Source organism: Adiantum capillus-veneris, chromosome 7 (genome assembly GCF_014529385.1).
Source record: "Adiantum capillus-veneris isolate H3 chromosome 7, ASM1452938v2, whole genome shotgun sequence".
In the NCBI taxonomy this organism is placed as follows: Eukaryota; Viridiplantae; Streptophyta; class Polypodiopsida; order Polypodiales; family Pteridaceae; genus Adiantum; species Adiantum capillus-veneris.
In genome coordinates, this window is record NC_140937.1 from 135,287,044 (window position 1) to 135,431,222 (window position 144,179).

Genomic DNA, 144,179 nt, shown 5'->3' on the forward strand with positions numbered 1-144,179 from the left:
AGTTGAAAACCTTGATGTGATAGATAAATGGGGATTAGAGGTGAATACACTCATTCTGGATATGGCAGCAAAAGAAGGTCCACCGACTTAAGAATTCAAGGGATACGATCAAGTTGATTTGAAACTTTTGAAACGGCTTAGCACAGACAATCCTAGGATCGGAGTCTATTGTTGGGAGGATAGAAATGTCAAGGATCTTTTATGGACTTCTCATGCCAAATCAGGATAGTTAACACCCATGAAAGACATCTATATCTTCAAAATCAAAGACAAGGGTTCAACAAATCTACCAGCCTACCTTTTTAGGGACTGCTATAACAATACCTTTGTTATGATGAGCCCTGAGGAGGTAGAGCAGACCAAATACCAAGGGTACTCCATAAGAGATTGGATATTGGGCCAAGGACCATAAACTATTCCAAGAGAGGAACTCCACGAGAGATCTTTTGGGAGCAATGTTAAAAAACCCAAACCTACCTCATCACGAAGAAAACTTAGTGACACTAAAGCCAGAGTCCAGGGCTACATGACTCAAGATAGGACCAACTGCCAGAAGAACTAGAGTTGAGCCAAATAGACGTGTCAAACTATTTGATTTTCAAAAATGGGTCAGAAAATACAATGGATTTGGGGATCCATATGACCACTTAGCAAGCTTCAAGCAAGTTCTAAGAGCAAAATGCATATTTGATTTTCACACTCAACTTGAGGGATTTGAAATGACATTAGAAGGAAAAGCATTGATACGGTTCCAAAACATTCCACCTATCAGTCATGGACTTAAATACATTAGCTCAGGGATTTGTAGATGCATGTTCCAAAACTGGGATCAAACATAATACGGTAACTCAAATCTATAGCTTCAAACAGAAACAAGGTGAGTCTGTTAGAGATTGTGCAACTAGGATGAAGCAATACATTGCAAGATGCCCAAAACTAGAAATATGAGGAGAAGAAAGATTAGTGTCATTGTTTCTGGAAGGATTGCTAAACAAAGAACTCCATGATATACTGTATAGCAAGAAACATATGACCCTAGAAGAGTGTGTATCATATGCTATTGACTTGGGAGGCAATTGTGATATTTTCAATGAAGAAGATGTCCCTAAGGATACTCAAAGTGAGAAAACAACATCCACAAAACCAACAAAAGTGGGAACGACTGCTGCAACACCACTAACAGCCATAGAAGCCATGCTCAAAAGGATGAAGAATAACATGCAAAAGGCACCTATGAGAGGACCGGGGCAAGGGATACCTCAACAGGGACAACCATTAGGCCACAAAAATGGTGTGCTATCAAGGGTTAAGGGACCAACCATGAGACTAATGAGTGCTATTATTGACCAAAGTACAATGAAAATGTTCAATATGTGCCCATGAGGCCACAAGGACAACCCATGTATAGATATCAGCCTAATATGGTCCTAGCACAAAGACCACCGATGGGTATGGAAAGACCACAACCAATGTTGGGTCAACAACCTCCATATCCTAGACATAATATAGTGCCTATAGAGTACATGCATCAAGAAGGAATCATAGATGAATAAGCACTAGTGCCTATTACACCTTATGTAGATCCTAATCCATCTACAGTAATTGTAGAAGGGGAGTGGTATAATTCACATCCACCTTCAAAGGAAGAACCTGTGACTTATGCTACACCAGAGCTTACACCTATGTACTATGTAACTAATCAAGGTGTTGGACCTCCTATGGTAAGACCCATGATTAAGCCAAGGACTAGAAATTTCCATAATTGTGGTGCCAATGATCATTGGAAAAATGAATACCCAGAACCTGACAAGAACATCAAGCCAATTGAAGCTTTTTGTACACAATGTTGCAAAAAGGGTGGACACTTCCATGAAGACTGTCCAAAAAATCCGTTAAACAAGGAAAAAGTAGTGGTGAATGTAGTCCAAGTGATGCCTAGTAGCTCTTCGAAGAGTGAACCTATTGTTTCAATCAAGGTAATCACTAGAGCCCAGGCTAAGAAAAAGAAGAAGTCAAAGGTGTGAGATGAGAAAACAGAAACAAAAGGATGAAATTGAGGAAAAAGCCAAGAACTATTCAAGGAAAGAGTAAAAGAAACTGGGAGTGAAATCTAAGAAACCACAATGAAATCTAGAGGATCAATTTTGGTAAACAAAATTTTTGAGCCAATCAATGCAGCCTTAGAAGCTTTCCAAGTGGGATTTAAAGCAAGCCAAAACATGGAAAACAAATTGAAAAACTATCCTTCTCTAGATATGGAAGCAGCTAAGCTTGAAGCTTATCAAAATTTGGTAAGAATTACTCAAGAAATGCTGGAAAAACAAAAACCCAAGCTTGTGAGTATAGCAAAACCCGAGGAGCTTGTGGTAGAAACCAATAAAGAGATACTCCAAGTGGTGGTAGAACCCCACCTTGAAACTAAGAGCCAAAACTCATAGTGCCTGACAATGAAGACGCTTTAGATGGAATTCCATTTGTGGAAGAAGACTGGCCTAGATATTTATGGGAAAATGTAAGGGAGATTAATGATGGGAGCATAATTTTGAAGACAGATCCTATAGAGGAAGTTTAGTTAGACCACTTACCTCCTGATATGGACAATGATATCCAATCCTTGTATGGGGATTGTGGCTCTGAAGCATCAAGAATGTCTTAACCAATGAATCTAAAAACACTACCCTCTTACTTAGGAGACAACGAAGACGAATCCATAGTGTGTAAAAACACTCAGATAAAAAGAGCGAAACAAAGCTTGGAAGTGGAGAACATTCATTTAATCATGTCTACACCCATTCAATGCACTCTTTCTTTCGGAGAACTGTTAAAAATCAGAACATATTTTATGGAATGATTTATAGAAAACTCTAGAGAAGATGGGGATAATAAGGCTAATTGCAAAAAATTTGGGTAAATTGAAACACTAATTGGATAACAAGGAGATTAGATCCATCCCAATGAACAAAGTTGGAGAATACTACGAAGGGAAAGAAGGAAACACAACCCTTCCTATGAGATATAATGATGTGGAAACAATGGCAATAATGGACAGTGGAGCTCGCATAGCCATAACCACAAAAGCAGTATGGGAATCATGGGGAAAATCGGCCATTAGACAAACTCGAATGAAATTACATTTGGTTGATGGACACATAGAAAAACCCCTAAGACTACTTGAAAAAGTGATAGTTAGTTCGTGTGGAATTGATTATCAACATACTTTTGCAATAGTGGACTTTGGAAAGAAACTTAATTATGAAACCATCTTGACAAGACCATTCATGCAGCAAGTACAACTCATTCAGGATTGGGAAAACATTTACCTGTATTTGAAGCAAGTGGGATCAATCACAAGGGTTAATTTGAAAGATCACACTTATCGATATGTCATGAAAACGCCCGTACAAAAATTTGTCTCAGTCTCTTTAGCTGAATCAAAGCTTTCGTTCAACAAAGATACACCTATTTGGATGTATGGAGCCTCAAAAAATGGGGGGTTTAAAACAAGAAGAATTTATCTTAAAAAGGGATTGCACAGATGAAGCATATATACATGAATCCTTTCCGGAATATTTATTTGAGCCATTTGAATGGACTCAAACTTTGGCAACAATGGATGCGTACATGTGTGAATACGTCTATGCCAACTTAATTTTGCAATGAGTATGGCTATGAAATAATTCCCATACTAATGATTTCAACCATTCATATTAAAGATGAAGTTCAGGAACCCAAGGACTTATTGAAAGCTCAACAAGTCTTCTCAGACCTCTATTATGATGCTATTGATGAGTTTGAAGAATATTTAGCTACATCTGATGATTCTGGGTCAAAAAAAGAACATGTGAGAGCCAAATTACTCATGAAAGGAGGGGAGGAAAAGTTTTTGACTTTCCAAACAAGAAAACATGAAGAAAAAAATGGTATAGAAGAAAAAGAGATACCAGAAACTTGAAATCTAGACCTATTCCATCAGTTTCTTGTAGAACACAATTTTTGATGCAGATAGATGCACATGATTGTGTCAAAGACAAAATCACGGGTAGATATCCTTCATACAACAAAAAAGGAACATCAAAGGCATCACAAAGAATGAGAGAGGAAACTCAATCAAAACCTAAACACTAGGATGATGATTCATCTATGAGATGGGTTGAACGAAAGAAGAAATATCAACAGTTGAAGAAATATCTAAAGGAGATGTATACCACTAAAATGAAAACAACCGAGGAAGAGAGTAAAGATGTAATGAGTGTTCCATCCATTACAAGAAATGTACTCTTCAAGACCGAAAGATCATAGTTGAACAACCTGTTAAGGAACTAAAAAAATAGGGTGAGTCCAATGAAGGACCTGAAAATGCAAAGAAAATAAATCTAGCTGAACGAGGAGAAGACCCTAGACTTGCCTACATTGCGAACGACTTGATTGAAGAAGAAGAAGAGCTTTTGCTAAGCTTACTAAAAAAATTCCAAGATATCTTTGCTTGGTCTTATAAAGATCTCAAGGGTGTTGATCCCAAAATCTGTCAACATACTATATCTATGAGAGATGATGCGGAGCCAAGTAGGCAAAGGCCATATACTTATAATGAAACCTTTTCCTGAAAGATCAAAGAAGAGTAGAAAAGCTCAAGGAAGCCAAATTCATTTATAAAATTGAATGCACAGGCTGGGTGTCTCCAATTGTGGTGGTAGCCAAGAAAAATGGGAAATTAAGAGTGTGTGTCAATTTCAAAAAATGAAATGCAACCACCATTAGAGACAACTACCCTATTCGAATCACTGAGCATGTTTTAAAACGAGTTTCAAGAAAAGAAGATTACAAATTTCTAGATGGCTTTTGAGGGTACAATCAGCTTTTGGTTCATCCCAAAGATTAGCATAAAACTCACTTTGCAACTAAATGGGGTATTTTTTCCTATCGGGTTATGCCTTTTGGGTTAATTAAGGCTCCTACCACCTTTCAAAGATTGATGAGCCATTCTTTAAAAGAATATCTTCGGAATTACTTGGAAAGTTGGAAGTATATATGGATGATTTATGTGTACATTTATCAATCCGAGCTGATCATTTTGAACATCTCAAAAAGGTATTGAAAAATGTGGACTTTATAAGATTTGCTTAAATCCTGAAAAGTGCACATTTATGGGTAGACAAGGAAAAATTCTTGGACATATAGTGCCTAAAAATGGCATAGCAACCAATATGCATAAAATTCATGTTATTGTTGAATTTCCTAGACCATCAACTATCAAAGGGGTTCAAGCTTTCATGGGACATTGTGGATATTACAAAAGATTCATTTACATGTATGTCATAATCGCAAAACCAATATCTTGATTACACTCTTTGTATGGACTGATGAATGTGAAGAATCCTAAGTCATGAAGCTTAAGCAAGCTATCACGCCAACCCCAATATTGAAGGCACCAAATTGAAATAAGATATTCCATGTACATGTTGATGCTTCCAATTTTGCCATTGGATGTATATTAGCTCGACCAGGAGACGAAAAAATCAGTTTTCCTATTTCTTATGCTAGTAAACAATTGAATGTGGTAGAGGAAAACTACACTACCACCAAAAGAGACGGATTAGGGATGATCTATTCCCTAAAAAAGTATAGACATTACCTATTAGCCAACAAATTTGTGTTCTTTGTGGACCACCAAGCTTTATTGTACTTGGTCAACAAGCTATGCAACATAGGAAGAATAGTGAGATGGTTCATCCTTGTCTCGAAATTTGATTTCACTGTAGTTGTAAAAAAGGGCACCTCATACCAAAGAGCACATCATTTATCGAGAATTATTTCAAGAGAACCACCAAAAGGGGTAGACGATGATTTACCAAATGCATATCTCTTCTCCGTGGAGATGATACCTTGTTGGTTAGAAAATATGGTTTCATTAATGACTATAGCTCAAGTGGATTCTCAAATATCACTTCCTATTACACCAAAATTAATTGGTCAAATGGCTATGTATCAATAACTAGCTAGAAGTCTATACAAAAGAAATCGAGATGGAATATTGATTTTGTGTATTAATTCTAAGGAGAGAACCTAATACCTAAGTCAATCATACATTACCATAGTAAAACTTCACTTTGCGGAAGACCAAACTATGCAACGGATCTTGAGACTTGAGTATTTTGGCCAACCATGAGGAGTGATGTTCACTCATTTGTGAAAAAATTTCTTCAATGCTAGAAACAAGCACCCAAACCTCATGTGACATTATTTCAGATTTCACTTGCTCCTAAGTGGAGTAACTATCTAGTTACTTACTTATCAAGAAAAACATTTCTTGAGGATATGAGTAAACTCCGCAAAGAGCTATTGAAATAGAAGCAATAGACTATGCTCTTATTAGAAACCAATTGTATCGGAGAGGAAAGTATCAACATTTGCATCTCTGTGCAAATGAAGATGAATATATCCCCACTCTAGAACAAGCACATGCTGGATTAGGTGGAGGTCACACTCTTCTAGTGAAACCACCACTAGAGAAATTTTATGACAGGCATATGGTGGCCAACACTTTTTACAGATCCCAAAGAATATGTTAGAAGGTGTGATACATGCCAATGAGCAAAAATGCCAACCAGGGTAGATATCATGCCTTTAAGACCAATGATGGGAGCTAGAGCTTTTTCAAAATGGGACATAGATTTTATCGGGCCAATACAACCACTTGCTTATAGACTAAAGCTCAATATATCATTGTAGCTACGGACTATTTGACCAAGTGGACAGAGGCTAAGGCAACCAGAAAGAATGATTCTAGAACCACAGCCGCATTCTTGTATGAGAATGTATTCACAATATATGGACTTTCAATAGAAATTGTTAGTGATAGTAATTGAGTATCTGTTGAATGAATTTATGGTCATCCATAACAAATCTGCTCCATGTCATCCACAAGAAAATGGACAAGCTGAGCACACAAATAAAATTCTTAGCTCGGTATTGACTAAGGTGGTTAGTTTAGGATGAAATGATTGGGAAATGAATCTACCTATTGCTCTATGTGCTTACAAAGTTTCATTCAAGACAACTTTGAATGCTACACCCTTCAATCTTGTTTATGGTCTTGATGCCATACTGCCAATAGGGTTTCTATTTCCAACACTAAGGGTAGCTAAAGATCTTGAGTGGACCGGACATGAATTGTCAGAGAGGCTTGAAGATTTAGAAAGCTTGATGAGCAAAGGATAACAACCGTAGCTCACATCTATGCACAAAAATGGAAGCAAAAACAGATTTTTGATTCACATCTAGTCACAAAAATCTTCAAAATAGGGGACCTAGTTTTAGTGTATTCCCTTAAGCAACACACTTCCAAGTTCAAGAAAAAGGGGAACAGACTGTTTATCATTGAAGATGTATCTCCAAGTGAATCAATTAAGTTGTCCGCTCTAGATGGTGAATCAATGGCTAACTGGATTAGTGGATGCCGCTTAAAGAAGTACCATTTGCCACTAACCAATGATTTGCTAGAGAAGATGCATGCAGCAAAGCAAAGAATGACAAGTTACTAGAAAAATAGGACACTTTAGTTTCTTAGGACATTTGAGTGTCCAATTACAGAACTAGTGTTAATACCTTGTCTTCATGTCATAGGATGGACTTAGATTGAAGTACTTCTTCTTGATATTTTATTTTTGGAGGGTCTGCAACTATTGCTTCTTTTGATGGTGCTCCTTTGTAAGGCTTACATAGGCTCTCATGGAAGAAATGGTGCATGAGCCAATGGTTGGGGAAACTTTAATTAATAAGCCATCTCATTGATTGGCTTAAGAATTTAAAAAGGAACATAGTATCTTTTTGTTAGATTAGCATAATACTCTTGGTGGCCCATAGGATTCTTGCCCGTAGTATGCCTTGGACGAGCCTTGAGAAACTTTAACAAGACCCAATCATGTTTCTTAAAGGCTAAGGCTCTTCTATGCTTATTACCAGTAGCCTTTTTTGCCTTTTCTTGGAGATAAATATAACCTCTTTAATCTTTGGAAAAGATTCTTGTGATTCTCGGCTATATTCATCAACAATGTAGATCTTCCCATGTACTTTAAGTAGTAAGGGACTTTTGGATCTTCCTTCTTTAACCTCAAAAGGTACTTTCCCCATAGAAGTATGTACAATATCATTGTACGCATACTCTATAAGAGGTAGATACTTCTATCATTGAGAACATTGATCTACTTCCATGACATATGCTTTTAGTATGTCAAGAATCAATAGATTAGTAATTTTACTTTGGTCATCCGTTTGTGGATGATAGGTCAAAAGAGAAATTTAATCTACTTCCTAGATTCTCAAAGAGACCCTTCTAGAAATGACTGGTCATTCTAGGATCTTTGTCCGACACTATGGGTGTTGGAAATCCACGATGCTTGAAAATTTGAGATCTAGAGAGGGTTTCCATTTGATGTGCCTTAATAGTCTTTTTGATAGGCATAGAGTGTGTTTTCTTGTTAAGCCTATCGATTGAAACAATCCAAGTTGCTTCCCTCGATCAAATCTCAACTTTTGGTATACCACGCATTTTGAAACATACTCTTGTATGTTTACTTTTCATGGTAGACCAACATAAATACATTTCTACTCCTTGAAGATTAGATTATGGATTCCCTTTTTCCCCGCATAAGGAGAAGTATGGGATTCATACATGACTTTCTTATTGTATGGGTGAATAACACATAGCCTATTGTCGTTTGGAAGATAACCATCCTTCAAGGTGAATGGTTTCTTTTTCTTCCCTAATGCAAAGGCTGTAATTACATACTTATAACTTCGTTCAGTATACTCATCTATCATAAAATATAGATCATTTTGAGTTTCTATAGACACCACATTTACCCTTGGTCATTGTGAAAGTGCATTGACCACTTGATTATGCTTGCCAACAATGTGAGAAATATGAAATTTAAATTGCAAAAGAAAAATTTCTCACCTCATTTGTTTGTTGGAGAGCTTGGTTTGCATCATGAAGCTCTTGAGGCTTTGTGATCCATTCATAGAATGAATGGAGTCCCCAAGAGATAGTGTTTCTACGTGTTTATGACATATAGAATAGCTAGTAGCTATATTTCGTATTTGCCCAATACTCACTTATCGAAGTCGAGTATTTGACTCTCATATGCTATGGCATGCCCTTCTTGAAGCAAAATAGCTCAAAGGCAATCACCACAAGCATCACATTGGACCTCAAATGTCATTGAGAGATCTAATAGTGTGAGCACACACTGAGAGATAAGCTTCTCCTTAAGCTTCTTGCACTTTTGCAGTCCATGAATACTTAACGTTCTTTTTTTGTTAAGTCATGTAATAGACCTGCTATTAGCGAGATTTTTTTTTTTAATGAAGCATCTATAGTATGCACACATACCTATAAAGCTTCATACCTCCTCTAGATTCCTTGGATTAGGCCATCTTCTTATTATCTCTAACTTTGTTGGATCCATACGGATGCCATCCTTAGAGATAATGTGACCTAACTATTGAATCTCTTGTAGGAAAAATTCACTTTTCTTTTGATTAAATTAAAAGCTTATTCTCTCTCACAACTTGAAAGATTACGTGGATCATTTGTACTCTTCAAAGAGAATTTGGATGGCCTGAAGATTTTTGTCCATCATGAGTTTGAATCCGTTTGGAGCATTTGTCAAGCCAAAACTTGTAAATTATCAAATAGATCTTCTACCTACAGCATGGGAAATCTATTTTTGATAGTGATCGTATTTAGTGCTCTATAGTTGACACACATGTGATATTTGTCGTCTTTCTTTTGCACTAAACGTAATGGTGAACAAAATGGAGAGGAGCTAGACCTCACCATCCTTTTTTTCACCAGTTCATGCACTTGCCTCATGCATTCCTCTTGTTGAGCTTGTGAAACTCGATAAGGAGGCTTGTTAGGCAGTGAGCTTCCTGGTAGGAGCTCAATTGCATGGTCATCATCCCTCATTTTAGAGGTAGCTCACTAGGGATGTCATCAATGGAAAAATCTTGGGATCCATTTACGAAACTAGACAACTCTAATTCCTCTTGATTCCCTTTATTGCAAGGGTATGGTGTTCCCCAACTCATTAGCATCTATGTACATGCTCTTTTTCCTGTAGGTGAAGTAGATTCTGCTTTCAAGGAAATTCATGTTGGAAGCCATGCAGTTAAACCATGGTTCCCCAACAATTAACATTCTCATGTTTAAGAGGGGAGATGAAGAAATCCGTTTTTTCCACATAGATTTGGACATGAAGCCTCAATTTTCCAATTAAGGGAGTAATTGAGAGGTCTTGTCCCATGATAGCTCCATCAGATTTCAATGTATCTCCGATCTTGTGGGCTTGTATGCCTAGCTTGGTGGTCAACTCGGTGGATATGAAGTTGTGAGTTGAAACAGGGTCAAAAAAAATAAAGGCATCATGCTCTTGCATCTTTCCCCAAGCATAGGAAAGGAGAAATCCTTGGCAATGAGCATACTCTTTTGGAGCATCAAACATATAGGCTCTAGGAGTCTCATTGCGAGAAATTCTCTTGGTGCAAGGACGATAACCATGGCCTTGCTCCCCACACTTAAAACATTTGTGGTCCTTACAAAAAGCTTCTAGCTCTTTAGGAGAGAGTTTATATTTACCTTTGTAAACTCCCTTCTCCTTGGACTGATTGTTGTTGTTGTTGAAATACAAAATACCATGCAAAAGAAGATTGAGTGAGTGCTTATCAAGTTCAAAATTTATTGGATGTCAAAGTGTCAGAAATAGCCTTGGTAAGAATTTTGGGCATTAATTTTCCCCTTGGCATCACTTTTGTCTTTATTTTCTATGGGCTTGACATCCCCTCTAGCCCCTTGTTGGAAATATATGCACGAAGCATAGTGTTGTGGATTACTTTGGTGATAGAACCAGGCCGTTGAGAGTTGACATACACGGCTATCTCGTTGGGTAACCCCGCACAAAATTGTTGCTTTTGCTCGGCAAAGTCTATCTTTTGAAAGATAGTAGCCTTGAGATGTAAATCCCAAAAATTTTCCACATGTTTGTGGATAGACTCATGAGAGAGAAGATTTAAACCTCACCATTTGGCAAGAACTTTGTCCTTTGCAACACCTGCAAGGAATTGATTCATGATGGAAACTTGTAGAGTTTTCCATGTCTTTGGGGCTTTGTCGTTGCCACGAAGACTAGCCCACCATTGACGGACAATTTTTGGAAGTGCATAGCTACATGGCATAGCTTGGAGGACTCCGTGAAGCCCTTGTCTCCAAAGGCCACATCAAATTGTTGGATGAAGGCCAATACTTTGTCGGTAGCACCCAAGGTGCCATCATAGGTGAGGAAAGAGATTCTCTTTCCTCCCTCTTTAAACTTCTTTAGATTTTGTGACCTTCGCCATGCAGGGTAAGATTTGCAATGTCCTCCCCTCTTGTATTCTCTAGGAGAATATCCAAAGCTTTAATTGGAAGAGGAGGAAGATGAAGAAGAAGGAGAAGAGGGTGATCTCTTTCTTGCCCTTTTCGTCCTTTGTTTCCTCTCTTCCCTTTTGGAGTGATGAGGAGAAAGACTATGGGTTAACCGTTTCCTCTTGGGAGGACTTGGCGATCATTTAGTCCACCATCTTCTTGGAGCCACATCTTCCGAGGAACTTAGGGATTCATTACTTTCTTGTTCTTTGGATATCTCCTCTCGTATGGGAGAGAGTATTATTTTGGGGGTCTCATCAAGAGGCCTCCTAAGCTCTCTCTCCTCTTGGAGAGGAAAGGAAATCCCATAAGCACAAAGTTGTTGAGTAACTTCAGCTTGCAAAGCGGGGTTGCCCATAGCTTGTTGCAAGCTAGTGACATGATAATTAACAAACATGGAGGCATCATGATTAGCACCTTCATGTGGAAAATCAAAGTTATCAATGTTCGTTCTACTCTCTTGGTTATATCCGGCCATGTTAATTAAACTATGTGTTTACTTAGTTTATGCTTTGGCAATTCAAAACCTTAGTTGCTACTCGTTTTAGCCTTTGAAAATAGGCACTTAAGTATCTACACCCATGGCTCAAATTGGTTAATTATAGAGAGTAGTGGAGTGAGTCTAACACAGCGAAGTTGCCAAGAGATAGCTCCTTTCGGCCTTCTTATAGCTCGATAATGGTATAGTTGTAGGCAAGTCTAAAAAGACTTCATTATTAAGACCAAAGCTCCCGAGGTGTGCACCATATCCCACATAGTGGGCTCAACAAAACCGATAATAGATCCCAGTCCTACTTACCCTAATATAATTAAACAAAATCAACCATTAATAGGATACTTAAGGACCCCTCTTATTAAGCAAGAAAAGAGAAACCAAATGCTCTGATACCAATGTAATGGAAATGGACTATGAACTTTGAGAGTAGCGGAATTAGGAAATTAGACGAAGCACTTTTGTGAGATTACTTTGTGATCATAGTGGGTGAACTTAATTGATGGTAGCAACATAAACATGGTACTTAGTTAACTTGGCATGAACAATACTTTTCAAGAGAGAGAGTTTAGAGAACATGACAACAATTGAGGACCGGGTTCATACAGAGCCGGTTCCCCCTCCAATAGCATTTGTATTATAGTTTCTCTCATCAAGAGAGACTTGGTACAATACAATCTTTGTGTTCCTTGTGACCTTGGTGATGTAATGAAGATGGATAGCTTCATGCATCACAAGCATAACATAAACTTTTTAGAAAGCATTAACTATCCCAAGCCTCAGCCCCAAGGCCTCAAACACCTTGGAAGGTGGAGAGAGCTAGTGGGGAATGAGGGTAGGGAAGAGGAAGAAGAGACATTCATAGGAGAAAGAAATAGTTTCTCACTTATCATCACTCTTCTTGATAGCATACATAATAGCATAGTAATGAAGATGGAGAAGATGGCAAGCTTAAGCATTGGAGAATGTCTCTTGGTTGGATTTGCATTCCCTAGCCAAGATTGTTGGTGTAAGCTCTTACTTCTCACAAGCTTGGAGAAGGAGGTGGAGTTCCTCAACTTTCACCAAGTGAGAATGAATCCACAAAATGAGTGTGTGTGTGTGTGTGTGTGTGTGTGTGTGGTGTATATCCCCCTAGCACCCCCCTTGCTTGCTTGGGGTGAGTTGTAGCTTTTACACATGTTTCAAGCTCATGGGACCCCTCTCCCCCATAGCCAATCACATGCATCATGCATTCAAGTACATGGGTAGTATTTGGACAAGTGTCCTCCTTACCCCTTAGAGAGAGAGATTGAAAATATATAGATATTTGTTGGATGGAACTAGAAGCTCATTGGACCCCTCTTTAGCCCAACCAATAGCATTCAAGCACACCATGTGGTTAAGCATAGGGAGAGTCTGACATGTGTCCCATGTGCCCTTTGAAAAAGGGGTGTCCTTTGGGTGAGTGGAAAGTTAAGTCAAAGATTCCCCTAACTTTGGGACTTTCATGCATAGGAAGCTTCTCAAGAACCTTCTTCATTAAGTTTTTAGGGTCTCTTTTTGACTCAAGCACCTTACCCCCCATGTATGGGAAGCTTCTCAAGCACCTTCCTCATTAATTTTGTAGGGTATCTTTTTGACTCAAGCAGCTTACCCCCCATGGATGGGAAGCTTCTGAAGCACCTTCTTCATTAAGTTTGTAGGGTCTCTTTTTGACTCAAGCACCTTACCCCCTATGTATGGGGAGCTTCTCAAGAACCTTCCTCATTAAGTTTGTAGGGTCTCTTTTTGACTCAAGCACCTTACCCCCCATTGATTATGACAAGCACCTCAAGTACCTTAGTCATCACACATGACAAGCACCTCAAGCACCTTAGTCATCAAGCACCTCAAGCTTAGGTTGGGTTCCCACCTCAAGCTCAGTCCTAGCTTGCCTAAGGTCAAAGAACTTTTAACACTAACCATTGGAGGTATTTAATGAAGCTAACCCTAAGGACTTTTAAGCTCCATTAGATGCACATTGATCTTTGATAGACTACCTCCTTTTGGACCCTTATTGAGATGTAACCATCTCTCCTCTTGGTCGCCTGTTTGAGGTAAGTCTAGAAGCACTTATTTCACATTTCTCTTTGATATACCATCTCCTTTTGGAACCCTATTGAGATGCAACAATCTCTCCTTTTAGTCCCGTGCTGAGATAGGTCTAGAAGCACATGTTTATATTCTAACCCTTGTTCCCGGTTATTATCCCACATTAAATGATCAGTTTAATATGAGAAAATCATTTGGGTTGGTTAGATATTAGATTTTATGACATAGCAATGACATATAGAACATTCCCAAGTGACTAGATGACCATTTGACCAGGGTCAAGGAGGTTCTATAGATAATAATCTCTATTTTGGCACAAGGTCAGAATTCAAAGTTTTGACTTTGCAAGAAGCTTCCCCATAGGTAATCTAAACATGTACCAAAGTGGAACTCAAAGGAATCATCATTTGATACCTATGGTAATAAAAAATGGTTTGGTGGACAAAAAGTGTTATTTTTGACCTACGGCCACAAATCAACTCCAAAAAGGTTGAAACTTGTTAGGGAACATCCAAATGACCTTGGGGATACACCCATATGCCACGAGTCAAGAAAACAACCACCAACAAGTTTGAGAACCAAAAAACGCCAAAGTTAGAGTGACAAGTACTAAAATGGTGTCAGCAGCTTAGGAAAAGGCCAAGCAAGAGCTAAGTATTACTTACTAGAACTGTAGGACAAGTGTAGGTCATGGAAAATCTAACTAGGTAAAATTTTGCATGACTAGATAATAATCGTAATTATTATCTCCATGGATAAATTTGGCACTAGCTTGCACTTTTTCACTATAGCACCTTTCCACATGTTGTATTATAGCCAAAAACCCATGTGTTGCACAAAGTTCACTTGCTCAATGACTTCAAGGCCAAAACATACACTCACTCTGCACAAAGAAAAAATTTGACATAAGAAAACACCCATGAATCCAAAAAATTAGAAAATCACATTCAGAGCATGGAGACATGATGGCCAAACACCCAATAGCACCAAAAGGCCAAAAAGTTCAAAGATTTCATACCCAAATAATAATCTCGATTATTATCTCTGATGCAAAAAAGAACCTGACTTGGCAAATTTTGGTCACCATCAGCTCAATCACCTCTTGCAAGTCTCCCACACCAAATTTCAAGCCAAATGGAGATCCTAAGAAATTGCATCATCACTTTGTCAATTCTAGAAGCCTTCTAGTAAAAAACTGGCCAAAATCTGGTGTTTTTGCATCCAGATATCTCCAGAAGTTGAGTCCCACAAATTTCCAATGCCCTTGACCCCTTCACCCTTTGCAAAAGTTGACACAACAAGTAGAATTTGCATGGTCTGATGAGCTTGAAGAGTACTTTTGTAACATTAAAGTCATTTTGTCAAAGCTATCAACACTCATGCCTCCTTGTTGGGAGTACACATTCTTTGTTAGCTCTAGTGTTGGGAAGGAAACAAGTGGGGTTGTTTTATTACAACAAGATCCCCACAGTACCAGGATGCGGCCCATCTACTTTGCTAGTAGGGTCATGAATGATTTGGAGAGAGGCTACATGGAGGTAGAACTCATGATGCTTTCTTTCATGTCTGCGGTCAGGAATTTTAGATCCTACTTGCTACCAAAAACTTTTGTAATTCTCACTGCAGAAAATTTGTTCCCTTGGGTGTCATCTCAAATGAATCTTAGTACTAAAATCTCAAAGTGGATTATGGCGTTGCAAGAGTTTTAATACTCTTTCAAGGTAGAAGATAGTGTGCATGCACAATTGGCAGGGATTCTCACTTATAGGGTACATGAGAAGGAGATTAAGGTGCCTAAATTAAAGACCCTACCATTGCCACCACCTAAAAGTATCCCGAATGCATTTACCTTGTTCTTTGATGGAGCTTTTTGATGAGCCACAGGAAAAGTAGGGGGAGGGCTATTGTTGCTCAACCCAATGGAGAGGTAATCATGAAAGAGAAGGTCAATATACCAAGTTCAACTAGCAACAATGAAGCAGAATATGACACACCACTTCATGGTTTAAAGATGTGTATTGGCCAAGGTATACAATGTCTCATGATAAAGAGGGATGCACTCCTCGTTGTGAAGCAGATCTTAGGAATTTGGGCATGCAAAAATGAAAGCCTAAGGAAAAAAGTTCATTCCATTGTAGGTTGTTTAATCAATTTGAAGAAGTGCAATTATATCATATTCCTAGAAACAAAATGAGGATGCTGATTTACTTGCACAACAAGTAGTTCCATGTGTTGAGAAGAAGTACATGTCATCATGGTGGCAGCTGCTGCTGCTGTGAAGCTACCGAGGTACCAGGGATTGGAGTCATTGACTCCCATTATTGGCTACATTTTGGAGGGCAAGTTTCCACGAGACTTCAAAAAAGCTCAAAAGAGGAGACTCATGAAGAAGGCAAGCGTGTATCTCTTCCTAGAAGGATCCCTCTATCAAAGAGGGAAGGATCAAGTGTGCATAATAGTACCAACTATTGAGGAAATTCCAGCCATTTTAAAAGTTTTGCATAAAGAAGCATGTGGTGATCATTTTGCCCAAGAGTTAACTGTGAAGAAGATTTTGCTTGCGGGGTATGTAGTTTGGCCAAGCCTACATGTGGATGTCCAACATTTGTGTAAAAGTTGTCACAATTGTCAGGTAAATGGGAATAGAAGATTGGTGTATGGTCCAAGGAAAATCATGCTTGAAAATGGACGCTTTGAAAAGTGGGGCATTGATGTTATGGGTCCTCTACCTAGGACAAAAAATAGTAAACTCTACATTCTTGTTGGCTGTAGACTATATGACTAGGTGGGTGGAAGCACAAAGTGTGGCAAAGGTAATTGAGAGGACAATGAGCAAATTTTTCTACACTCATATTTTTTGTAGATTTGGCACATCTTTGGAGATTGTTTCTGACAATGGTCCAGGGTCTCACAAAAGTTTGCCATGAAGAGCTTCACATTCTACACCGTCACAGTACACCTGTAACATTTTAATGGCCTAAAAACTTGTGTGTAGCGGAAATTAGCATGAACATAGTGGTCATTTCATTAGAATAGATTCCTAATGAAAATTACAAGGTGTTGAGGACCAGATTTGCATCGAGCCGGCGGTCCCCCCCTCCAAAAGGCTTTGTATTATGGTTTCTCCCATCAAGAGAGACATTGTACAATACAATTCTTTGTGTTCCTTCAAGACTAGCTAGTGCAATGAAGATGAAAGCTTCATGCACTTAGCAAAACACTTAGCAAACACAACATCAATTATCCCAGGTCTCAGACCCAAGACCTCACACACCTTCGAAGATGGTGAGAGCTAGCAGGGTATGAGAGTAGATTGAGAGGAAGAAGGAGTATCTTACGAGAAAGATGTACATCTCCTCACATAATCACTCAATACTAAATCATCCGGTAACAATCACTTTGACACCGCAATGCGCATGATGGGTACCACAAATTCCAATGGGGAAATGGATTAGCTTTAGCTTAGTAATTAGCTTGATAGAGGAGTTGGATTTGCATCCACAAGCCACGAGTGTGTCGATGTAGGCTTCTATCTCACAAGCTTGGAGTAGGTGATGAGCTCTCCATTAAAGCTTGGGAAGAGATAGTCTTCTCTTTCTTCACACATGAGATTGTGTGAGTGTGTGTGTGATAATGCCTTGCAAAAATCAGCCCCCTCTCTCTCTTGGGCGAGCCCTCTTGCTATTTGCTCTTGCAGGCTCCCCATTGGACCTCCCCAAGTCAAGCCAATGGCTATTAAGCAGCATAAGTGATAGCGTTCTGACATGTGTCCCCCTTTCCCCTTTTGTGAGAGCTTAATCAATTAAACTTAATTGATTTAAATGAATTAAATCCCCATTGGACCTTTCCCCATTCTGACCAATAGGAATTAAGTGGCCCATTAGGTTGCTCAATTCCTATTGGACCCCTTCACGAGCTATCCAATAATCATCCAGGAGACTTAATTTTCATTGGTTCTTTTTATTAAGTGTTTTAAAATTAATTAGGCTAAATTTACTCTAGCCTAATTCTCATTGGTCCACTTCAAGGGTCATCCAATAGGAATTGGGTACACCTTGTGGGCATCTGGCCTAGGGAGCTGACATGTGTCCCTCATTCCCTTTGTGTAAAGGGAGCTTGTGTGTGTGTGTGTGGCCTTCTCTCTCATCCCCTACTTGCTAGGCTCGCCCCCTCCTATGTAGGGATATTCAAAGACTTTTTTTGGTCACACACAAAGCATCCAATTCCCTTAAGGTTGACCTTTGGACACAACCTTTGAATTTTGGAACCTTAGCATTTTGGAAGTCTTAATGGGCTGAACCTTAGGGTATTTTTAGCCCATTGTTGCACATGGTTCTTCTGCAGATGCCCGCCCCCTTTGGATCCCTATTTTCCCTCCTTTGGATCCCTATTGTGGCCGGTCTGCTAGCCTAACCAATATTCTAGGTTTTTCTCCCCTGGCACTTCCCCATATTAAATGATCAGTTTAACATGAGAAAATCATTTAGGAGAATTACATATTGATTATTATGACAACACCCTACTATCCCTAGTCAAATGGTTTGGTAGAAAAAGCTAATGGTGTCATTGCAGGCATCATCAGAAAGATGGTGAAAAACAAGACAAAGTTGTGGGATGAATTCTTGGATGGAGCATTGTGGGCATATTGAACCACGTATAGGGAGGCCACGGAGTTCCACACCATTTTGCTTGGTCTATGGTCAAGAGGCTTTGCAGCCAATTGAGATCAACATTCCAACAATACAACTTCATGGCAAAGCAGCACAAGATAATCAAGAAGAATGGATGGATCGACTTCTTACCTTACCTGAGCTTGAGTGGAAAAGAGAACCAACATACGAGTGCTACAAGAGGAAATCTACACAAGCAAAGGAGAAGCTTGACAAGAAACTCAAGGACAAAGGCATCAAAGAAGGAGAGCTTGTGCTAAGGTATGACAATCGACTTGAAAATTGTTTTGATGCCAAGTTTGAAACTAGATGGCAGGGACCGTACGTAGTCAAGATGGCGTTCAATTCAAGTTACTACCAGCTCATGGACCTGGATGGTAAAGAGCGCTCCAAGAAGGTAAATGGGTATCGGCTAAAGCCTTATCTGAGTCGTCTTCTACTAAAGGATCTACCAAAGATCTGTCAAAATGCAACAATCTCATGTAATTTTTGTTGCATGAAGCATGAGTGTAACTCGAGCCAAAATTTCAAGGGGCCAAACAATGAAAGTCTTGTCAAGGACTCTGAGGCACTCTCTTTGGAAAAGATGCTTTATGATGGTACATGAATATACCATCATCCTGGGAGAGGGCTAATGATAACCATTTTTTGGCTATTCAAAATTGCCATAGTGATCTACCTCACCCTATCAAATCATTCAAACACTGTGGTTATCCTCACCCTTTCATTGTACATAGGCGTGTGAGAGTTAGAGGGCTTTTCCCATATCTCCCTAAAAACCCTCAATTAGCTAGTCACTGGGCTAGTTGAGCAAAAAAAATTAAATTAAATAAAAATAAAAATTATATTATGGCCTCTTTGTGTGTAAATATTTCATTGTATATAAAGCCTAAATATAATGATTTTTTATAATTATTTTGGTATTTATTTAAATATTTTTACCTATGCATGTGTTATTTGCCTATGTATGTTGTGTACATTGACTCACCATTACCATAATTTTTATTACCAATTTGCTTACTCTTTATTCCATATAGAAATATTTTCTTCTCTTATTTTTGGTGTAACTCTACTCCAACACAAATCCAAAAAAACTAGTTTAATTTGTGTGTATATATTTTCACTATTGTGATTTTCCCCTTCCTATAAATATTCTCTTTTACTCTCATAAATTAGAATACCAAAAATATTCATTAATTTATGGTAGCCTCATAATGAGAGAGATTTACTTTTAAAGATGACCCCTTTATATTTTTTCACCTATATTATTTATATTTTGACATGTACATATTTTTTGGACCCCTCAATATTTGAATTTCTTAGTTGTATTATTCACTTATATCATGAGTTTAACAATATGTGGCATGCATGCATACATTATGGAGGGCTCAATGATTTTATTGGTGGACCCCAGTTTGCCCATGCCATGCAGACACACTCCTCTTCCACTTTATCATTTTCCCCTTTCACACACACTTCTCCACTCATCGTCCCCATCTCTCACCTCTCCTCTCTACACGCTACTCACCTTCTCCTAAAACTTGAAGAATAAGAGAAACCATGGTGAATTCATGCCTCCTATACACACTTCCATTCCAAAATTGATCACTAGTCTCATTTTTCCTCCTCCAAATTACCCATATATATTAAAAAAACCACAAAATTCAGCCTCTTCTCTTGAAAAATGGCATCGTGGTAATTGATTACTCATCTTCAATTACCTTGGCTCCCAAGGAAGGCCAAGAGTGGATAAAAAATGTACCGTCAAAGCTAGTGGACCGTCAACAAACGTCAAAATTGGCCCTACTCAAGACACTTGGAGCATCAATATTGTAAGAAATCCATTTTTTCTTACCTCTTAAGCATTTATCTTTTTTATTTGTATCCTACATGGATACTCCCTTTGTAAATATCTAATTCCATTTGTAAATTAATAAAAATACTAACTCTATTAATCTGCTAACACTAATCCACTATGAAAAGTCCTATTACCTCCATTTCTCTCGCTCTCTCTTTTCTTCATCTATCCTCACCAACTTCTTGATAGTTCCAAGCAAAAAAATAGATAAAATGCTGAAAATCTAACCCAACCATGGTTAGAGGAGTAACCCTAGCCCTCAAAATTGCTATGAAAGGATGGTGTAGCTAGCACAAAGGGGGAGAAGCCATAAGCAAGAGCACATGGTATAGATTTAGAATCTAAGCTCAATATCTTGATAAGGAGCTCTTGAGTGGAATCTCATTGGCTTTTGCACATGCATGTGTTGTATTAGGGGTGATTAAGAAGGGAGCTTTATGCCATTGTAAGAGAGAGTGACCATTTAATTGAGAGTAGGAAGCCTATATCCTACAAGTGTAAGCCCACATTTGCTGAATCAAGGAGGGTGGATTTGGACTAAGCATGGGTACTTTATCTGTCTTCCAACCTGAAGTCATGGACAACAATGATGTGTAAGTATCTTGGTGTTTTATTTAAGTTCTTGATAGCTTGTCTTCGGGTGTTGTTATCAATTTAACCACAAATCCCACATGTTGTAAGAGGGTGATAAGGTGGAGAGTACTCCCCTGGTCTTAAGACAGTGATTGGGGTGGCTTGTCTTGTGATGTGTTGCGGTGTAATTTACTCAAGCTATGTTGAACAAATGCTAATCTCACTTTGATTGGTCAAGACAAATTTGTGAGAAGGTATTAGTGCAACAAGCACCCCCTTCCCCTTCTCTCTCTTTCTTATGTATATACTCTTATTTTGCTTGATCACTAGCGATACGTTCGAAAGCAGCCCAAGCTCTCTCTCTCTCTCTCTCTCTCTCTATGCATCCTAGTTCACATCCAAAACTAGGTGGTCCCCCAAATTTGTGTAGGGTTAGGTTGTGGGTTTGCGTGTGTTTGTTGTTTTTTTCCAACCCCAACCCAAATTGAGCAGCACGGGAGCCTAGAAGGGTGCTTAGAGGCCACTCTTCTTGTTGGCCGCCCCGGACCGCCTCAACACTTAAGTGCTTATTTTCAAAGGCTAAGAGGAGTAGCAACTAAGGTTTTGAATTGCCAAAGAATACACTAAGTACACACATAAGTATAATTATCATGGCTGGTAATAACCAAGAGAGTAGAATGAACATTGATAACTTTGATTTTGAACATGAATGTGCTAATGTTGATGCCCCCATGTTTATCAATTATCTTGTTATTTACTAGGTTGCATCAAGCTATGGGAAACCCTACTTTGCAAGCCGAAGTTAACCAGCAACTTCGTGCTTATGGGATTTCCCTTCCTCTCCAAGAGGAGAGAGAGTTTAGGAGACCTCTTGATGAGACTCCTAAAAGAAGACTCTCTCCCATAAGAGAGGAGGAATCCAAAGAATGAGAAAGAAGTGAATCCCTAAGTTCCTCTTTTAAAGATGCTAAATGGATGCAAGGAACCTGGCTTAAGGATAATATGAACCTTGTCAATGCTTACAATGTTGCACTAGAGTAAGCATATGAAAATGCATTTTGAATAAAAACATGTTTTTGTCTTATAAGACTAGTTCTCTTTTTATTGTGCACAAATTTAAATAGTATGCATGCTCAGAATCATGTTTATGGTGACGACGTCTCCCAAACACCAAGTAGAACTTGTCACTACTTTGAAAGTATGATATGGACTAAAGAGCAGACATGCTTGTGGCAGCTATGTCTCCCAAGCACCAAATGGATTAGTTATCCATCTTGAAATGATGTCGTCGTAAGGTAAAAAGGGATCCTCTACATGCTAAGAAAAATTGACGAATGACTATGGCTTTATCTCTTTTACCTCATAGTCGAGGATGACTATGATTTCAAGAGAGAGGTAATGTCATAAAATCTAATATCTAACGAACCCAAATGATTTTCTCATATTAAACTGATCATTTAATGTGGGATAGTAAATGGGAACAAGGGTTAGAATATAGACATATGCTTCTAGACCTATCTCAACACGGGACTAAAAGGACAGATAGTTGCATTTCAATACGGGTCCAAAAGGAGATGGTTTATCAAAGAGCAATGTGAAATAAGTGCTTGTAGACTTACCTCAACAAGGGACCAAGAGGTGAGATGGTTACATCTCAATAAGAGTCCAAAAGGAGGTAGTGTATCAAAGAGAAATGTGCATCTAATGGAGCTTAAAGACCTTAGGGTTAGCTTCATTAAAGAACTCCAATGGTTAGTGTTAAATGTCCTTTGGCCTTAGGCAAGCTAAGGCTGAGCTTGAGGTGGAAACCCGACCTAAGCTTGAGGTGCTTGTCGTGCTTGATGACTAAGGTGCTTGAGGTGCTTGTCATAATTAATGGGGGGCAAGGTGCTTGAGTAAAAAAGAGACCCTACAAAATTAATGAGGAAGGTTCTTGAGAAGCTTCCCATACATGGGGGCAAGGTGCTTGAGTCAAAAAGAGACCCTACAAACTTAATGAGGAAGGTGCTTGAGAAGCTTCCCATACATGGGGGGTAAGGTGCTTGAGTCAAAAAGAGACCCTACAAACTTAATAAGGAAGGTGCTTGAGAAGCTTCCTATACATGAAAGTCCCAAATTTAGAGGAATCTTTGACTAGATCATCCCTAATCCTTCCCTTTCTGTGGTGGTATAATTCTTTTCCGCCATATTCAACTATCATCTAGCATAAGAAATAGGAAAATCAATTTTCCTATCTCCTGGTTGAGCTAGTATACACCCTATGGCAAAATTGGAAGCATCTACATGTATCTGGAATATCTTATCCCAATCTGGTGCTTTCAATATTGGAGCTGAAGTGAGAGCTTGCTTAAGTTTCATGAAAGATTCTTCACACTCATCAGTGCATTCAAAGTGTGTAATCAAGCTATACATGGGTTCTGCAATTATAGCTTACATGTAAATGAAACATCTGTAATATCCAAAATGTCCCTTAACTTTCCACTCACCCAAAGGGCACCCCTTTTTCAAAGGGCACCCCTTTTTCAAAGGGCACATGGGACACATGTCAGACTCTCCCTATGCTTAACCACATGGTGTGCTTGAATGCTATTGGTTGGGCTAAAGAGGGGTCCACTGAGCTTCTAGTTCCATCCAACAAATATCTAGATATTTTCAATATCTCTCTCTCTCTAAGGGGTAAGGAGGACACTTGTCCAAAGACTACCCATGTACTTGAATGCATGTTGCATGTGATTGGCTAGGGGGAGAGGGGTCCAATGAGCTTGAAAGATGTTTAAAAGCTACAACTCGCCCCAAGAAAGCAAGGGGGGTGCTAGGGGGATATACACCACACACACACACTAATTTTGTGGATTCATTTTCACTTGGTGAAAGTTGAGGAACTCCACCTCCTTCTCCAAGCTTGTGAGAAGTAAGAGCATACACCAACAATCTTGGCTATGGAATGCAAATCCAATCAAGAGCCATTCTCCAATGCTTAAGCTTGCCATCTTCTCCATCTTCATTACTATGCTATTATGTATGTTGGCAAGAAGAGTGATGATAAGTGAGGATCTATTTATTTCTCCTATCAATATCTCTTCTTCCTCTTCCCTACCCTCATTCCCCGCTAGCTCTCCACCTTCGAAGGTGTTTGAGGCCTTGGGACTGAGGCTTGGGATAGTTAATGCTTTCTACAAAGTTTATGCTATGCTTGTGATGCTTGACGGGGGTAAGCATGTTAACTTGTCATGTTTTTTGTGCTAGTTATCATGTGGCAACAAGCATATCTTGTAAGCATAATGAGAGTGTAAATTTTCAAACGCGTGGGAATCCATCAAATATTTCAAAATAGGGAGACCACCCTGAATCCACTTTCCTGACCATTTACGTAGTGTTACTCTGAGGGGAGTGGGGCAGTCAAAATGCATGGAGAGAAGCGGAGTGGGGCAGTCAACATGCATGGAGAGAAGCGGGACGCAGGGGCCAGAGATAAGAGGGGCGCAGGGGCTAGAGGTAAGAGAGAACCAAAAACAAAGTCGAGGGCTAAACTTTCTGCTGCTTCTTTTCCGCCCCGAAAAAGGGTGAAGATCTCTGATTCCCCAACATCCCCAATGGCAAAGACCTTGCATACAAAGGGGAAGGATGACTTAGGTACTCTCTCTCTCTCTCTCTCTCTCTACCTCATTATGATTTGCGAGGATAGTTGCTGGTGCTGTCTTGGCTGGAGAGTTGTCCCTTGATGTCGGCTTTAGCAGTAGGACATCTTGTGAATAGTCACTTGAAATACAATCGCTCAACTCGAAGTCTGGCTCAAGAAGCACAAACGAGTGTTTGATTTGAACCTTGAAATTGGAAGGAAGTGCTCAATACTGTACTTTCCTACTGCTAATCTTGTGACATTGGGGGTGTGCAGGCCGATGGAAAGCTCCAAAGTTTACAGTCCCAGTATAGAGCAAGTTCTGTATTACAGCAGAAGAGTTCAATGATGTTCATGGCCTCTCCCTGGCTGGTGCCAGCCCCAAACTAGTGAGGTGGGATCAGATCAGTGATGTGGAGTGGTTCATTGTTTTCAGAGAGCAAAGAATCGTAGTCACTATCGCATTAAATGCAGTTGTTTGTGTACGGATATGTTCGACCAGGTGGTGCAGCTGCATTACAAGGTGTACCAGAAGCCCCCAACAAACATGGAGATCAACTCTGCATTCTCCAAGGGGTTTGTAAAAGAATTCAGCCCGGCGGCAATTGCAAGTAGCTCAGCCATGAAATTCCATTGGGTTGAATTCGTTGTCCAGCATTTGCAGGACCTCCGAGAGAAAGGGTACTATGAGGCCCATGTCGAAAAGTGGAGGATGCGCAATGTATGTCTAAACATCGAGGAGGCGCAAGCTGAAATGAAGGAGGATACCAAGGAGACACCCATCTCTCGCCACAACACTCACCAGCAAGCTGAAAGCCTGTCATTTTTTGGTGTTGAGAATTTGCAGCACATAAAGGCTGCCTCTCAAATTCTCAGCACAAACAACTGCAAGATGCTAAAGAACATCTTCTCACTGCAAAATGAGACTTTGAAGCTGCGAGGGTTGTCCAAGCAAGCAATGCTAGGGTCACCCCAATTGTGCTTGCTATGAGACAAAAGCTTCACGACACTGAAAATGAATTACAGAGGTTACTACAGAGCGATAGCGTGGATGCAAAGAGGGAAATAGGTGTAAAATAAAAATAGAGACATTTAAAGAGACATTGGAAGGTTTGGCATTTCCTAACAGTGAGGACACTCTTGCTGTTGACTCAACTTGTCAGCGTGTAAGTGCGTGGCTTTTATGCTTCTACCATTGAGGCGGTCCGGGGAAGGCAACAAGAAGAGTGGCCTCTAAACACCCTTCTAGGCTCCCGTGCTGCTCAATTGGGTTGGGGTTGGAAAAAACAACAAACACACACACAAACCCGCAACCTAACCCTACACAAATTTGGGGCACCACCTAGTTTTGGATGTGAACTAGGACGAGTAGAGAGAGAGAGAGAGAGAGAGAGAGAGAGAGAGAGAGAGAGAGAGAGAGAGAGAGAGAGAGAGAGAGAGAGAGAGAGAGAGAGATAGTGCTCAGGCTGCTTTGAAATGTATCGGCCGTGATCAAGCAAACACAATTATATATGTAAGAAAGAGAGAGAAGGGGGAGGGGATGCTTGTTGCATTAATACCTTCTTACAAATCTGTCACGACCAATCAAAGTGAGATTAGTATTTGTTCAACATAGCTTGAGTAAATTACATCACAACAGATCACAAGAAAATCCACCCCAATCACTGTCTCAAGGCCAGGGGAGTCCTCTCTACCCTGTCGCCCTCTTACAATATGTGGGATTTATGGCTAAATTGATGACAACACCCAGAGACAAGCTATCAAGAACTTAAAAAAAACACCAAGACACTTACACATCATTTTTGTCCATTACTTCACGTTGAAAGAGAGACAAAGTATCCAAGCTTAGTCCAAATCCACCCTCCTTGATTCAACAAATGTTGGGCTTACACTAGTAGGAGAAATGATAGATTTCCTACTCTCAATTGAATGATAACTCTCTCTCTTACAATGGCATAGAGTTCCCTTGCTAATCACCCCTATTACAACACATGCACATGCATAAGACAATGAGATTCCACTCAAGAGCTCCTTCTAGAGAGGTTGAGCTTGGCTTCTCAAGCTATAGCATAGTGCTCTTGTTTATGGCTCCCCCCCTTTTGTGCTAGCTACACCCTCTTTTTATAGCAATTTTGAGGGCTAGGGTTACTCCTCTAACCATGGTTGGGTTAGATTTTAAGCACTTATCTAATTTCTTTTGCTTGGAATTATCAAGAAGTTGGTGGGGATAGATGAAGAAGAGAGAGAGGAGAGAAGTGGAGATGATGGAATTTTCATAGTAGGTTAGTGTTAGTAAACTAGTAGAGTTAGTATTTTTATTGATTTACAAATAGAATTGGATATTTACAATGGGAGTATCCATGTAGGATACCAAATAAGGAAGAAAAAACTCTTAATAGGTAAGAAAACATGGAATTCTTACAATGTTGATGCTCCAAGTGTCTTTGAGTAGGGTCAATTTTGACGCTTATTGACGGTCCACTAGCTTTGATGGTACGTGTTTTCTCCACTTGACCTTCCTTGAGAGCCAAGGTGATTGAATATGAGTAATCAATCACCATGATGCTGTCTTTCAAGAGAAGAGGTTGAATTTTGTCGTTTTTTGATAGATATGGGTAATATGGATGAGGAAAAATGAGACTAGGTGGTCAATTTTGGAATGGAGGTGTGTGTAGGAGACATGAGTTCACCATGGTTTCTCTTATTCTTCAAGGTTGAGAAGAAGGTGAGTAGGGTGCAGAGAGGAGTGGTGAGAGAGGTGGGGATGATGAGTGGAGAAGTGTGTGTGAAAGAGGAAAATGATAAAGTGGAAGAGGGAGTGTGGCTGCATAGCATGGGCAAACTGGGGTTCACCAATAAAATCATAGCTCACAACTCGTAGCTCAAAAAACTATGAAAAACTTTGAGGTAAATGTTCAGCCCACGAGCTACAACTTTTGTTTGTATCACCTTTTCAAATTCGGGGAGCATGTGATCTTTAAAAATTCAGCAAAACTGACTGTTGTTTTCCACTGCACAAAGTCCTTGTGAGGTCCTTCTTTGGATGATTCTTTTGAATACCTCCAAGAGTGAGCCCCCCATAGTGCATGCATGCATGCCACATACCCTTGACCTTATTTGGTAGGTCTATAATTGAAGATATTGTTGAGATCATGATATAAGTGAATAGTACAACTAAGAAAATCAAATATTGAGGGGTCTAAAAAAATATGTACATGTCAAATATAAATAATATAGGTGGAAAAAATATAAAGGGGTCAAAATAAATCTCTCTCATTATAAGTCTACCATAAAAAAATGAATATTTTTGGTGTTCTAATTTATGAGAGTAATAGAGAATAGACGTAGGAAGGAAAAAAATCACAATAGTGAAAAAACATACACATTAATAAAACTAGTTTTTTTGGATTTTTGTTGGGATGGAGTTACACCAAAAATAAGAGAAGCTTGCATGAAATTATTTCTTTATGGAATATAGAGTATGGTAAGAAAAATTGTGATAATGGTGAGTCAATGTACATAGCATAAATAACACACACCTAAGTATAAATATTTAAATAAATACCAAAATAATTATGAAAAATCCTTATATTTGGGCCATAATATCTTTTATTTTTTTGATTTTATTTATTTTTTTGGCTCAACTAGCTCAGTGACTAGCTAGCTGAGGGTTTTTAAGAAAATATGGAGAAAGTCCCCTAACTCACACACGCCTATGTACAGTGAAATGGTAGGGATAGCCACAGTGTTTGAGTGATTTGATAGGGTGAGGTAGCTTACTATGGCAATTATGGAAAGCCAAAAAACGGCTATCACCGTATGATTGGAATATGTGCACAACAAACCTATGTACTTACCATGCTCCTCTTTTTTTTGGTGTGCAGATTAATGTGGAGGTTATGGAAGCAAAAGTGAATGCATGTGAAGGTCAACTGCAGCTCCTAATGCACATGAGCAAGATGCTACAAGGCTCCTCCATTCCCCCTGCCCTGTGTAATATGGCTATGGGCACTTTTATAGAAAGTATAGAAGGGGTATGCAATGGAACGATGATCAACCCGTGCAGTGGCTGCAGTTTGCCACTTAAAGTAAAGGGAATCTCCGCCACGGTCAAGATGTCCGATGGGCATAGCTACCACTTTCTCTGCTTTGCAGCTGCATGCTCCTTGTCGACAAAATGTAGAGCTGTGACTTGCCAGCAAAGGATACCACAAGAATGGTGTTGGAAACCCACAGGGCAAAGACATCCAATCACACCAACATCTGGTAAGATTGTACAGGGTGTGCTAATTAGCATACCCAGTGTGTTAATTAGAATATTTAGTGTGTTAACTGGATATGCTAATTAGCATATCTTGTATGCTAATTAGCATACTGGGTATGCTAATTAGCATACCCAGTGAGAATATTGAGTGTGTTAACTGGATATGCTAATTAGCATATCTTGTATGATAATTAGTATACCCTGTGCTCAGTGTACAGATTAGAGTAAGTTTGGCATATTAGCATATCTAGTAAGTTAACTACCATATCCAAATGCTAACTAGCAAACTGTATATGCTGATTAGCATACTATGTATGCTGATTAGCGTACTAGGTATGCTGATTAGCATACTGGATATGCTTATTAGCATACTGGATATGCTTATTAGCATATTGGATATGCTAATTAGCATACTGGATATGCTAAATAGCATTTGGGTATGCTAATTAGCATAGTGGGAATGCTCATTAGCATAATGGGTATGTTGATTCACGTACTGAGTATGCTGATTAGCATACTGGATATGCTTATTAGCATATTGGATATGCTAATTAGCATACTGGGTATGCTAATTAGCATACTGGGAATACTAAATAGCATACTGGGTATGCTAATTAGCATACTAGATATGCTAATTAGCATACTGAAGACAATCCTTGTATGCTAGCTACTAGCAGTCCGAGTATGCTAATTAGCATATCCAGTATGCTAATTAGCATACCCAGTATGCTCATTAGTATACCCAATATGCTAATTAGCATATCTAGTGTGCTAATTAGCATATCTTGTATGCTAATTAGCATACTTGTGCTCAATGTACAGACTAGAGTAAGTTTGTCATAATGGAAAATCTAGTAAGCAAGCTACCATCTCCAGATGCAAACTAGCATATTTGATATGCTATTAGCATACTCAGCAATTCGAATTAGCATACTGGGCTTGTCAGCATAATGGATTCCAATGTATGCCAGGCCGCACACATAGTCACAGCATATCAAACATTTTCTAGCATACATGAAATGCTTATATGAGTCTTAATCCACGTTTTTTGTTGCAGGCCTGGGGTAGTCCCTCCGTGATGTGGGCAGTGTGCATGACACGAAGGGCAAGGGAAAGGCTGTAATGGAGGACCTTTCGATCGAGGAGAGTGATGAGCTGGATACAGGTGAGAACCTTTCGACGAAGAAGGGTGTTGAGCTGGATGCAAGGAGTAAAGGGGTGGATGAGGGCTCCCAGCAGATGCCAAATGAAAGCATGAAAACAACGGAGGAAGGCGGTGATGTGAGCAGGAACTCAGAAGATGAAAAAGAAGATGATTTTTTTGTCATGGCTCCTCGTGTGCCTCGTGTGCCAGCGATGCCTACTGCAACTGACAAATCAGAAGCTTCTCAGTAGACAGTGGCTAGTGGCTCAGGGGAAACTTTGAAGAATGACAACATAGAAGATGAGCAAGAAGTTGGTGACAACAGCTCTCTTGAGGGTTTTTTGCGTAAAGCTCAGCTGAAAAGAAAAGTTGGCCTTGAAGAGGTACCCAAAGACATTGCAAGCACAGCCTGTGGTTCGGACAAGGCTGAAAGCTACAAAGGTGAAAAGAAAGCCACCCGCTCAAGAGCTTGCAAAAAATTGTGTTAAGACTTATTGCTCCCTACCCGGTTGTGCCCTTCACTGTATATGCTAGACCATTTTGAAACCCAAATGCGTATTGTAACTGACATGCATTTTGTTTTCCAATGAAAATGTATTTTTGTGCAATATAAATATGAGCAACAGTTCATTGTAATTTTTGCGGTTTTTCTTTTTTAAACTTGTTCATTTCGTATCGCGGTTTCCCTGCAGAGGAAGAGAAACAGGCATTAATCGTCATGCCTGATGCAACTGCAGCCATGCAATGGCAGAAATTACGGACATGGCGAGTCCACAAAGCTAGGTAGTTAAGGAGACAAAAAATGGAGATTGAAAAACGCCTTGAACGATATTCACAGCTTGCCCGTAGTATTATTGAGCGCCTAAATTATGTGCACCCAAGTGGGCCGGTTATTTTTGCTGAATGGTATCCTCTACTAGACCTAATATGGGTGCCTAAGCGTTTATGTGATGAAAAAAGGGCTCTGGTGCTGGACCTGAACGGTCTTTTGGTGGCAGTGGTAGAGCCTCGCTTTGGTGAAAAGCCCCCGACATATGCAAATGAAATGCTGAAATACGATGTACTTGAGAAGCAGGTGTTCTGTCGCAAGAAAAGACATTTTTTTTGGACTGGTGCCTGCAGTTCTTTAATGTGTTTATATGGAGCACAAGCCTCCATAGTGAAGTGTAGGGCCTCTTTCCCTCTCATTGCCTTTTCCTTTCCTTGCTCTAAAGGGTCTCTCCTTAGATACCGTAATAAAACCAAGAACAAAATTGCGCCTCCCTAACCAAGACCAAAATTGCACCTCCCTATGTGGCTCTACTTCTCTGATTCCATTAGTAGGAATCTCCCTAAATTCCATTAGGAGATTTTGCCTTCCTCAAACGGTCACATGTGATGCACTCGAGCCCGCATGGGATCACACATAGCATTTTACTATTCTCGCGCTAGACCAATCATGTGAAAGCCCTTAGTGCTCTGCATTTCACCCCCAAGAACTCCTCGACGTGTAGAGCCCACCTCGGCTTGCCCTCGGTTGCTATCGTGACGTGCAATATGCGCATCAGCCTCTAGTTAACTAGTTAACGTCAAAGCCAATATTGAACAAACCCTACTCACCTCGAAGACAAAAGGTCTAATAAGACTGCCAATTTCTAGAGGTTAACTTGACTAGCTAATTATACATAATAAAACATTTAGAGTCAAATGGCTTCAAATAAGGAAACTTTTCCTTTTTTGGTTGCTATATTCACAATTATGAGTGGAGACATCTATATCTATACTATAATAAAAGGGGGAGAGATTCCAGCCCCCCCTATGACACATGGCGAGTGTAAATTGAACTAATTGGTGTTCCCTACGCCTCCCGGCTGCACAGCGTGCAACACACACACACACACACACACACACACACACACACACACAGAGAGAGAGAGAGAGAGAGAGAGAGAGAGAGAGAGAGAGAGAGAGAGAGAGAGAGAGAGAGAGAGAGAGAGAGAGAGAGAGAGAGAGGCGGCCATTGATCCTGTTTGTGAGGTTTTTGTCACTTAATATTGAGGAAGTCTTTATTGACCATAGCTTGGAGTATGTGGGCCTCATTGCTAATTTAGGGTAAGTTGAGATAGTGGTAGAGGAAAACAACTTATATCCATGGTTTGTTGCTCCCCTTGTTCACACAACATGGTCCAACATATTTGTTATGGAAGAGCAAGAAACTGCAACACACAGTTAACCCTTAAGCGGTTGAAACTCTCGCTCGTTTTTTATGCTAGACAAACGAAGGCCGTTTTCAAAGGGGGGATTATTAGGTTTTGATGTGCCGATTTGGAGACTTTTTGTTTTTTCCATCCAAGAATTATTTTCCACAATAGTGACACACCCCTTTTACCTTTCTCTAGGGTAAAAGCCCCAAGTTAAGGAGAGCAAAATTTTCAAATCTAGAATTCGAGCTATGCTACACATTTTTGAGCGCACAATGGTGCTTTCTATAACTGAGGATTTGGATTACTTGCAGATTAAGTGCTAATGGATGCGGTGAGAATTGCAGCATCGCGAGGCAGATGATCATTTGGTAGAACAAAAAAACAATGTCCCTATTGGAAGAACCACCCCGAGCCAAAAGGAGGACGAGGTTGTTACCATATACATGTGGTAGTGATGTGATGTGTGTGAACACACTAGGACCGCCGGGGCATTTTTTCCCTCTTTAGGAGGTTTTTTCCCCCGTGCATTGTACATACACCCATCACTCTAGGACTATCTATCTTTCCATTGCACACTAAGTAATACACTCTCTATTGTGTGCCTTAAGCTTCCTTTGTCTTCTCCAAGCTGTGTGCATTTCTCTGCAACCCTAATTCCAACAATTGGTATCAGAGCAGGTTTCATCCTCTCGGGCTTAGTCGCCAGCTGCTCCAGCACACGCCTGCTCACTTTTTGGGTAACAAGGAAACCACACATCATACTCAATCACAAAATGAGACACCACAGGCGACAACGAATAGATCAAGGTCAGTGATACAAAAAAAACAGGTATGGGTACGGAAGAATGGAAGTGAATGAGTCTACAAACCACAATGCAATAGCAGACGTCCTCCGATTTACAATGTTAAACAAACACCGAACAGGGTGATAAAACAGATATGAATACCGAAAAACATGCTCAATCGCCAGATACATGAGACACGCATTTGGACCCCAAAGAGATGCTACAGGAATTCCCTTCAGTACAAGCAACACAAGCAGCCAGACAATCACTAAATCTGACATCGGCAAACCGATCTATGTGGATGCCACAGATGCTTGTTGGATAAGAAAAGCCAGCTCACGGTGTTGTAATTAAGCTCTATAGAAGCCTAGGGACAACAAATCAGGTCATTTTGGCCGGACATTAGGTTTTCTAAGGTTTAGTATATAAACCAAAACCTAAAGCTTTGTAAAGGGACTTCTAATAATCTTATTTGCTGTGTTGATTGGGAGACTGCGAGAGAGTGAGAGAGAGTGTGTGTGTGTGTGCTACAAGAGCTACGGTGGTCGTAATCGCAAACGAAGAGCAGCTGCGTGTCATTAGGAGATTTCGGAGGTCTTTTGGAGGGCCTTTTGGAAGAGAGAGAAAAATAAGCTCCTCCAATGAGAGAAGAGCTTACGTTACGTAGAAAAATAGATTGATATTAACAAAAATATAAAAGTTGTCCCTCTCCTCATTTAATAATCTAGTGGTCCTTGAAGACAATCACTCTCTTTCATTTAATGCGAGCACCTTTTTCAGAAGGTAGATACGGTGCATTTAATATGGCTTACGTTATCACTAGAACTCAAAAAGTCACAAAAATATCAAGTGGTGGAAAATTTTGAAACTTTTGATACTGTCAATGCGTCCGGAACGCCCAAATATCCTAAAAATGAATGTCCAATTGCCTCGCTCCGACATCCAAAGAGGCAAAAAATATCAAAAACCCCTAAAAGAACATTTTACTAACGGCGCGCGAGGGGGCATTCCAAAATTTTGGAATGCCTCCTCGCGCGCCGTTAGTAAAAAACCCCTTTTTTCCTCTTTTTAGGGAGCTTTTTGAAAGGAAAATGTCAAAAAACCTCTCAAAAGGGGCTTTCTTGAAAGATAAGTGTCCAAAAACCACTAAAAAGAGCTTTGTACTAACGGCGCGCATGGGGGAATTCTAAAATTTTAGAATGTCTCCTCGCGTGCCTTAAGTAAAAAGCCCATTTTTTGCCTCTCCGCATGTCAGAATGAGACAAGTAGACATTCGTTTACAGGGTATTTTGGCGTTCCGGACGCATTGGTGGTGTCAAAAGCCTCAAAATCTATCACTATTTGACAGTTTGTGACTTTTCAAGTTCCAGTGATGACGTAAGCTGCATTGAATGCGCCACACCTGCCTCCTGAAAAAGACGGTCGCATTAAATAAAAAAGTGACCGTTTTCAAGGACGATTGAGAATATAAATCTACTTTTTAGAGTGTCTGGTTGTCCTTTTGAACGTACTCACAAGGTGCAAGTGCATTTTAAAAAAAGTTTCTAGAGAGAGAAATACAATTTCTTACAAGGCCCTCCAAATGACCTCCGAAATTTTCTAATGTGTCCACGAGAAGTGCTACGCGTTGATGCTTACATCACGCGCGTTCGTCTGTGTTTTGGCAGATTCACCCGCGATATACTTTTGGAGTTTCGGTGAGTAAATGTTGTCCGTTTTTGCATTTTAGTATATCCACGGAATCAGAGCGAGTAGAGCTACGTATTAGGCATCTTAGTTTTTGGAAACATCGACCTACAAAAACCTATCAGACATCTTACACGATTCTGCAAAGGGTGTTTTTGGGTAGGGTTTTGGGTCACGAACCTTAGGGAGAGTGGCCTATTGGTGTTGATAGGATATCCCTCAAGTTTCTAACGTTTCGAGAACATCTAATGGGCTTTTGGCTTGCGGTAGAATCATAGGAGACTCTCACATTCACAGAACCGATGGCATGCAGATTTGATATCTATGTAGGAAGTAGTCATTAGTTGGTCGAGTAGAGGTTGACACCCTTTGCTTGCTTCCACGCGCCTGCGGGTCGAGCTCCGTCCTCAATTGACATTATATGTTAGGTGAGTTCTCGCTATGTTGACGTTCTTCATGGCATATCTGCCAACACATGGTCATAAAAGGACTTAACACTAGGCTGGTAATCTAACATGACATAAAAGTGTCCTTTGTAGGGTTGAAGGAAAACTTAACAACTCCTAGAAGAGGACTCCATTCACACAAAACCCTTCATTGATCATATTACCAATACCCATGTGCTTTAGGAAAAAATATAAGAATGTTAAAATGTACTATCCAATAGCAGAACTAAGCTCTCAAAGTAAGTGCTCTTTTACAAACAACAAAAAACAGGGAAGTTCATTAGTGCGTAGCTTAGTGCTTTAAAAAACAATTTGGTATAGCCATTCCAACATTTTTCTAAGAATCTATAATAGTATAGATTTCAAAATGGATGAGTGCCTATGACCTCAAAAAATCTATTAGAAGGTCCACATTTTACTCCAAATTAGCATGTTTTAAGACAGTTTGAGGTATAAGTGAATGTTGTGTTACAAATAGCTAAGTGAGAGTTCAATTTAGTACACCAAGCACTTTATGACCACATTAACTCTTGCTAGATATCATTGACAAAAAGTAGCCACTTATTTTCATTCTCTATGGATAATGAGAAGGATATTATTCATGACAAGCTATTCCCCAGCTATACAAAACACTGAAATACTAGTAAGTTATATTGCAGAGGAACAAATTTGCAAGCTTGAAACAAGGTACTCCATGATAATATTTATACATGTGCTCCATAAATAGGGATGACCAAAAAGTGATATACACATTAGCAATTACAAACCATTGGATAACAAAGTATTTTCTTCTACAAAGATAAAGCAATCTATTATTAGAGCCATTCTCAAAGATAGCATGTCAAAGCACTAACCTATAATAAAGGACAAATTATTCCAACTTAAAATGCATAACACATTGGTCATCATCACCACACTTCCAAAGACTTTCACATATTACTCTTCATTGGGAATAAGGCTATAAGCATGTTAACTTGTTATGCTTTTTGGTGTCCCGGACAATGCTAACTAGCACAATTTTGGCATATGCTAACTAGTACAATAACATGAGCTACATCTCCAAGATCTATGACATATGATATATCAGTAGAAAGCTCTTGAAACAAGGAATCCAAATGTACAACCTCCGACAAATTTTGATACGAATTGTAAAATTTTTACCGGACGCCCAACTTTTTTAAAACGTGCTAACTTGAAACTGCTAACTAGCACAAAAAGCGCGACACGTTAACATGCTTTCACCCATAAGTTACAATGACCATAGCCTCTCACAACGATAGATAGACTTAATGAACAAAATCATACAACCATGTGGAAAAGATCCATATGTACATTGTCCAAAAGGATAGCCATAAACTATAAGCACTCTAACATCTTCAAAATCATAAGTACCATTGTAACATAGCCCTAACCATAGGAAGGCAAAAATGCCATGATAACCATATCTGGGCATATGTTTGAATTCCATGTTTCAAGAGAAACATAGTCTAAAATACGTTTAGTGATACCATAAGCTTCTTGAGACAGGAGCTGCCACATGTTCACAAGACCAAAAGTCATCCACTACATCAACATATAAGACCTGTCAAAAATACTTCGAAAGATGTAAAATGCTTGGCATCATACACAAGTTCCACAAACCTTGGCATACATAAACCACAAACCCTCGCAAGACCACAAACCTTTGTGATATAAAAAGCACCTGGCACAAATATTTGGCAGCTAAAAATATCACCACAATGTATATGTAAATCACACCAACTTCTTCCAAGTGAACATTATACACTTGCGCCACAAACCCTGACAAAATCCAACATAAACATGCAATGAAATATCAAATAAAATCAAACAAGAGTAAAACACCTTGTGTTTTACAACTGGTAAAAACACCGAGCAAGATTAATATGGGAAAAAATTTTGGCGAGATATAAAACACACCTGTTGAAAATACCTGGCAAGATATAACAGTCACCTCAACACAAACATAAAGCACCTCATGTACTTGATGCAAAGAAATACATGGCTGCCATAACTTAAAGGCAACCACGATACCATAACTGGAAGGTGAGCAGGCAACCCTAACACTTGATCCAATTGACCATAAGCAAGTGTTGGGAAACTCATTGTGAACCATGGCAAGAGAGAACCCGACAACAAACGAGTGAGATAAAACCCTAGCAAGAAAACACCTGGCGAGAAAACCTGGTCGCAAAGCTTGGTGCGATTTAAAATCCTTGGTGAGAAAGGCAAACCATAACTTCAAGAGGGAAACATAAGGTTAATGTAGGCTACTTTGGAACCACTATTATAAGCAATGCAAAGTAGACATAAAGGCACTCAAAATACACAATCCTATACTGGGAGAACTTCCATAACCTGGCAAGATAAAACCTCGTGAGCTAAAACCTTGGCGAGACAAAACCATGGTGAGATTACAAACTACTAAAGGAGAATTACACCACAAGCCTTGGCAAAAGTGGGTAGCATCTCTTTATAAAATCATCATGAATTGACAAGCATAAAATATATGGCAAAGTACAATTTCAAGAGATAAAAACCTAGCAAGAGTGAACCATGGCAAGAGAGAACTTGACAAGAGATAAAACCCTCGCAAAACAATGTGTCATAGCATAGCCACCTAGTAAAAAGACCTGGTGAGAAAACGTGGTCACAAAGCTTGGTGTGAAATAAAACCCCGTGAGACACACAAGTGCCACAAGCCTTGACAAAAGTGGGTAGCATCTCTTAAAAAACCTGGCAAAAAGCCTCATAGAGAGAGAGAGGAATAATATCCATGTAGCACTGTAGTAGCAATTTATCAAAAACCACAAAAATATGTAAGAGAATAATCTAATTCAATCTATGAAATGACTTAGCTTCACAACTGCAAAACCTCTCCTGCAACCATAGAACATCCTACACAAAATCAGTCCACTGACCATAAAAGCATAAAACTAGCCATGAACCCAAACCATAAAATCAACCACCATTAAACCATAAAATCATCCATAAAACAACATTGAATCTAACCATGAACCCAAACCTTAAAATTAGCCATAAAACCATAAAAACAGCCATAAAATTGGCCATGAACCCAAACCATAAAATCAGCCACACCTAAAGAAATTCTTGAGCACCCATCATAAAGAGAGTCAACAATCACCCTCGCATGGTATTCCTTGAAGCAGGAGGCAGCACACATAACATTCTTACACTTACCACACCCTCAATTGGTGCATGATGGCTTTGAACCATCGACCTCCTTATGCTCTGAAAGGAGCTTCTTTTGCTTGTCAAAGTAAACAACACAGTACTTGCTTGTCACATCATGCAAACGGATGGGAAAGTGACCATTGTATGCATCCTCAATAATTGGCCTCTTGCACACATAAGGCCAAAGAATTTGAAAGATCAAACAAAAGCAAAAATCAACCTTGCCACCCTTTGGAAATTTTGACAAAGATAACGACAACAAGATTGGCTTGGTTTATGATGATGTACCATGAGAATTCTCTCAATTGTACCTTACCCTCCATTTGTGCCGGGGAGGCTTGTGTGTGCATACACCTTGATGTTTTGTATGCCTACAACCTTTGTCTCTAGGGGAGGCAACTTCGTGTTCAAGGGGAGGCATGCACCCTAGTCTATTTTGAGAGGAGGATTGTGTGAGTGATATGCAACCAGAACCCACGTAGGGGAGGATTGTTGGGATGCGAGGTTTTGTTGCATCTCTTGTGTGAATAGTCTCTTCCACCTAGAAAATACTTATGTGTCAAGCCATGTGAAAAACCTCTTACAAACTTTGTGTAAAGCACCACCACTTGTATTTGTGCATAGGCAGCCACCTATTGTGCTCATGTGTCAAAAGGCTGTCTATTTGTAAAAGCCTATTTAGAGGCACATTCTACTGAATATCTATAACCCTTTTTTTATCATTTTCAATATACCCTACTGTATTGTGCAATAGTCTCTCTTTCTAGCTTTAGACTAACCTCTACAAAGCATTCCATTAACATGAATGGCACACTAACCTATCCACCTTAACCTACATGACTCATATTTTCACAAAAATTAGCAAATAGTAGAGAGCCTCTTACCTCACCTTTCCAATAATGTTGCTTTGATGGCATGTACTATAGTGCCATGCCCAAAGCTATACCCATGAAGCATAGGAAAGAGTGCCGATCCACTGGAGTCCATCTCCGTATACAATCATGCAAGCTACCACATATTTGCCTCTCTTTCTTGGCATATGCATTAGTCTCACTGATAACATGATCAACAAGGTCAAGTGGAAATAACATACAAAAACAAGTGAAACTCACAAAATTCACGTGGCATATGTCCCAAGTCTGGTCCCTTGATACCATTGAAAGGAGGAAGAGCCCAAAATGTATCATGCGGCTCTTGCTCTAAGCCATCACCACTCTTCCACTCTCGAGGAATCACATCAACAAAATGTGCATCTCCTTCGGGAGAGTCATCAAGTACAGGAGCCTCCACTTCCAATGCCTCACCATCACCACATTCAATCCCCTCACCTTCCGATGCATGCTCATTGTCAATTTCATCATCATTTGCAACATCAAATGGGCTACTTGAAGTACTAGGCTGGCCCCCTGCATGAGTAGGATTATGTTTACGAGGTCGGCCACCAACTGCAATTTTAATATATTCGGGTGTTAAATTTTTTGATGATTCCTTTGTATGCATGCATGGTCCCTTTGGTCTACCCTGTTTACATGAATTACGTGGTCTTCCAGGACGCCTACCAAGTGGGGTCGGATCAGGAGGAGTGGCTTCACCCTCTTCTTCAAAATGCAATATGTTTTCTTCCCTCCCCAAAAGCATTGCATCAAAAGCATATTCAACCCAAAATTAAGTACCGCAAGTGTAGGTGCATGACTCGATTCACCAATTTCAAATGTAGAAGGAGGAGGTGTAGATGCTTGACTTACCTCACTAATGTTTCGAAGAGAATGCATCTGTTAGGAGCTTCACACAACAAAATCCACAACATCATCCCATGAAGCCGCATATTGTTTGGGATGTCCTTCAAATCAGCAAGAGAGTTTCTGATTTCTTAGTGAGAATTTTGCAAAACACCAGCAACGAATACCTCTTCATGATTTTCTCCATAATCTTGCTCAGCCATGATGCACCGAACCAAGCAGCCAGAACCTGCAAGAGTGCACCTTCTTGGGCTTGCAAAAACTTTGAGTCGGGGCCAGCACGTCTGCATCCAACATCCCCCATAGGGTAGCGCCTAAGTTTCAAGGCCATGCATGCAGTAAAAAGCAAACTCTAGAGAGGAGCGAACCTATGATTTGGGGCTGATTTGAGTTTATGTGCTCACCTATCTACAATAAATTGATTTTGGGGGTTTTAATTTCATCCCTTGGATACTCTTGTTCAATCCATGGACCCAATTTTCCCCCAATTTTGAGCCTTTGCATGCATTTGATCCAATTGGATTGCATGACATGCATGGGGATATTGGACAAATAGAACAAAGCTGATCAATTGAACTAATTATTCAATTAATTACCCCACTTAAATGGCATGCAACGGATCTAAACAACAACCCAATCTTTTTTCAGGTTGTGAAAATTTTGAGAGTTGGTCTCATGCTCTAATTGTATTTATAGTTCTAGAATTAATTCGGACTAAATTACGAGTTAACAGGACATAAAAGTGTCCCAGGACATAAATCTGTCTTGTTACTAACCTAGTGTTAAATGGTGTGGGTTCGTCAAGCTTCCAACACTATCTCTCTCAAGGAGTTTGCCAATCCACACAAGAAACACCCTTACACGTACAATAAAACATTTTTCTTAAGGATTAGAGATGAGATTGGATTTGTGCCAGGGGAGGCTTGTGTGTGTCTACACCCTGATGTTTTGTATGCCTACAGCTAGGGGAGGCAACTTTATGTTCAAGGGGAGGCTTGGGAATTGTGTGCCTCATCCTAGTGTGTTTTGAGGGGAGGATTGTGTGAATGATATGCAACCAGAACCCAGGTAGGGGAGGACTGTTGGGATGTGAGGTTTTGTTGCATCTCTTGTGTGAACAATCTCTTCCACCTAGAAAAGCCTTACGTGTCAAGCCATGTGAAAAAACTCTTACAAACTTTGTGTAAAGCACCACCACTTGTATTTGTGCATAGGCAACCACCTCTTGTGCTCATGTGTCAAAAGGCTATCTATTTGTAAAAGCCTATGTAGAGGCACATTCTGTTGAATATCTATAACCCTTCTTTTATCATTTGCAATATACCATATTGTATTGTGCAATAGTCTCTCTCTCTAACTTTACACTAACCTCTCCAAAAAATTCCATTAGCATGAATGGCACACTAACCTCTCCACCTTAACCTACATGACTCATCTTTTCACTAAATTAGGAAATAGCAGAGAGCCTCTCACCTCACCTTTCCAATAATGTCGCTCGGATGGCATGTACTATAGTGCCATGCACAAAGCTATACCCATGCAGCATAGGAAAGAGTGCTAATCTACTCGAGTCCATCTCCGCATAGAATCATGCAAGCTACCACATCCTTGCCTCTCTTTCTTGGCATATGCATTAGGCTCACTGATAACATGATCAACAAGGTCAAGTGGAAATAACATACAAAAACAAGTGAAACTCACAAAATTCACATGGCATATGTCCCAAGTCCGGTCCCTTGATACCATTGAAAGGAGGAAGAGTCCAAAATGTATCATGTGGCTCTTGCTCTAAGCCATCACCACTCTTCCACTCTCGAGGAATCACATCAACACAATGTGCATCTCCTTTGGGAGAGTCATCAATTACAGGAGCCTCGACTTCCAATGCCTCGCCATCACCACATTCAACCCCCTCACCTTCCGATGCATGCTCATCGTCACTTTCATCATCATTAGCAACATCAAATGGGCTACTTGAAGTATTAGGCTGGCCCCCTGCATGAGTAGGATTATGTTTACGAGGTCGGCCACCAACTACAATTTTACTATATTTGGGTGATAAATTTTTTGATGATTCATTTGTATGCATGCATGGTCCCTTTGGTCTACCCTGTTTACATGATTTACGTGGTCTTCTAGGATGCCTACCAAGTGGGGTCGGATCAAGAGGAGTGGCTTCACCCTCTTCTTCAAAATGCAATATGTTTTCTTCCCTCCCCAAAAGCATTGCATCAAAAGCATATTCAGCCCAAAATTAAGTACCGCAAGCGTAGGTGCAGGACTTGATTCACCAATTTCAAATGTAGAAGGAGGAGGTGTAGATGCTTGACTTACCTCACTATTTTTCGAAGAGAATGCATCCGTTGGGAGCTTCACACAACAAAATCCACAACATCATCCCATAAAGCTGCATATTGTTTGGGATGTCCCTCAAATCGGCAAGAGAATTTCTGATTTTTTAGTAAGAATTTTGCACAACACCAGAAAAGAATACTTCATGATTTTCTCCATACTTGCTCGGCCCATGATGCACCGAACCAAGCTGCCAGAACCTGCAAGAGTGCACCTTCTTGGGTTTGAAAAAACTTTGAGTTGGGGCCAGCACGTCTGCGTCCAACATCCCCCATAGGGTAGTGCCTAAGTTTCAAGGCCATGCATGCACTAAAAAGCGAACTCTAGAGAGGAGCGAACCTATGATTTGGGGTTGATTTGAGTTTATGCACTCACCTATCTACAATAAATCAATTTTGGGGGTTTTAATTTCATCCCTTGGATCCTCTTGTTCAATCCATGGCCATGCATGCAATTTGATCCAATTGGATTGCATGACATGCATGGGGATATTGGACAATTAGAATGAATTTGATCAATTGATAGTAATGATTCAATTAATTACCACACTTAAATGGCATGCAACGGATCTAAAAAAATCCAAGCTTTTTCAAGTTTTGCGAAAATTTTGAGAGTTGGTCTTATGCTCTAATCGTATTTATATTTCTAGAATTAATTCGGACAAAATTACGAGTTAACAGGACATAAAAGTGTCCCAGCACATAAATTTGTCCTGTTACCAACCTAGTGTTAAATGATGTGGGTTTGTCAAGCTTGTAGCATAGTATCTCTCTCAAGGAGGTTGCCAATCCACATAAGCCACACCCTTACATGTACAATGAAACATTTTCCCTAAGTATTAGAGATGAGATTGATAAACTACCAAAACAAAAATTTACCTACATATTAAACACATAGAGTGGGTATCCTCAACTATGGGAGTCCCAAAAAGAAAAGATAAAATCAAAGTTTATGTGAATATTAAGTAGGTGAATGCTACCACCATTAGGGATAACTACTCCTTATCATACATGTATTTGAGAGAGTGTAAGGCAAAGAGGCATGTAATTTCTTAAATGATATCTCTATCTAAAAGGTCAAGGAGACTGATACATGCTCTTCTCCACTCAACCACCTCCTCTTATGAGCCTCCTAGCCCATCTTTACAAGCCCTTGAACTTGCATGCTTGGTTGCCCCCCCCCCCCCCCATGAGGGAGTGTTTTTGTCCTTAGAAACATCAAAGAAACAGATTTATCATGACAATATCAAATTTGTCCTAATCTTAACCTACATCAAGTCAACTTATCCACTTGATAACTACTAAGGCACACATATGTGGAATTGTCTTCTCTTCCATTTACCTTTTCAACTAGGCCATTACATTGAGGGTAATATGGTGAAGAGTGCCTCCTTGTAATGCCTAGAAAGAAGTCAACTTAATGATTGCAATAAAATATCCTCTTATAGAACTTTTATTCATCCAAACGGAGCCTTTACTTGAATCTCATACTAATAGTAGAGCCTATTTCAAGATGTTCTAACTAAGCAAAACTTATTTCTCTCTTCTCAACTAAAAGTAGAACATGTCTCAAGGATGATGCTCTAGTTGAACAAAATTTATTGATCTCTCTTCTCAAGAAGTTGCCTCCAAAAAGTGGAGGGCTTTCTACTAACATAGATCAGTCAAATGTGCATTTGAAAATTTGTGACATATTTTTTTTTTGGTACCTTGTGTCTAAGTCTTTGGGCACATTTACTCTTCACATGTGGAGTAGATTTTCAAATAGATGATGTGCTTTGAAAAGAAGAAGAGCCTTTTGTGGAGTATCTATGATAAACTTGATCCTTAGAACTTCTAGACTCCACAATCTACAGAAGGTTACAATTTTCTCGATCCTAGATGCATGATAAAGACAGTTATCACACACATGTAGTGTCATGATATAGTAAAATGTTCTTGGTTTCCATCTTGCTCAAGATACACTCAACATCTACCATAATAACTCATAGATATATACTAAAAGAGATGCTAATGAGAGAAGATCAAAATGAGAAGTTTCTAGGCCAAATATAGGAAAAACGATGGGCATGGCACTGAACCATCCATTCCTAGAGAGCCATGCCCACCCTTACTGTTAGAACAAAGGCAAAACCAAGGGTGGGAGTATACATGGACACGAAACTTGCACGAACAATTTGGTAGGGAGAGTTTAGAGGCTCCTAAAGATCGAAAGATGCCCTCTAAGTGGAGGTGGTTGGTTGGAGAATAGCATGCCTCAGTCGCTTGTCTTTGCAATAATGTTAGTATTAAAGGTAGGACCAAGGATGGGTATCACTTTAGAATGATCGGCTAGGCATGGATGGTTCAAGAGGTCCTAAAGATGGGGAGATGGCTTATAAGAGGAAGTAGTTGGGTAGAGAATGACAAGCGTCAATTCTCTCTCTCTCTCTCTCTCTCTCTCTCTCTCTCTCTCTCTCTCTCTCTCTCTGTGTCTATGAAGGAGGAAGAAGATGGGGGAGAGGGGCTATGACAGGGCATGAAGGAGTCTTACCATGCACCGAGTGAACTTTACCGAGCAAAAGAAAAAACCGAGCGAGACCTCAAGTGCCCTTGACAAGTTCCACTCATGTTCCACTCATCCTCTCTATCCACAAAAGGCTATCAATCAAGTGCTATTATGAACCATGACATGGGAACTGGAATGAATCCCCCCTCGTTCAGTGCTCTACTCCACTTACTGCACTAACACGGCAGGTTTATCATAAGGGACAATGAGGGATAGTGAAGGAGTGCAAACGACATATTTTTGATATATATTATTTCAAGTGAAGTTATGTACATCATGAGGCCTTGCATTGTTGTTCTATGAAAACACTTCTTAGTCCTTAATGGTGATGTGATCCTTGTAGATGTTGTACAACTTCTAGATGTAGACCTTCTCAGGGCACGTGCATGTTTGCACAGCAAAAAGGTTCTTAAGGTTGCATATGGTTTCGTCTTCATTGCATTTCACTTTGAATTTCTTGCCAGGGCTCGTGAGGCTATCCTCTCGTGAGAGAGAGAGAGAGAGAGAGAGAGAGAGAGAGAGAGAGAGAGAGAGAGAGAGAGAGAGAGAGAGAGAGAGAGAGAGAGAGAGAGAGAGAGAGAGAGAGAGAGAGAGAGAGAGAGAGAGAGAGAGAGAGAGAGATGCTACTGCGCAAGCAAGGGCGGACCTGCACATTCAACGCTGAGGGGTGTGTGTGTGTGTGTGTGTGTGTGTGTGAGAGAGAGAGAGAGAGAGAGAGAGAGAGAGAGAGAGAGAGAGAGAGAGAGAGAGAGAGAGAGAGAGAGAGAGAGAGAGAGAGAGAGAGAGAGAGAGAGAGAGAGAGAGAGAGAGAAAGCTATATTTGGCTCGCCACCTACTGCCCTTACATGCGTGTCCATGCATGAGCCCATGTCTCTTCACGCGCATGGACTTTCCTCACAATGGTGACGCACGAGAGACAGAGAGAGAGAGAGACGTGCGGGCGCACAGGAAAGACACAGAGAGAAAGAGCCTTTGACCCTCAAAATCTACGCATCCAAGTTTTATTGATTTCTTAAAGGTCTCTTGGGATAGTTTCCTATGACATTAAAATACTACTCTTCTTCTTTTCCTTCCACCATTTAAAAATGATGGTTTCAAATTCAAGCTTGACACCACCCATTGGGATGCGGCTCTCCTAACCACTCCGAATATCACATCGAACTCCACCTAGATACAATACTTAGCATTAAAAAAATAATCCTTGCATTTCTCTACAATCTCTGTACCTGCCAACTCCTCAAAAGTGCATCTCAAGGCATCCCATCCCCCCGTCCCTCAGCACCAAGTTTGCTTACCCCTGTTATTCCACGTGCACAGTTGTGTCCACCACCCCGTAGCCCTACCCTCTCCCTACACACACACACACACACACACACACACACACACACACACACACACACACACACACACACACACACACACACACACACACACACACACACATGTTTTGAGTGTGACATAGACCATCCCACATGCCCGCCATGATTTGGGATTTATGAAGAATTTTGATGCGGCCAATGAATCGGGCCAAGCCCATCGTAGAACTTTATCATCAGTCGTTCTCTTCTCAGTGTGACCAAAGATAGTTTTACTGGTGTTTACAATATGGTGGAGAATTTTTCCAAGTTGCCTATAGTACCTATTGCATTCTGATATCATGGTTAACTTAAGCAAGTATGCATTTTGTATCAAGTTTTTGACACGCTTCGCTCGGAAAAATGTGTTGCTCGGTTTTTTTCGCTCGAAATGTGGATCCCCCCGGCATGAAGGGAATGGTGGTGAAAACCACTAAGGCACCATGAGGGGGGGATGCAGGCATGCACAAGATATTCAAACCATGCAAAAGGAAGGGTCAAGACTCAGAAAGGCTATGGGAAGGACTACTTTGCCGCATGGAATGGAAGGAGGTCATGATCGACCCCCACAAAATTCAATACTAATGGTGCCAAATAGGGTCACCTTGGAAAAACCCTCTCTTATGGCCTGTAGCATTGTGTAATGAATCTCTCTCTCTCTCTCTCTCTCTCTCTCTATATATATATATATATATATATCTTTCTCTCCCTCCCTCTCTTTCTCTCTCATGGCTTGTAGCATTATGTCATGAATTTCTCTCTCTCTCATTGTATGTCACTTCCTACTACCATGGATGGAGTATATATATATATATATATATATATATATATATATATATATATCTTTCTCTCCCTCCCTCTCTCCCTATCTCTCTCTCTCTCTCTCTCATTGTATGTCACTTCCTACTACCATGGATGGAGCTTCCCATTTCAAATCTTCCTTATCAAGCCTTGGGTGTTGGCAAGTGAGCCTAAGTTGCCACATAAGGGGATGGTCTTGTGAAATTAACACGAGTCCATGAGTTGTTCAATGCTGTGCAAAATTCATGCAAAGACATGAAAAATTGCACGATTTCCATGCAAAGCTCACACAAGATATTGAGTGTTAAAAGAGATTCTACGTAGCTAGATGGTTCATACCAAGGCAAACACCACATGTATGATGTAGTTAAGCATGGGTATGGGTTGATACAAAGCACGGATCAAGGTAACAGAACCAAGAGAATTCAAGTCAAAGGGAAATTTTTTCGTCCTCAAGCTCAAAATCAAGCATGTACGTCTCTAAGAAGGTCTAATTTCACATCATGGGCTGCCATTTTTTGGGTTTTAAGGGCCAAACTATTTAAAAAAGGAGACTACTAGTGATTCACTCAAAGGCAAGTAGTTGGTTTTTTTGGCCTTCTAGTTTTGCTAATCTCCTATAAATATTTTTGATTTATACATATCCTGAAACACAAGTGATCAAATAATAATATTGGCAAACAAACGACACCTTGAAAAGATGTTGGGTTTTCATTTTTATTGTTTGTGTGACCATACTATGATACATAGTTGAGAAAAATTTATAGGATAGTTATGATTCATTACTTTAGCTACTAATAACATACTGAATTTTTTTGAAGACGCGTAAGTCGTCAAAGATGATGGATTTCTCATCAAACTTGTATGTTTCTTTCTACTCTAGTGTTAATAGTGGGACCCCGATCTCACTTGAATTTTGTTTCTTTTGGGTCCAATTATTTCTTTTAAGAATTTCTAATTGCATGAACAATGTAGGGTTTGTCCTTCTAGTTGAAAGGTAATCTAAAGATGTGTGAAATGATAGCAAAAACTAACTAGATTTTTTGAACATTGGCCATGACTATAGTTGTATTAGCAATAAATGTCTCCAGGACCTATTATATAATGGCCATGTAGATGGGAATTCTTGCTAACTCCATGAGCACTATCTTGCTCTAGTTCTAAATTAGTGCTTTTTTGTGGTCTTTGAAGGCATACTTGACTATGGCTTAATAAGAAATTGCTATTTGTGATTGTTATGCTAAGCCTTGTGGCATTTCTTCGACTATGAGTTTCTACTATGCTTCCAGGAGCTATAACAATAAATAAGAAGAATAAGATGAACTTTCATGAATCTACTTGCTTGGATTTTCATCCAAGCCAAGTGCTTGAGCAAGGAGACCACTTGAAGGGAGCAACTTTGTGCGTGTGTACTCCTGATTGCTATTGTTGCAAAAGCTTGTCCCCTTTCCTCCTTGACTTGTCTTTGGATAATGTACACATGTACGCACTTTCCCAACTACTTGTTAAGTATGTATTAGCTACTTTGGACATGTGGCCTAGCCAAACTTGAAAGAGAAGAGCTAGAGTCAACTTTCTAGAAAGGAAAGGGGTGATATAACCTTAGTCTTTTTCTTTCTCCTTTCATTAGTTAACAGCTGTAGTCATAACTTCAATTTAACTAGATCATGTGCAACATCTTTGTACTCTCCTTTGGAGGCTCTTTGAAGCTAAGTGTCTAGAGTCTATCTACTAATTTAGAGATTGCTAAATTAGGATAGAACTTGATAAAGATTATATTTACCCTTGGGCTTTGGAGCTTCATTCCCTATGAACAATATTAGCATAGGCCTTTGGATTTACTACAAAGCTAGTCTCAAAACTTGCTAAATTTGGTAATTTACATTATACCGAAAGGATTACAAGACATCATACTTAAATTCTAATAAGTAAATTTGATTACTAAAAATTTACATAATCAAATTCTATTTTAAGACCCCTATAATGTCTCTTACTATCCCCCTTTGTCATGTGACTTTGATCAAGATTTCTTGTAATAAACTCATTCTCTTCTAGTCCCTTGCTCTTATATAGACTTATTTCCTTTTTTTCCCAAGCCGCTTACCAAATTAAGTGTAAAATAACTTTAATTAAATTCACTTATTCTCATTTATTTTTTTCAAAATTAAGTGGCCAATTTAAGATGGAAAATACTTTTAGAAGGTCAAAGATTATATTTCATGATAAAACTATTTGTTTTTTTTCCTTTTGAGATATATGACAAGAAGATGTGTAAATAATGTTTTTTTCTTACTACCATTTTTTCTGATGGGTTTCAAGTCCTGGCATGGATTGAAAATATATTTCTATGCAAGAAAGTTCTAGAAAAGACTGTACATCTACTTCTAAGCTAAGGTCTACTCCCTAGTTAGAGCCCTACCCTATTGCTAGTAATGTTGGCGGTTTGTAACCCTTGCTACCTAAAATTGGAAGGATTTATAAAATATTTTTATATCAATAACATTTACCTGTTTGAAAAAAATAAATAATCTTCTTGGTTTTCATTTTATATGGATTTTGTGCATTTGGGTGTGAAAAGGTATTCCAATGTCATGCTTTTAATATTGTATGCTTTTCTTTCCTATTGGTAGTGCATATATGAAGACTTTGGTCTGTTTGTAACAATACTTGGTTCTCATTTCCTATAGCTGGTTGTCTACAATGAAAAATTGATTCCTCGTCCCCTTAAATGAGGCAATGGAGACTTGGGAAAGAATTCCTTCCTTCAATAGTACTTAGAGAGTTTAAGCAATCCTAATTTCCTTTGCTTCCACTCCAACTTCTCTAAGGAGAAGTTTGAGCTTCCTCTTTTTGGATCGAAGAAATTTTCAAGATATTTAGGAGGTGTGGCTATCAATGGAATGTAGACAACGTCATGTTGCTAAAGCATCAAGCAGCAATTGCAATGTTTTGTGTTGGGCCTAGCATGTATGGCCTAAGTAGTCGCTACTTTTTTGCACATGGTACGTATGGTATGGCTTGTGAAATCACATACCCACACTAGTTTCCACACTACCAAAAACATGACTTATTCAAACATAAAGAGTCAATCCGTCAACTTATAGAAGAGGTATTTTCAAGCTAAGGCAAATTAGGAGAGACTTTTATCTGACCTCAATGTGCTTGGGTGGATGTTGATGACAAGACATGTTGTTTGAAGAGACCAAGTCATGAGAAAGAGTGCCAGCCCTTTGGAAAAGGCCAAGAGGTCAGAGTACTTTGTAACATTTTCTTGATGTGAATAAATACAATAAGAATGTACTTGTTTCTTGAATCAAAGTGGGACATATTTTTTTTTGATATCTTTCAAAGTATTTTATTTTGTAACAACTATCTTTCAAATTATGGAACTTTGAAATTACATTTAGAATAATTGACACATCAAGGTTTCTGTTTGGACCTTTCTACATCTGAGAGTTACAACATAGCTTGCAATGGTATTCTCCAAACCCTTTCCATGCATTCTTTCTATATCCATAAGTTCATATGTTATCTTTTCATTAGAATAAATTAGGTATCTTCTTCCTTCACCTTTTTTGGCTAATCTCACTCCATAGCCAATTTGATTGTCTTTGACTCATTCCTTCTTGTGTGATGTGCATAAGTTCTTTATACATCCATTGATGTAGCTCCTCTAAGTTATCAACTTTGTCTACACCACCTCCATGTTGAGTGTGTCTAAAATAACCAGCATGAGCTTGGTAGTGGGTTTTCCCTATGCCCTGTGTAGATCATATATTCAAGATGCCATATGGCCTTGCAAACCAAGGCATATGACTACATATAATGTGTTGCATATCAATCCATCACAAACATAACAATAAAACATATTTGCAATTCAAGGGATTAGCATATCATCAAACCAATTACACTATCATGTAGTGAGTGATATGCCAATTTTTGCAGGTACTAATTAATGTCTTGTGGAAGGTCTCCATGGCCACTTGGAAATTTTGATATTTAGCAACATCAATCTATGAGTTCAATTCAGAAAACTTGAATATTGTGTTTAATATTGTTGATAGCTTTTCCTTGCAAGTTTGTGGTTGCACCATTGTCTACATGATCAACTTTAGCGTTGCGAAAAAAATTCCACCTTATTGTATCTCAATGCTTGTCCTTCTTGTGAAATTTGTATTTTATGTTTTCTTCTAGTCGTAGGCATTGATAGGAAGAGTCAAAATTTCACACCACCAACGAAGAGCTTCTTTGAAATATCTTGGACCTCTTTTCATTTTCTCTATCTTAACATGTCCTCCATGAAAACCCATCTTTGAGAACACTATTTCTAAGATTGAGATCTCCCTTTGCTTTGCAAGGAGAGGTCAAGTGGTCCATGTGAATCAAATATAAAGAAATCTTAGTCATTCTATTATTCTACAAAGTGCTTGCATCGTGCATATGTGTACCTTGGGGATAGTGGGATTTCCATGATGTGTCAAAAGTTGGGGTTGTGAAGATGCTGATCTGGTGCATTAATCAAATATGGTTTGTTAATCCCATGTATTACAAGAAAGAGCTTTTGCTTGTTGCTCCTTTGGAAACATCATACATGCATTTCTAGGTATTTAGGTCTCTAGTCATGTGCCCCATCAGTTGTATAGGATCCCATGCTATCCACATCCAATTTCTTTTCAAGCATATATCCTCAAAAATTGTGTTGATGAACTGCCAAAATAGCCAAAATCAAAGGCTTATGAGACAATGCATCTACCATCACATTATTTTGTCCCGCACAATCTAAAAGTAGAATTGTTTAAAAATGTTTGCCCATTGCATCTACTTGTTCCAAAGCTATTGTTGTGACAAGAAATAGAAGTAAACTTTGATGATCTATGAATACTATAAAATTGTCTCCGAGTAGGAAGTGTTGCCACACGGAGTAAGAGCATCGATGATTGCCAAGAGCTCCTTCTCTTAAATTTGTGCAGTTGGTTTTGTTCTGGAGAACATTCATCTCTCATAAGCTATAATAGATTTTGGCCATTGGAATCACATTATACCTCAAATGTCTTTTAAAAGTTTGGAAAAACTAGCATTAGGCCATTTATCAACTCCTCCTTGAGAGTCTCGAGTGCTACAATCTCAGATGGTACCCATGTGAAAGGAACTCCTTTTTGGTAAAAGCATGTAGAGGAGAAGCAATCTCTGCAAACTTTTGAATGAGCCACACATTCAAACACTCAAACTTTTAAAAACATTAAAAGAAAACCATGGCTTCCCTCATTGCATGTGGCCCCCCTCCTTGTCTCTCCTCATCTCTTTTTCTCTCACCCTTACTTCCTCTCTCTCTCTCTCTCTCTCTCTCTCTCTCTCTCACACACACACACACACACACACACACACACACACAAAGAAAAGAAAAATAAAATCAATTCAGTAAATAAATAAACCCTTCACCCCACATGAAGTGTCACTTTCAACTCTCTTGTAAATGGGTCACTTTTCCAAAAATAATCTCTCCACCAAAAGCATTAGTTTTCTCTTGGGAATGGGTCACTTTCCCAAAAATACTCCATTCAAAAGCATCAATTTCTCTTTTGGCCCAAATTTTAAATTCACCCTTGATTAGTTCTACTAGGAACCTTTCTTTTCACCAAAATCAACCCCATCATATTCTTTCTTGTATCCAAACTTTGATATACAACCATGAATCTTGCTAGGAGTGGTATCTATCATCTCCATGTTGAGTTGGAACATTAATCTTTACCCCTTTATAAAAGAAATTAGGGCCATTGAAGCAATGTGATCAAAGGGATAGAAGAAAATTGATTCAAATTTTGGCCCAAATTTTAAAGACCCCCTTCTTAGTTTTGCTAGGTAACTTTCTTTTCACCATAATTAACCCCATCATATTCTTTACCATATCCAGGATTTGACTGTGGTATTACAACCATGATTCTTATTATGGGAGGTATCTATCATCTCCATGTTGAGTTGGAAGAGGAATATTATCCCCTTCAAAAAAGAATTAGGGCTTCTAAAACTCCTCCTCCTCCCATTGAAGCAATGATATCAAAGGTAAAGAAGAAAACTGACCCACCACCAAAAGCGCCCTGCCATTCTTCAAATTGTTCTTCATTGGTGATGCTTGTAGGAGATGTCAGAAAAGGGCTACTAGGCTATACACAAAACCTTGTATTGGAGAGGGACATTCTTATGTTGGAAAAACATTTTTTGAAACACTTCAAGGATTCACTTAACCCCATCAACAAATCAAGGAGAAGACAAAGAGCATTCAGTTATTATTGAATACAACTAGGAGAAGTGAGAAAGACCCTAGGATTATACAAAAACAAGCAAAATTGAATAATATTGAGAGTCAGCAGCAAAGAGGTGCACATTGAAACAAAAGATTTAAAGTAATTAGGTAAGTTTGTTTGATTTTTGAAGTTGACATCTTTATTTCCAAGTTGGTATCTTTGAATTCTAGTAGACTTATGCTTACAAATTGGGCCTGCATTTTTTTTTTTGTAAATAAACTTAAAACTCATCCAAAATCTTCCATGTTTAGATTATTTGCTTCAAGACCTTTCTAGTGATATATACTACAATATACTTATTTATGGTAAAGCCCATCATTATATCCAGTTATCATAACTCCATTTTATGCTAACTAACATTGTCCATGGATAGGGGTTTTGGTAAAATTTAGCATTATTTCAATCCTTAGCTTCACTTTAGGTCCTTATCTCAGCCAGAGTATTCAAAGGAGACATGACAGGTGAATCGAAATCATTTTGTGAAGTGATTTCTCTTGTTCTTGCTAGCAATATATTGGAAAAGAGAAGGTTCAAGAAGTCCAAGAATAAATGCATTGATGGATTCTTGGAAAACTCTACATTGGACATGATTCGAGTAAGCAGATTTACAATTTGCAAAGACAGTTATCAATATGTATTCATGGTCATGAATAAAATCCTTAAGCATTCAGGAGTAAGGGCTCCTTATTATTACCTAGTCCATCTACTGTTTAAGAGACAAAGTTCATAATTACCTCTAGCTTCATGAAGATACTTTGGGATCCTTTTCATATCAGTAAAATCTATCATGATAAGAAGAAATACCACAAGTTTAACTATTTCAACAATTTCCTCTCTTTCAACCAAAGGACTCCGCAAAGAGAAATGTAAAGCTCTATGATCTTCAATATGGGTATTCCATTTTTTTGATGAAAATAGATGAAAGTGAAATTGTGAAGGGAAGAAAACTAGAGAGAGTTTCATTTCAGTAACCCTCATGAATAGAGCTCTTAATACCAAAGATGTAAAAAAAACCTAAAAATTTTAGTGTTTAGTGAGAGTAAAAAGTTTGTGGTTGGCTTGTTTTGATATTGACTGTGAGTATTTTAATGTGTATAATTGGGTATTTGATCACACCAATATCCCTTAAATAGTCAAGGATTAATAAGCTAGATGTTGAGGGTTTTGATGGTATGAGATGGAATGGCACATTGGGGGAGACCTCAAGACACCAAAGTGTATGTACAATGTGTCAAAAGGTCCCAACTCCAAGATCACTTGTATCTACTACTTTAGTGTAGCAAAGGAGTTGAATCCTACTAATTGGCATAGAGCTCTAGATAGACACTCTAAAAATCCAAACTTTCAAGTAGTTACTTGGTGAGCCAAAGGTCCTTTTCTGGATCTTTGAGCCCACAGGCAGCCACTTGGCATGATCTAAGCCTTTGTCCACAACTGAAATCGCATGGTCACGAGCCTCCATGTGTAGTAAAAAGCTTCACTTAAAAATAAAGCCGTTGTAGTAAAAAGCTTCACGTAAATAAAGCTGCTACACGTACGTCAATTCAAGCACTTCGCAGCCATAAGGTCCGCAATAGCATCAAGCACGTCTGCAACATCATCGTGCAGCAGGCACGTCCGTAGCATCAGTGCAGCAGTTTTGCACCAGGCACGACCGCAGCATCAATGCAGCAGGTTTGCAAGTCCGCAGCAGCCACGTCCGGGCCAACTAGGTCCGCAGCAGCAGTGCAGCAGGTTCGCAAGTTCACAATAATTAAGAATTTCCCAGCAGGTTCGTAATTAATCAAGTTCACAGCAATTCAGAATTTCCCAGCAGGTTCGCAATTAATCATCGATTAAAATCTGATATCTTCTGTTTCAGTAGCACTAGACCAAACCTGTGCCATGAGAGAGAGAGAGAGAGAGAGAGAGAGAGAGAGAGAGAGAGAGAGAGAGAGAGAGAGAGAGAGAGAGAGAGAGAGAGAGAGAGAGAGAGAGAGAGAGAGAGAGAGAGAGAGAGAGAGAGAGAGAGAGAGAGAGAGAGAGAGAGAGAGAGAGAGAGAAAGAGAGAGATTCTTGCATGTGTCTGTTACTATTGAATCGATTCTAGATTATGCCAAATGACCATCGATTGAAATCTGATATCTTCTGTTTCAATAGCACTAGAATAGACCTTTGCCAGACAGAGAAGAGACATAGGATTATGCCAACTGATCATCGATTCAAATGTGACATCTTCTATTTCAAAAGAACTAGAACAGACGGATGCCATGTGTGTGTGTGTGTGTGTGTGTGTGTGTGTGTGTGTGTGTGTGTGTGTGAGAGAGAGAGAGAGAGAGAGAGAGAGAGAGAGAGAGAGAGAGAGAGAGAGAGAGAGAGAGAGAGATTCATGTCCGTATCTGTTTATGTTTATACGAGCCTAACTCATGCCCATCATGTCTATTCCAATCTCGAGAAATTCAATGCAATCTTTAGTTTTGAACCACAAGTCCCCAAAATCCTTCATCATTGCATCAAGTTGACATGCATCCAAAGTTTTGCGAAAATCGTAAAACCAACCTAGATAGAGCAAATTATGTCAAAACGAGCCTCACCTTTCACATACTTGACATATTGTCCATCATGGGGGGGCACAATTTCAAAAGTTAAGGTAGACGTAGGTGGGTCTGGCCCGTGAAAAAAAAGGTCGATTCCAACATGCCGATGAGGCAAACGATGACACTGTCTTGTTTTTCCTTGCATGCCCTATATTATGCTAATGCTTATTTTGTGTCCTGCAGAGAGAACATATACTCACGACACTGGACATTTGGATTGCACAAGCGTAACTCTAGCTGGAGTACACTGCAAGGTTCGTTATCTCCATCCAACTCCCCATGACTACACGCTTGCTTGGCGCAACACATAAATGCTATGGGGCAGGGCACGACTTCCGTTTCTTATAACTTTTGGAGAGACCACAATGCCAACTCTCCACCATACTTTTGTATGGCACTTATGCATGCCGTGCACTATATACTTAGCATCTTCAATTTATGGCGCTTCACTGCAGGATGAAATGTTTAACTATTCACATTCCTTTCATGTAGCTTGAGCCAAAGATCGGCGTGTAGCTTGGACAATCCGAAAACATCTGTACCACATTTCAGGTCAGTGAAGCACTTCATTTCAAATTTCAATTCATTGATGCTTTATCGACTTGCTTGTTTTAGAATTTTGTAGCTTGCTTCCTTCAGTTTGCTTTACTTGCATACTGCTTTCATAACTATACAATCGATGTCGACCAACATCTATATATATTAACTATACATACAACTCTTTGAGTATTAAACACATGTAGTATATTGCAATCGTAAATCCACTTTTTGCATCTTAACTTTTCACCTAAACAATTGACGCCATACTATATTTGTCCTCATTTCTCCCATAGTAGGTATCAATATGAAGTTCTCAAGGCTTGCAAGGTTACAGTCCAAGCGTCACGATGCCAGGAAGCGAACCACAGCCAAGTTGAAAGCAGCTCACCATCCATATGCTAGGTCATGGTTTGAAATTACTCCATTATATAAAGATTGGATCATCCAATGTGACATCCTCGCTCACAATCTAGAACCGTGCCCTTCTTGCGCGGTGACAAACCACACGTACAACGACAAACGAGGCCGTGAGACAAATGACATAGACAGTCCGGCTACACTCACTTCAGTATTGTTGTTGAGCGCTTTGGAACATGCAGAAGTCAAATACTCATGCAAGACGTGTACTTCTTGTAAAACAACTAATTCCCATCAAAGATATATTGCCATTCATACACTTGACTACATAGAGCGTATTCTCTTTGCTTGACAAATACACACAAAACTGCTTAGCATTATAGATGTATCGATCAGTGTGACAAAAACTACACATGCAATAGCACGCGGATCACTAGAGTGGAGGTCATTGCTAGATAACCCACTAATATCTTGGTCAAGTGCTGCTAGTCTACACTCTACAAGTCATAAACTATCCACCTCAACCATTTCAGATGTCTTGGCTTTCAATATCAAGAACAATCCCGTCTTGCAGAGATATAAGTGCATGGCCGAACAACCACACAATACGGTTGTGCATACTGTCTGAAGAGGTTCTAGGAGAAATGATCCGTCATCATTCAGAGGTACAATGGACAGATTTGATTTAGTGACTACATTTGAATGAGAATCCACACCCTATTCCCTTTCTATACATTGTACAAGCCATACCTCCTGCTAATGTACCAGCTGAAACATGCAATTTTGATCGCAAACCGTACAACAACCACCATTCTGCAGAGAGATATCGACAAGTACAAAAGAGCACACAAGAATGCAAACGACGAGGAAGCCATAAGGAACATATTTCGCTTCAAACTCCCAGTGACAATTGATGGCAGTCCATCCTGGCATAGACGTTCATTAAAGGATTTGATCACCATGGTTGATGCATGGGGTTTGCCAAACATATTCATTACTTTCACAGCAGCTGATGAAGTGACCACCTCAAAATGGAATGAGATTCGTACAATCGAGAGGATAGCTCAGACATTCAATGCCAAGTTCTCTTGGAAAGATTGTCCAGTTGAATGTGCATTGCTCTTTCACAAAATCAGTTAAAATAGTTCATGAATCGCTATATCTTACAAGGAAGCCAGATCTAGGGCCGAACTCATCTCACCACCTTATATGGTATGAGATCCAAAACAGAGGATCCCTTCATGCCCATGTCATCCTATGGGTGGATGAGAACGACATCGAGCAAATAGAATCAGAGATTTCTACTCATATTACTATTTCAATTGCTGATGAAATGCATGCAAACACACTTCGTGAACTCATCCTTAAGAAACAAATGCATGCATGTCGCAATGCATGTCACGTCCACAACCACAATGACGAATGCAAGTACGGATTTCCATACGACATTCAGCCAAATCCTTGTCCATCTCTAGATTCCCATTCCTTGAAGTGGATGTACTATCGACCAACTCATGATGATCAAAATGTGGTTCCCTACCATTCAAGTGTTCTTCTACTTTGGGACGCTCATATGAATATCCAGCGTGTCACAAATTCATCTTTGTCATATTATCTACTCAAGTACACAATGAAGACTGAAGATATTGGACCATTGAACATATCTGCACAAGCAGCCACAAAATTGGGTTTGGAAGGACTCGACAAGATTAAACTGCAATTGGTAGTTGCTGCTCTTTTGGCTAAGCCAATTTCTACCACAGAAGCTGTGATGAACTGCTTACAGATTCCAATCATAACAAAAAGCAACACTGTATTCTACATAGATTCATCGCCTCCAGAACTCAAATAACATATCATGTCCAAATGACACAATGTTGTGATGAACCCTGTTGATTTGTATTGTGCTAGACCAACCACCCTTGAAACCTTGACATTCTTTGAGTACCACAAAAACCACATTGTCGAAAAACGTCGGCAAAGTGCACAATCTACACCTTTACTGGACAACTATGGCGATGGGCCATTAAACATCAAAAAAGATTGGTCAAGTTCACAGAATACCATCCAGGACACCACACAGAAGCCTTCTTCTATAACATCTTGCTACCTCATGTATGCTTCCGAAGAGAGACAAAGCTTCTCGGTTGATAATACAATGGGCTCTTGCTTCGTAGAGTGTCAGGCAAGGGATCAGATCCAAAGCAACGAGGACTTGGAGATGTACATTACAAAGTACACACAAAGAAACATGCTAGTCAATGAACAAATCGATCAGCTTTTCCATATAATACTTCAGAAAACTGCATTGCGAAGAGCAAATGAACACCTTCAATAGATAATGACCCAGACATGTACAACCATCGAGTAAAGTCACTAGCCATATTGAAGGAGCTCGTTCTTGTCAATGACTCAGAACTCACAACGGAACAGTTAAATATATACAACAAATTATTGAATGCCAAGAATGGCTTGCATGTCATCACGGGGACACCAGGGAGCGGAAAAACACATCTTATCAGATATTTGACATATGAGTATGTCAGACGAAACATGAGAGTCATACTTGCTGCATCGACCGGAGCTACAGCAACAAGAATAAGCAGCATTGCATCTACAATCCATTATCAATTCAAGATACCAACAAGGAATCAACAGTATCCTCTCTCTATTCACGAAACCAACGAACGATATTTGAATATAAAAGAAGCAGATATTATAATCATAGACGAGTTGTCTATGTTAACAAGGACCACTTTTGATCTTATCATAAGACAAATTGTCAGCGTAACAAGCGGTACATTGGCAGATCCCTTCAACAACAACAAATGTATTCTCTTGCTTGGTGACCTTGCACAGTGGCCCCGAGTTTGTAATCACGCATGGGACCTTTGTGAAGCATGCCATATCACAAGCTCAGTGCACTGGCTGCATGCAACTTTCTACAAGATGTCATGCTCCATACGGCATGCAACGGATCCTTAACTCCTCCAATTCTTGACCATTATTCGTGAAAGAAAACCAACCACATATGAGATCAATTGTACCTTGGGAGCATGCATTATAGATGAGTCACATGTTCATGACTACATCAACAACTCCACTACATCATTATAGATGAATCACATGTTCATGACTACATCAACGACTCCACTACAATAATTTGCACTCATAGATCAGACGTCCAACACTACAACAACCTTGCCTTGAATAAGTTGTACAATCAAAATGACATTACAAAAGTTGACCTGAAGACGAACGCGGGTAACATAAATGTACTTCAGCAATGGCTCCTAGACCCTAAGTTCAACGAGCTGGACTCAATCACAATTGGGGCTCGTTGCATGATCACTTAAAACATGGACTTAACAATCGGTGTAGCAAATGGTGCAACATGTACTATTGACGCCATAACGCATAACAACGAAGGTCAACTTATATGTATCGTTGTTCTCATTCATTGTACCGGTAAAAAGATGGCACTTCGTCGAACAAAGCATAAACGAATTGCAGTCAATTGCACATGGTTTCACAAATCCACATTCCCCTTGACACTTGCATACGCCATGACTGGACACAAGGCACAGGGTGCAACAATTTCTACCAAAGTTCTTCTTATCTTCAGAGATGCATTTGCACCGGGGCTTGCATATGTCATGTTATCGCGAATCACAGATTGTCGAAATCTCCGAATTCTCAATCTACCGATTCTTGATATATTTCTCCATGTTCCACTTCATATTATACACGAAACTCATTAGGAAAGTTTTGGTGGCTAGTAGATCATGTACTCTAATAGTTCGTAAAATTTTCATATGACTTTGTTTTTCAGCATTTGTGCAACAAATAATCTATAAATATATAACTGATGTCTCAAGAGTTCTTCCATGTTGATCTTTTGAAACTGTCATTAACTTGCACTCCACTCTTTGTAGCATTATCTTGCGCTCTACTCTTGTCTCGATTCTTACGAACACTTTCTCAGCGTTCTGCACAATTCTACTATTGGTTTTTTCAGTATGAACTCTAACCATGCCACCATTGTAGGAAACATAGATAACGAAGAGAATAAAATGAGAAATTCAAAGGTATAGTGCTCTATAAAACATATTACATTATGTTCCTCCAATGCACACAAAATACTGATCGCATTTGTATAATCTTGTAGAGACTTGTTACCCTTTTCAAGCAAAACATTGCCTCAAAGAAAAACCCCCAAATCGAACCACGTCAATATCCAATAGAGAGGCAAATGCACCTACTTAACCTGGCAGGTTGTCGCTTGGACACTTACATCAAGGGTTTTGCAAACTATGCTGAATTGCGATTGTTAATAGACAAATCCATAAAGCAGCTCAAGCAAAACAAGAGCATGGATATCAAAAGAGCAATAGGTTAGCTCTACACAAATGCAATTTTATCTTTTCCTTCTTCTCATTGCTTTGCTGTCTACAATAAACAGTAAAAAAACATGCTTTTTTACAAGGAAAAAAACTTTGTTTGTCCCTTCTAATACTCTTTTTTTCTAGGTCTAATGAAAGAGATCATTTGCAAACTATCTATAGAGATTGACGTGCCCGAGGATCTCATGACAGTCGAGGATGGTAATCGTTTGCTTCAATTGAAGACACCAATAAAGCCCTATATTCTTGAGATGTTGCACTATGGCTACGATGTTGCGCTCGAGGATCTCTTAAATACAACGAACAATGACGCAAGTGAGATCTTTGCAAGCTTCAAGAGACAGTGCAATGACGAGCCACCATCAATTACAGATCAAAAGCTGACATGGCAACACAACAAGGATGTTTACAAAGCACGCTTTGGAAGTGACTATTATGTTAAATGTCAATTTTCATATGTGCTATTGTATTCTATAGATGTTATATAGCAAGGCCCACCAAGCAAGACTAGTTTCCCTTTCAAATGTCCACCTAAGCACATTCTCAAAGGGTTCACTACAAAATATGTAGAATAGCATGGGAGTTCAACATAAAGGGTTTACTTATTTTATAAACTTATAGAAAATATACATACAAAAAGGGGTTTTAAATTGAAAAAGTGAAAATTTTGGTACATAAGGGTTTTCTTTGCTGAGAAAACTCCGGTACACAAGGGGTTTCTATATACCTCAAAAAATGTAGAATAGGGAGTTTTATAGATACCTCTTGAACACACGTGCTATATAGCATCTCTATATAGTGGACCCCTCAAGAGCACATTGCATGCATTGTGTAGATCTTTTGAGAAGCCTTTGTGCACCTTTATGTAGTGCATGCATGCAAATCACAACCTTTATCAATCATAAAAGGTCCCCCAAAAGGTAGTGAAGGGCTATTGTTTGATATTGGACTCCAAGGGAGAAATGTGGTTACTGAGAGAGAATCAAAGAGGTCATTTAGTGGAGATAATGTTCTCAAAAAGGAATCTGTTTGTCGTGATGGCCGGATTTGAAAACCCACGACCACGAGAACCAACCCCAAAGGGGGAGCTTATAATAAACCAAAAAAACTTTTTTCCTTCTTCCTGATCGTGCAGGCTGCCCCCATCCCCCCCCCCCCCCCCCTCGCTCATGCACATGCAGAAGGGACCACCCCCCCCTTGGCACCACCCTTCCCCTCTCCTCCATTATCACCTTCTCTCTCTCTCTCTCTCTCTCTCTCTCTCTCTCTCTCTCTCTCTCTCTCTCTCTCTCTCTCTCTCTCTTCCGTCCCTGTGCCGACAGCCAAGCGCAAGGAGAAACTCTCTCTCTCTCTCTCTTGTTTATCCTCCCTCTCTCTCTTCCTTGTTCATGTGTTGCAGGGCATGTAAATATCTCTCTCTCATTGCCACACACTCTCACTTAAAGACACCCTCACACACTTACATACACATGCACACTATTTCCACACACACACACACACACACACACACACACACAATCCATACACACACCCTCACACAATCCTATCCATCTCTCGCTCTCTCGACATCTCTCTCTCTCTCTCTCTCGATTCAGTAAATGGCATCCCTCTCTCTCTTACCATACACAAACACTTACACACACACACACACACACACACACACACACACACACACACACACACACACACACACACACACACACACACACACACACTCACAAGCACTCATGAGCATGCACGTACACACTACGAGCACGTACACATACACACATACGTACACTATACGCACTTGCATGAGCCCATCCAAACAAACACACGAACGCCATATGCACTCACAAGAAGAAAAGACCGAAGGAGTTCACCATCGACGCCCAAACAACGAAAATGAAGAACGACCAAAAGACACGATGGCAATCATCATTCAAAGAAATACGTCGAAGGCATGCCGTGGACCCGCCCCAAAAGTGACAAACGTGCTACATCAATGCACTAGAAAAGCCCGCCATTCATCGGCATCTCGTCCACGATGCATCTCCGCAGTAAACATTTGTAGGGTAATCTATTTTTTTGTTTTCAAGCCAAAACCTTGTATTAAAAAAAACCAATTGTGTATCGCCACCTCTCTCTATGTGATGGTCACAAAGGCCCACCTAGGAGATATCATTTTAAAGTTCTCGTAAACCAAAACAAGTGCCAACCATCTGGGAACTGACTCCTTGCTTTGTCTCTCATGATTAGGGCCTTAACCTAATCAGGTTATCCTAAACTAATGCAGCCTGCATCTATAAAAGAACATTGAGAGGTCACTATCAAGGGGGCAGTACTTGGGAGTCAGCACTTGAGAAGGAAGCCATGCACACACCTTGACTCCAAGGGTCGCTACACACAAGAGTAGAATCTCCTTGTATATGGGATTTTCCCTAGAGAATGCACTTTTTCTGTGTGTGTGTGTGTGTCACCAAGGTCTCCATCTCGCCGAAACTGAATTTTTTGTAATAAATACCACTTTGAATCAAAATTGCCCTCACATCCCGCGGGTTTTCATCATCTACGTCTACGTCTCTCTCTCTCTCTCTCTCCGTTGTGTTCAGTATTAGTGTTATTTTAAATCACATTGTGCACGTCCTAACTGCTCAAAGCTAGGTGGTGCCCCTTGTTCACTTCCTGTGATAAGTTCAGCATGCACGGCCTGTTGAAAGGACGCCCTTTCAACAACGTTTCCATAAAGATTCCTCAAAGATTCTATAAAGATTCCACATGAAGATGGTGATGAAGTAATGAAGATGAAGATGGATGCTGCAACATGAAGATACAAGTTCATGGACGTCATCGAATATCCCGTTATTATTATTTTGAGCCATTACGGCCACTTTTGTAATGTTTACGGGAACCTCATATTTTAAATCGGCACTTGTATTTTGGCCGCAGATGCTTGTATCATGAGTAAAGCCAACTCAGTTTCTTGTAATTAAGCTCTCTAGAAGCCTAGGGACAATTCAGGTCATTTGTCCGGACATTAGGTTTGAAGGCTTTGTATATAAGCTAAAACCTAAGGCTTTGTAAAGGACACATTACGGTATCTCAATTAATATACAGTCGTGGGTTCTGCAGCACATAGTAGTGAGCTTCACGCACACACACCGTCGCGCACACTAATCACATTGCATATATGAGAGTAGGAGTGTGTTAGCATCGAGGAGATCTCCGCATCGACGCAAGCAATGCAAGAGAAGGACCACATCGCGAGTCCGCCTGCTACGAGCTATATTTGGTCGTAAGTATCTCAAACGACATCCGTTCTGAATGATCAAGTAGTCGTTAGAATCAGGGCGAGAAGCTCTTCGTGTTGATGTCTTTGTAGATTAGTTTTGGACACTTTGGAAATTGCTGTTTTGAGTCTATCGCGACAACAATTAGAGGTCTTACAGTTATGGTTTTCAGGGTTTAGGTGTTTGGCCACATAGGATATGTCCTTGTGAGTCTTACCCTCCAATTTCGAGGCGTTCCGATATGATTTGAGACTGTTTCGAGCTTGTAGTGTTTCGTAGGATGCGTTGTCTGTTTCTTTGCTTTATGGTAGTGTTGTGGTAGGATTAGTGACTGTAGAGTGTTGTTCATGTGTAGCTCAGGGTTGACAACCCAGAGATTTTCTCCATGCCCTAGTCGGGTTAGCTACGTCCTCGGATTGACAGTTTGTTGGTCTGTGTTCTCGCTGTGCTCCATCGTTCGTCGCGGCGTACCCGCTAACATTGGCGCTGTTGCCGGGGACGAAGCGCCTAAACTAGCGTAGACCGCATCACTCGTGTTTGATAGTATAGCATTTCTCTAGAGTTTTCTAGAGTGTTGTCACCATTTGGCTTCTTAGTGGGAAGTCAGAGAGCGGATCTCTTAACTGAGGGATAGCCAGGGAGCCTGTGTCTCGCCGAGGTGGTCCACCATGAGGTTGAGGTATGGTTATATTATTTTGTTGTGTGTTTAGATTAGGTTTTATGGTTTGTGTGTTTGGTTGTGACTTATGGTTGTGAAGAACTTGAAAGAGAAAAAAAAAATGCAAAAGGTAAGTAGGAGGCTGTTTGCTTGCCAGAAAGCAAAAACAACCATTCAACCATGCAAAGTAGGACTTTAGGTAGTGTAGGACATCTGATGTTGATCTAGAGCAATTTTGACATGAAAATGTGCTTGAAAACACAAAATGCAAAATTGTGCTGATTTTGGTAAAAGTGCTCTAAAATGGTCGTTTGAAAGCCGATTTGAGTGCTTGTTTTTGCATTGGAAACCTTAAGGTAGGAGGAAAACACAGTTTTGGTCCAATCCAAAAAAAAAAAAAACCTAAACGACCCAAAAAACAAAAATCTGAAACCAAATCTGCAATTTTCAAGACCTTGTTTTGCATATGCTCTAGAGCTTGTATGTGAAATTTCAAAGTATTTGCATCAGTGCTTGTGCATCTAAGTGGGAATTTTCTTTTTCTGAGTGTAAGGAAGTGAACTGTGAAATGCTTGAATCCAAAGGAAAAGAAGTCCAAATTGAATGAAACTTTGGGGATAAGCTTCTAAGGACATTGGGAACCAAACTATCCAAAAACAGAGAAAAAAATACTTTCCAGTGGCTCTCTGCTTAGTCTATCGCGATAGACTGATGAATTGGAGATAGACTCACAATCAGGCAAAACCCCTCATACCACAGGTAAAACACATCAATACAAGGCTGCTCCCAAAAATTGAGTGTACTTGGACACCTGCTTGACCACTAAACCTCAAGTCTGGTGTTTAGAGTCAGACTTCAGAGACAAATTGGGTAAAGGGATTCGACCAAATTTCCAAACCTTGTGAAACTTGGTATACATGATCTACAGAGGGTAGGGAACACATCTGTCAAGAGAAAATTTGAAAAAAATGTCATTTTGGCATACTTGGTGAGTCTATCGCGATAGACTAAGAACCCAGTGATAGAAACCAAAATTTTCAAAAACCTCTGTGGCATAGCTTGGAAAGGTGCTATCAAAGACACATAAAAATTTTGAAGTCATTTGGACATCAGAAAGTGGGTCTAAGAACATTTGAGAGGATTCAGCTTGTAGAAAACACCAGATCTGGTCTAACTGACAAAGTAAAAGTCCAAACCACTTGAAAATTGGTAGGAGGACTAAGGAGAGGTGTTGGAACACAGTGGTATATTCAAAGTTCAAGTTTGACCTATAAAAGGGGTACTTGCTGAGTCTATCGTGATAGACTCAAAGCAGGGCCAAAGAAACTGAATTTTTCAAAACCCTCTGGAGCATAGCTTGTTTAGCCTCTCAGGAGGTTACACACAAAATTTGGTGGATTTTGGACATTGGGAAGTCATCCTAAGTCTATTTTCTAGTGATCAGATAGACTCAGAATTCTAGAGTTGGAGTTAGAGACCTAAGAAAAAGTCCAAAACAAGTGAAAATTGGTGAGCAAGGTGTACAGAGCATAGGGAACACAATGGTAAAGAGAAATCTGGAAAATTTTCAAAACTGAAGAGTCTGCTGAGTCTATCGAGATAGACTGGGGCTTTTTCACAGAAATTGAAATTTTTGAAAACTGGCCTTAGAGCCTTGTTCTACATATTGTTGTGAGCCTATGGTTAAATTTTGAGTAAATTTGGAGCATTGGAAGTGCATCTAAGTGGATTACTTCACAAGATCAGAAAAGAAACTGTTGTTTGATGCAAGTTACAAAGGAAAAGTATTCCAAATTGGTTGAAACTTGGTGAGTAGTATCTCAAGAGAAGGGGGAACTCAAATCTATAAAAACAGTTGAAAAACTGTATCCCAGTAACACTCTGGTGAGTCTATCGCGATAGACTCAGAAATTCACTGTAGAAAAATCAAAATTCAAATCTGACCTCATATTTGGGTTCAGAAGGTTCATTATACCCTGTACACAAAGTTTGAGTGCATTTGGACATCTGCAAGGGGTACTTGGTGAGTCTATCGCAATAGACAAGTGAGGAAAAAATTTTGAGAATTTTTTTTGAAACCAAGTATACCACTGGGTTTATCATTGCCTAAGGAGTGCACACACCAATTTTGGGCTCAAACTGACCACTTGCAAAAACATCAGATAGAGAAACTTTCCAAATTACATCTCACTGTTTTGGTCATAACTTTCACATACGGACTCCGATTCCAATTTTTTTTTTATCAGAACGTAGCTTGAGAGCAGCACTACAGCTCTTAGAGTAAAATGACCAAAATGGTTGCCAACATCATGCATTTTGGTCAATTTTGAAAAAAACGTTGTTTCAGGCCTCAAAATGCATCCGAAAGTCAGGGGTGTCTAAAACCGACAATTTGAGAGAATTGTGAGAAACACTCACGGTTTTGGACATAGTTTTGGATTTTCCCTGACCAAAACACTTGAACACACTGAGAGAGGTATTACTACAGTAAGGTAGAGCTGTTAAGCCTAGAAGTCATGTCTACATCAGACTCAGACTCAGCTTATACAAGAACATGGATTGCAGGGATAGATGAGCACCCACCCAGAATAGATCTTCCAAACCTACAGTACATAAAGACCAATTTTGTGGAGAGAGTTTGGATGTATAACCATGAAAGTGAAGGACTATATAGGTATATTAATGGAAATCAATTCAACCTTTACAGTTGCTTAGAGCCTTACCGAGATGAGCTGACAGAGTACAAGCTCTTATATGTCTATACATACGAGGTCGACCAACAATGGACATCTTTATTTGTTGACAAGTATGGACGAGAATATAGAGCTGTAGAAAGCACAAATCCACGAACCAAATTAGAGATGAGTGGATATTTGGTCAATGAAGGACCTCAGATACATCCACAAAACACACGAACTTCTAAGAGGATTCCAAAGACGGGACCACCACCTGGATTTCCTCCTAGAGCGATAATGAGAGATGAAACGATACTAGAGAGGAGTATGGTTCCATACTTTTCACCCCAAAGTATAAGAACATCTCAGCTAAGAAAATGGGTAAATAGAAAGTACAGTGGCATAGGAGACCCATACGCCAATGTATCGGCTTTCAAGCAAGTCCTACGAACAGAACGAGTAGAGGACTTCCACACGCAGTATGAGGATTTTGGACTTACATTGGAGGACAATGCACAAGCATGGTTTGAACTATTGAACCGGAGAGAGTTCACAACCATTGAGAAAATTTTGGATGAATTTGTTCAAGAATTCACCAAGAGGGGCATAAAACATAACACCCTTCCTAAGATTCATGAATTTAAACAAGGCGAAACAGAAACATTGCGACATGCAATACTGCGTTTCAAGAAATATGTTGCTAGATGTCCTACCCAAGAGTTACCCACGCCAGAACGTCAAATCCTATGCTTCATTAGAGGGCTTAGGAATGAGAATCTCCAAAAGGATCTACACGTGAAAAGATACCAAACCTTGAAAGAAGTGACCAAAGTGGCAGTTGACCTAGTTGACAATTGCAAATTCTATGACGATGGTCATAAGAAGATGAATGATGCGAGTGAGAAAAAGAAAACTGTTGATCTTGAGGATCAAAGAGGGAATCTAGGACAAAACCAAGTAAATGTTGAGGAGCAAATCATAGAGAATGTGATGCAACACATCAACCACTCTGACAGAGTACCAGCCTATAGAATTCCTCAACGACGCAGGTGCATGACATGTGGAGGGGACCATCCGACGCAACATTGTCCTCACTATAGACCTAAGACTCCACCAGGGTTTGAGCATGTTATGTCTCAACCACCTAGATATCATCCTGTAGCGGAACAAGTGTTCTTAAGTGAAAGACCCATAGCTGCTACAAATGCATGTGTGAGTCATGAGCTTCAAATAGAAAGATATGTGGTAGATCAGGGGCCACTTCAAGGTCAATATCAAGTATTTTCACAACAACCAATACGTCCATGTGACAGATGTGGTAGTAGTGATCACTTGATTAAGGATTTTCCACACCATGATATCATGATAAATGTATATTGTAATGAGTGTGCACTCACACATATGATTTTGGATTGTCCTAAGAATCCAAGAAAGAAAGGTAAAATGCAACCACATGTTACCTTTCCTTCTACCAGCAAATCAGAGAAAGAACGAGCCGCAACAAAAGGAGAGACGACAACAACAATAGAGCAAGAAACAATTGCAAAAGAACAGGTGCTTAAACAACAAGAAGATGAAAGTAAACAAGTTGCTCCAGTAAACGTTGTCACAAGAGCACAAGCAAAAGTGCAAGAGCAAAAGCCTACAGATGGAGAGACTAGTAAGAGTTCCAAAAGCCGTAGAAACTCTAGACGAGCAAGAAGGACTAGAATGAAAGCGAGACTAGAAAGGGAGAAAGGAGAAGAAAAGGCTGTACAGCTGAGTTGGAAACAACTCAAGAGCAACAGACACAGCAAAGGGAAGTTGAAACCCTTAAACCAGCTGAAGCACCAAAGAGTGCTAGTTCAGGAGGATCTATCCTAGTGGACAAAGTGAATGATCCTTTAAACGCGATTTTACAGGCTTATGAGGCTAGATTGGCAAATAGACAGACCTTAGAACAAAGATGGATGACTTGTTCTTATCCTGAACTAGAGAAGGAGAGGCTATCAATGTGTAAGCAGCTCATTGAAACTGCTCAAGCATTGCTAGAACCACCTCCACCAGAAGTGACGGATAGGATAGTCACCCCAGTGCACAAAGACGAGAGCATTAAAGTAGATGAATCGCCTAGAGAAGAAGTGGATCATAGGGAAGAATCACTGCCAAGGTCGCAAGACTCGAGGGTAGTCCAAAATACAAAAGATGAATCAATGAGGGATTTCCCACCCTATGTTCCTATAGTTGAGAAGCAGTGGCCAGAGGAGTTATGGAAGGCTGTCCGAGATGCCCAAAAAAGAGAAGAGGATGCTGGACCAGCACCATTTCCTGAAATCACATTAGATAGACCACAAATGAGTGTTGATGCGAGGTCATGTCATGGTGACATAGGATCGATAGCCTCCGAAGACATTAGACCTGCATCGTTAAGAACTTTGCCACAGTACATGGGAGATTTTGAGGCAAAGTCTGAGATTGTGAGAGTTCCATCATAGAGGCTAGGAGGGACAAAAGAATTGGACACAAAAATTTTGACTGACTTGCTATCCACGCCAGTGAAGTGCACAATTATGTTGGCAGAACTTTTAAAAATCAGGCCAAGTATGTGGACGGATATAGAAAAATGCTTGGAAAAAATTGGGATCAAAAGCCCGTTAAGGTTCCTGGAAAAAGAGCTAGATGAGATCGAGAAGCCTAGATCAAATGTAAGACCGGTACCTCTGAACAAAGTAGGAGAGTACTGTGAAGGAGAAGATGGTAATGCCACTTTACCTATCGAATACAATGGGATTGAAACAAAAGCTATACTTGACAACGGAGAAGGAATTGCCATAGCAACAAAACGAATATGGGAGAAATGGGGCAAGCCCGCCTTTAGAACAACCAGAATAAAATTAAAGTTAGCGGATGGGCATGTGGAAAGACCCATAGGATTGCTAGAAGCTATAGTGGTGTCTTCTTGTGGTATAGAGTATGCGCATACTTTTGCCATAGTTGACTTTGGCAAGAAAAATAACTATGAAATCATCCTTGGAAGACCATTCATGAGGCAACTCAAGATGGTACAAGATTGGGGTTATGATTATCTATACTTGAGAAATGCTGAGACCACAACACGTGTAAATATGAGAAATCATAGTTACAAGATGTAACTAGAACACCCGTGGAAGATTTTGATTCTGCAACACAAAGTGGATGAATAGACCATCCGTGGATGGGCAAAAAGAAATAAATCTAGATGTGCGGAGCATCGGAGTGTAGTGACTTTGGGAGAAATGAGAATTCCTTAGAGAGGGTCTTAGAAGATGATGCTTACATAAGAGAACCTTTTTCGGAAGAGGCATTAGAACCGCTAGAGTGGACTCAGATATTGGCTACTTTGGATGTCTGTGTTAATGAGACCACACCAGCAAAATTTTGTGATGAGAATGGGTATGACATAGTCCCCTACTACATGCTAAGGGTTCTGGGTGAGACAGATGAAGAATTTGAGTATGAGTTCGAAACAGGTTTATTAGCTATGGGGATAGCACAAAACCAGACACCTAGCCCAAATACTGGTCATATAGAAATAGGTGCTCTTTGCGATCAGTGTACGATAACACACTTGATTACAAACTGTCCAACTCGAATGCATAGTACAAAGGAGGAGCCGCAAGTCAATGAAGCAAAGTTGCAGGAAGAAGGGCTAAGATCCAAAGAAGATGCTTCAGGTCCAGCGCCTACAAACGTGCAATATGAAGACTTGGAATCAATCAAAGAAGAGGTGCAGCAAGTGATAGGAAGTTCAGACACTATTGGTGACATTTCAACAGCTGAAATCGAGGAAGAAGAGCCTATGGCTCTACAGGAACCAAATGCTGATCTTGCCTCTCCAAAAGACATATCAGAGGAAATGGTGGTCAAGCAAGAGCTAGAACACACAGATGAACTCAGAAGTGTGAACAATGAAGAAGAAGACGACAAGGAGTCTAGGCCAAAGATTGCTCAAGTCACTCAAGAGAACACAGGCAATCTAGTACCAAAGAAGATCAACTTTTTGCTAAGTGCACAAGACGGAGTCAAGATGAATTTTATGGCAGAAATTGATACAAATTCCACGACTAATGTCATGTCATATGGCATGTGGTTACTTCTAGGTAAGCCAAAGCTTTATGGTATTTAGATAAAGGTAAATCTCTCACCTGAAGTGGATGTTATAAATATGGGGATTGCAGAAGATACTCTCCAACTACACTCACAGAATGTCAAAGAAAAATTCTTGGTGGTAGGTTCTCGAAAAATGGGAACACACTTGATTTTGTCCAAGCCATGGGTACAAGTCTGTGAAGACGAGCCTGAATCTTCAACAATGGTCATCACGACAAGCTATCAAGTGGCAATAGAGGTCAAGACTACAACAATTCAAAGATTCTTGGCTATTAAAAAAGGCAAAGCTAAAGTAAGCCCACAGTCTCTAGCCCAGCCAATGCAAGTGCAAGACAAAGCCTCTACATCAAAATCCAAACCATCAACAAAACAATGGAAACCCAAGTAAAAAGTCTATCAACCGAAGTTTCCATTGCACGAAAGTCTCCAAAGGAAGTCAAAACAGGTCAACCAAGTGCTAGTATCCAAGGCACAAATTAAAGTTAATGATCCAATTTGGATACAATCACAGGAACAACCTCAACAAGCAAAGGTAACAAGATGGATCACATCAAGCGAGTCAATTATTGCACAAGGCAACAAGAAAGGAAATTCAGATGTTTGGGTCAAAAAGCCCAAGATAACAGCCTGGCGATTTCCATCCCATGACAACCACTCAGTCAAGAATCAACAAAGCCGTCAACGTCAATCACATAACTCAACCAAGAGAAAGGACAGGTACAAAAAGCAAAAGAGAAGGTCTTCCACTGGACAAACCATACGACAAGTCTGGGTAATGAATCAGAATTCTACCAGACTACCCAACAAAGTCAAGTGAAGATCACCTCCAAGAAAGTCCAAAGATTCATTCCAGTCGAGTTACTCGAAGCACAAGGATTCTATGAGGGTAACTTTCAAATCTGGTTACCTAAGGTAGTAGCTTATCAAGGAATCACCCAAGAACAGCAAGAAACATCAAGAAATCAAGAGCAGCCACCCGCTACACCCAAGAGTACTACAACCTATAGATGGATCCCTCGTCAATTACTACAAGAGCAAGGCTTAAATAAAAAAGTAACAACCATATTTGGAAATTAAAGACAAGGTACCATTAAGTCAAAGAAGAAATAAGGCAAGTGGCAAAGGACATCACACCAGGCCCAAGAACAATGTGGCTTCCAAAATCCGCGATTGAGGCTCAACAACAAGAAAGATACACAACTCCTTTACAGCCTCTTAACAACAAAAAGAAAGCAACGGTAAATGCGGAGGTCACAGTTTTGAAGAACACTATCTGGAAGAAGAAGACTTCATCAACCATTGCTTCAACATCAAATCCTGTCTCATCAAACGACCACAATTTGCTACCAAGGAATGAAGAGCAGATATATGCCAATGTATTGGACAACATGGAATCTCAAACAGAAACTAACAAGAAAGGCCTAAACATCAAAAGCATATGGAATTGGATTTCAGGCCGCGATCAGGTAAGTCCAAGTCGCCATTAAACTTACATGGAATAAGAGTCTAGAGTCGGGCAGCTAAGCCACTAAATGAGCGAAGTGTCAAACCCAAGCTTCAAATTAATATTTTTCTGTGGTCTATGAGTCTAGCTAATAGGTATAAGCTCAAGCTGGAGAGTTGAGCATACATAAAGTCATGTCGCTCATGCTGGAAGAGGTGAGCATAAGAGTCAAAGTCCATATAATATATAAGGTGGAGAAGGCGGAGTAGTTCAAAAAAAAAAAAAACACTCACGCACTTGACACAGTGAGGAAGAGTGGAGAAACCTCGACAGCAAAAACCCTTCTTGTGAGTAGTGAAAGCTTTTGAAGCACTCATGCTATATGTTTTACTCGCTACACTAACTCCATGAAGAACCCATCAATACTCTTCTCTCGCACCGCATCTTGTTTAACATGCATAACTCTGTGCAAGCATATAGATGTCCCATCATTGGACATATGCATTAGGCACTCTTTTTTATTCCACCCATGCAATTACACAAACAAATGACGATGACCAAGTGGAAACAGGTTTTATGAGTCTTTGCTCAACAACAATGACTCTGACTTCAAGCTACTAACACCTATCCATGTATATCAAGCCCATACTAATAGCCATGTGGCCATATGTACTTTAACTCAGCATAACTCTATAAAATCAGACCTAAGTACATATAGCCTCGCATTTAATTATGACTAAAGACATTTTTTCCCACTGGGTTTTTCCCTTTAGTCTTATCCAGGTATCCAAGACCTTCATTTTGTATATACGCTACATTTTACTTTTACTCTTTTATTTTTATAACAACAAAAACAAAAAGAACCACGCTATCCCCACACTACTAATTGCAAATCTACTGACAAGTCAAAAGGGAGAGGCCAAAAAACAGCTTGACAAAGCTTCAAGTCAACTTACAGGTACGACTTTCAGATAACAACCACAGGAAAAGAAAACTAGAGCTACAATGACAACGACCTGTTGCACCAACAAGTCGATACAACCTCATGCAATTCAAGATACAACAACCAATCGGAGGGGGAGAGTTCCAGGCTTCAGATACACTATAGGTACAACTTCAAGGCATCTTTAACATCACACCAAGCAACCAACTATAGAAGAGGCTGCCACAACAACTTCAACCAACACCAAGACATCAAGAACTCGTCAAGGCCAGCAAAGACATAGGGTCTTGTCGGGGACGACAAGAATTCAGAGGGGGAGAGTGTTGAAAGGACGCCCTTTCAACAACGTTTCCATAAAGATTCCTCAAAGATTCTATAAAGATTCCACATGAAGATGGTGATGAAGTAATGAAGATGAAGATGGATGCTGCAACATGAAGATACAAGTTCATGGACGTCATCGAATATCCCGTTATTATTATTTTGAGCCATTACGGCCACTTTTGTAATGTTTACGGGAACCTCATATTTTAAATCGGCACTTGTATTTTGGCCGCAGATGCTTGTATCATGAGTAAAGCCAACTCAGTTTCTTGTAATTAAGCTCTCTAGAAGCCTAGGGACAATTCAGGTCATTTGGCCGGACATTAGGTTTGAAGGCTTTGTATATAAGCTAAAACCTAAGGCTTTGTAAAGGACACATTACGTTATCTCAATTAATATACAGTCGTGGGTTTTGCAGCACATAGTAGTGAGCTTCACGCACACACACCGTCGCACACACTAATCACATTGCAGATATGAGAGTAGGAGTGTGTTAGCATCGAGGAGCTCTCCGCGTCGACGCAAGCAATGCAAGCCGAGGACCACATCGCGAGCCCGCCTGCTACGAGCTATATTTGGTCGTAAGTACCTCAAACGACATCCGTTCTGAATGATCAACTAGTTGTTAGAATCAGGGCGAGAAGCTCTTCGTGTTGATGTCTTTGTAGATCAGTTTCGGACACTTTGGAAACTGCTGTTTTGAGTCTATCGCGACAGCGATTAGAGGTCTTACAGCTATGGTTCTCACGGTTTAGGTGTTTGGCCACATAGGATATGTCCTTGTGAGTCTTACCCTCCAATTTCGAGTCGTTCCGATATGATTTGAGACTGCTTCGAGCTTGTAGTGTTTCGTAGGATGCGTTGTCTATTTCTTTGCTTTATGGTAGTGTTGTGGTAGGATTAGTGACTGTAGAGTGTTGTTCGTGTCTAGCTCAGGGTTGACAACCCAGAGATTGCCTCCATGCCCTAGTCGGGTCAGCTACGTCCTCGGATTGGCAGTTTGTTGGTCTATATTCTCGCTGTGCTCCATCGTTCGTCGTGGCGTACCCGCTAACACAGCCTTAGCGTAGAGGCCATTGGGATCCATTTTGCACTTGCGCTTGTCATTTGGTTCCCCCATGGAGGAGGGATTCTCAAAAACTTCCAGTTTACAATGCTGAAAGCGATGCACGTTATCGACCATGGAAAAATGGCTGCGGGAATTCTCGAATTGGAGAACGGAGGAGGAAGAAATTGAAGAAGCACTAACCGCCTTCATCGAAATGCTACTGCCAGGTTGTAGCGTCATCGATATCCAAGAGGTAATCTCTCCATCTTACATTGCTGGTGCTAATCCCAAGTCAAGAGAATCAAGAGGGAGGGGTTTGAAATGTCATCACTGTTGTCAACCAAAGGATTCTCTCAATGAGTTCCGATAGAGGAGGTGAAGAAAGAACGGTGAGTTTTGCTTTTGAGAACCGTATCAGCACTCTCACATTAGTCAGATTTTGTGTAATGGTCAGAGAAGAGTTGTCAACTACATCAATCACTAGTCCAAGCCACAAATCCTAAAGCATTTGGTGGAAGCAAGTGGGCCTACGCTCTTTGTAGGCCTAGAGAGTTCAAGTGAAGTACGACCACCCAAGCCTCACCACCGCATGAAAAATGGAAAACCGATTGAGGTAGACTCTTCTCGCCTAGTCTGTTTTGAACCCAATGTGGAGGATTATGTGGACTTCAACAAGAGGTACATGCATGTGGTGAAGGTGTCACCTTGTCAACACTTAAGATATGCAATTCTAGTGGTCAAAGCCTTTCCCTACACTCGACATGGATAGTAACAATAGGCCAGTAGTCTTTTCTTTTCATTTCTTGGAACACATGCATGTAAACGTATACATTGATAGGAAGATATTCTACCACTATAAGAGGAGTTGTCTATAACCGCGTCCATAGCTTCGGAAAAACAAAGGAAAAAGGAGAGAGAAAAATTTGTGGGAGCGGCAATAACCGCGGCTATGGACGCGGTAGTGGTTTCTCAGCAACAATAAACGTGATAATAGTCATGGCAATATACCCGCTTCTATTACCGCTCCAGTTTGCCGCCTCTATTATCGCGCTTATTGCCCCGCTACACGGCAATTCAAAAATAAAGGTGCTCATTTGGGCCACCCAAAAATGAGCATCTTTATTTTTTACCTGCATAAAACAATGAAACATCAATTGTTTTTTGGAAGAGTATAAAAAATACCAAAGAATTGAAATCGAATTTACTTTACGTTGAGAATTTAAAATGCAGAAGATCAACTATTTTAAAAAGTTACAATAAAAAGTAAATAGTTGTATATACATTGTGCCACATTGGGACTTTATGAAAGTTTGGACAAATATTTTTCTATCTAATCCTCCTCTATCTCATCGTCGTCCAGAGGCACGTATGTTTGATCACTTTGACTTTACATAAACCCAAACCAAATTAAACAATTATCAACAGCTCAAAACAATTGATACAAAATTACTTGTTTAAACTTACCACTTGTAGTTCCTCAACCACCGTGTCGAATTGCTTGCTGTGGTTGTTTTTGAATAGCAATCACCAAGTGTCAAATTCTGTATGTCGCTCCTGATACTTGACCATCTCTCTGGTTAGCCGAGAGAGAGTGATATTTTTCTAAGTTAGCAATAACAATACCAAATCATTAACGAAAATCTCTATAATCACCGATTGACATTATAATTTAGTTAATCTTACATATTTATCTTCCAAGCTCCCTTGCCTCCTAAGCCATAGTGCATGGGAGTTTGTCTTGCACAAGCCTCGCGTTGTTGTTTGTATGATAAGCCCGTCAGAGCTTGTTCGCTCTTCTCTTGAATTGCCCACTCCCACTCCGCATTTGCCATGTTGCAACCGCGGTAACTCCTATCCGAATATCTGACCTGGTTGGCTACTGCACATCGCACACTAGACTGCTTGTTTTTTAGAAATGTCTTTATGTAGTCCTCCAACCATTGTTGTGAAAAACGTTGATCGGGGGCATTTGGAAATCTAGCTAACAGAGCGTCCTCAATGTATCGTGCATGATCGGGCAGTTGGTCTCTAAACTTTATAAAACAGTTCTGATACGTTGAATGTATAAGAATTTGTAGAGGGTGTCAAAATGCCCTGCCTTGTGCTGTGGCGAAGTCCACCTCCCCACCATATTTAACCATGTAGTAGCACCCATGTGTGTCTGGCATGAGTGCATTAGTATTCTCGTCCTCTGCATCAGGGGCGACACGCTCTGAAAGTGGGGACTCTGTTCCCCCGCCACTACCAAAACATACGAAACCACAAGATCCGCCACCGCTTCATCTCTCACGGCACTCGTTTCCCTGAGACGAGCGTTGACGTGCGCTTCTAGAGGAAGTCCTTCAATGATGTTCTGGCAAAGCAGGAGTGGAGTGGAGTGGCGTAGGACACTGTGATGCCATGGGAGTGGGACCCTGCAATGCAAGGGGAGTAGGATCCTGCGATGGAATGGGAGTAGGACGATATGAAGGGGCTGTAGAGTGAGGTGCCATCGGTGCGAGGCTTTGTAGGTAGGGAGTCTCTCCCTGACTCCCCCATGGTGTAGTCTGTGGAGAAATACCATAGGTCGCAAGCTACTGTGGAGTGTAGCGACCAAACAAATCCTCCATCAAATGGAGGTACTGCTTTCATAAAGAGATAGCCCGTTGTAGGTCTGGATCTATGACCAGTGAGAGGAACCTGAGAAGGGTAGGTGTAGGATGGCCATGCTTGCAAATAATAAAAATAAACCTTTGAAGCTCATGGTTTAGGATTAACTAGTCAGAAACATTCTTTATTTCTTTGCTTGTTCTCACCGACTCAAGACTCAGGTCCACTGGAGGCAATGTCCACCCCGGGTGGGAGCCCACCTGGATGTGAACCAACCAAAAGAAGAGCCAGCTAGCTGCTCCCCACAAGTTGGTCTCTCGTCATACATCTACATTACAAAGAGTAATATAAGATTAAGCTTTCCACCCTACTCACTCATCTATAAATACGTACACAAGTATATAAGCACACAAACACATAGATACATATACATACTAATAGACCTATGTAGAGGCTAGTAGTGCCAAACTGCACCTCTTTAGATATCATCGCAGTCTCAACCGTGGTAAAACCAAAGGTACATTGCGGTGATCCATGCATGAGTGGATCAATGACCGCAACTCCGCTGAGAGGCAGATTTGCAAGATAGACCCGGTGGCCTCAATACAAGGGCTAATGCATGACGGCCTCACCATGAAGGCAAACAATAGGGACAACACCTAGCTTGAAATGCGGCTATGGCGCAATGAAAATACTATACAACACACCTACACCATGTCACGCAGCTGAACATGTTATGAATTGTGGTATGAGGTGGTAGAGAAAGAAGTGGAGATAGACAGTGTGAGTTGTGAATGTAGGTGCGTGGACTACTATTCACACAAGCGGTGGTGAACCCGCACACCCATACATGCAAATCAAGAACAAAACAACCCTAAGGTGGCGAACCCACACACCTCTACATACAACACAAAAGAAATAAACAACTATGTGACATACTCACAAATCCAGCACAATAGAAAGAATGACATAATGAAAAGAGTAGATTATTTGTGGGGAGAGATAATGGATAGAGAGGAACAAGAGAGGAAGGAGGAGACCATGGGTGCCTCGTCATCGATAGGTGGAGATGATGTCAAGGAGTGGTGTGAGGGTAACCTTCACACTTGTTGAATGCCGAATCCTCCACTTCAAATTGCACCAAGCGTAGCGGTTGATGATGATGGAGGTAGAACATGTGTTGATGAGTAGCTTTTGTGTGCATAACCTCCTTACCATTATGGTGTGATGGTTTCTCCCAATGCTCTTTTACATGGACTAACACTTCTAGCTATATTAGAAGTGTGGAGGCATGGTGCCTACGCCTCAAAATGCTCATAACTTCTAATAAAGTAGAGCTTGTGTTGTAGTGAAAGCGTTCGTTCTTTTGGTGATAGAGACCCATCCTTATATAGGAAAAGAGGGTGGAATTTTCCTATATTTTATTGGTATGTGACCCACACCATGTGACCGTGGGTCGCCATGTCTGATGTAATGATGCTTGTGATAGAGGTCCACATAGAGAAAATAGTAGGCGAAGAGAGAGATGCAGGGGAAAAGAGGGTAGAGGAATGGGGTTTTTACAAGGTATGCTAGTCGTAGCTAGCTTATTTGAGAGAGGAGAGAGGGTTTTTTACAAGAGGTTGTCGAAGGTGGTTTTGTCATTGGAGAAGATACATCCGCGACTTATAGCGGTGATAGCCGTTTTTTCGACTCTCTGTAATTGCCATAGTGAGTTATCTCACCCTATCAAATCACTCAAACACTGTGGTTACCCTCACCCTTTCACTGTATATAGGTGTGTGTGAGTTAGGGGACTTTTCCCATATCTCCTTACTGAAATAAAAAACCCCTCAATTAGCTAGTCATTGGGCTAGTTGAGCCAAAAAAAAAAAAAAAAAAAAAAATATAAGTATATTATGGCCCATGCGTGTGTAAATATTTCTATGTATACAGGGACTAAATAAAAGATTTTTTCATAATTATTTTGGTATTTATTTAAATATTTCTACCTAGGTGTGTGTTATTTATGCTCTGTACATTGCCTCACCATTACCACAATTTTTCTTACCATTTTTCATACTCTTTATTCCATATAGAAATATTTTCATGTAAGCTTCTCTTATATTTGGTGTAACTCCACCCCAACAAAAATCCAAAAAACTAGTTTTATTTATGTGTATATTTTTTCACTATTGTGATTTTTCCCTTCCTACATCTATTTTGTTTTTTTTCTAAAAAATTAGAACACCAAAAATATTTATCTTTTTATGGTAGCCTCATAATGAGAGAGATTTCTTTTGACCCCTTTATATTTTTTCCACTTATATTATTTATATTTGACATGTACATATTTTTTAGACCCCTCAATATTTGATTTTCTTAGTTGTACTATTCACTTATATCATGATCTCAACAATATCTTCAATTATAGACCTACCAAATAAGGTCAAGGGTAGGTGGCATGCATACATGCACTATGGAGGGCTCACTCTTGGAGGTATTCAAAAGAATCATCCAAAGAAGGACCCCACAAGGACTTTGTGCAGTGGAAAAAAACAGTCGGTTTTTCTGAATTTTTAAAGTTCACTTGCTCTCCAAATTTGAAAAGGTGATACAAACAAAAGTTGTAGCTCGTGGGCTGAACTTTTGCCTCAAATTTTTTCATATTTTTTTGAGCTACGAGCTGTGAGCTATGATTTTATTAGTGGACCCCAGTTTTCCCATGCTATGCAGCCACACTCTCTCTTCCACTTTATCATTTTCCTCTTTCACACACACTTCTCCACTCATCATCCCCACCTCTCTCACCACTCCTCTCTGCACCCTACTCACCTTCTCCTCAACCTTGAAGAATAAGAGAAACCATGGTGAACTCATACCTCCCACACACAATTCCATTCCAAAATTGACCACCTAGTCTCATTTTTCCTCCTCCAAATTACCCATATCTATCAAAAAACCACAAAATTCAGCCTCTTCTCTTAAAAGACAGCATCATGGTGGTTGATTACTCAGCTTCAATTACCTTGTCTCTCAAGGAAGGTCAAGAGTGGAGAAAAAATGTACCGTCAAAGCTAGTGGACCGTCAACAAGCGTCAAAATTGGCCCTACTCAAGACACTTGGAGCATCAACCTTGTAAGAAATCCACCTTTTCTTACCTCTTAAGAGTTTTTCTTCCTTATTTGTATCCTACATGGATACTCCCATTGTAAATATCCAATTCCATTTGTAAATTAATACTAACACTAACCCACTATGAAAAGTCCTATCACCTCCATTTCTCTCCTCTCTCTTTCCCCACCAACTTCTTGATAATTCCAAGCAAAAGAAATTAGGTAAATTGCTGAGAATCTAACCCAACCATGGTTAGAGGAGTAACCCTAGCCTTCAAAATTGCTATAAAAGGAGGGTGTAGCTAGCACAAAAAAGGAGAAGAAAGAGCACTATGCTATAGCTTGAGAAGCCAAGCTCAACCTCTTGAGAAGGAGCTCTTGAGTGGAATCTCATTGGCATTAGGCATATGTATGTGTTGTATTAGGGGTGATTAGCAAGGGAACTCTATGCCATTGTAAGAGAGAGTGATCATTCAATTGAGAGTAGGAAATCTATCATTTCTCCTACTAGTGTAAGCCCAACATTTGCTGAATCAAGGAGGGTGAATTTGGACTAAGCATGGATACCTTGTCTCCCTTCCAACGTGAAGTCATGGACAATAATGATGTGTAAGTGTCTTGGTGTTTTATTTAAGTTCTTGATAGCTTGTCTCAGGGTATTGTTATCAATTTAGCCATAAATCCCACATGCTATAAGAGGGCGACAGGGTGGAGAGGACTCCCCTGGCCTTAAGACAGTGATTGGGGTGTCTTTTTTCTTGTGATGTGTTGTGGTGTAATTTACTCAGGCTATGTTGAACAAATACTAATCTCACTTTGATTGGTCATGACAGATTTGTAAGAAGGCATTAGTGCAACAAGCACCCCCTTCCCCCTTCTCTCTCTTTCTTACATATATATATTTATGTTTGCTTGATCATTAACGATACACTTCAAAGCAGACCGAGCACCATCTCTCTCTCTCTCTCTCTCTCTCTCTCTCTCTCTCTCTCTCTCTCGTGTTTTAGTGTGTGAGAGTGTTCCATTGGTGTTAGGGTTAGTGTAAATTCCTTGCTTGTTTGTGGGTTGCTCTAACGATTCTCCTCTTTTGCGTCCTAGTTCGCTCTTAAACTAGGTGGTGCCCCTTGTGTAGTTGGGATTTGGCTGTGGGTTTGTTGTTTTGGTTTGTGTTGTGTTGTGCCCCAGCCCCATTGAGCAGCACGGGAGCCTTGAAGGGTGTCTAGAGGTTGCTCTTCTTGTTGCCCGCCCCGGACCGCTTCAGCGGTAGTGGCTCTATCTTTGGCCAAGAATTCATTTATTGTGGATTTGTTTCTCTCACTCATGCCCTAGATTTCAAATCTAGAGTAAAAAATATACAATGATTTTGTGTTAACACACAAAAGAGTGATTATGAGGGCGTAGGTGGAGTAAAAGGTGATTACAAGGTTGATGTTGTCGTTTGTAATTGATTGGGAAGTTGAGACTTCATGTCCAAAGCTATGTCAACAAAGAAGAATTTTTCATCGCTTCAACATGAGGATGATATCCTAGGGGCACCATGGTTCAGCCGCATGGCTACCAACATGAAGTTCTCTAGAAGGATAATACTTCTCCTACAGGTGAAAGAACATGTATATAGATGCTAGTGAGTCTAGTCGTACTATACCACTTGTAAATCCTCTTGCTTTTGATAAATTAATGGAACAACTCAGTTTCTACGTACATGATTTTTGTCAAAGAGTCCCTAAAAGATCCTAATGTTTCATCAAATGTAAATGGTAGGAATCAAGAAGATTGAGACTTGTATAATTGTCTAAAAGGATTCCAAGATGTGTTCATCGATGATATCCCTATGGACTTACCTCCAAAATGAGCAGATGATGACCATCAAATTGAGCTCCTACTAGGAAGCTCACCTCCTAACAAGCCTCCTTATCAAGTTTCACAAGCTCAACAAGAGGAGATCATGAGGCAAGTACCAGAATTGGTAGAGAAAGGGATGGTGAGCCCTAGCTCCTCTCCCTTTTGTTCTCCATTTCTTTTAGTGCTCCAGATGCCCCTTGAGGCATTATACGCGTATAATGTCCAAGTTTATAGAATTACAGTTTTTGTTCACAAAACCCTTGCACATGCTCTCTTATATGCTCATCACCATTCAGTCATGCAAAAATGTCAACATACCTTTTTTATTGCATTCTTTTCTCAAAAGAAGACATTTCATAGATACTAAATGCAAACAAGCACTTAGCAAATAAATCAATGATGAATAGCTGTAGATCAATATCAGATCACTTACCTAAAGCTACTCCTACAAATCATATGTGTTTTTGCATCTATGAGTTGAAAAACACTTCAATGCGGACTAGCAAACACTTTTATCACCTCACAAATCACTCAACCACCAACAACTACTCTAATCTACAATTCCTAACTACATCTACCTAGTCGCAGACCCTCGGCAAGGCACACGCTTCCTGGCTATCCACTTGATCTCTGAATAACCTCTTCTAGATCCATTTAAGAAAAATGATTTCTTTAGCCGAAACTAAATCAAGCAACCATCACACGAGTGTTAGTAGGAATACCAACCTAAGTCCTTGTATCCCCGACAATGGTGCCAATGTTGCGGGAGCAAATCACACCACCCATAAAGTGCATGCAACACAACCTAGATCAACATAATGTCAATCGAGGACACACATGACATGATAGGAACACATAGGAAATCTCTTTATCTTGTCAAAGGCTGAGACCATCCTACACATACAACACCCTGGAAGGCCAACTAAACCACAACTTAGAATCTAAATGCTCTCAACTACACCACCTAAGCCAGATACATACAACGGAAGGAAACACATAAAATCATACCAGAATCTCAGGAAACTTAAGGAACACCATCCCCTCACTAGGATACACCTGTCCCTAAGCCTCTACACTCAAAATCCTAGCTCTAAACCCATTTGCAAAAACGCATATAAAGACAGAGCCAAAATTTTGAAGTGCCCAAACTAAAATCTATGAGTACATATGCGTAGCTTATGTCGCTACAATTCTAATGACTACTTGTTTGCAGGCAGAAATTAGACATAGTTTGATATACTTACAGCCACAAATAGCTCGTAGATACACGAACGCATATGCTCCATTCCACGAGGAATGCTTGGCATTGTCGCATAGCTCTTTTCAAGGCTAGCGTGATCGTGAAGTCAGATCTACAATGCGATGAGCGAGCGGGGAGTAGCGCTAGGATGAAGCTCATGCTCTCTCTGTTTCTCTCTCACACACAGTCGATGACAGCTTAAAACTTGATTATGATAAAATTTCTTCTTACAAAAGTGACCTAGGTACCTTCTATACTAAGGCTACCTTAGGTTAACCAAAAATAGAGTTTGAGGGGTCAAATGGCTTGGTATTTGCAATCTGGAAGTGCCATTGCACCCCGGCTTCTGCGTACTATTTTTAAAGAGCAGGTACCAAAGATTACTGGGTTTTTTGCTCAAGCACACTATACAAAGCAATCCTGGCAGATCCAGAGAAAACCTGTGTTTATGAAAGACTTATCCTTGTTCTGGAAACACACTCCGGGGTACAACACCCAAAACACACTTATAATCGATAATAGCTTCTACAAAGTGTTTCAGAACCCACCACAAACTTGGCTTGTTGCTCCCAGTCTAGAGCACCAGAGTGCTGAGCAGAGGGAAAAGTTCCTTATAGAAACTTTGAAGTCTTGGCTTTTTCTTTGGCTGCAAACGGATGATCGGAAAGCATATGTTGCTGATAATGTGTTTGAGACAGGCTCAGATGAGTTTTCTGATGCAGTCGTCAAACGTTTGCTTGACATTCAAAAGAGGGATATAGAGGCTAAAATACTGGAAGAAATTCGTTGCAAACAGCGGGAAGCTGACCTAGAAGCAGAAAGAGAGAAAGAAAAGCTGGAGAGGGAAAGAAGAGAAAGTGAGCAGCATAGTGCCAACCTAGAAGCAGAGAGAAAAGAAAAGAGGCAGCAGGAAGAAGACAAACAACGAGGACAGCCCGGTCACTACAAGCACCCTCCGAGGAGGCCTTAAGGGTTTTTGGGGCAGTGAGACTGTCATTGTAAAATTGAACCCTATGTAAATAATTTGATGCTGGCAATTAATGTAAACAGTTTGATAGTTAGCATGCTGACCAACTTTATAATAAAATTGCATACCCTTACAGCAAAGTGGTATATAAAAAATCCAGTGGATACAACTTAAAAGCTGAAGGGCATGCTATTACAGATTGCTTCATAGCTTTCTGGAGTGATAGTGTACACCTGTTCTCCTTGGGACGTGCTCCATGGGTATTTTGATACATCGCACCAGATGTGAAAGTAGGTGGATGATAGGCTGCTTGTGGTCTAGCTTGATGGTGTATGCATCCAATTGCTTGTAATACAGTCCTTGCACAACATATGAGCCTCTGTCAATTACATTGCTCCATTCATCAATGTACCCCTTCTCCACCTTCTCCTTTTCTGCAACACACTTGACAAGATAGAAATCCACATCTTCGGCGTTGGTTAAAGCATCTAGATTTACAGCAAATGTGTCTCCAGAACATAGAGCGCTACTCAACACATCATGATGACCTTCGTATGTGAAGTCATCATAGCCAACGACTTCCTCTGTCGAAATATCATCTGTTTGCTCAAGTAATGGGTGTAGAATCTGATAATCCCAAGCCTCCACGTGAGCTTTATTGATGCAGCGATTCCACCTTCCATTCATGCATGCATCACAGAAGCATGCGAACTTTCTTGTTGCAAGGGCAGTTGGATCCTGCGGGTTGTGACCACGAATAGCATGCAAAGAGAGAGTTTTTGTCACAGTGGCACAATTCCACTTAACTTCCCTGTTAACATCTCCCTCTTTAACCTCCCAGAACACACGAGCACATTCCCTTTCTTTTGAAGGATATGATGCAGGTACTCCATGCGATAGGTTGGCTTGGCAATAAGCAACCACATCTGCTGCACACTACAATATAGCTCCATTAGGTTTTAGTTGTTCCTGGGTCAAGGTTCTTTTCACAACTGCTCCTGCACCATCATGCTCGCCCTTGCCATGCCCTGATCCAAAGAAGAACCAGCTCATCCCAATCCCTGTGAGTCCACCATATCTTGCAACAAAATAGAAAGGCTTGGCTCCCATGAATTGCGAGGCCGCACCATTTCACCACACCCAATGTTGTTTACAAGTGACACCCTCTTGTTGTAACCAGTCACGGTGTAGCATGAAGCAATGTTGCACAAACAGTGTGTCATGGACCCTATCATTTGATATGAAGAAGTGGATTGTTTTGACTACCTCCCCTGCCTTGCGGTAGTACATTATGTGTACAAAAATAGTTACTTGACTAGAGTGCCAATGCATTGACCGAATCTCATTTTGCTCCTTGAAGGCGTAATTTTCAGCAAAGTCAACAACTGAGACAATGACATCATCCGGAAAGCGAAGTATACAATCCTTAAATTGTTGTCCTTGCCATTGTGCCACATAGTTATGAGTGATGAAGAGCTTCAACTTGGTCTGCAGCACTCGAAGAAACTCCCAACACTGCATTTCTTTATGCAAAAGATCTTTTCTTTTCTTACTGTTTCCATGCCTGTCTTTTGCTTCTACATACGCAAATACTTTCACATTAATACTCTTACCTGGCTTTGCTGTTTCTAAGCAACATAATTCTAACTTCTTTACTCCACATATCTTATAGTCTCCCATCATGCATTCCCTTCTATGGAAAACTGCATCTGCTGGCTTTGGACAGAGAAAAGACTCCCACATTTGTGTGACACCTTTGAACGTGTGATGTGAAGCCACGAGAGCGCATGTGGTTCAGTGCATCTTTCAAAAAGGCCATCTACACATGGTATTCGCAACAGCATGTGTACCTATCCTTCAGCCTCCTGCAAAAGAATGGCTTTAACATCTCAAACATCCTCATGCCAATCTTGCAATTTGGATGTTTTTGTTTGAATCTTTGAAAGAGCTCAACCTGCAATATCCATATTTGATCAGTATGTTTACTAGGAGAAATAATCCAAACAGGACTATACGCATTGCTACTTAATACATCCACCATAGAAACAAATTGGTGTGTTAAACATCACATTGTATGGTCCTAACATGCATGTAGTTGGGTATAACATTGTATACTAAGCATGCTAGTTAGCATGCTGAGTATGCTAACTAGAATACTAGCTGTGCTAACAAGCACAATCAATGTGTAGTGTAGCATACGAGGCATACTCATCAGCATGCTAGTTAGCATGCTGAGTATACTCATCAGCATACTGACGATGCTAACTAGCATGCTGAGTTAGCATACTAGTTGTGCTAACTAGCATACTCATTAGCATACTAGCTAGCATACTCATCAGCATGCTGAGTATGCTAACTAGCACACTAGCTGTGCTAATAAGAACAACTAACAAGCACAATCAGTGTGTAGTTTAGCATACGAGGCATACTCATCAGCATGCTAGTTAGCATAGTTGAATATGCTAACTAGCATACTAGCTGTGCTTACAAGCATAATTAGTGTGTAATTTAGCATATGAGTCATTGTTACCCACATGAATGTGTGCTAACAAGAATAGAAGGTATGCTAACTAGCATACATATTGTGCTAACCAGCACACTTATTATGTTGAACAGCATAGCCAGCACACTACGAATGCTAACTAGCATAAATCAACTTACTCAGCATGCTAGTTAGCATACTCAGCTGTGCTAACTAGCATACTCATGAGCATGCTAGTTAGCATGCTGAGTATGCTAACTAGCATGCTGAGTATGCTAGTTAGCATAGCTGAATATGCTAAGTAGCATACTAGCATAAACCAGCTTACCCATTATGCTACTTAGCATTTTTAGCTGTGCTAACTAGCATACTCAGCATGCTAGTTAGCTAGCTGAGTATGCTTACTAGCATGCTATATTGCTAGTTAGCACAGCTGAGTATGCTAACTAGCATACTAGCTGTGCTAACAAGCAAAATCAGTGTGTAGTTTAACATATGAGTCATGGTTAACCACACAAAGTGTGCTAAGAAGAATAGAAGGTATGATAACTAGCATACATATTGTGTTAGCCAGCACACTTGTTATGTTGAATAGCATAGCCAGCACACTAGCATAAAAGGTGTTAAAGTAGCATACATATTGTGCTAACCAGCGTAGTCCTCAAGATCACTAGGCATGCTAACTAGCAGAAGATTTATGCTGAACACCATACCCACCATACAGGAATGCTAACTAGCATATACCATAAACTAGCTTACCCATTATGCTAGTTAGCATACTACGAAAGGTAGCTAGCATACTCATTGTGTCAAAGAACATACAGAGCATGCTAGTTAGCATAATAGGTATGCTAACTAGCATAAAGGGTGTTATAGTAGCTTACATATTGTGCTAGACAGCATACTTATCATGCTAAACAACATACCCAGCATACTAGGAGTGAGACTATGCTAACTAGCACACATGCTAGGTGGCATACATAGCATAACATATTGTGATAACTAGCATGCTCTGTATGCTAGGTAGATTACTAGCATGCTAGAATGCATAAGTTATGGCGCAAGTATGTCATTGATCACCTGAGACTCATCTAGGAGGTGCACAGGGTGTTTTATGTAGCTTTTCCTTCCCACTCTCTTTCGACAAACATCCTTCTTGTTGGGTGAAACACGAGTCTCCTATGTCCAAAATTTGTAGACCAATTCCTTAATTTCATCTGTGATAGGGCTATGACGGTGTTGCTTGTGACATTCAGCCAATGAAAACAGTCAAGCATTGACACCAGACTTCACCTGCCGTGATTTTGCTTTGAACAAGCTACGACGGTCGACTTTTAGGACCCTGGAGAATTTGGAAATAGGCATGTTTTCCTTTGAATTTATCATCATCTGCAATGCTGCATTCTTAAAAAAACAGCTCCTTGTTAGAAGCTGGCTGCTTGATGATAGCTAGTGTGTTGTGGACATTGGAGACAATTGCACTCTGCACAACAGCCTCCTCCTCTAAAGACTGATCACGGATTGCCCGAACAAGCGGATGTTGAGAAACAAGATTCCAGATTTCACACTTTGCTTCTTTGTTGAGACCTTCAGTCCTGCTCTTAAAAGATTTCACAATCTCGAAGGAGATTTTCCTTTTCTCCTCATTGTCAACGGCATGATGTCCTCATTTAGTTGTCATCTGTCGGTGCTCCCGCTGTTTACGCTTTCTTTTTATCTCATATTTCTTGATAATAGAAAGAGCTGGATGCTAGTAGTTGTGATTCATTTCCTGTAATGGCTCCCTTCTGTAATGGCTCCCTTCTGCCTCCATTTCTAGTGGCAATAATGTTGTCTGCTGGTTTTCCATATCTGCAAGTCTGCTAAGCTTTGACAACTCAACTTCGAGGCAAGAAGCAATGCGAGAGAGAGAGAGAGTGAGAGAGAGAGAGAGAGAGAGAGAGAGAGAGAGAGAGAGAGAGAGAGAGAGAGAGAGAGAGAGAGAGGGAGGGAGAGGGAGGGAGGGAGTAGGAATAGGGAAAACTGTAAACTGGTCTTAGAGTGAGACAGAGAGGGAGTCTGCACCAGAGAGAGAGAGAGAGAGAGAGAGAGAGAGAGAGAGAGAGAGAGAGAGAGAGAGAGAGAGAGAGAGAGAGAGAGAGAGAGAGAGAGAGAGAGAGAGAACAGAGGCCACACCCCACGTCGTCATCGTAACTGAAAACAGAGTCCACACCCCATATGGGAGGGAACAAATAATATATCTTATGGTTATTAAAATTTCAAACTTCACTTGCTCTTTGGTTTTGAATAGATGCTAACAAACACCTCTTACTAGCATTGTCCGGGACACAAAAAATCATGACAAGTTAACATGCTTATACCCTGACGCTTTCCATCTTCATTGCATCACCAAGGTCACAAGGAACACAAAGATTGTATTGTACCAGGTCTCTCTTGATGGGAGAAACTATAATACAAATGCCTCTTGGAGAGAGGGGACCGGCTCCATATGAACCCAGTCCTCAATTGTTGTCATGCTCTCTAAACTCTCTCTCTTAAAAAAGTATTGTTCATGCCAAGTTAACTAAGTACCATGTTTATGTTGCTACCATCAATTAAGTTCACCCGCTATGATCACAAAGTAATCTCACAAAAGTGCTTCATCTAATTTCGTAATTCCACTACTCTCAAAGTTCATAGGCCATTTCCATTACAGCTATGCCCCCTAATATTAAGTTTGGTAACTTTTGGAGTGTTGAGCCACTCGATACAATCATTTCTGCATTAGCTTTTCCCTGCGGAGATTCTCCTAACCTAGGGATTTTGTGAGCTACTTTGGCCTTGAAGACATGATTAGAAACATTCATTAGTAGGTTAGGAGCTCACCCCTCATGTCTCATGCGAGACAGTGTAATGTGGTGGTCGCTAGAAGATGCAAAAGTTGCATGCAAAATGGTTGCCAAGAGCTCTCTCCCAAAGTAGGCAAATAAAAATGAGACTACTTTGACTATACATACGGGGCTTCTCAACTCAATGCCTCTCAAACCCCCCAATTAATCCTATTAGGTCATAAAGTATAATTTCCTTTAAAAAAATTCATCATTTGGATTTTGATTGCTCCATTTTCGAAGGTTTTGCAAAATCAAGCATTGTGGCCTAAATTTAGGCTTTTCGTCCAGCATCCTCAGAATCACACAAGATTTGACCTGGCTATTCATCTCTCCTTCTTGATCATCATGGTTCCTTTAATTTTTCCATCTGGATTTGTTTGGCATCTATTTATTATTATTGACTTTTTTTATCAAGAAAATTATAAACTCACTCTAAAAAATAGAATTACAAACCCAAATATATGAAAACTCACCTAATTTTAGTACTTAGCAATATTTTGGTGGATTGCTCCATTTTGATCACTTTTGGTCCTTCTCAAAGTGAATTCCTACGACTGTCTTATGAGCTTGATTCAAATATGTTGCTTGTTCCTTAGGGCTAATGCATGAGAGTAGGATCCCATCCTTGTTTTTTTAATACATTCTTTTGACCAACAATTGATATATGGTGGACTGCTTTATCAATCATGGTGTGATTAAAAGTGGGATATGAGAGTCTAATTGAGCTATGGCCATTAATGATACAAGGTTTTTTGACCACCGAGGGATCATTTCTGCATCTGGAAAATCATCATCTATCCCTTTTGGTGCTTCCCTCAACATGTTCTGCTCTTTGGTGTGCGGTGCCCTTTTTGACTACCATTGTAACTCAAACTCAAGTAGGATAATAAACCATCTTACTATCCTTCTAGTATTGTATTGCTTATTCACCAGATAGAGTAAGACTTGGTGATCTATGAAAAAGAAAAGCTTGTTGGCTAACAAGTAGTGTCGAAATTTCTTAACCGCATACACCATTCCAAGGCCTTCCCTTTTAGTGGTGGTGTTGTTCTTTTTTGTTAGGTTTAGCTGTCCACTAGCATAAGAGATAGTAAAATCCATTGTCTCCTTTCCTAGCTGAGCTAATATGCAACCAATAGCAAAATGTAAAGCATCAACATGCACATGGAACACTTTGTTGCAATTTGGAGTCTTCAATATTGGTGTTGATGTGAAGGCTTGTTTAAGCTTTTTGAACGATTCTTCACACTCCTCCATCCATTCAAAATTATTAATGAGGCCATAAATAGGTTATGCAATGATTGCATACATTTAGATTAATCTTCACTAATAGCCACAATGCCCCATAAATGCTTGAACTTCCTTGACATTGGTCGGTTTTGACATTTCAACAATTGCTGCCACTTTTTAATATTTGTAGCAATACCATTTTTCAAGACGATATATCTGAGAATTATGCTATATATAACCATAAATATATATTTCTCATGATTTAAGCAAATCCAATATAGATGATATTTCTTAAAGACGCACTTTAAGTGTTCAAAATGGCTTCCTCGTTTAGTCAAATGCATACAAATATCATCCATGTAAAGCTCTAAGAAATTCCATAGATATTTGTTGAATACATGGCTCATCAGCCATTGGGATGTTGTTGATGCATCGAGATTCGGTCCAAGAATCTATAAGCCTCCTTTCTAGCTACTCCTTCTAGAATATGATCCGTGATATGTTAAGTATGGAGCCTGATTTACCCTTGTAATTTTCTGTGGTAGAAGCGCACATTTGTAAGGCCCCCATTATGAGGAGAAGCCATCGTGCGTGAAGGAAAATCACTCACCGGAAACCAAAATTTTCACGGACAAGAATCAGGGGCAACTTTAAAGGCCTCGGGGACGGAGGCCCCCGAGACTTTTTTTTTTGGCGGAATATTTTTTTTCGCCGGAATATTATGGTCGGACGGCGGCCGAAAAGTGGTCGGAAAACAATCGGTCAATTGGCCGGTAGTCAATGGCCGATGGCCGGTGGTCGGAAGTCAATGGCCGGTGGCCGGTGGTCGGAAGTCAATGGCCGGTGGCCGGTGGCCGAATTCAAAAGCGGACTTGTCTTCTCAAGGGCGGCCACACATGGGCGGATTGGAGGGTCTGATTTGGACTTATTCGCACAAGGGCGGCTACACATGGTTGTCTCTCATAAGAGAGGGCAGCCCTTTTGGCCTATAAAAGGAGGCCATTTCTACACACATTTCATATTGTGAAGTTGATGCAACAAGGTGAGTGTGAGGTGGTGAGAGTGAAGCAAGGCGTGAGCTCCATTAAGGGTATAATCCCTTTGTAAACTACTTCTTGTTTTGAAGTACTAAAGCCATTGAGTGGCTGCTTTCCCGTGGACGTAGCCCACATTGGGTGAACCACGTATATCGTGTGTACTCTCTCTCTCTCTCTCTACTCTATAATCTCGTGTATATAAATCTGTCTCTCTCCATTAAGTAATCTACTCAATTATCTATTTAGCTACGTCTTATTTCCTAACATGATAGGAAGAGGATAGTTATCTCGTATAGTAGCTGCATTCACCTCCTTGAGGATCAGACACACTCTGAGTTTACCATTCTTTTTTTGGCACTACCACAATAGGTGACACCCAATCAGTGTGTTCAATCTCATAGATGAATTTAGCTTCCTTGAGCTTCTCGATATCTTCTTTGATCTTCTTAGCAAATGTTTCATTATAGGTGTATGGTTGTTGTCTGCTTGGCTTAGCATCATCCCTCATAGGGATAGTACACTGACATATTTTAGGATCCACTCTCTTTAGATCTTTATAAGACCAAGTGAAGACATCCTTGTATTCCTTTAACATCCGAATAAGAATCTCTTCCTCTTCTTGAGATAAATCTGCAGCTATGTATGCTAGCTTTTAGTCTTCTTTCGGCGCAAGGTCAAATCATTTAGCATTTTTAGATCTCTCATACGATTTTCCTTGTTCCTTGGGTTGTCAATGCTTGCTCTACTATGATTCATCGATCTTGCAAAGTGTACTTTTTGTAGTGCCAAGAAACAATGATTGCCCATGGTTTGTCGCTCTCTCAATGGTCCATACCTCTTTGAAGTTTCGTCTTAACTCTCTATACTTCACTTTTTGCTTGGTTTTAGTCACTGGATGTTCTTTTTTCTTGATCTTATCCGACTTGCTTGATTTCTATTTTGTTTTGTTCTGATCGCGTTTCATGCATATCTCCTAGATATCTTGTCCTTGATGCAATCTAGTGCATCTACCATCATCAACAATTGAGTTTTTCCCTCTATCTTTAGTGCACTTCTTGAGAGATCTGAATGGTACAACGGACAAGTGCTTAGGCTTAGGGAATAGTGATGTGTCCAAAGTGGGTTATACAACAGACTATGAGGGTTGTGAGGATAGTCAACGATCCACATCTAGCTATGTTTTTCTATATGCTAGAATAGCCGTGTCATGGAGATCATGTCTCCAAGATTGTACATTATCTTCCACTACATAGTCAGAGTATGTGGTCATTTTTAATGCTAGCAAGGAAGCTATGTGGTTAGCTTGCCTAGCGGGAGATCTTGTTATTATTTAGACTCCAATGTTGCATTGTGATAGTTAGAGTGCGATTTCACTAGTGAAGAACCATGAGTCTCACTCCAAGTCAAAACACATAGAAGGACGTTATCATGTGATACGTGACATATTGACTAGTTGAGCTAGTCAAGGTTCATACGGATGTAGATGCTCTCACGAAGAGCCTACCCTGATAGCAATTTGTACATTGCATGGAGATGAAGGGTACATTGTGAAGCCAAAATATTGCTTCATAGTTGTACAGATGTGCTTACTTACACACATTGACATTGGGACAATGTTGGCCTTCAAGTGGGAGATTGTTAGGGTTCATGCCAACTGGCTGGACACCCATTACACTGACTGTATTAACCTTATTCATTCTTTGGTAATATATAACATAAGGACTGGTGAGGGGTTAATCCTCACACCGAGCTCTATCAGCATTTTGTGAACTCATCTCCTTCCTCACCTGCACTCACACTTTGCACGCATCGCACACGCACTCACATTGATTGTGGAGCTACTTGTGGAGTTGATTTGTGGGCTCGATTGGAAAGCTACAGCCCTTCAATTTTAGAAAAGATTACACTTAAATTTGGTGACAACAACTAGCACCACCTTGAGTCCTAATGACCATCACGTAGGATGATGATATGCCTTTTGAGCAAAAAAAATTGTGCCAAATATACATCCCATAACTTCCTATCCCTATGTCTCCTAAGCAAGATTTGAAATCAATGTAGCATATAGCTTCCTTGCTCTGTATGTTGTGTTTATCCAGCTCTATATATTGACTTGTAGATTAGAGTAGTTATTTGTGCATGAGATATGCTCACCATTGAGGCACATTCCAAATTGTGCTAAATATAATCTCTAGAGAGAGGGGGGCAGCTACTCTTTGCAAGTTTGGGTAGATAGTTAGTGCTACTTAACATGTTGTAGAGAGGGAGGTTGGGTTGTAAACAATGTTTAGCTACAAAGGAGCTTCGATATGAAGAAAAGGAAAATATAGTACTACCTAGGCATCATAGCAAGAGGAATATGGGAGCGACAACCCAATGTCCAATAGGGCATTTATCAAAGGCTTGCAATGGCTAGGTGATAGGCATAAGCCAGTTCATGGATGTGGCCTTGAGGTATACAAAATTCAAATTTTGGTGATTGCACTTGAGTGTTGAGGTGTGGGCTGACCATTCACCTCCGGCAAGGGCTTTCATAAAAGCCGGCAACAAGCTGTTATGTAAAAGTGGTGAGAAGAGGGGAGGGGTGGACACATGGCAACCCCCTTCTCGGAATTCCTTCCCCCATTATATTGTTATTATATTATATTATCACCTATATTACATATAATGCACCTAAAAATTTTCAAGGAAGGAGAGACCCTCCAAGTGTCACTCACTGCTTCACTTCAAAGAAAACCTTACAAAATGTCTCATTTCTCTAAAGCTTGGAATCTTGGAACCTATGAACTTTTTCAGCCTTCAATTTTTAACCATTCAAAGTATATAAAGAAAAGTTTTGACTCTACTTTTTCAATTTTACTTTTCCTAAATTGAAGGGTGGCTCAACTTTGCTTTTGGAAAGCCAATCGTTTGTATGTACACTATCATTTTTATTTTTATTTTGCCGGAGAAAAAGATCCTTCTATTAGTTAATGAAAACTTCCCATAGGGCTACAACCTCCTCTGCAAGAGAGGGCTACAAAAAGCATGATGGGGAGACTCTCCCAATGAAAAAACAACATATATACAATGAGGCTAAATCAAGAGATGGGAGGAGGAAAGAGCCACACAGGTGGACAGTAGTGCCATTTGAGCACCCCCTAGACTATGGTGTAGAAAGGCCCAGGGCGCCAAAGTCGAAGGAAAGCCTCGCGGAGCTCCCGCATGCGGTCGGAGCTGCCCTGTAGTCCCTCAAGCTGTCCTATGAGAGTATGGATCAGCTCTAGCCAAAAGTCACGAACAGTCTCAGCTGGTGGCACAGAGCGAGCCTCAAAGATGCGGAAACAGTGGGCCCGCCAAATGAACCAAAGTGTTAGGCCACTGATGAACTCCCAACACTCCTCTCTCTCTCATTGCACCCCTCCTGTGGAGTAATCTCTGTAGCAGGCTGGAGTGTAGGACGTCCCCCCTGCAACACTATCATCCTGCTGGTGGACGATAGCTCAAACTGAAGTGCCGGGCCCGTGAGGGTGGACCAAGCCGCTGCCCCCCAAGTGTACTGTCGAGCTGTGGAGAGAGCAGGCATCAGCCGAAGAACTCGTAGCCACACCTGCTGGGCCGAGGGACAGTCCCAAAGATAGTGACGCTAACTCTCCACCAAATGGTCACAAGCTGCATATGTGGCTGAGAGACCACTATGCACTAGCCAGCTCCCTACTGCTGTGGCTCTGTATGTGACCAGCCACTGAAACAAGGTGAATCGCCTCGGCTATCTGGAGTCCCACAACATCTCCCAAAAGTCTGCCAAGAACTCGACGGTGAGACCCTCCTTTTTCCAATGACGTGCTGCAGCGGGGAGGGCCTCTCTCTGTGCTGCTAGTATATGCCGTCCAAGCCGAGCAGTGTACTGAAAGAAGGGGACTCCTGGGTGGTCTGTAGAAGAGAAGGGGTCCCTCCATAGCCATTCACGAGGATCCCACTGTACTCGTGCCAGTGGACAGCACTCCCAAGCCCAAAGCCTCCAGTGGCTAGTCTCAAGAGCTGCTGGGTCAGGGTCTATGACGCAAGTCCTCCCACAGATGCCCACAACTCGGATCCTCTGAAAACAACACTCTGCTACCTGCGGGGCCTCTACTGCAACTCGTTGTAGTCGTCCCCCACCCTAAAGCTCGAAGAACAGGGCTGGGACATTCTCTGAGCAGGCCCTAACTGAAATGAGAACCTCCAGTCATGTGAAGGCTCCCATCCACCGGGGTGCTACTGGCTCGAGAGGCGTGAGCCACTCAGCTGGAACTGACTCTGAGATGTCCTGACACATGCTCTGCACCCCTGTTAGCTGGAAACCCTGTACCTCCTCTGACAAACCTGTGAACTCTAGCCAGCCACCTAGAGAGCGCACTGGATCTGCTGCCATGGGATCCTAGGAAACATGAGGTCGACTACCAACCAAGTGGCCTCTTTGAGTGCTAACCATGGGGTTCCAGATGAGGGGCTTCCATAGGCGCTCCTCCGTGCACATCGGCTGTTGTTCGCTGCTCCAGGCCACGCCGTAGGAGCTCCCAAGAACGAAGCAAACTCACAGCAGCGAAACGGTCCTCCAGTCTCCTGCTCAAACCAACACTATCAGAAAAAATTCTATTCACTTCAAGACAAACTTGGAATCTAGCCATGATTTATCAATCAATTCACTAAACCCCAACTTTAATCGAACACTAGTTTTGAATATCCCCAAAATGGAAGGGTGGGTGTGTGGTGTGTGTGTGTGTGTGTGTGTGTGTGTGTGTGTGAGAGAGAGAGAGAGAGAGAGAGAGAGAGAGAGAGAGAGAGAGAGAGAGAGAGAGAGAGAGGTCTCAAAGAGAGTGCCAATTTTTTTCTTGATCGAAATAATTTTAAATTAAATTTATACATATATAATGGAGCTTAAATATTCCAAGCAAGGAGAGGCCCTCCACGTGTCATCCATTGCAGCTTGAACAAACGTCCATGTTTGGAACTCCATGAAATAACTGCAGCTCTCGATGACCTCAATGCTTGAAGGTATCAATCCAATCTCAACCTGCAAACAGATGCTCCTGCTTGCATTCATGTCCATGGTGTGTATGTGGTGTGTTCATGTGTGCGTGTGTGTGTGTGTGTGTGAGAGAGAGAGAGAGAGAGAGAGAGAGAGAGAGAGTGAGAGAGAGAGAGAGAAGAAACACGATTGGCCACTGGCTATGTGTGTACATGAGACTCAAATCTCAACCTATTGTGCGAAGAGAGTCCAATCTCAACCTGTAACATCTACTTGTGCATGCGTTCGTGTCCATGCTGTGTGTCTTATTCCAATCTCAACCTACAATAGCTGAAGGTCTCAATCCAATCTCAACCTACAATAGCTGAAGGTGTCAATCCAATCTCGACCTACAACAATTGCTCGTGCGTGCGTTGACGTCCATGTTGTGTGTATGTGGTGTGTTCAATGTGTGTGTGTGTGTGTGTGTGTGTGTGTGTGTGTGTGAGAGAGAGAGAGAGAGAGAGAGAGAGAGAGAGAGAGAGAGAGAGAGAGAGAGAGAGAGAGAGAGAGAGAGAGAGAGAGAGAGAGAAGAAACATGATTGGCCATTGGCTATGTGTGTGCATGAGGCTCCAATCTCAACCTACACTGCAACAAGGCATTGGTGATGTGTGTGAGAGAGAGTCCAATCTAGCTGAGCGAGCATGCGCGTGCACCCAAGGCTGTGTGTGTGTGTGTGTGTGTGTGTGTGAGAGAGAGAGAGAGAGAGAGAGAGAGAGAGAGAGAGAGAGAGAGAGAGAGCACTTGGATACAAAGTGCTCGTTTTCAAAAACTTGAAAACCCTACATGTGAGAAAAGTATATTTGAAGGTCTTTACATGATTTTCCTTAAAAATTGGAAGGTTGTTACAAAATTTTAAGGTTTCCACATTAGGAAATTGTGGAGGTCATTTGGAGGGCCTTCTAAGAAAAATAGAATTTTGACTTTCTCTCTCTAGAAAATAGGTGTGGTAAAAGAAATTGTAAACTTGGAATACCCATTCGAAAAGGGCACTTACAAGTAGATTCTTGCCACAATGTCATTACGGCCGTGATGATTGAAGAATAAATTGTTTTCAGTTGCATTTAATGAATGTTCTAGAATTGGAGGGAGTTTCTTGTACATGGAATGTATGACTAAAGGAAATAGGACGTATCCTTCCAAACCTACTCTCTCCTTACTCTCTCACTGCTTGTGCGCCAACCTTAAAGAAATCCTCCCTTTCTTGCCCTGTCGCATACATGGCTTCTTCTTCCACCCCCACAAATATCCTCCTTAAAAGACCCTTCTATCATCTACACATTGACCTGGACCCCAAATACGCCACTGTGTAAGCGAGGCAAAACTAACATCAAAGTGACACTGATAATGACAGAGAGACTTAGAGCAGAGGGAGCAAAACACTTAGATATTTGGACAAAAATCTCACTCTAACCATTGAATCCCATGACCAATGCTTTCCCTGTATTTTCAAATCCCACTAACTTATTGACCTTTGCAGGTAATGGAGAGAATGGATTGCTTGGCTACTGTAAAGCTCTAAAGAAAAAATCAAAAACTTATAAAGACATAGTGAAGCACCAAGCAAATGAGATTCAAAGACTTTCAAACTTGCATCATGAGGACCAGAAGACTGTAATGCAGCACACACAAGAATCACAGGTTTTGTGAACAAAGGTAGGGTCATTACAAAACAAAGAGACAATGTTAGGCACTCGTGTGTGAAAGAAGAAACTACGGAATCTTGAAACGTTGAAGGTAGGCTCTGGTGGCCTTAAGAAAATAATACAAGCATTGAGATGAGCATTGTAAACTGTCTAATTAATTTAAACTAATCTAAGTTTTTGTTTATGTTAGTTATTCTTTCTGTGTAGAGATTCCATCTATCCAGACAAAGAAAACATAGACCCAAAGGCCAATGTAGGAAAGCAGTTAAAGCCATTGATAACTAGTGGTCTTGCAAAGGATATAATGCATGACAAAAAGTTTAAGGTTTTGCAACGGGATGTCGTTGGCAGATTCATTTCAAAGAATGTAGTGCCTGCTAAGCATATACATGGTACATTGGACTCCCTTGGAGTTAGTAAAAGAGGTTACTCAGCTATTCAATAGTCTATCTCTTCCATGTTTGTGAAGAAGGGAATAAAGTCTAAGCTTTTACCAACAACTGCAAGTTTTTGGAAGGAAAGACTACAACTCAATAATGAACAGACAGACTTCATTGGATGTCCATTTCATATTCAAGATATTTATAGCTCACAAGGAACTACTGTCACTTATGATGAGTACAACAATATCTTCATGAACCTCACTGTGTTGCAAACTAGGATGGTAGAGTTCTACAATATCACATTCAAAGAGACAGGTGGAGTTCTACATTTTGTTTTGAAGCTAGATGAGTGTGATATTCTTAAAGAGAATAAGATAGAGCGAGTTACAATCACATGAATGAATAGGGCTCTTTTCGAATGCCCCACTGATGATCCTTCATACTTTAGTGTTCAATCAGAAACAAAAATATGGTGGCTTGGTGCATTTCAGGTAATCCAATTATCTCCAATTTTGCAGCTCTAGCAAGCCCTCCATTGTACCTAAATTTTAGATTTATTTTTCGTATCTCATAAGGATTAATCTTGTAGGTAAAGAAAGAAGACCATGATATTTTATTTTGGGTGTTCCATCAAACCCCTATTACAAATATCATTGATAGGTGTAAGGTCTCTGACCCCGATCAAAAAGAGCACCCTTGTACCATGAACTGAATATAATGGAATAAGTTACTATTTTAAGCAGTTTTCCAGATTCTGTCAGTGCCATGATGTTTAGAATGTTTTAAAGCTCCAAAATGTGAATTAAAATAATTTTTGTAAAAAAATTTCCAAAAATAGTAAGTTTTTGGTCACTCGACCCGTCCAGTTTTGATCGTCTCGAAAAACTGCACCCGTACCCCGAATTTCAAAAAAATGCATTTTCGGACCCTAGGGGCTGCTAAATATGGCAGGTACTCGGGCCAATACGCCTTAGTTAGAGCTTGCTATAGAAATTTTCGGCATCAAAATCCGACTCGTATGACCCGTTTTAGCTTAGAATCAAATTTTCTCAAAATTGCCCGGGGAGGTACCGGGGGCCCGGGACTGTGTGGGAACAGGTTCCAGCCCACTCCATATCAGCTTTAGCAGCTAGGGGGCGCCCTCTTGGTTTGTGGGAGTCCTGGGAGAGTTTCCAAGCCAGTAACTAAGTCTCAGAGTCAGTTAACCAAGCCAACCTGACACTTGGTGGGTAGGGGAACTGAACTTGCTAATGCAGAGACTGAGTGCTCACTCAGATGCTTATAGCAGCACAAATCGATTTTCAGCTTGTAGGAGCCTATTTAAAGACCTGCACACACACACACACACACACACACATATGCTCACACACACACACACACACACACACACACACACACACACACACACACACACACACACACACACACACACACACATATGCTCACACACACACACACACACACACACACCTACACACACTCTGGGAAGGTGCTGCCGGAACACACACCTTTTGAAGGAGAATCAAGGAGGGAAGTGCTGTCGAATTCTCGCCGATTAGATCAGAGAATCGAGAGGTTTATCAGCCCTTAATCACGGTAACCACGGTTTAATTAATGCTTTCTGCAAATCCTTTTTCATTACCATCTAAATTTCTCGTCTATTATGCTTATTCCTAGTCGTAATTCTCTATAATTACTCTCTGAATTCTCCTTAACCATATTCTATTATGTAATCATCATCCCATAGCTGAATTATCAGCCATTCATCACTCTTAATTAATGATTAGTGCACGATTATTAGAATTTTCTCTCTCTAGGTAGCATAGAAATTAATCGGTAAGCTGGTAATTGTGTAGATTGATGAGAATCACTCTTTCTATCACGCATTAATATTGTAGCTGATTTAGATCCATCTCTGTTATGCATTAAGATATAATTAAGGTAAGATTAATCTGTCATTAAGTCTCTAAGAGGTGGTTTTTCTCACACCTATGCATGCGGTGATTCTGCACCCTCGAATTGCTAGGAAAGAGATTAATCGTGCTTAATTCATCTCTCTGGTAATTCCATTAGTGAAATCCTATTATTCTTAATCATGTAAGCCGAGTAATTATCTTTAGAGCCGGTTCCCATAGGATTATGTGTCATCCATAATGATTGCTATATGGAAAAATCTAAACCTCTCATGTAGCAGGCATTGTTTGATGTTGCTAATCTATCATTTGGCTTGTTATGACGCTTACGGACATTAGCTCTTTTCCCCAAGTTAATTATTTACAGTAGTGAGTTTAAAATGGCCCCGGTTAAGAGGACTCGCTTTGGTGGAGCCCACGACCACGAGGCAGGAACGAGCAAGGTGAACGGAAAGGGAAAAGCTCCCATGGAGGAACAAATGCCGGCCATCGCACGGGCCATCAACGAAGAAATGGAAGAGGTAGATCATAATTTCATTCAAGTTGTTTAATTTAACATTGCACACGTTTAGTTAGGAATGAAAATATCCCCAAACATGTTGGAGAAATCCGACGGAAACCTCGGCATTGAATTCATTCTACATTAAGTTCTAAAGTAGGAAGGAAATGATTGATGGGTATGCTGGTTGCAATTAGGAAAGAATGTCTGCTAGGGAAAATTTAGCTCGACATGTTCATTTTATTTCCAATTTTGAATCAGTCCTGACCCCCCTACTGATCACAGGGGGCAGAGTTCTTCGTTAAGGGCTCTTGAATCCACGACTTGCTTTCTATGCGGTGGATACCCACGACTTGCTTTCTATGTGGTGGGAACCCACGTCTTGCTTTCTATGCGGTGGGAGTGTCCATGACGTGCTTTCTATGCGGTGGACATACCTAGTTGTATGGGCAGCTAGGCGACAACGGGAGGAGTGAACTCTCGCTGGAGGGGGGATGTTGTACCTCCAGAACATTGGAACTTTTATGAATAAGTTTGAGTAGAATTTTTACTAGAATTCTGTCTTGGTGTTGCTTGCAATACTGGTTGAAGGGCTGTATTAACGAACAATGTGATTCGGAATTAAACAAGGAATCTTTATGTTGAACAACCTTTGTGGTAGTAATTAGGTCACACAAGGAAGTGTGAGTGTGGGGGTGGAAAGTGGGGGCTTGGCTCAGGTTGCCAATGCCTACGAGATGGGTGGTCCCGATTGGTCGGGAACTCTCTGTCCCCATTGTGCTTACTTCGATATTAGTAATACTCATTGCCCCTAGAGCGGTGAAATCTCGAGTGTACGTGCCTCTGAAACATGGGGAAAAAGGCGCTCGGGGTTTCTGTCCTCTTGGAAGGTGGGTCTTAGGATCGCTAGATAGTTCAAGTACGCTTCCCCTGCAAGGTGGAGCTAGATCTCACTGCTAGTAGGCTCGAACTCGACTCACTTTGTGATGAGAGATCGTCTGCTAGTCGAACCCTGAACCATTTTGTTTGCTTCCACAATAGATCTAGTGGCCACCGGGTTCACCATCAGATCCGCCATTGGAAACGACGGGGTGGGGACCTCACAATAGGCAAATGAATCAAGGAGAGGTATTGGCTGTAGATGGGAGAGGAGACTTTCAACCTCAATGGCATCTTGCAGGTGACCTCAAAACACTGAAGTGTATGCATAATTGTGGAATGGGTGCCATGGCAAAGTCTCCATGCTTGTATTGCATGGAGCCTGCAAAAGTGATGGATCCAAAGTGGTGGCGAAAGGATCCTACTCGTCACAATCAAGACTCTAATTTCCGACTAGTTCTCGATAAACCACTTGTTAATGTCCATATTTGTACAATGCATGCTCTCTGCCAAATTGTAGAGAATTTGGTATATCTGTACATTGGGTTTGCTTGGAAAATCAAAAAGTCATCTGAACGACAAGTCGCTCTAGAGGCTTTGAAACTAGTTTTGTTAGATATTGGTTTACATGGGGGCAATGTGAAAATACAACAGGACGAAAAAAGGTCAACCAATGAGAAAGATGTACCCTGCGTCAACCAATGAGAAAGATGTACCCTGCAAACCATCTATAGATGGGGTCAAGGCACGCCGTTTGCTATCTAAACCTCAAGGTACGAAAGATGTGAAGCTAACAAAGCGAGGGAGAGTATATCACTCTACCTACATTAGCAAAGTTGAGTATATGCACTGGAAAAAACTTCATTTAGCAGTGAAAGACCAAGAGCCAATAGCTCGCAATGCAAAGGGTGATGTGTGGCGTTCCATTGACACATTATTTCAAATGTAGTGAGAATGATGATTGGTCGCAGGATAATCTCAGCAAGTTTAAACAGAACCTTCAGCACTGGAAAAATCCTTCAAGACAGCATGGGCTGACACTCAAATCACTCATTACATGGTAAATTCAAAGCACCTCAGATAGTCTTAGTACTAAGTTTGTGTTTAAATTTCTAAATAAATTTCTTGTTTTGCAGCACATTATTTTTAATCATTTGCCATACTTTATCCAAAAGTATGGGAATCCATGTATATGGAACACCCAGGGCCTGGAGAATTCTCATTACATGGCTAGAAATGCCTACTTCAGACACACACAGCATGGAGGCTCTCAAAATAAGGAAAGCAGTCTGAAGGAGTTATTTTAGTGGTTTTATCGCAGAATCATTCATCACATGCAACAAAAGCAAGTATTGGCCTCTTCATCAACCGTACAGGCAATCAGACATTTGCAACTTCAGAAAAGAAAGAGAGAAGACGCATTCAACAACTCAAGTGCTCTTGAAAGTCAAATCACGTGGAGGGAGACAATGCAAAATGCCAATCATCGATGGAAAAAGAGAGTTGGAGTTTAGATGATCGGATGTACCACAAATGCGTGTAGAATTAAATTCAATATGTACCACAACTATTTCAACATTTTGATGATTTGCAAATATCATAGTGGAACCTCGCCCTTGCATCTGATCATTAAATGTTTGCCATACTCTAAGAGTTCAGTAGGGTTTTCTTTCCCTAGAGATAATTCCATTGTTGTGTATGTTTAATAGTATGTTGCATGGCCCCCAATATATCCTGGCATGTAACATAAACATTCTCTCCCAAAAACCTTGTCGATGAGGATAACTTTGTCAGCATTTTGTGGCAGCATTGGACGACCTAACAAGCGAGATAACGTCTTGAAAGAATAGGTTGTAGTATTCCCCTCTTGTGACATTCCGTTGTGGAAGATTAGGATGGGTACCTCACATAAACTAGGAAGATATTGTCCTAGAGCTGCATCCCTACCATAGAACTGTCTTCTTCGACGACGAAGAAAGTCGTCCTTTTCATCAACCCATGACTGTAAACAAAAGAAGTGTTTGTTTATGTGTGTGTGAGAGAGAGAGACAAAGATGTCGGGGGGTGGGGGGAGGATTTTATACCATGAAACTCTCATCTTGCAAAAAAAGCTTAGGTTGACTGATCCGGTTGACTCCTGGGCTGATCTCTTAAACCAATCCTCCATATCCTGTTTACTAGTTGATGGCTTAAAATTATTTCAAATAGTTTGAAATGTGGCTTCATCAGGAAGGCTTTCTTTATCATTTTTTGCCATTTCAAAGCAGAGTTTAAGGCAGTCCAATGGGTTACTAGAGATCTCCATTTCCCTGTCATCACTACTATCATCTGAAACAAACCCATTCCTCTCCTCCTGATACTTGGAGATAGTGGACAGTGCAAAGTCCTCCTGCAAACAAAAATTATGTTGTATATCATGAAAGAAAATGTATGACCTATCTCCAAATTTAAACTCTGGCGCTCCTGGTAGCATTAAGGTGGCTTGCCTCTCATTGAAACCTGACACATCTAGAGGTAGCTTGATATCTGAGGTTTTCACTGAGAGAAGATTGCTTTGTTTCACCTCTTTTGCTTCTTCTTCAAGATCAATGGACTCCTCTATCTCCGTCACTTCAATATATTCCTCATTCTTTTCCTCTTTTTCATATGTTGGTAAATCGTGTTCCTCCATGACCTCCTTAGGATCTTTCATAAGACTTGTAAATAATCCATTTAAAAATAATAGAAATCCAAAGGATTCTTGAATCAGCTTGCACTCCCGTTCTTGTAAGCTGCACCAATGGGGCCTGTATATAAGAGGCAGCTGATTATACTTCTTGTAAGACTATCTTTTAGGATCACAGTCTTTTAAATGGACTACCACCATTTCACCAACATTAACCGTGCCCTCTTGAGTGTAAAGCTCAAACTTCTCTCGTTCCAGCTTCAAGTGTTCACTCTGTTCCGCTATAAACACATCAAGATTAAATGGAGCATTAAAAATGCAGGAGATCAAGTCAAACTTATCACCAGCCCAAAAGAAATTGCAAAATCTAAAATCCTTTCATCAATCACTGTAGGGTCTTTATAAATAACTGCCTCTTTTTTCTTTTGGATTGTTGCAACACATTGGGCACTCTGCAAAGTAGGTGCTGAAAAATCCACTTCTCTCTTAAGTGAGTTCGGTAAAGTAAATTTTGGAGTAGAAGGGAACTCCATTTCGACAGATGGATTAGTATATCAGGCTCCTCCAAACTCATGGCAGGCTCTGCAGCATATATATCAATGGGTTATGTGAAGTCTACATTCCTCTTCATTAATGTTTTGAACAGCTCCGACAGTCTTCTCGGAACGTTTGCTTTGCCAACAATGCACTCGGGATCTATTTTCTACCTCTTCCTCCTATGTGATCTTAATCCTGCCATTTATTTCATACTCACAAATATAAGTTTCATCAAACATAAATAAAAAGAAGAGCATCACATGATCATATAAGTTGTCATTAAATATCTAATATCTAATCAACCCAAATGATTTTCTCATATTAAATTGATCATTTAATATGGGATAATAAATGGAAACAAGGGTTAGAATATAGACATGTGCTTACGGATCTATCTCAACACGGGGCCAATGGGGGTAAAGGGGCCCAAATGAGAGATGGTCTGTCAAAGAGCAAGGATAACTAATGAAGCTTAAAAGACCTTAGGATTAGCTTCATTAAAGACCTCCAATGGTTAGTGTTAAAAGTCCTTTTGACCTTAAACAACCTAGGGTTGTGCTTGAGGTGTGAACCTTAAGCAAGCTAGGGCTGTGCTTGAGGTGGGAACCTTAAGCAAGCTAGGGTTGTGCTTGATGTGGGAACCTGATTTAAACTTATGCAAGCTAGGGTTGTGCTTAAGGTGGGAATCTGACCTAAAATTAAGCAAGCTAGGGATGTGCTTGAGATGGGAGCTCTACCTAAGGTGCTTGTCATGCTTGATGACTAAGGTACTTGAGGTACTTGTCACATTTAATGAGGAAGTTTCTTGAGAAGCTTCCTATGCATGGGGGGTAAGATGCTTGAGTCAAAAAGAGAACCTACTCACTTAATGAGGAAGTTGCTTGAGAAACTTCCTATGCATAAAAATCTCAAAGGTAGGGGAATTCTAAAAGAGCACATGGGACACATGTCAGACTCTCATTAAGCTTAACCACATGGTGTGCTTGAATGCTATTGGTTGGGGTAAAGAGGGGTCCAATGAGCTTCTACTTCAATCTAACAAATATCTAGATATTTTCAAGCTCTCTCTCTCTCTCTCTCTCTCTAAGGGTAAGGAGGACACTTGTCAAAAGTCTACCCATGTACTTGACTACATGCTGCATGTGATTAGCCAGGGGGAGAGGGGTCCAATGAGCCTGCAGCATGTGGAAAAATCTCCACTCGCCCAAAGCTAGGAGGGGGGGTGCTAGAGGGATATACACCATCACACACACTCATTTGAGACACCATTCTCTCTTGGTGAAAGTTGAGGAACACTACCTCCTTCTCCAATCTTGTGAGAGTGAAAGCCTACACCAACACTCTTGGCTATGCAATGCAAATCCAACCAAGAGCCATGCTTCAATGCTTAAGCTTGACATCTTCTCCATCTCCATTACTATGCTATTATGTATGCTAGCAAGAAGAGTAATGATAAGTGAGGAACTACTTCTTTCTCTTATGGAATGTTTTTTCTTCCTCTTCCCTATCCTCATTCCTCGCTAGCTCTCTCCACCTTCGAAGGTGTTTGAGGCCTTGGGACTGAGGCTTGGGATAGTTAATGCTTTCTTCAAGTTTATGTTATGTTTGTGATGCATGAGGCTTTACATCTTCATTGCATCACTTAGGCCACAAGGAACACAAAGATTGTATTGTACCAAGTCTCTCTTGATGGGAGAAACTATAATACAAATGCCTATTGGAGGGGGGGCCGGCTCCATATGAATCCGGTCCTCAACTATTGTCATGTTCTCTAAACTCTCTCTCTCTTGCAAAAGTATTGTTCATGCCAAGTTGACTAAGTACCATGTTTATGTTGCTACCATCAACTAAGTTCACCCGCTATGCTCACAAAGTAATCTCTTAAAAGTGCTTCACCTAATTTCCTAATTCCGCTACTTCCAAAGTTCATAGGCAATTTCCATTACATTGGTATTAGAGCATTTGGTTTCTCTTTTCTTGCTTAAGAAGAGAGGTCCCTAAGTAGCCTATTAATGGTTGATTTTGTTAATTATATTAGGGTAAGTGGGACTGGGATCTATTATTGGTTTTGTTGACCCACTATGTGGGATATGGTGCACACCTCGTAATGGAGTCTTTTTAGACTTGCCTACGACTTTACCATTATTGAGCCATAAGAAGTCCGAAAGGAGCTATCCCTCGACAACTTTGCTATGTTAGACTCACTCCACTACTCTCCATAATTAATCAATTCAAGCCGTGGGTGTAGATACTTAAGTGCCTATGTTCTAAGGCTAAGAGGAGTATCAACTAAGGTTTTGAATTGCCAAAGCATACACTAAGTAGAGACATAAATTTAATTAGCATGGTTGACAATAATCAAGAGAGGAGAAATGAACATTGATAACTTTGATTTTGCACATGAAGGTGCCAATGATGATGCTCCCATGTTTGTTAATTATCTTGTCACTAGGTTGCAACAAGCTATGGGAAACCCCACTTTGCAAGCCAAAGTTACTCAACAACTTTGTGCTTATGGGATTTCCTTTCCTCTCCAAGAGGAGAGAGAGCTTACGAGGCCTCTTGAAGAGACCCCCAAAAGAAGACTCTCTCCCATACAAGAGGAGGAATCCAAAGATCAAGAAAGCAATGAATCCCTAAATTCCTCTGAAGATGTGGCTCCACGAAGAAGGAGGACTAAACGATCGCCAACTCCTCCCAAGAGGAAACGGTTAACCCATAGTCCTCCTCGTCACTCCAAAAGGAAAGAGAGGAAACCAAGGAAGAAAAGGGCAAGAAAGAGGTCACCCTCTTCTCCTTCTTCTTCACCTTCCTCCTCTACCAACGAAAGCTATGGCTATTCTCCTAGAGAATATAAGAGGGGAGGACATCGCAAATATTACCCTGCATGGCGAAGGTCACAAAAGATAAAGAAGTTCAAAAAGGGAGGAAAGAGTATCTCTTTTCTCACCTATGATGGCACCTTTGTTGGTATCGACAAAGTATTGGCCTTCATTCAACAATTTGATGCGGCCTTTGGAGACGAGGGCTTCACGGAGTCCTCCAAGCTACACCATGTAGCTATGCACTTCCAAAATCGGTTGGACAATAGTGGGCTAGCCTTCGAGGCAACGGCAAAGCCCTAAAGACATGGAAAACTCTACGAGTTTCCATCATGAAGCAATTCCTTGGAAGTGATGCAAAGGACAAAGTGCTCACTAAATGGCGGAGTTTAAGGCTTCTCTCTCATGAGTCTATCCACAAATATGTGGACAAGTTTTGGGATTTACATCTCAAGGCTACTATCCTTCAAAAGATAGACTTTGCTGAGCAAAAACAACAATTTTTTGCAGGATTACCTGAAGAGATGGTCGAGTATGTCAACTCTCAACAGCCTGACTCTATCAGCAAAGTAATCCACCATACCACGGTTTCTTCATGCATCAATTTCCAACAAGGGGTTAGACGGAATGTCAAACCCATGGAAAATAAAGACAAAAGTGATGCAAAGGGAAAAACTAATGCCCAAAATTCTTCCCACGGCCATTTCAACAACAACAACAACAATTGGTCCAAGGAGAAAGGAGTTTACAAAGGTAAAAATAAACTCTCTCCTGAAGAGCTTGAAACTTTTCGTAAGGATCACAAATGTTTTAAGTGTGGGGAGCAAGGACATGGCTATCGTTCTTGCCCCAAAAGAAATGCTCGCAATGAGACTCCTAGAGCTTCCACTACCAAAGCTCCAAAAGAGGATACTAATTGCAAAGGATCACCTCTCTCCTATGCTCAACACGGATGAAAAGGTCTTAGGCATTTATGAGAAGGAGCTGTTAGCTATTCTACATGCCCTAGACACATGGAAGCACTATCTATTGGGGACTCCATTCATCTTACGAACATATCATCAAAGTCTCTAGTACTTCATGACTCAAACAAAGCTTTCCGACAAACAAATGAGGTGGGAAAATTTTCTTTCACAATTTAATTTCCACATTGCTCACATTGCTGGTAAGCACAATCAAGTGGCTGATGCACTTTTGCGATGACCGAAAGTTAATGCTGTGTCAATAGCAACTCACAATGATCTATCTTATATGATAGATGAGTATGCTACTGACCCTGACTTTAAAGATATAATGTCAGCCCTTGCTTTGGGAAAGAAAGAGGAACCATTCACCTTGCAGGATGGTCCATGGCAATAGGCTATGTGTTACCTACTCCTTTCGTGAGAAAGTCATGTATGAATCCCATGCCCCTCCCTATGCGGGGCATAGAGGCATTCAACCTACTCTTCGAGGAGTAGAGACGTAATTTTATTGGCCTACCATGAAAGTGGACATACAAGAGTATGTTTCAAAATGTGTAGTATGCCAAAAGATCAAGTATGATAGAGGGAAGCAACCTGGATTACTCCAGCCATTTCCAATTCCTAATTCACCATGGGAGAGTATATCCATGGATTTTATCTTTGGATTACCAAAATCTATCCATGGGAATATGGGAATATGGACAATAGTCGACAGGTTTAACAAGAAAGCACACTTTATTCCTGTCAAGAAGACTATTAAGGCATACCAAATGGCAAATCTCTTCATATCACAGATTTTCAAACACCATGGATTGCCAACATCACCATCGTGTCAGATAGAGATCCTAGAATGACCAGTAATTTCTGGAAAGGTCTCTTCAAAAATCTAGGTACAAGATTGAATTTCTCTTCGGCCTATCACCCACAAACGGATTGAATTTCTCTTCGGCCTATCACCCACAAACGGATGGCCAAAGTGAGATAGCCAATCTTACGATTCTTGATCTACTAAAGACCTATGTTACAGAAGTAGATCAACGCTCACAATGGGAAAAGTACATGGGAAGATATTCACTGAGTTGAGTATAGCCGTGACCTGCAAACATCTTTTCAAAAGATTAAGGAGGCTATATCCATCTCCCAACTAAGGCAAAAAGCTGCTGCTGACAAGCACAGAAGCTGCTACTGCTGCTGACAAGCACATAAGGGCCTTAACATTCAAAGAAAATGATTGGGTCTTACTGTTAGGTAAAGGCGGTGTGCCTCACCGTGCTTTGCCCGTGTCCGCCGGCCAGTGTCCGGCTGCCCACATTTATCTCCTTATTCTTTATACATACAAAGAATAAGGAGCTCTCACTCACATTCTCACATGATGCTCACACAGTGAGATTTGGGAGCTCCACCCACATCCTGTGTACTCTCCCTCTCGCCCCTTTGCACTCTCTGTGCACGCGCACTGCATCCGTGCACTCACATCTGGTATCAAAGTTATGGTGACCGCGGAGAGCGCGACGGCTTTGAGAGCTTCGAGGCGATAGCTAGCTCGCTCTCGGCGGTAGAGAGATTAAGAAATCTTGGAAGCTTTGTGAGAATGCAATGGGAGCTTGTGAGCTCAGTTGAGAGTGATGTATGCTCTCGTGGAATCTCAGAAAGGAGTGTGGAAGATTGTGTAAAAGTGAAGGTGCTGCCCTAAAAACTGTGTGCGTAGCAGCACTGTTTTCAGATTCATTTTTCTCCTCATAGAATGCAGATCTGAGAATTCTATCCTTGCAATCCCATCCGTTTTGATGTGGTCTACAACTTTGCAGAAGAAACTTTTTGCAATTCCTCACCGTTTTGCTGATATTCAGCTCAGACTGACTGTATACAGAAATTCCAGATTTTCTGTTGTCGCATTGTGTGCGAGTTTGATGCACTTTTGGAAGCACGGGAGATGCTTGAAGTTGAGTGCATAAATTCTGAGCTGAAGATGCAATTGCAGCTTGTGTTAAGCTTGTGGTTTGAGGGTTTTTGGTAGACTTGGGCAACGAAGTACGGAGGCGTTTACACACCACCAAAGCGGTCTCTTGAGAGACACTGTTTTTTGAAGCACACAGGTGGAGCTTCTTTCACTGGTTTTCACAGGATATTTTGGCAATGATTTTGTGCTTGGATTCATGGTCTTTGTGAATGGGTTTGCATATGGTTATGGTGCATAGTTGATGCCCATTATATATGCATTTTGGCGAGCACTTTTAAGTGCCGGTGAGCTCTCTTGAGAGCATTGTTTTCGCATCTGATCAAGTTTCCGGATTGCAACTCTTTTGGCGAGCCACTACTATATCTCCCATCTCAAAAGCTTGAATGCCCAACTTGGTGGCCAACTCCGTTGATATGAAGTTGAGAGTAGAGCCACGGTCAAACAAGATGAAGGAATCATGTTCTCTTACCTTTCCCCAAGCATAGGAAAGTGATGATCTTTTGCAATGAGCATCCTCTTTTGGATCTTTGATGTTGGAAGCCCTAGGAGTCTCATTGTGAGTATTCTTCTTGGGGCAAGAACGATAACCATGTCCTTGCTCCCCACACTTGAAACACTTATGGTCCTTGAGAAAAGCTTCAAGCTCTTCAGGAGAGAGTTTGTTTTTACCTTTGTAAACTCCCTTCTCCTTGGACCGATTGTTGTTGTTGCTGTGCTTTTGAGAGGCATTGCCCTCTATTATGCTTTGTGAGTGACATACTTGGTCATTTTGTATGGTATTTTGGTTGACATAGTCCCAAATACAAACGAGGTTCTACCAAAATTTTCCCAGAATCTTTTGGTAGTTTTGTCACCATGTCTACTAGCAAAAAGCGTGATAGCTCTCTTTCTCTCTCTCGTTTCTTGCTCGAAACCTACACAGAAGGCTGCACAAAGCTTGTCTTTATCTGTCTCTCTCTCCCTCTCTCCCTACGCATACAGTTCTACGCCATCGTTGCGACGCGCACACAGATCTACGCAAATGCTTATGCGCGGTCACTCCGCTGATGTACGTTGAGTTTGGATTGCCATTGTATGTGAAAATGTGGAGCCATTTTGGCATTTCTACTCATTGGCATTGAGTAGTGTTATGGTTTATGGTAGAGATTGTACTTGAGTTTTTTGCTCATTTTTCAGGGGAAACTCTGCCGGATTTTTCCCAGATTCTTGCCATAGTTTGTGATTGAGTGTTTACTCTCACTTTGACAGGTTTTGTCGGTTTGGACACAGTTTTGTGTTTTTGTATCCACTCTCGCAAGAGTGAGGAGTTGTGTATCCTTCTTTGCTTGAGACAGTGGTTTGATCTTGGGTAGGAGAGTCTTGTGATCTTGAGCATTGTTTGCCATAGTTTTGGCATGGAGACGCTTCAGGTTAGAGGCGGTTCTCGTTCATGATCGCGACTGACATGTTGGCACTGCGGTCATGATGGGCATATTAGGCATCGTTGCTTCAGACGTATGTGGCAACGGAAGAGGCAGATGCATGGTGCTATTATGAGGACAGATGCTAGAGAGTATGCATGTGATGGGCATGTCACTTTTGAGTCTAGCTTGCTTTCAGACTACTTTGTGTCTTGAGATAGCACATTGTCTACGCGTTTTCTACTAGACGAGCATGCAGTTTTTCACGTGACACCACGTCGTGATTTGTTTTTCTCTTTCTCTAGTGGGAGACTTGGTTGTGTGCAATTTGCTGATGGTTCAACATATGACATAGAGGGTGCTAGAGATGTATGCATGTCCTTGCCTAGCAGTGCATTGCTTACGCTACGAGATGTACGTTATGTACCAGGACTCAGTCAGAGTCTCATTTCAGTGCGTCAATTGCAGAGTAGTGGACATCGTGTACTGCTTGGAGAGAGGTCATTTCAGATGCATAGGGGATCACTGGTGATAGCCAGAGGTGCTAGGAGTGGTCTGGTATACCCTTTGCATATTTCTGACACACAAGGCGGTGTAGTCTCTGTGTATTTGCAGCCATGTTTGGAGCGAGAGACGAGGCATGTCTCTTTTGTGGATGTGGTGCATGGAGAGCAGGTTGTGCATTTGTCTTGTGGTGATGTTCACGTAGACAGTGGTATCTCTGGGGATGCACAACTTTGCCAGTCATCAGTTGAGATGACATTGATTGAGCCCGAGACCGATGCATTGTTCTATGATGCATCTGATACGTTTGAGGGCGACAGTGTCTTTAGACAGCTGTGTGTGATTGCAGTGGTGCTGATTTTTTGGTTTTGCAGTCATTCTCAGCAGATATGCCTTTGCAAGAGGATGCTGACATAGTGATGCATAGTCAGGTGGTTCTTGATGAGGATGCATATGGAACTAAGGTTGCTGACAGGGATAGGTTGGCACACATAGTGCATGTTTCGTCGGCTTTCGGGTCTCTCATGTCTGACCTTTTGGTCTCGATACTTGATCTTGCTTATGCGGTTGGTGCATTTGCAGTGGGAGTTGTCAGTCGTGCGATGACTGACACTGGCATTGTGCATTGTGGAGCCATGCAGGTTGTCACTCAATACCTGCATCAGGAGTGTCATCGTAGCTCTAACTGTAGTGGTATGCATGTTGCATCTACACTAGAGCGGTTACAGAGTGAGCCAGTGGGCATAGGTTGAGAGCCGTCTTCTCTCACCTCTTGTATATACTAGTTGTAGGCTAGTCTTCTCGCCACTTATTTGTTGAGATGTCGAGCTCTACATCTTAATCTGGCATCCACTACGGGTCTTGGCCGCTTACGACATTTACTCACTGGCGCGTTAGGTGACCGACACGGAGGATCTCTGCCAGTGATTCTACAGCTGGACTACACTTATAGTGCCAGCCTAGTACGCTTCTAGCGAGTTCACACTTAGTGACCGCATGTACATATGGGCTACTTTTCAGTTTTAGCACTTAGTCATTTTTTACTCTCTTTTCTGTACGAAGGAGAAGAAGCTTTCCATCTCTGTGTGCTTTGTGCTTGTCTTGTGTAGCTCTCTTGCATCCTCTTTCTTTACATGGTATCAGAGCCTGGTGCAGGCAAGAGAGGCTAAGAGAGCAAGAGCATCACAATCCCTTCGTTCGCAATCCACGACCAGATGCCAAAGTTTCTGAACAAGTTTTTCGTACAAGTTTCTGAACAGGTCTCCAAAGTGCAGTACACAGAGATTTATTGTACAAGTACAGTTGTTGTATGTACGCTTGATTGTGGACACTCGTTGAGTGTAGAAAGCGTTACAGGTACCACGATAGCAGGTTCAGCAGATTTGCATGCTTTTCGTGATTGCAGCTATTTTGTCTTAGTGCTTCAAGATGTCTGACGGTTTCAGTCAGATTGTTACTGAGAAGCTTGAGAAAAATAACTACCCTGCATGGAAGTTCAGAATAACAAATTTCCTAAAAGGAAAAGGTTATTGGGACTATGTAGAAGGAGACAATGAAAAGGAACCAGAGATTCCCGAGGCAAATGCTACAGCAGAACAAAGGAAAGCTTTGAGGGACTGGCAACAAGGCCAGAGCAAAGTGATTTATTGGCTTTCTATGAGCATCACAGATGGCATGATGGGCTATCTACAGGATGCTGAAACCGCCGTCATTGCATGGAAAAACTTAGGCAAAGTGTTCGAGGTGAACACCAAGGCCAGGAAGCTTCAACTAAAGTCGGAGCTGAATCAGGTTAAGAGGAACTGAAGGGGATCTGGGAGCACCACAGATGGAGAGTGCGAGAGAGAGAAGGAGACACACACATGATGTGGGTGGGGAGATTGTGAAGTGGAAGCTCCCCCTATACAGTATACTCACTATAAGTATAGGGTAGCAGTGGGCGGGCGTCCATGACCTGGGCAAACGGTCAAAGTACATAGGCCTTAACCCCAACAACATCCCACTTAAAGGCCAATGTGCCTTTAAGCAAGATCTACTAGTGTACAACTAATAGAAGGTGAGATATTCTCTCAGCCTATGCCCACTGACTCTCGATGAGCTAGTGCATCCGGCTCTACTGATAGACAAACAGAGCTAGCTCCAAGCTCTGCAAAGAGTCTACAAGAGCTCATGCACTCCTGCAAGTATCGGTCCAATACTTGCAAACCTCCCCTATGCTCTATGCCGAGATCAATCATCGAACAACTAACCAACCCTGCTGCAAATTCTCCCACTGCAACTGCTATGTCGGGCCTCGAGATTAGCATCTCGTACATGAGGACACCGAACGTTGATGCAACCCCGGCAACCTCTGCCACCTCCAACTCAGAACTCAACTCATGGCAATCATGTCCCCTATCATAGAGACCATGGCACTCTAACTCCGAGCTCAGAGATGTATCACATGTGTACCAAGAGTATCCATCTGTCTTGAATCTGCATCAAGCTCTGGCATAAGCATATCAAGAAAGACTCCACAATAGCTGACATCTCAGCATCCATGTGAGTCATCTCTATCATCACCTCTGATGACTCATCCTGCTGTGACTCACTAGAGCTGTCCCGCTCTACCTGTGCATCCATAGACGCACCTGCACAACAAGGTGACTGCTATGCACTCCATGCAAAGCATCCTGCAATGCACAAGCAAAAGAGACTCGCCTACTCTCTCGCTCTCTACCTGGCTGCATGATCACAGAGACAACACCATCTCTCCCATGATCCACATGCAATGGGTAACCTGTACCACTCTTGGCACCTCTCGCAATCACTAGAGAACCCACATGCATCACAAAATCTCGCTCTCGTAGCGAAATCTGACATCCACAATCTCTAAGATGACCAATTGAGATCAAACTCACTGTCAAATCTGGTACATAGCACACATGTCGTAACAAGTAAGATGCACCACTTGGTAATGACAGTCTCACATCTCCTGCACCTGCTATCGCATGCACCGATCCATCGGTCAAACGTACACTGCCAAGCATCCCGCTAGAATAGCTACAAAACCATTCACAATGCGGTGTGACATGAAACATAGCATCTGCGTCTAGCAACCACTGCGAAGGGAGTGCACTATCCACATGTATAGCATCTCGTGCATAGCTCGAGGTAAAAGTGACATCCCCGTCACTAGTATACTCCGACACTACATCTGCCTCAACTGTCAAAGCAACTGTGTCCATGGCATCACTACATACATCTCTGAGACTGCCATGTCTCCTACGATGTCGCATACGACGAAAACAGCGTCGTCTAACGTGTCCAGAATGACCACAATACCAACATATCACCTGTCGGCCTACTTGTGAATGTACATGTCTCATACAAGTCCTTGATGACTCAGATCTATCATACATATCATGTAATCTGCGCCAAAGTGCTCTTGAAGTAGTATCATACATAACAAGAGCATATACAGATTCCACAAGGTGCAAAGAGAGTGTAGATAGTGCCATCTCCTCTAGCTCCTGCCACTGATCATCATACATGTTTGAAGGTCTACCTGCATCACCACTCAATGGTCGATGCAACCCTCGCTGTGTCAATGCATCAAGCATACACTCTCTCCATGCTGCAAAGTCTGACCCATCAAACATGCACATTTCGGAGAGATCATAATCTGAGCGATCACCTGTCTCTGCCATGAGCACAATGTAGCAAACTAGAAAGCAAAACAGCCTCACCAACAACACCTGGAAACTATCTACAAATATGGCCAGAAACACAATGTAAAACCTGTGAGACACACTCCAAAATAGAGCTCCAGCAATGTCAATACAAGCCTCGCATGCTCTAGTATCACACTGCAATCTGTGAGCTAATCACCAAGCCCACACTGTGGGGTATCGATGCATACACATGCACAAATCTCCCACCTGCAGAGAACACCGTACGCAAATGCTGAGTGCAACCCACAATCTCTACCTAGATTGCATAAATGATACGCATAAAACTCCTGGCAAAATTTCGCTAGAGTTTCGATGCACAATGGCTATCAACACAAAATAACCATTGTCCTGCAAGCTCAATACAATGAGAAATCAATGCGCATCAAACTACACTAAACATACATGCATAAGCTCTGCAAAACTATGGCAAACAATGCTCGAGATCACAAGACTCTCCCACCCGAGAGCAAACCACTGTCTCAAGCAAAGAAAGATACACAACTCCTCACTCTTGCGAGAGTGGATACAAAAACACAAACTGACACAAAAACACAAACTGTGTCCAAACTTACAAAACCTGTCAAAGTGAGAGTAAACACTCGATCACAAACTATGGCGAGAATCTGGGAAAAATCCGACAGAATTTCCCCTGAAAACTGAGCAAAAAACTCAAGTACAATCTCTACCATAAACCATAACACTACTCAATGCCAATGAGTAGAAATGCCAAAATGGCTCCACATTTTCACATACAATGGCAATCCGCACTCAACGTACATCAACGGAGTGACCGCGCATAAGCAAGCGCCAAAAGATTTGCAATCCAGAAACTTGATCGGATGTGAAAACAATGCTCTCAAGAGATCTCACCGGCACTTGAAAGTGCTCACCAAAATGCATGTATAATGGGCATCAACCATGCGCCATAACCATATGCAAAACATCCACAAAGACCATGAATCCAAGCACAAAATCACTGCCAAAGTATCCTGTGAAAACCAGTGAAAGAAGCTCCACTTGTGTGCTCCAAAAAATTGTGTCTCTCAAGAGACCGCTTCGGTGGTGTGTAAACGCCTCCGTACTTCGTTGCCCAAGTCTACCAAAAAACCCTCAAACCACAAGCTTAACACAAGCTGCAATTGCATCTTCAGCTCAAAATTTATGCACTCAACTTCAAGCATCTCCCGTGCTTCCAAAAGTGCATCAAACTCGCACACAATGCGACAACCAAAAATCTGGAATTTCTGTATACAGTCAGTCTGAGCTGAATATCAGCAAAACGGTGAGTAATTTGCAAAAATTTTCTTCTGCAAAGTATTAGACCACGTCGAAACGGATGGGCAGCATGAACAAAATTCTCAGATCTGTATTCTACAAGGAGAAAAACGAATCTGAAAACAGTGCTGCTGTGCACACAGTTTTAGGGCAGCACCTTCACTTACACACAATCTTCCACACTCCTTTCTGAGCTTCCACAAGAGCATACATCACTCTCAACTGAGCTCACAAGCTCCCATTGCATTCTCACAAAGCTTCCAAGCTTTCTTAATCTCTCTACCGTCGAGAGCGAGCGAGCTATCGCCTCGAAGCTCTCAAAGCCGTCATGCTCTCCGCAGTCACCGTAGCTCTGATACCAATTGAAGGAGTACGAGCGGAAGTGTGACGTGAGAGAGAGTGCGAGAAGAAGAGCACGACGGTATGGTGAACTCGCTCTGTTGTAATGTACAGAGCATAGTGAGTTCTTTTTAGGTTTTTACAAAAGAATATGTGTACATACCTGGCGGCCCGCCAACTTACCTGGGCGACCACATTGGGCTTTATACCCCAACAGGAACAACCTCTCCATCAATGATTATGCTTTGAAGATCAAGAGTATCATTGAGGCTCTTGGATCTATTAAAGTCTCAGTGGAAGACGATGACATTGTCCGTGCATGCTTGGATGGCCTAAGAGATGAGTATGTACATTTCAGGTCTTCCATGAATACAAGAGACGACATCCCCGTGTTCCAAGATTTGATTTCTATGCTTATTCTTGAGGAGAAGAACCTTGACACATCTTCTTCTCATGGAAGAAATAATTCTGAACAGGCCTTCTATTCTAACTCCAACAGAGGTAGAGGTAGAGGTCGTGGTCGAGGCCCAAGGGGTTGCAGGGGTCAATTTCAAGAAGGTCAATCAAATCAAAACAATACAGGTGGCAGGGGAAACCAGTCTCAAGGCAGGGGGAGTCAAAGAGGTCGTGGTGCAGGATCAAGCAGGCAGAAACATACTGCAGATAGCAGAGAATGTTGGACTTGTGGTGAAAGCGGTCACATGTCACGTGACTATCCAAAGGGAAAAGCAAGTGGAAAGAGAGAATAGGGCAGCTATGCATCTACTAGCAGAGATGCAGATGACAGCAAAAACGAGCGCATGTTTTTTATGTAGCATGTAATGAATACAATGACTGTAGAGAATTCCACCCAAGATGATGTTTGGTATGTGGATTCAGGTGCCTCTAATCACATGACGTCTTGTGGAGAGTGGTTTAGAGATATGCGCAAACCAGATGTGTCAGGCTATGTGCAGACAAGAGATGACACAGATCACCCCATTGCTCATGTAGGGGACATACCTCTAAATACCAAGAGTGGGAAATCAAAGTACTTAGCAAATGTACTTCATGTCCCAAACATTACAAAGAATCTTGTTTCTGTTGGACAAATGGTTGAGCAGGATGGCTGTAAGCTGATCACAGAGGGCAAATGTGTGGGCAGAATGTTTACGCTGAATGTAGACATGCCTGAGGTAAAAGCTGCATTGTGTGCACATGGCACAGGTGTTGTGGCTGATGTTGACATTTGGCACAAATGCATTGGCCATGTCAATGAGCAGAGATTGCGTAGCATGCAATCAAAACATATTGTAAAAGGTTTGCCCAAATTCAAGGTGGATGGTATGCATAAAGTGTGTGCAGCATGCCAGTTTGGAAAACAGTCAAAGGGCTCATTTCCACATGAGCGCAATGTATGTAAAAAGCCACTTGAGGTGGTGCACACAGATGTTTGGGGTCCAACCGATACTGCAAGTATACATGGTTGCAGATATTATGTCTCTTTCATTGATGACTATACAAGGAAAGTATGGGTCTACTTCATGCGTAACAAAAGTGAAGTGTTTGGTCACTTTCCGGACTTCAAAGTCATGATTGAGAAGGAGACAGATATGCAAATCAAGACATTGAGGTCAGATGGAGGGGGAGAGTACTTCTCCAACGATTTTTCAAATTTTCTGCGAATGCATGGTATACGCAGGCATTTTACAAGCAAATATACTCCACAGTAGAATGGGGTTGCAGAAAGGAAAAACAGGCACATTGTAGAGGTTGCACATGCATTGATAAATGAGAAGAACATGCCTCATCATTTCTGGGCTGAAGCTGTAAATACATATGTGTACATTATGAACAGGACACCTACAGTTGTGGTGCATGATGTAACACCTAAGGAAAATTTTACAGGTACAAAGCCTGCTTTGGCACACTTGAAAGTGTTTGGCTACATAGCGTACGTGCATGTACCAGATGAGTTGCGTAGGAAATTGGATTCTAAAGCAGAGAAATGTATTCTTGTGGGATATTCCCTTGAACAAAAGGGGTACAGGTGCTACAATCCTACTACACGAGAATTACGAGTGAGCAGAGATGTAGTCTTTGATGAGATGAGCAGCTGGTACAATAATGCACATGGCACTATTGGGGCTGATGTAAAAGATGATGTGGTTGTACAAAATGTGAGGCCACAGTCACAGGTTTTGAGTGGACCACAAGAGTCCTCTTCTTGTGGCTCTGTTGAGAAGCCATGGAATGGTAGACTACGTACATAGGTTACTCCACCAGCAAGTACAGGGAATGTATCACGAAAAGGAAAGGAAAAGGTTGATGAACCTCCCTTTATGGCTGATGCATCATTAGGTTTTTCACATGTAGACATGGATTCAGATGGTTCTGAACAAAGTCTTGATGAGGAATTTGGAATTCCGGCTATCAGGACACCTGGTGTAAGGAAAGTACAAGAAGATGCTAGAGGGCAAAGGAGTGACCCAGGACCGCGCAGATCTAACAGAGTCAGAAATCCAGTTCAGAAATTGACTTATGATGGGTATCTAGTGCATCACCAAGCCTACATGGCTAAGGTGATACAGGATGTGGAGCCCACATGTTTTGAGGATGCAGTTGGAAATGTGCATTGGGATGATGAAATGAATGAAGAGATGGCTACATTGGAAGCAAACGACACATGGGAGTTGGTGCCATTGCCAAGTGGCAAGAAAGCTATTGGCTGTAAATGGGTGTATAAAACCAAGCATAAGGCTGATGGTAACATTGAGCGTCACAAGGCAAGGCTGGTCGCAAAGGGTTATGCACAAACGTATGGCATAGACTATGAGGAGACCTTTGCTCCAGTGGCAAAGATGACGACTGTGAGAGCTGTCATAGAAGTGGCTGCATCTAGAGGATGGATTATGCATCAAAGGGATGTAAAGAATGCCTTCTTGAATGGTGAGTTGCAGGAGGAAGTGTATATGGATCAGCCACCTGGTTATGTCGATCCAGGTTACCCAGATTATGTATGCAGACTTCTCAAAGCTTTGTATGGTTTGAAGCAGGGCTCTAGATCATGGTATGACAGGATTGCTAAGTATCTTGTTAGTATTGGGTTTAGGAGAGCTCATGCTGATTATTCACTCTATGTACGTGAGAGTGATGTGGGGATTGTGGTCATTACCATATATGTAGATGACCTTATTATTGTGGGTGACAATGCTATGGAGATTGAAAATGTGAAGGGTCTTCTCAAACAGGAGGTTGAAATGAAATATTTGGGCGAGTTGCGCTACTTTCTTGGCATTGAGGTGATTAGGACTCCAGAGGGTGTATGGTTGTCACAGAGACAGTATGCTTTGGACATGTTGTCAAAGTATGGTAGGGCTGATTGTAAGCCAATTTTTATTCCCTTAGATGTGAATGCAAAGCTGAGTGCAGAGAAGGGTGATGTTGTTGAGGATGTCAATATGTACAGGAAGATTATGGGTAGTCTAATCTACTTGACTATCACGAGGCCAGACTTGAGCTACACAGTAGGCTTGGAGAGTCAGTTCATGCAGCTTCCGAGGAAGCCACATTTTGATGGAGTACAACGCACACTTTGGTATGTGCAAGGGACTCTTGACTACGCATTGTTCTATGCGGCAGATGCGCCATTAGCATTGTATGGGTATACAGATGCAGATTGGGCAGGTAGCATTGTTGATAGAAGATCTACGAGTGGCTTCATGTTCTCTTTTGGGAGTGTTGCTGTTACTTGGAGCAGCAAAAAGTAGCCTACGGTTGCTTTATCGAGCACAGAGGCCGAGTACAGAGGTGCAGCAGTTGCAGCATGCGAGGAAGCTTGGCTACACACATTACTTGAGGACTTGGGAGTGCAGGTGGACTAGCAGATTTTCTTCCATTGTGACAACCTCAGTAGCATGCAGTTGGCTAGGAACCCAGTGTTCCATGCTAGGACCAAGCACATAGAGCTCCATTACCACTACATTCGAGAGCGAGTGTTGGCGGGCGACATCGACTTGGTCTACGTCAGCACAGAGGAGAAGATAGCGGATATCTTTACCAAGGCCCTTGGAGCTGAGAAGCTTCGATGTTTCCGGAATATGCTTGGACTCTGCGACATGAAGAGCTCGAGGGGGAGTGTTGAGATGTCAAGCTCTACATCTTGAGCTTGCATCCACTACGGGTCTTGGCCGCTTACGATATTTAATCACTGGCGCGTTAGGTGACCGACACGGAGGATCTCTGCCAGTGATTCTACAGTTGGACTACACTTATAGTGCCAGCCTAGTACGCTTCTAGCGAGTTCACACTTAGTGACCGCATGTACATATGTGCTACTTTTCAGTTTTAGCACTTAGTCATTTTGTACTCTCTTTTCTGTACGAAGGAGAAGAAGCTTTCCATCTCTGTGTGCTTTGTGCTTGTCTTGTGTCGCTCTCTTGCATCCTCTTTCTTTACATTATCGGCACACAGCCTTTAGTGCGAGAATGTTAGGTAAAGGCGGTGTGCCTCACCGTGCTTTGCCCGTGACCGCCGGCCAGTGTCCGGCTGCCCACATTTATCTCCTTATTCTTTATACATACAAAGAATAAGGAGCTCTCACTCACATTCTCACATGATGCTCACACAGTGAAATTTGGGAGCTCCACCCACATCTTGTGTACTCTCCCTCTCTCTCCTTTGCACTCTCTGCGCACGCGCACCGCATCCGCGCACTCACACTTACTTAAGTTTCCTAAGGCTCGATAGAGGCAAACGACTGGCAAAAATCCTACGGGCCATCAAAAGTATTATGCTAAACTAGCAAAAAGATACTATGGTCCTTTTGAAATTTTGAAACCAATCAATGAGGTAGTGTTGAGCCAGCAGAGGATCACACCCACATTTTTGCTCACACCCATCATTTTGTAACCATTGATTGTAATAAATGTCTTTCCGACATTAATTTTGATTTGAGCCATTCATTAAGTAACGGGACTCAATTGAGTTTCCAGCTTGTAATCCCGAAGTAATTTCACCTATTAATGTAAATAATTAGAGATGTTCTCACCTCCAAGGCTGAGGTATATAAGCCAAAGTTTTGTAACCTAAGGGGATTCAATTATTAATCAAAGTGAGTTTTTGAGCGCCGTGACTGTGTCTGAGAGAGAGAGAGAGAGAGAGAGAGAGAGAGAGAGAGAGAGAGAGAGAGAGAGAGAGAGAGAGAGAGAGAGAGTCTTATCTCCTTGCTACGCGAGCTACGAGACCGCCATTGGAGAAGCGACACCGCCATTGTGTTAGCAACGGTGAGAGCTACGCACAGATACCAAGAGTGCGCGCTATCGGCTTCTACGTGTGGTAAGTTCCTACGAGCTTCGGTGTGAGTTTTCTTCCAACTCGTGTGTCGGAATAGAGCGTGCAGCATATCTATAGAACCACAACGAGTAGAGCTACACATTAGTACCATCGGGGTCAAGTTTCGGTCACCTGTATTTTTCGGCCTGTCTTCATACGCGTTTACCGTACGGAGTGATTATAGGTTGATTTTACAGTTCAAATCTTTAGGGTGTTGTTCTTACCTAGTGCATAGACTTCCCCTTGAGTTTGAGATCGATTCAATGATTCTAGATCCTGTTTCGTATAGCATTCGTTCGTAGTACGGATTTCAGTCACTTGCGTGTTTTAGAACTTAGATTTGATTTCCTTAGTAGTGATTGTCATTAGAAGGTCGAGTAGGTGATTTGACACCCACCTAGTTGTTTCCATGCGCCTGCGGGTCAAGCTTCGTCCTCGTCTGACAAATTCTGTTGTTGGTTGAGTTCTCGCTATTTAGCTTCCGCTAGCGGCGTAACCGCCTTAACATTTGGCGCCGCTGCCGGGGACGAGAGCCCTAAGTAGGTGACCTTAGACTAATCCTACGAGGTGAGTCGTATAAACTACTTTGTATACTTTAGTTAGAAAAGATCTAGGAGTGGTGGACTCCCAAGGTCTCGAGAGATACTAGGAAGTGGGGTATTCCTGGGTCTTCCGCGTTGACAGTATTTTTAGTTTAGCTTAGATTAGATTGTTTTTGATGGTGTTTAAGTGGTTGTTGACATAAAAAGCATTTGCTACTCCTTGTGTGGTAGTAAATCTCTTTATATTTTCAATTGCAAAAAATCCATTTTATGATTAGAAGTAGCTTAGGTAGGGCCTGATTTGATCCTGATCTAGAGCTATCAATTGGTGTTCTATTTGCTTGATGTGTTTGATTGCATGTTAGATCACTGAAAAAAAGTCTCTTTGGTAGTGAAATATGCAATAAACAAAGTTCAGAAAAATTTTCTGTGTAACTGATTGTTGCTGAGCACTTAAAAGAGCTATTGGAAGAGTTTTGTGCTGAAAAACTGGAAATCTGCAACTTTAGACATCATACGCGTATGATGTCTTAGGACCTAAACAGAGACTAAAATTGAAAATTTGACATTGCCAGAGTGTTTAGAAGGGGGGTTTTACCCTAAGATCAACTTAAAACAAGAGCATTAACACTCAAAGAAACCCAAAAAGACAAGTCGGAGTCCAAGAAACGCAAAGAATAGGAAATTTTGGATTCAAATCTTGTTTTTACATTCAAACCTGACAAAAACACTTGAAACTCAATTATAAACATTGGAGAAGGCTTAAAACCAAAAATAATCAAAATCTGGGACAAAAGACATCATACGCGTATAATGTCTTTTGGCACATCCACTACTTATTTTTGAAATCTGACCTGACAAGATTGTCACAAACACTGTTGAAAGCATAAATATCAAGTTTGGACCCAAATTGATGAAAAAGACATCATACGCGTATGATGTCTTTGACCTAATTTTGGACATATTTTGATACTTTGCTAACACAGATCCATTGTAATAGCTGTCTAGAGGTTATATTTCAAGTTTCATACCATTTGGATCACAATTGACCCAAAAACAAGTCAAAAGCGGGAAATTGCCAAGAAAAGCCTAAACTAGCCATAACTTGCTCAAACAGAGTTCAAACTGAATTTTGTGAGTGAACAGAGCATAAAGGGGCCACTGAGAGTGAGCATAACCAAAATAGTCAAAATCTGTGAAAAAAGACATCATACGCGTATAATGTCTTTTTCAGCATAACTGCAACAAAATTCTCACTTGATGAAACAGAAGTTGTCCGACTGACAAGATTAAACAATTGACCAAGTATCAATCAGTTTGGATCAATTCTGACCACAAAAACTTGGGGAAAACAAATTGCCGAGACGGAAAAGTTACAGTCCTTTAGGGGAATTGATGAATTTGAGATCGGGCAGGAATCTCCGGAATAATCAACCAAAACAAGGGGAACCAACAAGTGTCATATCAACCGAGGGAAGTGTAAACCAAAGTTGGGTGCAACCATTAGAGCCGATCTTTGAAGGAAGTGTTTCTGATACTTCTTCGGAGAGATCTTACGAGATTTTCACCGAAAACTTGGAACACTTGAACCTGAACAACAGAGAAAATATGGCAGCAGGATCATCAAACCCTTCCGCCACCATGAAGCTATTGTTCATAAAATACCAGTACGACAATGAGCAAGGTGCCAAGATCTACAAAGATGGAATGGACCGCTATTGTGTAAAGATAGAAGATAGACCTAGTGAGTTCAAGGACTTAGTGCCTGTGAGCTATAGCGGAGATAGATATCTAGATGACGAGGGTACCATGTACTTGGTAGTCCTAAACCCTAACATTGTGGACAAGTGGGGATTGATGGGCACCAAAGCCAAAATAGATGAAGAACTCGAGGAGAAAGCACCAATAATGAACTTCCCTAATGCGAGGTTAAGAAGAGAGAATGAAACTACAAGGATCAACACTGATAACATCTATGTGGGGCTGTACAAATATAATAATGGGGAGCAAGATCTCTATTATAGATGTGAAGAACCCTACACCGGAGAGTTGACAGACCAAAAAAGACTTTATGTCTTTACCTACACAGAGGGATCGGAAGTGAAAATTGCCGCTTACGATAAGTATGGCAGGCAATACTCAACAATGGGCAAGAAAGAATTAGAAGGATATACATACTTTGGGGGACCACTACATCAGTATTATGTTACTTCTAGCTCACATAGACCAGCACCAACAAATGGAGTGCAAAACCCAATGACAACAGGAGGACAAAGAACTCAGGTTGCTGACTCTTTCAGTCAACCTTGGGACTCGAAGCTCGGACCAATGGGATCATTACATTCCAGAGAGTCAATGGAGACGAATCGAGGTAGTGCAGTTCCAATCCCCACCTATACCACTCCAGGTCCAAGGTTTGAAGCGGAACCATCACATTTACCTCCCAGTAGTAGATTCAGGGCAGAGGAACCGACAAGGGTAACCCATGAAGTCCATGATGCTAGAGAAAGCTTTAGCCGAGACACAGGAGCAATGAGATTGGTAGCAGATCATAGACGTATGAGACCATCTCAAGTAGCCAAGTGTATGCCAAAGAAGTATGGTGGTTCAGGAGATCCGTATGCACATGTGTCACTCTTTAAGCAAGTCTTAAGAGCTGAGCAGATAACAGATTTCCATACACAATACGAGGGATTTGGTCTTACTCTAGAAGGTACTGCATTGACATGGTTTCAACCAATGAACATAGGGGGATTCCATGACATTGACCATTTGCTAAGAGAGTTTGCTGAGGAATTCTCAAAACGAGGGATTAAGCACAATACGGTCTCACAAATATATGCTTTTAAACAGAGAGAACACGAAAAAGTGAAGGAAGCTTCACTTCGCTTCAAACAATACATTGAGAGATGTCCAGTACGTGAACGACCACAAGATGACAGACTATCTGTTCTCTTTATTGAGGGACTGAGGAACGACACTCTCAAGAAGGACTTGCACTTGAAAGCTTGTACAAGTTTCGAGCAAGTAACGAGAGAGGCATTGTACTTAGTGGATAACTGTACGGTTTATGGAGAGGTGTCAGCGGATACAGATTTTGCATCCAGTAGCTCCTCCTCCGTAGCGAGCGAGACTACCACTAAAAAGAATGTTCAAACAACAACCATGCCAAATGTAGAGCAAATGATAGAAGATGCTCTAAAAAGGATGGCACCATACCAAAAACCATTGCCAAAAACACTGAAATGGTGTGCTATTGAACAAAAATGGACAAATCATCCAACAGAGGAGTGTTATTACAACAAAGGGTATGTAAGGGAGCGCCAGTATGCACCTCCTGCTCAATTAGCACCACCTCAGATACATCCAGTACCTCGATACCCAACGGGAAATGTACCAGGACCTATGGGGATAGAAAGACCGCAACCGGTATTGGGACAACAACCACCTTTACCAGGAGCAAGACCAGTGGGCATTAGATATGCACCAACCTTAGAGAATCAGGAAGAACAAGCCTTAGTGCCTGTTCAAGCCTATTATGAAGAATCGGTGCACACATGTCTCCGACAGTGTATTACCCACCAGAAGAACCAAAACAACCAGAACCATGGGGCATGATGGGGAATGTTGGAACACCAACAGTTACAAGTGCTTCTGATGAAGAGAGATACAATATGGACGCAAGAACCTTGATGTTCATAGCTCATGGAGGGTTAACAGGACAGAGACCATCCTATCCACAAAGGACGAATCAAATGGGACCAAGACCAGCACTAGGACCCTGTTACAAGTGTGGAGGTGACCATCTGATGAATGTTTGCCCACATACGGAAATCATTAGAATTAACGCTTATTGCACTGAGTGTGGGGTTACTCACTTCATTGAGGATTGTTCAAAGAATCCAAACAAAGTGCAAAAGACGACATTGAATATGTTAGAAACTATTCCTACCAGCAGTGGGTCTGAAAATGAAACTCTGATACCAACGCAAGTTGTTACTAGAGCTCAAGCTAAGAAAACCACTAGAGAACCTGAGAATGGAAAGTTAGCGACTGAAGTGGTTAGTCAAGGACCGCGGAGTCAGAAAAACACATGGAAAGCTAGAAAAGCACGCATGAAGTTGAGAAAAGAACGTGAAGACGCTATTCTAGCTGAGGAACTAAAGCAAACTAAAGCTAGATTAGAAAAACTTGAGAGTCAAAACGGGAAACGAGAGATGAGCCCGGAAAGAACGAAACAAAAGAGTATCAAAGAAACAACGAGCTTAAGCTCAGGGGGATCAGTGCTAGTCGACAAAGTACACGAACCATTGGACGCACTGATGAGAGCTTACGAAGCTAGGTTAAAGAACAACCAAACACAAGAACAGAGGTGGATGACATACCCAAACGCGGAATTGGAAAAGCAGAGACTTGAAATGTGCCAGAGAATGATCGAGACTGCACAAGCCTTATTAGAACCACCAAAAGAAACAATGAATTGTGGAAAGGAAAACCCAATTCAGCAAGAGACTATCGTTTCACGGGTAGCTGAAAAGACTCCCAGTGCACAAAAGCCTGAAAATACACAAAAGGATGACCGCATAGTATTGAACACAACCGATCAGGAGATAGAGAGTTTTCATCCAGTCATACAGAGGATTTACGGAAAAGATGAGGATTACAATGAATTTTGGAAACAAGTGAGAGAGGCAAACTTTGCAAACGAGCTAAGTTGCCAAGCTAATCAGACAAATTGGGAAAAGGACATCAGGAATCCTCCCATAGTGGAATTTGAGGCAGGATCTCAAGTGGACTTGGATCTGCAATCTTACTGGGGAGATGGGGGCTCTGTTAGAACAATGGAGAGCAAACCTCATTCACTGAAAACCTTACCTTCATACTTAGGAGAGTATGAAGCAAAATCCGAGATTAGAGCACTTCCCTCACGAAAAATCTCATCAGAAAAAGTCATGGACTCGCAAGGATTGATAGAGATTTTGTCAACACCAGTGACATGCACTATCACTCTAGCTGAGCTTTTGAGGCTAAGACCACATATGTGGACCACTGTAGGAAAATGCTTGGAGAAATTCGGGATAAAAGATCCAACATCGAGATTGCAAGAGAGCATTGAGGAGCTGAGCAAGCCACAAAAGAACGCTAAGCCTGTACCCTTAAACAAGGTCGGAGAGTATTGCGAAGGTGAAGAGGGGAATACAACCTTACCAGTTGAATTCCAAGGAGTGAACACAATGGCAATACTAGACAGCGGAGCTGGGGTAGCCATTGCTACAAAAGAAATCTGGAAAAAATGGGGGAAACCAGCAATAAGGAAGACTAGGTTGAAACTCCAATTAGCAGATGGACACATGGAGAAACCTATGGGGTTATTAGAGAAAGTTGTAGTGACTTCTTGCGGCATTGAATACGAACATACTTTTGCTATTGTCGATTTTGGCAAGGAGAATAACTATGATATCATACTGGGAAGACCATTCATGAGACAGTTGAAAATGGTCCAAGATTGGGGCTACGATCACATATACTTGAGAAATATGGAAACCACTACACGTGTGAACCTGAAAGACCATAGCTACAAAGATGTGAACCGAACACCGGTAGAGGAGTTTGATTCAGCTACTTTGGCGGGATCCGAATTTCCAGCTTGGTTAGGTAAACCCAAGGAGTTATGGATGTGTGGAGCTTCGAAATGTGGAAGTCTGAAACGAGAAGAATGTGTTTTAGAAAGGGCTATCGAAGACGAAACTTATGTAGGAGAACCCTTTCCAGAGGACACGTTTGAACCATTAGAATGGACACACATTCTAGCAACCCTAGATGTTTGTGCAATTCCGGATGGTCCCACAACGAAATTTTGCGACAAGGACGGGTACGACGTGGTTCCGTATTTCATGTTGAGAACTGTACTCGAAAAAGAAACTGAAAAGAACGATACACTGGAAAAGGAAGATGAAGAAGAGGTGTTTCACGACATTCCCAATCATCCAGAGTGGGGAAATGAAGCAGACAACGAGTCAACGGACAATTCAAGCGGAAACGAAGAAACTATAACGGATGTCCGATTTTATGATTTTCCGAACCAAACTAAACAACGCCAGAAACACTATAGAGCAAAGAAAAAAACAAAAGGGGTTAGAACCAATCCGATGCCTAGAATAAGAGGAAAAAATCAATTCCTAATGCTAGTAAAGGCTGAAGATTGTGTTAAGGATAAGATTTCTGGAAGAATGAGAGGCAGTGATCAAAAGAGCTTACGAAAAGACAAAAGAGGCTCAAGAAATCAAGTTCAAAATAATGGAACGAAAACTGAAACAGAAAAATCAGAAAAGAACAAGCGCAACAGAGAATACACGGAGTCCAAGTTAGAACGTAGAAACAAGTACAGAGAGCTCAAGAAAACTCTGAAGGAAGTTTGGACGACTGAAATTGAGAGTGGAGAGGACGAAAACGTCAAAATCAAGGAAAACATGGATGTTCCCTCTCACTATAGGAAATTCACAATAGAGGATAGGAAGGTGATATTAACCCCACCTATTCGAGAGAGGAAGGAGAACGAATCTTATGACGGACCGGAGGATGCAAAAAAAGTTGATTTAGCAGCTCCAGGTGAGACGCCTAGACCGGTGTACATAGCCACAGATTTGTCTCCAAGCGAGGAAGAGAGACTTTTGAGTCTTCTCAGAGAGTATAGGGATGTGTTTGCATGGTCTTATAAGGACTTAAAGGGAGTTGACCCGGGAGTTGACCCATCGATATGCCAACACTCAATCCCACTGAACCAAGACGCAAAGCCTAGCAGACAGAGACCATACACATATAATGATACTTTTGCTAAGCGAATCAAGGAGGAGATAGATAAGCTAATGGAAGCTGAATTCATATACGAGATTGAACACACTGATTGGGTATCTCCGATCGTGGTAGTACCTAAGAAGAACGGAAAACTCCGAGTGTGTGTCAACTTAAAGAAAGTGAATGCTGCAACAATCAGGGACAATTATCCCCTGCCGATAACTGATCATGTTCTAGAGCGTGTATCAGGGAAAACAGCATACTCCTTTCTTGATGGTTTTTCAGGATATAACCAGCTAGCCATAGCACTGGAAGATCAACATAAAACAGCTTTTTCAACGGAGTGGGGAATTTATGCTTATCGGGTTATGCCTTTTGGTCTAACCAATGCTCCCGCAACCTTCCAGAGGCTGATGACGCATGCTTTCAAAGAATACTTAAGGCTGTTTCTCGAAATATACATGGATGACTTATGTGTACATTCTCTACTGAGAGATGAGCATCTAGAACACCTAAGAAAAGTATTTGAGAAATGTAGGACATATCGCATTTGTCTCAATCCTGAGAAATGTGTGTTTATGGTCCGACAGGGCAGAATTCTGGGACATATTGTCTCACAAAACGGAATATCCACGGATTTAGAGAAGATAAAAGTTATAGTGGATATGCCTAGACCAACCAATGCGAAACAAGTACAGAGCTTTATGGGACATTGCGGATATTATAGACGATTCATTTACATGTACGCTATAATAGGCCAACCACTTTACAGGCTAATAGTGAACTTTGAATGGACAGAGGAGTGTGAGGAATCATTCAAGAAATTGAAAGAGGCACTCATTACTGCTCCAGTCTTGAAATCACCAGATTGGGAGAAGATATTCCATGTGCACATAGATGCTTCTGCATATGCAATAGGATGCATTCTGGCTCAGCCAGAAGAAGGAAACATGGATTTTCCTATCTGTTACGCCAGTCGACAGCTCAACCATGCAGAGAAGAATTACACCACAACAGAGCGAGAGGGATTAGGAATGATATATGCTGTGAAGAAATTTCGGCATTATCTTCTAGCCAACAAGTTTGTGTTTTTTACGGATCACCAAGCCTTGCTCTACCTAGTGAATAAACCATGCAATACCGGGAGAATAGTGAGATGGTTCATTATCTTACTGGAATTCGACTTCACGGTAGTAGTAAAGAAAGGAAAAACACATCTTAGAGCTGATCATCTTTCGCGATTGACGAATGGAGAAGACCCTATAGGAGTAGATGACGACATGCCAGACGCGTACTTGTTCAACATAGAAATGATACCTAAGTGGTCTCAAAATGTCGTTGACCTATTAACCTATGGAGGAGAGTTTGATAGAAGAGAATACAACCTGAAACATATTGCTATTCAGCAATCCAAGAATCTTCAATTGATTGCAGGAAGGTTGTATCAATTGGGAAATGATCATGTTTTACGACTATGCATCAATCCTGAGGAATATAATATATATCTGTGCGAAGCACATGTTCAGGAATGTGCATTTCATTGTTCAAGAAGGAACACATATAGGAATTTGTTACAATTGGGAGTCTATTGGCCAGGAATGAAAGAAAGCGTACATGAATATGTCACTGTATGTATTGTATGTTCATCAAAACCGCCAGCCGAGTATTCAACATTATATCAGATAATGATCGCTCCAGAATGGAGTCAGTATATTGTTGAATATCTCACAAATAGAACTTTCCCAGAAGGAACGTCAAAAGCTCGTCAGAAATCTGTAGAGACAGAAGCTAGAGATTACGCTTTAATAGGAGATCAACTCTATAAGAGAGGTAAAGACAACCAGCTTAGGATTTGCGCATCAGAGTCTGAGTATGTGATAATCCTGGAGCAAGCTCATGGAGGAGTAGGTGGAGGCCATTTCTCAGGTGATAAGACAGCAAAACTTGTCTTAGCCGCAGGAATATGGTGGCCAACATTACATATGGACGCTGAGGAATACGTTAAACGGTGTGATGACTGTCAGCGGACCAAAGTACCACTTAAAAGAGATGATATGCCGCTTAGACCAATGATGGGGGCAAGAGCTTTTGCAAAATGGGGGATTGATTATGTCGGACCCATTTCACCTCCTGCATATAAGACTCATGCACAATACATCATTGTGGCTACAGACTATCTAACAAAGTGGGTCGAAGCAAAGGCAACTCAAAAAGCAGATGCCAGGACCACGGCACAATTTCTATATGAATACGTCTTTGTACGATATGGATTGCCAATAGAAATTGTGAGTGATCGAGGCACACATTTCATAAATGAAGTGATAGAGATCCTTCTAGATGAATTCATGGTAATCCATAGGAAATCAGCCCCGTATCATCCACAAGCAAACGGACAAGCTGAAGCAACAAACAAAACCATATGCACGGTCCTTACGAAGATTGTATCTGAGTCGAGAACTGACTGGGACCAGAAGTTGCATTCAACATTATGGGCATATAGGGTAGCATATAAAACATCAATAGGAACGACCCCATATAACATGGTTTTTGGGCTAAATGCTATCTTGCCAATAGAATTCTTGATTTCAACCTTAAGGGTGGCTAAGGATCTAGAGTGGACAGGGCACGAGCTCTCTGATAGAATAGATGACCTGGAAAAGCTAGATGAGCTTCGCCTAAAAGCAGTAGCTTCCATCTACGCTCAAAAAAGGCGACAAAAGGAATTTTTTGATAAGCATGTGCGGACTAAAGAGTTTAAGGTTGGGGACTATGTCCTAGTTTACACTCTGAAACAGCATGCTAAAAGCTTAAAAAGCGAGGGATGGGACCTCTGGTGATTAAAGATCTATCACCAAGTGGAGCCGTCAAGCTTGCTACATTAGACGGAGAAGAAATGCCCAATTGGATTAGTGGATGCAGAGTGAAAAAGTATCTTTTGCCGCTAACCCAAGACATGCTTCTCAAAATACATCAAGAAAAGCTGCGTGTCCAGAAAAAGAAAAAGATTGAGGAGGAAGCGCAAGCCGAGGCGAAGGAAAGAATGGAGAAAAGAAGACTACTGCGTCAGAAACAGCGCAATGAAGGAGCAATACGAATAAACGCAGTTAGTATAACAGAAATGGGGAATGACAAAGAAGAACCCATCATTGAATGCAAAGTAGGAACCAACCAAATCAAAGCCAGAGCACTATTGGATTCAGGAGCTCAAGCTAACCTACTTTCACTCAGTTTGTATAGACAATTGACAAATGACACTAAACTACAAACTGCCAAGCAAGAGTTAAAAAGTTACTCTGAGAATTCAATCAAAACTGTCGGATGCACAGTTTTACATATACAGATTAACCAATATGTGTATCCTCATATGTTTTACGTGGTTGAAGACCAAGCTACACAACATCCATTATTGCTAGGACAACCATGGCAGAAGCAATACAATGCAATGATTGACTGGAGTTCTAAATCAGTGCTTATCAAATACGAAGGTGAAAGTCAATCAGTTAAGTTCACCAAAGGAGCAGAGCCAACTCCAAAGGAAGAATCCACGGACAAGGTCAAACAACAAACAGAGAAAAAGAAGAAGCAATGGCAACCAAAAGTTTCTATACAACTGGATTACTCTTCGACGAGGAATTCTCAACAGTGGATAAGGAAGACAAGCAATAATATAACAGCTCAACCTTGGAAAAAAACGGAGTCAAAGTTGGTATGGAGACCAAAAAAGGCTGTGCCAGAAAACACAAACAGAGTCTTCAATACCAGACAACAGAGTGATCCCCGACAATCAAGGACAGTGAAACAGATCTGGATTCCAAAGAAGTTCATGACGGCACAAAGCTATAGCAAGCAAATTTGGATCCCAAAGATTTGTAAAAGGAACTCCCTTCAATACAATCAACGGAAACTCCTAGGTATTTCAAGGCGAGGAAATCAACACACAGAACAAAGCAGGTTTGGGTCGCAAAGAGTTTGTGGCAAGCACAAGCAAAGCGGAAGCAGATTTGGATTGTGAAAAAAGACAACAAGGTAACGAAGAATCCATCTACTGATTCTACTACCAAAGTGCCAAAACCAACCCAAAACCCGACCACCAATCCTTCAATCAAACAAAGAGCAGCTTTATTGGAAAGACTGTTGTATCATCGCTCTACAATTGCATTGGGAACTTATGACCAAAACAACTACAATGCTTCACCCACAGACACTTCATAGTCGTCCGGGAGGACTCAGACTAGGAGGGGGGGAGGTATACAGGAGCTACAAAGCAGCTACAAGCGGAAAAAACAAAGAAAAACAAAAATTATATTACAAGGGCAGTGTCTTACATGATTTTGCAATTTTTTATGTTTGATTGCGGATATTGATAATATTTATGCCCTTATATACCTTGTTTTGCAACAAGAAGAGATCAAATGATGAATTTGGGTCTCTAGATGTGTAAATATCACTAAATAAGAGTGTTTTTGGAGCTAAAAAGTGGAAAAAAGTGGTAATCCAAGTCCAAAAATCACAAAGAAGTGTATATTCATATACACAGGGTTACCAGCTATTTATCGTGTATGTTTGGAATTTTTTGGCTTCAATTTGCTATTTTCCTTTATTTTTTATGATTTTCTTAATAAAAGTAAAAGAAAAATAAAAAAGCAGGTGAAATGAGATCGGAAAAAAGAAAAGAATAGACGGTGATGATCCTAATGACAAGGGCAACCCATGGTAAAAATGGGGTACAATTCTGAAAAAGTTGCGGAAAGCCCGAAATGACAGAATTTTGGCAAAGTGGACAATTTCTCAGAAACAGGTCAAACGGAGTCCAAATTGAGAAATTTCAAATCCTAAAGTGCATTTCACGACGAGATAGGAGCACATGTCAAATTTGGTAACAAGTGATCCGGGAAGCCCGAAGTTAAGTATTTTTCACTTCACTATCAAGCTCATTTCCACTATTACCTTCTTGGAGAGAGCAAAGAGCACACAGGAGCATCCGACCTTCTACCGCCTTCTACGACTGCTACGAGAGCTCAGAGGACACCAGACATGAGAGGTAGACTCGTTGCCATAAGCTTTTGATGCTTATCGTTAACTTTTGTCGCGAAAACTCACCAAAACCAAGAAACAAGAGCAGACGGGGAATGGGGAAGAACGCTAGGTAGGGGCACAACCGCCTAACCAAACTTGCAAGAACTTAGAGGTGGGTTACCCTAGTATAGGAGATGAGTTTCTAGCACTCAAAGCTCGAGAAAGAACGACTGGAAAAACCCTAGGTCAACAGAGCCTGCAAGAGGCAAACAGAAAAAAGTTGTCGGAACGACACAAAACTTCTCAGGAAGCTTAACAACATCGAGGGCAATGCAACCATGGAGTATCTCCGGGTTTGGATCACCAAAAGTAGGTCGGAACAACCGATTCGGCTGCGGACACACAAAGCGTCATTTTGGCATAACGGCTAAAATTGACGACCAAATGACATGAAACTTCACAAGCAGTTTCAACTATACATGGATGACTTATGTTTGCAAGCAAAACCCAAAAGAAAGCTGATTCACTTACCGATGGTGAAAAAGACGCTTTCGAGCAACCAAATGGAGAAAGATGGAGAACGGGGAGCCAAAGTCAAGTCCAACCAACTGGATGGCTTCACAACATATCCAATGAGCTGGAAATGCAACTCTCAAGAAGAAAAGTTGAAGAAATTCAACTCCAAGGCAAAAAGACGACTTCGGAGACTGAAATGCCTATAAGGGGGCTTTTTAGCTAAACTGATGACTTTTTAAGTTGAAAACTAGTTAGCAGGGCTTAGGGCACTAGCACAAAGCATTCTTTGCACAAAAAGACCAACATTTCAAGAAAAGACATCATACGCGTATGATGTCTCACAGCATGATTTTCACATCCATTTCAACATTTGAGTGCATAGCCTCATTCCACATGTTAATCACATCCTATGAACCAAGTATCATGAGAATTGGAGTTAGAAAACCCAAGGAAAACCAAAAAGACGCAAAGTAGGCCATAAAATTGATTTTTGGTCCTAATTTTGTCAAAATAACTCCAAACTCATTGAAACTTTGTAGGATTGTTGATTAACACATCTACAAGCTATCTGGAACCAAAAAGCACCATTTTGACACAAAAGACATCATACGCGTATGATGTCTATTTGCACTTACAGAGCCAAAAATGCTCATTTGTCATCATACATCCATTATATATATCTAATACATGCTACATATGAAGTTTGGAACCATTTGGTCAAGTGGATCACCCCATTAGCCCAATTAAGAGAAAATCCTTCATACAAAGCCTATTTTTGTCCCAAATCCAACATATTCAAGTCCAAACCAAGATTTGAGTATAAACAGTCCTTCACTAGCACATGGAGAGTCCACAGAACCAATCCCATGAAAAATTGATGAAAAAGACATCATACGCGTATGATGTCTCCAGAGCCATTTTTAGCCCAAATTCTATCCAAACTTGATAAATCCACTGAATAAGCCTATCTAAAGCCAAAACCAAGCTTATAGAGAAAATTGGTCCAAAAATGCACTAAAAGACATCATACGCGTATGATGTCTCACTATGTGATTTTGGCACCTCAGGGCTTCAACCACCAAACAGAAGTGTTCTACATGCCATTTGAAAGTAATCCACCAAGTTTTATCCAATTTGGATCATAAAATCCATTTCCCTTTCAAAATTTTGCCAAGAGCCTGAACTGGACTAAACTGGCCAAAACTTGACCAAATGGGATCCAAACTCAAATCCAAGCATATGACACTCATGTATACACTATCAGCTACAAGCACAACCAATATGAAGTCATTCTGACACAAAAGACATCATACGCGTATGATGTCTCAAGCATGTTTTTGAGCCCAGTTTGCATATTTTTTCACCTACATTGCATCCTTAGGCCCTGAATAGCTCATGTTTCAATTTTCAAGTCATTTGAATAGTTAAAAGCTTCATTTCGGCTTTCAGTACTAAAAAGACGCTAACTTCTGAAATTGGAGTTACAGGATCCATGGATTCCGCTAAGTCATCGGCAACTAAGAGAAAAAGACCAACCATCAAGGATGCTCTTGCAGAAGCAGAACCTTTTGATATTCCAACAGAAACCCTCAAGCCAACCAAGACTTGGGTGGAGGAAGCAGTACTAGAAAAAGAGGGAATAAAGATCTACCAGGGGACTTTCAGAGATCCTCAAGGGCAATCGGTCAATGTACCTATGATCCCACGAGAATTAGTGGATTATAGCAGATCAGAGAACATCAGCAGATACCTGGAAAAGGCTGACTTACACAGGTTCTTCACCTCGAGACCATCAGGTGTAGACACAAGAAGAGTGTATGAGTTGGCAACATCCATTCAGAAGGATGGGAAAGCCACGTTGACAGCCATGGATGGAGAAACAGTTGAAGTACAGATCACTCCACAGCTCATTGCAGATGCATTGAAGCTGCACAACAAAGGGAGTTCTGTCAGAGAAAGAAGGGAGGCCATAGAGGTCTATGGATCAAAGAAACAAAATACAACCTACGGAGATATGGCAGATCAACGAGCGGCAACCCTTTGCCGATTATACAACCAGTTTTTCCATGTGTGCAGTAAAAGACCGCAGAAGTATACTACACCACCCCATGCCATTGCGACAACCATCACATGGGCACTGAAGAGCAACGTGCCAAAAGAGGTGAATTATGCTCAATACATCCACGAGCAAGTAATCGCCATGCACAACCAGAAACCAAAGTACATAGGAGGAGGAGAAATCCTAACAAGAATAGCTTATGAAGCTATTGGAGCTAGAGATCAAGGGCCACGGATTCCCTCCCAGAATGAGTGGCTTAGAGAAGCCGATGAGGAGGAAGAACAGCAAGAAGTATCCAAGAGGGCGTCCACAAGAGCACGCCGAAAACTAGAAATAGTTTCAGAACCTGAAGAGGCTGTGGACGAGCCGCTCAAGAAGAAAGCGAAGAAGAAGGCCGATCCCAAGCAAACCAAAAGTCAAAAAGCCGCAAGAATGGAAAGGCTAGTAGAGCAGTTTAGAGCGGAAAGAGCTCTAAAGGGGGACTTCGAAGAAATGTGGGTGCCAGACCCCAGTAAAGTCGGAACCAGCTCAGCCAGGCCACATGTTGATCAATATGATCAATATATTAGAGCTTATGAGGAGTCGGAGGCCATAATTGGAGCAGCAACCTGTCGAGCCTTATACTGAAGAGGAAGTACAGCTTTTAAAAGCTGAGCTGAAAAAGGACGACAAGGGGAAGAAGAAAGTAGATGAGTCTACTGAACCTCAAGAGAAAGACGGGCAAGCAAACAAAGGGAAAGCCAAGATGACTGAGGACAATCAGCCCTCTTTACTGTTGTACCAAGCCCGAAGAAGATGGAAATTATTGTGGAGGAAACCACAATAGAAATAGAAACAGAAATTATGGAAAAGCCGGAGGCCAGGACCAAGGAAAAGGAGATAGATCCAGTTCAGCAAAAGAAAGATGATTATGAGGATCTGGTAGCGATCGGATACAGTGAAGAAGAGGCCCTGGAGGCAGTTTATGGGATATCCCTACGAAAACAAGATGATCGGAAAGGGACGAAGGAAAAGACAAAGGGTACAATGGAGAGTAAAGAGAAAATGGACGAGCCGAAGCCATTGGAGGTGGTGGCAGAAAGAGCTGTCAAGTTGACAGATGAAGATGAAAAAGACATGCACATGGTGCATGAACTGCTCAGCAAGATTAAAGAAAGATCCAGAGCAAAGGAAGTAGCACTTGAGACAGCAAAACAAAAGGAAGCAGAGTTGCAGAAGAAGTTAGAGAATGCTATGACTGAATCTGAAAGTCATAAAGCATCACTCTACGACGCCGAAAACGAGAGAGACGGCTTGATACTCCAACTAGCCGAAGCTTCAAGAGAGGTAACAAGTTCACAGGAAGCAAAGGAGAGAATAGAAGATGAGCTGGAGGCAGCCAAGGATGAGCTCATTGAGCTAAGGGAAAGAGTCGAACTTCAAGAAAGGACAATCACGAGACTCAGGACCACCCCTAGAGCTAGCAGAGCAGGAACAGAACAAGAGGGAGCCCTCGTACCAGCTCTGGAAGAGCAGGTCAGAAGTTTGCAAAGAGAGCTGAGGTTAGAGCAAGTGCAAAGATTGCACATGGCGGAGGGATCATTGGCTGCAGAGGAGAGGCTCACATCAGAAAACCAAACACTAAGGACAAAAAATGAGACCCTCCGCAAACAGCTCCAAGACCTCCAAGAGCAACAAAGAAGAGAAACAGAGCCACCACAAGAAGAAGCAGGGGGAGCAGCCATAGAGCTACCTGAAACTGGAGAGGCAACCACAATTGAAGATCCAGCCCCAGTTCAAGAAGTGGCCTCGACTTCAGGAATCTCTGAAGAAGAAGAACAAAGGCTCCAGGACCAAATAGAAAAGTCAACAGAGGAAAGTGCCAAGGCGGAAATGGAATGGGAAAGGAGACTCCTCATCTCCATTAGACTTCAAGGTTTAGACACAAAAGTGCTCCATGAAGAGTGGATGCAACCCAGCCTGCCTTTCCCTCTGATGAAATTTGAAGTGATAAAGACGAAAAAGAGAATAGAGGAGGAGCAGTATGTCGCTCTTTACGAAGGCGACATCACAAAGGATGAACAATCAAAGAAGATTGTAGATTCTCAACCTAGATGGAGGAAAGGTTGGCTGAACAAATACCCAGCCTACCTCATCTACTTGGTAGAGGCTCCAAAGGAGATTCGGGAGGATGCAACCTTCTCCCCGGTGCCAAGAGTCAGAAGCTGGAAAGAGCATGGCAGGATTGCAGAAAAGAAGCCAAATTGGCTTAATTACCCAAGGATGCCAGGACCAAAGGAAGGAGAGAGAATAGGTAAAGCCTACATGGTGAAAACCCTAACGGGCACCATCAAACTCTTTACTGGCTCTCCTGACCTTTCGTGTCAGATGCTAAAGAAAATCTGCAGGACTCTCTTAGCATGCATTGAAGTGTTCGCGCCAGATAAAGCCACGACCTCGAGTCTACTATCGACGGCCGACACAGTGACGGATATGATGTATGATCTTTCATTGCAGCCATCACCAAAGGTGTTACATCTCTTATACCAAAGAATTATGTTTTTGCCTAGCTTCCACATGCAAACATTCGAAGAAGCTTTCTACACCGGCTTTTTCAATCACGAAAGCAAAATATTCGGCCCAACCTTGACCATCGGCAACCTACGCTACGAATCACATTTTCAGATGCTCAAGACGACAGGACTCTATTGACCAAGCCTAAAAGTCATGTCAGGGACGACATGAACGCGGAGGGGGGGAGTGTTGAGCCAGCAGAGGATCACACCCACATTTTTGCTCACACCCATCATTTTGTAACCATTGATTGTAATAAATGTCTTTCCGACATTAATTTTGATTTGAGCCATTCATTAAGTAAGGGGACTCAATTGAGTTTCCAGCTTGTAATCCCGAAGTAATTTCACCTGTTAATGTAAATAATTAGAGATGTTCTCACCTCCAAGGCTGAGGTATATAAGCCAAAGTTTTGTAACCTAAGGGGATTCAATTATTAATCAAAGTGAGTTTTTGAGCGCCGTGACTGTGTCTGAGAGAGAGAGAGAGAGAGAGAGAGAGAGAGAGAGAGAGAGAGAGAGAGAGAGAGAGAGAGTCTTATCTCCTTGCTACGCGAGCTACGGGACCGCCATTGGAGAAGCGACACCGCCATTGTGTTAGCAACGGTGAGAGCTACGCACAGATACCAAGAGTGCGCGCTATCGGCTTCTACGTGTGGTAAGTTCCTACGAGCTTCGGTGTGAGTTTTCTTCCAACTCGTGTGTCGGAATAGAGCGTGCAGCATATCTATAGAACCACAACGAGTAGAGCTACACATTAGTACCATCGGGGTCAAGTTTCGGTCACCTGTATTTTTCGGCCTGTCTTCATACGCGTTTACCGCACGGAGTGATTATAGGTTGATTTTACAGTTCAAATCTTTAGGGTGTTGTTCTTACCTAGTGCATAGACTTCCCCTTGAGTTTGAGATCGATTCAATGATTCTAGATCCTGTTTTGTATAGCATTCATTCGTAGTACGGATTTCAGTCACTTGCGTGTTTTAGAACTTAGATTTGATTTCCTTAGTAGTGATTGTCATTAGAAGGTCGAGTAGGTGATTTGACACCCACCTAGTTGTTTCCATGCGCCTGCGGATCAAGCTTCGTCCTCGTCTGACAAATTCTGTTGTTGGTTGAGTTCTCGCTATTTAGCTTCCGCTAGCGGCGTAACCGCCTTAACAGGTAGCTTATCAACTCAAGTTACCTAACCATTGGCTCATACACAATGCTTTTCATGTGAGCCTACTCAAGCCCTACAAAGGAGAGCCTTCAAATGAACCAATTATTGAAGACCCTCCCGAAATCGAAGATCAAGAAGAGGTACTACAACCCAAAGCTATCCTTCGGCATGAAGACAAGGTACTGCGACATGGTAAGATTATCCGATGGTATATTATTAAGTTCAAAAATTATCCTTTTGAAGATGCTAGATGGATGCAAGGAATCCAGCTTAAGGGTAGTATGAACCTTGTCAACACTTACAATGCTACATTTGAATAACCAAATGTACATGTTTCTTTTAAATGATTAAATTTTTTTGTCTTAGAAAAGTAATTCTCTCTTTATTGTGCAGAAATTTAAGTAGTATTC